At 46.8% G+C, this 121896-nt stretch overlaps 1 protein-coding gene and 1 pseudogene across 4 annotated transcripts; both read right to left on the reverse strand.

The window, feature by feature from the left end:
• Positions 1-20617: 20617 nt before the first annotated feature.
• On the reverse strand, positions 20618-121555 carry CNKSR3 (CNKSR family member 3). Of its 4 annotated transcripts, none has more exons than XM_062186955.1 (13): positions 121116-121555; positions 64018-64181; positions 56111-56313; positions 54905-54992; positions 49603-49644; positions 47000-47119; positions 45048-45107; positions 40627-40695; positions 39865-40011; positions 32225-32349; positions 29503-29711; positions 28941-29030; positions 20618-20842 (listed from the first exon to the last, which is right to left on the reverse strand). In XM_062186955.1, the coding sequence occupies exons 1-13, from the start codon at positions 121165-121167 to the stop codon at positions 20781-20783; spliced, it is 1431 nt and encodes a 476-aa protein (XP_062042939.1). In that variant the 5' UTR covers positions 121168-121555; the 3' UTR covers positions 20618-20780. The 4 variants fall into 4 exon arrangements, with proteins under 4 accessions (XP_062042939.1, XP_062042940.1, XP_062042938.1 ...); XM_062186956.1 differs by lacking the exon at positions 20618-20842 and adding an exon at positions 20877-20973; XM_062186954.1 differs by lacking the exon at positions 20618-20842 and adding an exon at positions 24725-25301.
• On the reverse strand, positions 25411-28934 carry LOC133756274 (large ribosomal subunit protein eL15-like; annotated as a pseudogene).
• Positions 121556-121896: the final 341 nt, after the last annotated feature.

Raw genomic sequence — 121896 nt, forward strand, 5'->3', positions numbered from 1 at the left:
GGAAATCAGGAAGAAGCACCTGGCTCTTGGTTTCAGATCGGCACGGCTCCAGCCATTGCAGCCATCTAGGGAGTGAACCAACACTCTCTCTCTCACTATCTGTAACTCTACCTCTCATATAAATAAATAAAATCTTATTTAAATTGCACAAGTGAGTTTCTGTGTGGGTACAAACTGATGAGATCTTTACTAATTATATACTGATATACTGAATCGATCTTCTGTATATAAAGATAATTGGAAATGAAAAAAAAAAAAAACCTGGTGTTAAATTGGAAATGGCATAGAAAATTAATTAATTTTTAAAAAACTATTAGGTAGGATCTCTGTCTTTAATGTGCTGTACACTGTTATTTAATGCTATAACTAGTACTCCAACAGTATTTTTTTTTCACTTTGTGTTGCTATATGGGGCAAACTGTTGAAATCGTTACCTAATATATACTAAACTGATCTTCTGTATATAAAGAGAATTGAAAATGAATCTTGATGTGAATGGAAGGGGAGAGGGAGCGGGAGATGGGAGGGTTGCAGGTGGGAGGGAAGTTATGGGAGGGGGGAAGCCATTGTAACCCATAAGCTGTACTTTGGAAATTTATATTCATTAAATAAAAGTTTAATAAATGAAAAAAAAAGGTAAAAAAAATAAAAAATAAAAAAATAAATTGCACAAGTGAGGATACGGTTTTCTTAAGAGCGAGAATATACATTCACATGTGAGGGTGGGCCACCCCACATAGAGCTATGCCTGTCACGAGTGGGCCAGAGGGTTGCCTATGAGGAGAGAGAGTAGGAGGAGGCCAGAGAAAGACCCATAAGCATGATCCAGAAGCCAAGAGCCAAAGAGGTGCCACTCCCATGTTATCAGTCTGTTTTGTGAGATTGGAGGTGGTGCCTTAATTGAATATACAAATGGGATGGAGTTTAGGGTTTAGTTTCTGGGGGTTTCATGGAGCATCCACATAGAACTTAACTTTCACGTGGTTATCATGGCGCCTCCTCCACCCTGACCCCAAACATGACACAGCTGCATCATGGGAGAGTGGGCAAACTGGATTGACAGGTAAGGGGTGGAATTAGGATGCAATGCTACAGAGAAAATTAAGAAAAAAATTCCTTCAGCTTTATGTACTCCCACCTAACTCTCTCCCTAGTTCCCCATATAAGTTACCTGACATTCCATCTTGGAGAAGTTGAGATTGTTTTCAAAACTCTTTAGGAATGTGTGCTCTGACCCATCAGCAATTTCTATCATGAGTGAGCATGTGGTGAGTGATAGTACAAAGCCTTGGTGGCATGAAGACCGACCTAAGCATTTCTCAGTTGGATATAAATTGCTTGGTGTTTCACTCTTCGAGAGTTAACTCCAAGGGCAGGTATTTGGCCTGGTGGTTTAGCCACAGGTCAGGACATTCAGCTCCTGATTCCAGCTTCCTGCTAATTCAGACCTTAAAAGGCAGCAGATGTTGGCTCAAGAATGTGGATATCTGCCGCCCATGTGGGAGAATTGGACTGAGTTCCCGGTTCCTGACTTGGGTCTGGACAAAGTGCTTGGGTTACTGCCACCAGCATGGGAGACCTACATGGAGTTCCAGGTTCCTGGCCACAGCCTAGCCATTGTGGCTATTTTGGGGCGTGAATCAGCAGATGGAAGATCTCTCTTTCAAATAAAATAAATTTAAAAAATAATAATTTATAGTTACCTAGATCTACCTTCTAAGCCCTGGTTACTAGCAAAGCAGACTATAGGGATTTAGCAAACATCTTTCCCTATCCCATTTCTTATCCCTTCATTTATTTACTCATGACTTGCTCTATCTCATGTACTGTTTACACATCAGTCCCCAAAGTCAGTCTTTTTGAATCACATTTTTTTATACTGTTACAAATTATTTGCTTAAAGATTTTTTAAAGATTTATGCATTTGTTTGAAAGGCAGAGTTACAGGTTGGCGGGAGAGAGATGCAGGGAAGAAGAGAGACTCTTCCCATCTTCCATCAACTAGTTCACTCCCAAAATGGCCGCAATGCCCAGGGCTGGGGCAGGCCAAAGCTAGGAGCATGGAATTCCATCTGGGTCTCCCACGTGTGTGGCAGGGGCCCAAGCACTTGGGCCATCTTCCACTGCTTTCCCAAGGCATAAACAGGGAGTTGGGTGGGAAATGGTGCAACCAGGACTCCAACTGGTGCTCATGTGGGAGCTTAACCCTTTTCACCACAATGCTGGCCCCTTGAATCACTTCCTACATCTGAGTAAGAACCGTGCAATGAAAGAATACTGTATTATCTGAGTTTGTGCCCCATCTCAGCTCCTGTTCTGGTAATTCTTAATAGCTACTTCTGATTCCTAGTTAATAATCATCACTTGATAATTAATTATGTTTGCCAAATAATGAATTCCCTAAACGTCAACTGTTTGAAAAGGCAATACATATTTCTTTTTGTCACCCAGTGTCTTGCCCAAAACTTGGAGGCTGGTTCAATTGAACAACCAAGCATATATATAAGGTTACTGTCAGAATGTCAACTGGGGCTGCACACATGTTGCTGAGCAGAGGATCCACTTCCAGGCTGGCTCACCCCGTGGCTGACAAGTCAGTGCTGAGTGCAACAGGAAAGCTCAGCCCCTCCGCACCTGGCCCTTTCCATATTCTTTGCAGCTTGGCAGGTGCCTTCCCCCAGGGAGAGGGAACTAATAGAGAGCAAGGTGAACACCTCAGCATATTTCTGAGTGAAAGTCAAACACTGGCTCCCCCCACAATGTCCATATTGGTGTTAAAGGTCCTGTCCAGTTAGTGTGCGCGGAACCTACAGGAAGGAAGAGGCCCCAGGTGATGGGGATTCTTGGGTCTTCCTGAAAACTGACAAGACACCTGCCAAGTGTTTTACACCTGGATGGGTTTAAAGCCAAATATCCCCACACACCTGAGGTTCGATCCCTCATAAATGACTTCAATTCACTGGTAAAACTTTACATTACCTATGCAGAAAAAGACAGCCTTCACAATCCTGCAAGAAATATCATAACTTTGAGGGCTTATGGTCTTACATCTTTTTTGAGATTCCAGACGTGAAATTACATTTTGTGACCCAAGAGTGAGGAGTAAAAATGAGTCCATGGAAGACTTTGTACTCAAAGATGCCTAAGTAGTTATCTTGAAAAGCCTTTGGTTTAGTTATTTTTCACAGAATAATTAGCTCCATTCAAGGAAACATTTTCTTGACCTTCTACTTCTGACAGTAGCTGTCATCATAGAATAATGCTAGGTTATGCTTTGTTTTACTTTGCTTTGTTTTTCTCTGTGGAATGCCTGCAATGATAGCACCCACAGAATTTCTGGAATTTCCTTAAGATCTCCTAAGAAGGTAGAAGTTTAATTATAAGACAATGTTAGCCTTGTCACTGCTAGGTTAGCAAATGAAAAACCTGGCAAGGTTCAACAAAGCAGTGTTTTGAAATATTTAAATAAACTTTGTTTTGTTGCCAAACCCCTGAAGAACCAGTGGATTTTTCACAAGGTGGAAACATCAGTATCACCAAGTATATTTTCTAAGCCCTGTCTTCCTCATGAATAATCATATTCAAGAGAAATTTATGAACGAGTCTACCACCATTTTTCAAGGTTTCTAGATGTTAAGAAGGCAAAGTTGCTGCCCCCAGGGGAGCAAGGAGAGCTCTGTTCAGTGTGGAGAACATGTCGGACCCAGAAGTGGCTGTTACACATCGGTTGCCTCCTTAGGAACTTGTCATCAACTGTAAAATCCATTGACCCGAAGAACAAACCAGGAGGCTTCTTCCCTATCCTTCCCCCTAACTGCACGCCCTGCCCCAGCCCCAATATTCCTGGAAACAGCACTCCTGGCTCCAGGAATCTTTCTCACTCCTTAACTCACCTATTCAGGGCCCCATTGTGTCTAAATTTCCCCAAAGTCCAATCGACATGAATGGTGAGCATGACTCCCAGGTATAGACCCTTCATCCTGCTGTTGTCCCAGTTTTACGCCACAGGAGCAACATGAAGCAGACCTCAATCCCTGGTGGTTCACAGAGATGGAGTGTGTCAAGCCTTGTGCCACAGGAACTGTCCAGTGACAGGAGAGCAACCACTTCCCTGGGGAAAAAGAGAGCAGAAGAAGCAGTAGTTTGTTAAATGGGCTCTTCTGCATCTACCCTAGGACCTTCTTCCTCTCCTGAGGAAAACATAATCCTACTCCCTCAAGGTAAAGACTCACTCAACCATGTTTTTCCTAATTAGATGCATCAGTTCTCCTCCTCCTCTGATAGATCCCTCAAATCAGTCAAAATTCTTTGAAAGAAACAAGACACAATGCAAAAGCAGTTAGGTTTATGAACTAGGGCATTTAGTGTATTCCTTCTCAGAAGAAATGTCACAATGTCCTTAAAGACATCTTTGTACACTAGGGGTGGACAATCCTAACATCCTTGTGAAAGCGATTGGATGACATAAAGGCAAAGATTCCCAGGGAAATGATGAGCATTTCACCTCCTTTGTCACCGGCCCTATCATGGAGCACTAATATCCCCTGCTGTCATTCCTAGGATTAAAATAACAACAGGCTTCCCCAGAAGTCGGAAGGCAAGTCCTGTCTATGCAGCACTTCCCCCTTTGAAATGGAGTCAAGTTATGAAAATAACATCGTAAAGCAAAGAGAAAAAAGCCTACAAGTAATCACAGAAATCACCCAAGTATGGAGGGGAAGGTACTTCATTCCAGTGGAAAAGGAATAGAGGGCCCGGGGTTGTGGTGTAGCAGGTGAAGCCACTGCCTGTGGTGCCAGCATCCCATATGGGCACCAGTTCATTATGTCCCAGCTGCTCCACTTCTGATCCAGCTCCCTGTTAACGGCTTGGGGAAAGCAATGTAGGATGGCCCAAGTACCTGGGCTCCTGCCACCCACATGAGAGACCTGGAAGAGCTCCTTGCCTTGGCCTGGCTCATCCCTGGCTGTGCAGCCATCTGGGGAGTGAAACAGCAAATGGAAGATTCTCTCACTGTCTCTCTCCCTCTCTTTAACTCTTCAAATAAATAAATATTTTTTAAAAAATAGGAATAGCTGAAGCCTGCATGTGCTGGGTGCTTTCTGCTGGTTCCTCCATGCCCACTCTTCACTCCTCTCTACCTCAGCTTTAGACCATGGGTTCTGAACCTACGTGGACCACAGTAGGGATGTCTTGCCCTTGTCTTCTCACTGGGCCCTGCTAGTGGAGAGTACTGACAGGAGGAGTCGAAGGTCGGAAGAGGGCTGCCTTCCTCCCTGTATCTTTGCACTGGGACTGATGCTTCTCTATGAGAGATCATGGCTCTCAGAGGAGGGCCCCTCTCCTCTTCCACTACTGCATGCTCCCTGGGTTGCAGGGACCTCTTTCTCCCCAATCCCCTCAGCCCTTCTTGCTGGTGCTGGGATGCCACACCATCCCTTGTAGAATCCTCAGTTTGCCTACTTTTGAAATAACCCATTCATAAGACACATTGGTGAAACCCACTTGGCAGGGGCCATAACCAGGGCTGCACAGGAATGATTGTTTTAGCTTTTACATCAATGCATTCAGCATGTCACTCAGAAAAAAATTTTATTCTCTGCTCATTTCTACTCAACCACCTTCTCACAGTGCTCCTCTTGTCTTCATGCCTTACTCTTCATGACTTCTTGCTGCTCCCTTTGCCTTGCAACCTCTCCACTCTTCCTCCCTAGAGGTCTCTTCAACTCGAGGCACCTAAATTACCCCCCAACAAGCCATTAGGTGCCTTCTGCAGGCTAAGATCACCAGTTCCTTCTAGCTGTTTCTTTACATACTGGTCATTTGACTCCCCAAAGACATGGTGGACTAAACATACCCACACTCTCTATTACAGCCAGCTACTGGATGGCACTTGTCCAGGGATTTCTGTTTGGACCTACTTCCAGCAGGTTCTCTGTATAGCCCTCTCTTTGGATCTAGACCTGTGGGGCAAGTTTTCTTCTTCCTCCCAAGACTCTCTTCCCACTAGTAATCTTGTCGAATCACCCTGGCACTGGGGACTCCTTGCAAATCCTTGCCTTTAGAGTCCTAGTTTAGGGCTTTTTCAGGAAGCCCAGCTTCAGGTCCTAGCCTTCCAATCATGGCAAACCATAAGGTGACCTAAGGAGGGTGTTCACAGCCCAGGGAATCAAGGGAAGGGGTGGAGGGGCAGATAAGACCATCTGCTCCTGTTCTCTGACCTCTCCCTGCTGTGTGCTCCAGGATATCATGCTCTCAAAGCCAGGAACTTGAGGGATACCTCTAGCAGGGAGAGGCAAAAACTTAGGGATGCCTTTATTTCTTGTTCTCTTGTTCCAGTTGCATAATAAGCCATCTTCAGCATGCACCCCTTTAGAGTGTATAACCAGGCACTGGGATCCCTTTGACCCTCAAACCTTGAAAAAAAATTACCTGTTTTTTTTCTACACCACAGCATGGCAAAGATACAAGTTGGAGGTTGAAGAGACTTGGCCCCCAAAGGGAAGTATTAACCATAATACCATCTTCCAACTAGACTTCTTTTGTCACAAGGCAGGAAAATGGTCTGAAATCCCTTATATGCAGGATTTCTTTGCCCTATCAGATAAGCCAGATCTTTGTCAACTCTTTCCCCTCAAGATTCCAACTGCCTACTGCCCTGCATCCACTACAGAGCACAGTCTACACCAATCTCTCCACCTAATGTTGCTGTTCCTTCATTTGCCACCCTCTACCCACCCAATCTGGGACTAACCGGCAGCAAGTGGAACCCCAGAATGCTGACTTCTATTTTACCCTTCCAGGAAATTCCAGGAAGGCTCATTGGACCCACACATGTCAAAGTCCCCTTTGATCTGCAGGAGACTTAGACAGATAAAGGGGACTTGGGGAGATTTTCAGGTGGCTCTGATAAGTACATAGAGATTTTCCAGAGTTTAATTCAAGTCTATGATCTCTCCTGGAAAGATGTAATATCACTCCTTAACCAGACTCTAAAAGAGATGAAGAAACAGGCAGCTCTCCAAGCTGCAGAAACTTTTGGGGGTGAATTTTGTATGGATTTTAAATCCTTGACTGATCAGGGAGGAGAAGGGCCAATCTATCACATAGGAAGGCAGGCTGTTCCTCAAGAGAAGCTCACCCTAAATGAAAATCAGATGATTCTACAGATGACTGGAAGTTAAAGCTTCTCATTTCCTGTGTCTTGATCATGCTCTTGAAATACTATGAGTTATCAATGATAGACCAGGGCCCTGAGGAGAATCCCTCAGCCTTCTCAGAGAGACTGAGAGAGGATTCAGTCAAATATACCTCTCTATCTCCCAGTCAGTAAAAGAACAGGCATCCTAAGTATCCTAATATTCCGTCAGCCGCAGATATGAGAAGAAAGCTTAAAAACAGACTTAATGCTATAACTAGTACTCCAACAGTATTTTTTTTTCACTTTGTGTTGCTATATGGGGGCAAACTGTTGAAATCGTTACCTAATATATACTAAACTGATCTTTTGTATATAAAGAGAATTGAAAATGAATCATGATGTGATTGGAAGGGGAGAGGGAGCGGGAAAGGGGAGGGTTGTGGGTGGGAGGGAAGTTTTGGGAGGGGGAAGCCATTGTAACCCATAAGCTGTACTTTGGAAATTTATATTCATTAAATAAAAGTTTAATTAAAAAAAAACAGACTTAAAAACAGGACCTGAAATACATTAGAAAATTTCCTGGGGTTAGCACTGTGGCATAGTAGGCTAAGCCTCCACCTGCAGCACCAGCATCCCTTATGGGCACCAGTTTGTGCCCCAGCTGCTCCTCTTCTAATCCAGCTCTCTACTATGGCCTGGGAAAGCAGTGGAGGATGGCCCAAGTCCTTGGGTCCCTGCACCCATGTGGGAGACCCAGAGGAAGCTCCTGGCTCCTGGCTTTAGATCAGTCCAGCTCCAGCTGTTGCAGTCATTTGGGGAGGAACCAGCAGATAGACCACTTTTCTGTCTGTCTCTCCCTCTCTCTGTCTGTAACTTCATCTCTCAAATAAATAAATAACATCTTTAACAAAAAAGAAGAAGAAAGAAAATCTCCTGAAGGTCCTCATTCTGCTCTTCTACAGTGAGGACCAGGAGGAAACCCAAAACCAAGAAAGAAGGACTAAGAAAAAGGTCACAGCTCTAGTAGCAGCCTATGGCCACATTGACCTAAAGTCCCAGGGGTCTCCAAAGTGCTATGGCAGTGGTCAGATGGGACACTTCAATATCCCTGTTGCCAAAAAAACAAAACACAGCCCTGTCCTATTTGCAGTGGGGAATCATTGGAAAGCTGGCTGCCTCCGGAGGCTAAGGCCTCTGGGGTCAGGCTCCTACTCCCAGATGACGCAACATGACTGAAGAGTGCCAGGTGGCACATCTCCTACAGCCTCCTACTGCCCAGGCCATCAGCCCTAGGTGCTCCTGTCAAAGGGAAAAACTTGGATTTTCTCCTGGACACTGGAGCTGCCTTTTCTGTCCACTCAAATCCAGGCCATACCTTTCCCCTTAGAATGACTAGGAGAGGCATCTCTGGAAAGCCTTTTGTTAGATTCCATCCAATCCCTAAGTGGCAGCTGTGGTAACTTGTTTTTTCCTATAGCCACCTTTCCACTTCCTAAAACCCAAAACAGCTTAGAGGCTTCCTTGGTGTTACAGAAGTCTGTTGGCTCATCAGTACTGGCCCACCTCTCACTGGCAGATGGACCTCAGGAGAAATCACAAAACATCTTTAAGCTACCGTGAATTGGAGCCATGCAGGATTGCCAGTTTATTAATGAAGTGTGACTTGTGTTGAACAAGACAAGCTGGGCCAAGCATTTGAAGACGCTTTTGAGGTACTCAGGTAACATTCACCTGGAGATTGCCAGTACTCCCCAGATTACAAAAATTACCTGGCTTTCATCAATCATTGTCCTGTGTCAGAGGAAACTCCGACTGCTACGAAATGGTGCCTACAGAGGAATCTGTTCATAGATGGAGAAGCATAAAATACAGTGTTTCAGACCTCTATCTTGAAGGGAATGTCCACCAATCTCTGCAGAATACAACTGAAAACCAATTGGTGCAAACTACTGTTTTTCCCACAAAAAGGAGGAAAATGTTTTATTTATTTGAAAGAGTTAGAGAGAGGGAAGGATGGAGAGAGACCTTCCATCAACTGGTTCACTCTCCAGATGGCCACAATGGCCAGGGCAGGGCCAAGTTGAAGCCAGGATCCAGGAGCTTCATTCAAGTCTGTCATGTGAGTGGCGGGGACCCAAGTACCTGGGCCATCTGCTGCTCCTTTTCCCAGGTCAAAAGTGGGCAGCTTGTTTGGAAGTGGAGCAGCTGGGACTCAAACCAGTGCCCATGTGAGATGTTGGCATGGCGTGTGGAAGCTTTGTTCGCTACCCCACAATGCCAGCCCCAATGTCTGAGTCTTTGCAATGATGTTCCATGTGGTGGAGCTTTGCCTTTAGGGACCATCATCCAACATCTTCTATTTTGAGATCTTAGCCTTCCATATAGAAGAGGGATACATTTGAAAGATAATAAAATGACAAAATATTTTTGGCATCTATTCTTGGGGAAAAAATGATACTTCAAAAACTTTCAGAAAGAATGGAATTAAAATATGAGTTTATTTTGGTGCAAAATTGTTTGAGATCCCTGCATAGTTTTTTCATAACATACACTTGCTATGAGCTTTTTACAGAGTCCTTGTAGTACAGCCATACATTGGAATATATATAATGATTGAAAGGTATGAAGGCATTCCTCATGTGTTGATATAGGCAGAATTCTAAAGCATATTTTTTAATCCCTTAAAGAAAGACTTATTTATTTATTTACTTATTTAAAAGGTGGAGAGGCCGGCACTGTGGCTCAATAGGCTAATCCTCTGCCTGCGGCGCCGGCACACCAGGTTCTATCTCGGTCAGGGTGCCGGATTCTGTCCCGGTTGCTCCTCTTCCAATCCAGCTCTCTGCTGTGGCCCGGGAGTCCTTGGGCCCTGCACCCGCATGGGAGACCAGGAGAAGCACCTGGCTCCTGCCATCGGATCAGCGTGGTGTGCCAGCCACAGCACATTGGCCGCAGTGGCCATTGGAGGGTGAACCAATGGAAAAGGAAGACCTTTCTCTCTCTCTCTCTCTCACTGTCCACTCTGCCTGTCAAAAAAAGGAAAAAAAGAAAAAAGGTGGAGAAATATATCTTCTATCAGCTGGTTCACTCCCCAGATGTTTGCAAGGGCCAGAATCAGGCAAGCCTGAAGCCAGGAACCAGGGTCTCTGACGTGTGTGGAAGGAACTCAATTACTTGGGTCATCACCTCCTGCCTCCCAGGCACATTAGCAAGAGTTGGTTGGAAGTGGATTCAGCTGGCACTCCAATATGGGATACAGGTCAATGTCTACTCATTGGTCATTTTAAATTCTAAAATTCAAAAACAACAGGTTCAGGGCTGGCACTGTGGCTCAGTGAGTTAAAGCTCTGGCCTGCAGTGCTGGCATCCCATATGGATGCCAGTTCAAGTCCCGGCTGCTCCACTTCTGATCCAGCTCCCTGCTGACATACCTGGAAAAGCAGTGAAGGATGGCCCAGGCCCTTGGGCCTCTGCACCCATATGGGAGACCTAGAAGAAGCTCCTGGCTCTTGGCTTCAGATCGGCTCAGCTCTGGCCATTGCAGCAGTTTGGGAAGGTGAACCAGTGGATGGAAGACCTCTCTCTCTCTCTCTCTCTCTCTCTCTCTCTGCCTCTCTGTAACTCTGCCTTTCAAGTAAATAAAATCTTTTTTTAAAAAATCTCACTGAATTTTTAAACTTCAAACAGTTGACAAATATATAAAGAATAAATAATATATAAAAAATAAGTAATCATTGTCATCAGTTTGGTATTTATTCTATCTATGGCTTATCTCTGTAATGGTCTATAATTTATTTAAGATATGTTATTCACTGAAAAGTGTTAAAGAGTATAATCCCATTTGTAGTTTTAAAAAATTAAGCATTTGTATATGCAAAAAATCAGAACACTTTTTAGAAATTTAAAAAAAGAAGTCCGTTGGCTCTGGATTCTTGGGTATGTGGAAATAGCCTGTCCTCTGTACCAACTGAGGCAAGACACCCGGACAGCAGAGACCCTTATTTAGAGCGACTAAAGTTCCCAAACTCCTCTTTAGAAAAGTAAGAGATTTTTCTTATACACATTCTCCCCCGCTCCCTCAGCCATTTATCCCTCATCCCCATCAATGAGCTGCAGTCATTCTGGGAAAAGCTCTCCTCTTTGGGGTGCTACTTCTTTTTATCTAATTTTTCACCTGCTTTTTTTTTTTTTTTTTTTTTTTGACAGGCAGAGTTAGAGAGAGAGAGAGAAAGAGAGAGAGAGAGAAAGGTCTTCCTTTTTCCATTGGTTCACCTGCTCTCTTTACTAATGATATGGTGCCATGGCTAGACTTCACCCAGCCTCATCTCTAATCACCCCTAGATAGCTCTTACACTCTTACACTGGTTATCAGTGCTGGTCCCCTCCGCCTTGGGAGCTCTCACCTGGAGGTCTATCATCTCTCAGATGAGAGTCTTGGGACAAACTTTTCCAAGTGTTGGGTTTGATGGGTTTGATCTCCTCAAATAACAACTTCCTCACAAGATTAAAAAAAAAAAAACTACTTTAAAGTAACTATGGGTTAAAATGCTATAAAAGATTTTTTTCCCTTAAATCAGAGGTGTCAGAGGACTGTTTCAGGATATGAATTAAAGGAATCAGCAGGTAGAAAAAAGTTGTGGGGAAAGCAATGGGTATGAAAGTGTATTCTTGATGAGAAAGGTTAAGAAAGATAAATTGAGAGGAAAAGTATGTTGTGGAAGGTTCATAGAAGGTAAATGCTGTGGGAGGAATGGAGAAAGTTGTAAAGAAAGCAATAAACATGATAATGTGTTCTTGATGGGGTAGGTTAAGAAAGAAAATTCATGAAATAAGGAGAAAAGTGTGTTATGGAAGATTGGAGAAGTTAAATTAGGACAAAGTTGTGGAGAAAGCTATAATCATAAAAATGCACTCTTAAAGAAAGATGAAAATGAGAGGGAAAGTATTTTGTTGAGTTTTTTTTTTTTTAAAGATTTTATTCACTTGTTTGAGAAGTTCAGTTACAGACGAGAGGGAGAGACAGAGGGAAAGGACTTCCATCTGCTTGTTCACTCCCCAAACGGCAGCAACGGCAGGAAATGAGCAGATCCAAAGCCAGGAGCCAGCAGCTTCTTCCGGGTCTCCTATGTGGGTGCAGGAGACCAAGCACTTGCACCATCTTCTACTGCTTTCCCAGGCCATTAGCTGGATCAAAAGAGGAGCAGCCAGGACATGAACCAGCACCCTTTTGGGATGCCGGCACTCCAAGCAGAGACTTAGCCTACTACACCACAGTGCTGGCCCCTGTTATCGAGGTTTTGTGAAAGTTAATGCTGTGGGAGATGAGAATGGATGAGAGTAGAGGAAATTATTTTAAAGTTAGTTCCTATACCTAAGAAGGTCAGGAAACAGGATTTCCTGATTCTCTATGATGTATTTAACTGTCCTATGTATTGTTTTCTGGAGTCAATGGAACATAATTCCAGAGAGGATCCATTCCTCATAGTTTTGTACTTATCTTTACAGATGCACCTGGCTAAAGAATAAGAAAAGGGGGAGCAATCAAGTTATAAGTGTCACTTCACCCTGATCCATGGAAGAATAGTTCCTTCTATCAAGGGCTCTTAGATAGACCCCTCTGATGGGTCTCTGCCAACCCAACTCACTGGCCCTTGTCAGCATGCGGCACCTATAGTGGCTATCACCTGTGTTCCCTCATGGTAGTTAGAGTTACCTCTTCAGAGGGTGGATTAATAGAGACAGGATACAGCTAAGATGTAACCCTAGGCTGGTAGTCAGGGACACAAAGGACCCCAGAGACTCAAGCCTGATGGGCAGAGGGATACATCTGGAACAAAATGTCCCCACTATTCAAAAGCAAGATAGAGAAACTGAAAACAAAACAGGATGTGGTTACAGCTGAGCCTGTCCAGCTCCAGACACTGACTCCCCAGCAATGAGAATGTCACTAGTGACTAAAAGATGTGTTTGCAAGACCTTGTGCAAACTTCCTCATAGGCCAAAGAATATAAACCCCTAGACAACTTCCCTAAAAGCATTCCTGCTCAGGGACCCCTCGCACTGTGGGAACTTTTCTTTGTTTCAGTAAGCTTTCTCTACTCAACTTCTTTGTCCATGCTCCTCCTCATTATGCATGGTCCTGGGACATGAACTGAACCAGCCAGAACTAGTGACTCTGCATCAGGAGGACCCTGGAGGCTTAGTCCCTCGCCTCTACTTCCATCTTATCAACCATTCTTCACATCTTCCCAAAGAAGTCTCCTGAACAGGATGCAATTTCTTAGTCAACTTCTTTGTCTCTACATGGCTCATTTTGAAGTGGTCGGGCTGTGAATCATGGCATCAATTAGTTTGCTAAGATGACCACAGTAAACAACAGAGGTTTATTGTCTCATAGTTCTAAAAGCTGGAAGTTTAAGATATAGGTGTTGGCAGGGTTCGCTTCTTCAGAGGCCTCTCTCCTTAGTGTCAATGGTCATTTTCTCTGTCTTCACAGTCTTTCCTCTGTGTGAACAAATTTCTTCTCAAAGATCACTAGTCATATTGAACTAATTATCTCTAAAAACCCAATTTCTAAGCACACATTCTGAGGTCCTAGGGTTAGAATCTCAACATAAAAATTTTGAGTACAAGATATTGCACCTGTGGTCGGCGCCATGGCTTAACAGGCTAATCCTCCGCCTTACGGTGCCGGCACACCGGGTTCTAGTCCTGGTTGGGGCGCCGGATTCTATCCTGGTTGCCCCTCTTCCAGGCCAGCTCTCTGCTGTGGCCCGGGAAGGCAGTGGAGGATGGCCCAAGTGCTTGGGCCCTGCACCTGCATGGGAGACCAGGAGAAGCACCTGGCTCCTGGCTTCGGATGAGCACGATGTGCTAGCCGCAGTGGCCATTGGAGGGTGAACCAACGGCAAAGGAAGACCTTTCTCTCTGTCTCTCTCTCTCTCACTATCCACTCTGCCTGTCCAAAAAAAAAAAAAAAAAAGATATTGCACCTGTAACATTTCATACTGCTTCTTATATTTTGCCTCACTTCTCTTCTTCTCTAACTTGCCCTGGATTTGTACCTTCCAGATAAAGCATCAGTTGTTTTATCCTTGACACTAGTTCTGTTTTCAGAGATTTGAGCTAATACAACCATTTTTTATCCTTGGTACTAGTTCTGTTTTTAGAGATTTGAGCTAATACAACTGCTTACTACACATCTACAGTTTCTTTCCATTCTCATTCCCTTGCTCCCTCAACTGCAAATAACCAACATTTTAAACTTGGCCTTTCACTCGCATATTAGGTCTAACTCATATATTTTTCAGTTTCACTTGTTTCTTGAATGTTTCAAGAGTGTAAAACTATATGCCACCTTTTAACACATTTTCTTCTCAACATCATGTTAAAATTCATCTCTTTGATGTGAACAGCTGTAATTCATTAACTTTCACTTGCTGCAGAATATTTTCTTGTAAGAATTTATCATGATGTAAACCTTTTCTTGCTGGCACGGTTGTGTTGTGCAAACAAAGGCAAATGGCCAAGAGAACACATAACAGGGCCCCTGGGGGTTATTTTCTGGGGACACTCTTAGAGAAGGAGGCAGTAGGAGTGCAGCCCCTTTGTGGTCAACTTCATGTGTGGCACTAGGAGAAGTCTAACAGCCCAGCCTCAGAATCTGGGGACAGAGGGAGGCATAAACCTTGTTGGGATTCTAGCTGTATGATTATGGAAGCCCCAGCCGCTCCCTTCCTTCCCTTTATATGAAAGACATTGAGACAGAGACAGAGACAGGGAGGAGAGAGAGAGAGAGAGAGAGAGAGAGAGAGAGAGAGAGAGAGAGAGAGAAACCCCCCATCCAATGGTTCATTCCCCAAATGCCTGCAACAGCTGGGGCTGGGCCAGGAAGAAATCAGAATTCAGTAACTGAATCCAGGTCTTCCACATTGGTGGTAGGGACCCAAGTACTTAAGCCAATACCATTGCCTCCCAGTGGTGTACATTACATACATTAGAAAGAAGCTGGAATCAGGAGCTGTGTCAGGACTTGAAGCCAGGGGGCTCTGATATGAGATGCAGGCATCCCAATGTGTCCTAAGCACTATACCCAAAACCCACCCCAAGAGTAGTTTTCTTATCTGCATGCATCAAGTATTTTTCCATCACCAAGAATAGAACAAATCCCATTTCCCACATGAGATTAGTCTACATTTTCAGTTAATTCTACAAGAGTGCTTTCAATTATATACCCTGAAGTATTAACCATGGAAAAACAACCAGAACCCCAGTAATAGCCATCATCATTATCTGCTGTTTGCAAAGGAATCTATTTAGTCATCCAAGCTCTTCCTCTTGGTTTTTTTCCCCCTTGTTGAACAACATCACAGTGGAATGCCTCTTGCTATTGTCATCTTTTTGGTGTGCCATCTATTGGAGCGTAGAGTGCATGGGAACACAAGTTCTGCTTTCTTCTTTGCATCAACAAAGCACAAAGCACAATACCAAAGACTCAGATGAGCCCAATGTAGCAATGAATAAAGGACAATATTTTTAAACTGAACTTCCACATCTCAGACAAGCTCAGCAGCATAGCTTGTCTCCAAACCAGCAGCAACCGTATCCTCTGCGGCTCTATCACACATGCCCCTGGGATGAAGTTTCTTAGAATCAATTCACTTTAATCAGCAGCCTTAGCATGTGCACCCTTGGTTTTCTCAGATCCAAACTGCTCTCCTTCAACCTTATGTCATACAACTGGAATTGTCCCCATTTTACATAAATTTCTTGGCACATTTATGAGACCTGCCACCAGTAATTTTTCTATACTAATTTGAAACTGACTTATGAGACTTAAATGAGTTCTTTATAGACTTCTGAAGGTGCTTACAGCGCTTGAAAGTTTCTGTAACCAAAGTAGATGTTTTTGATGGCCAAGTTTTTTCAGTCATTACTTTCTACCATCTTATTACTTCAGTAATATTTGTTGTGCCTACTGTGTGAGATATATAAACCTGGCCCAGAAAGTTTCAAAATAGGGGCCAGTGCTGTGGCACATCAGGTTAAGCCACCATCTGCAGTACTGGCATCTCATGAGGGCACCAGTTCAAATCCCATCTGCTCTACTCCAGATCTAGCTCCCTGCTAATGCATCTGGGAAGGCAGCTGAGGAGGCCCCAATGCTTGGGACCCTGCACCCACGTGGGAGACCCAGATAAGGCTCCTGGCTTTGGTCTGGCCCAGCTCTGGCAGTTACAGTCATTTGGGGAGCGAACCAGTGGATAGAAGATCTCTCTCTCTCTCTCTCCTTCTAATTCTGACTTTCAAACAAATAAGTCTTTTTAAAATCGTTTCAAAATATAAGCTGGAGAACCACACTTCTAACAATATGAGTCAACACTGTAGATAAACAAAAGATCAATTAATCCCACCCACAATAGGGTTAAGGAGAGCCTTGTGGGGATGACTTTAGGACTCACTTTGATCACTGGACCCAGAGGATGTGTCCATCATCAGCATTTAAGAATCTAGCACTCTGTGATAAGTCGGAGGTTTAAGGAAACGCATCAACTACAATTCACTAGTTGCTAGTTAAAACACGCCAAATTGTATACTCTGGCATTTGTATGTCACATTGTCTGAATAGTATAATCCAATTAAAATCACGGGCCAGTCTCTAAGAATGACTTCAGTGGTACTCCTTCATTAAGGAGAAATCTGAAAAGGGCAGTAGCACTTCCAAGGAAGACACAGTATTGTAAACAAGGTTGTTTTAAATTTTCTCCCATTTATTTATCAAAGCATGGGGGGGGGCATCCAATGAATGACCTTTCAGCTTCAGCTTCAGCAAAAGCAACACAGTCTATTGGTTCTATATTTTGGTAAATATTCCTTTTCATAATTGGAATTTTCAAAATAGGCACTATTCTACATTATTTTTAAGATTTATTTATTTATTTGAAATATACAGTGAGAGAAAGTTAGAGAAAAGGGGGAGGGCTTCCATCGCTGGTTCATTCCCCAAATGGCTGCAATGTCCATGGCTGGCCCAGCTAGAAGCCAGGATCCAGGAATCTTATCTGGGTCTCCCACATGAGAGGCAGGAGCCCAAGCACTGGGAACATTCTCCACTGCTTTCCTAGGCACTTTAGCAGAGAGCAAGATTGGAATTCGAACCAACACAAACTGGTGTCCATATGGGTAGCCGGCATTGCAGGCAGAAACTTATCCTGCTATACCATTTCACCAGCCCCCATTATTCCTCTTTAAAAACCGTAGCAAATAGGCCGGCACCGCAGCTCACTAGGCTAATCCTCTGCCTTGCGGCACTGGCACACCGGGTTCTAGTCCCAGTCGGGGCCCCGATCCTGTCCCGGTTGCCCCTCTTCCAGGCCAGCTCTCTGCTATGGCCCGGGAGTGCAGTGGAGGATGGCCCAAGTGCTTGGGCCCTGCACCCCATGGGAGACCAGGAGAAGCACCTGGCTCCTGCCATCGGATCAGTGCGGTGCGCCAGCCGCAGCGCACCTACCACGGCGGCCATTGGAGGGTGAACCAATGGCAAAAGGAAAACCTTTCTCTCTGTCTCTCACTGTCCACTCTGTCAAAAAAAAAAAAAAAAAAAAAAAAAACAACGTAGGAAATATAGAAATGATTTTTTTGGGGGGGAGGTTCCACCTCAAGATGAGGATAGGAAACAAATGTCGCTCAGCCAACCAGAAGATGGGGCTGTGCCGATTTCCTGGGTTTCCACATAGCATCTTATTGAAGGAAGTTTTAGGGGATTAGAGAAGACATGATGATGATAAATCAAGCATCCAAGTACCTTCAATCATAGGCAGATTTTTGTCATTTCTTAAGTTCCAACTCAGCCAAATATTTGAGTAACTGAGATTTGTACCAGTAAAAAGTACATTTCCAGGTCAGACTCCAAAGAAGCCTTCTGGGAGAGTGACAGTGGGATCATTTTGTTGGATACATAAGACAAAAGAATGCGAAAATCCCTGTTGACCACTCTGATGCTTTTTGCCTTCGAGGTAAGGATGGAGTAAACCCTATTAGCACTGTCAAGAGTCGACATCACTGAGGACTGTGTGCTGGACTATCTGGAGGGTGAGTCTCACCAACATTCTCATAAAATCACGGTAAGCCTAGGAAGTTGATCCTATTATTACCCCTTTCCACAGACAGCTGAGGAGCAGAGATAGAGACCTTGTTTTGCATCACAGAGCTTCCACGTGGCAAAGTGGGAGAGCTGGGTTAGCTGACTGAAAGCCGAGCTCCAAACTGCTTCTGTCAGCTTGATGCCAATTTCCACAAGTCAAAGATTCCTAAATTCGAACTAATTCCCCAAATCTCTCCTCTCCTTTCTTGGACACTAAGTAGGTGACAGAGAATGTAGATCCAAGTAAGAAAACAGAAACTGACAATAGACTAAAAGCACAATTTCTCACTTAAGAGACAAATGTTACCTCATTAAGCTTCATTTTTAAAGCTCTCTCATGATTAAGATAATCATTTAAACAAAATTAAGACAAAATGGTGAAGGAGCATGTTCATGCCTCCTACAATAAATTATAAATCCTTTCCACGGTCTAGTCAGTGGAAGAGCATTTTCTCTCCTTTTCAGCATTTTTCTCCTGATATTCTCCCTCCATTTAATCATCCCTTCCCAAGCATTTGGATGTTTATAATGCCCCAAGCAAGGGAAGAAAAAATGATGAGAATATCGCTACCCTTGCCTGCAAGAAGTCTTTATGCCTTCTTCCTTTTTATATAACTGAGGCTTATTTCTTAAATTTCTCTTACAACTTCTGTCACAACTTTCCAGAGAAACATGAAGCTTGGTGAAGGGGACTGCTGTGTGGCAAGCCAGCTCCCAGTGTGACCTCCCCGGCCAGGCTGCTGACTTTTCCTCAGAGCAGTTACACAACGATCACCAACACACAGAAGAGAAGGTAGAGTTGGGACCCTCTTCACGGTGGCCCTGCAGGTTCTAATCCTGAACCTGGGTACCTTGGCAGCATGTGATGAGCCTAAGCAGCATTGCCAGAGAATGTCAGAGGGCTTGCAGCAATGATCAGGATACAACTGGAGTCCTGACTTAACAACTGACCCTATGCACTTTCTACATACAGGGAGCAGATTACATGTTCCAAGACCCTGAGCTGAGGTACGCTATTTTGTGAGTTACAGACAAAAATCCTTCCTCTCTTCTCATCAAACCAGGTCACAGGTCATCATTTCAGAAGGACTTCTGTGGTAGGAAATTCTCTTCTATACACACACACAAGGTTTGGGATAGACCCTTTCTAAAACTAGAGAAAAACGCAGTCCCATAGAAAATCTGAATGGGATATAATCCCTTTTCCCCTTCACTTTGTTAAACCTAAGTTTAGGGTCCCTTTTGTCAAATCAGCACACTTCTGCAATCATTGTGGCACAAAATAAATAGAACCCTTAAAAAGAAACAGCAACTGAGCAATTTCCAAATAATTATGTTGTAAATTATACAGTGAGAAAATCCTCTTTTCTTAATTCCATAAGCTATAAAATACCTGTTTTTCAAGTTTCTTTAGGTATTCTCCAACATGCACTAAGGTCACATTAGCTTGCCATATCAAACAAGGCTTTCAAACCTTTTTTCTGATAGGTAGAGTTATAGACAGTGAGAGAGACAGAGAGAAAGGTCCTCCCTCCGTTGGTTCACCCCCCAAATGGCCGCTACAGCCGGCGTGCTGCGCCAATCCGAGGCCAGGAGCCAGGTGCTTTCTTCCTGTCTCCCATGCAGGTGCAGGGCCCAAGCTCTTGGGCCATCCTCCACTGCCCTCCTGGGCCACAGCAGAGAGCTGGACTGGAAGAGGAGCAACCGGGACTAGAACCCCGTGCCCATATGGGATGCCGGCGCCACAGGCAGATTTAATCAAGTGAGCCACGGCGCCAGCGCCGGCCCCGGCTTTCAAACTATTTTAAGAAACACTGGCAAAGTCAGCTTTTCTGGACTCTACATACCAATTTCTCAGATTTTTAAATCCTCATCTCCCAGCGGTTCATATGAAAGCACAAAATTCGAGAGAGCTATATACTTAGTTTTCCTGTAATTCATACATTGAAGGCCAAATTCCCAGCGAGATGGTGTTAGGAAGCAGGAACTCTGGGAGCTAATTAAGTCATGTGGGTGGAGTCCTCTTGCTGGGAGGAGTCTGACTTTCTCTCCCAGCCATGTGAGAACAAATCTGCAACAAAGTCTGCACACCTGCTTGAGAGTCCTCACCAGGAACTGAACAGCCACTACCTCAGCCCTGGACTTCCCAGCTTCTAGAACTGTGAGAATTAAATCTGAAGCCACCCAGTCAAAGGTATTTTATTATAGCAGCCCAAGCTGAACACAGAGTACCTCCAAAAATGAATAAAAGCAACCAATAATGGCCAAGCCACAGAATGATCACACCGAAAGTAGTTCAATTCCTTTTTTATTAAAGAATTTGTGTATTTTAAAAAGATTCATGAATGTCTGAAAGGCAGAGCAACAGAAGAGAAGGAGAGGGAGAGTGTGTGAGATCTTCCATGCGCTGGTTCACTGCCAAGGTGCACACATCAGCCAGGGATGGCCAGGCAGAAGTCAGAAGCCAAGAACTCCATTCAGGTCTCCCTTAGGATGTCAGGAACTCAAGACGCGGACCATCCTCCATTGCCTCCCAGGCATTTTAGCAGGAAGCTGGACTGGAAGTGGAGGCAAGACTCAATTCCATGCACCCCACGGGATGCAGGTATCCCGAGCAGCAGCTTAACCCACTGCACCACGACGCCAGCTCTGCTTTAATCCCTCTGAAGACATTCACCTTCCACAGATTCTGCAAAGAGGAAGCCTGCAGTAGTCTCACCCCAAAGGAAATGATACAGTGATTTTATTAACAAGAATGGGAGCAAAATGTGAAGTACTGGTCTCTACCAACTATTCACATGCACAATAGGTGAAAATACCCAACTCAGGTCTACATCCCCATCCCTTTGTGCCCACTCTGGCAAATATATATATATATATATATGTATATATATATATATATATATATTAAAATGTGAAATAGAGATATACTTTCTCTATGGGGGATGAAAAACATCATGTAAATACCTCTGGGTTATCTGAAGGCCAGCAAACTGTAACAGGAAAACTTTAGGTCTTGGGGCCAGAGGTGCAGCAAGTTCTGGGGCTTAAGGGGAGCTATGGTTCGAACCTGATTTGGCTCCCAAGGTCAGGCAAATATTTAAACACCAATGTCATCAGTACTAGGAGGTGGAACCTTAACCCAATTATGGTGATTAGGAAGTGAGCTAAGTAGGTCATTAGTTGCAGGTAGGCCCTTTGGAAGGTCACTCTCACAAGAGCATTGGCTATGAAAGCCAGAGTCAGGCAGGGCTGTTCCCTCTGCTTCCTGGCTCACCATACTTGTTCCTCCACACACTGCCCCTCCGTTGCAGCCTGCTGCCATCATCGATGCCAAACCAACATGGCCACCCAATCAGGAACTGTGAACCTTCAAAACTGTACGCTAAATAACCTTTTTCTCTTTATAAAGTTAGTCTCCTCAGATATTCAGTATAACTGACTAACATGGGAGAGAACCAAAAACAGATTCTAAAACGCTGGGCTTGGCGAGGAAAGGACTGAGGAGTAAGAACTAGAGGGAGAAAATGGACAAATTGGACCTCCCAGAAGCAGCTGGGGAAATGGGAGAGCATGTGAGGTGCCAGTTATGGGTGATCCCCTCTTGCATTTAACCAGTGGGAGCATGGGTGCCACACCAGCCCTCCAGGTCAGACCCTCACATACAGAACTGGCTGCCAACCGCACCACCAAAGATTCCTGTATAAGGAAGCCAGTATAAAATTACCTGAGTCTGTAATCTCATTCTACATATAAACACAGAAATTTCTGCTTGGTTGCAATATGCTTTGGATTTTCAGGGATGCAAATGGAATAATCCATCAATCGAGTGAAGCCTGAACAGCGGTGACTAGGAGCAAGGACAGCAGAAGTCGGCTGCCTCGATTCTCATCCAGTTCTGCCATTAGTAGCTGCGGGCCTGTGCATAGCTCCGTCGCTTGTAAAATGGGAATGACGGCGGCACCCACCTCTTAAAGGTGGTAGGTGGGTAATGAGAACAATGCCAGGCACTTGGTAAGCCATTAAAGATGTTTTGTGAATACCTTTATCAAGAAGCGGCCACATTTTAGAAAGCTATATTATTAACATCACTCCCATTCCTGGTATTGAATTGTCAATGTGGTGAGCCTGTACTGATTTGCATCTATAGCTACCACACATGCACATACACACACACATATGTAGGAATACACATACATACACATATGCACAGAGTATGCGCCTTGCTTCATCATGCAACATCATCACTCTAGAGCGCTTACATATGAAGACAATGATTCCATTGCAAGATATTCGTATTTGTTTATGTTCCAGTTAGGACACTATATTGATCTGTATGGTTAGAGACTGGTTATATCCCTTGGCCATTTCAGTTCAGAATAGCAAAGGAGATGCTTTTATGTGTGAAGGTAAGCTTCACACACACAGGATTTTCACTGGAGGATTACAAAGTGAAGCTATAAAATATGTATTACAGAAGAGATGGGGGCTGAGTTGTGCCTGGCACGGTTGAAGGACACAGCTCTAAAGCACCCTATCAGGAAGTGTCCCCCTGTATCTTCGTGTGTTAACACAGGCCCATCATGAAACCCGGTGCACCATCAGGGCAAGCAGTTTCCATCCTTTGCTAAGAAAATCCATATTAAGCTACTGATAGATTTCAACAGAATTTTACACTTTTTTTAGCAGCAGTATATTTTTTAAACACAATTCAGGAGAAAACATTAAATAAAAATACAAACAAAAACAAAATTGCAGGGCGCAAAAAGAATGGGACCCCAGAACCTTCTCTGGTCCATCTGAGGGCTTCAGGGGAATGGAGTCTGAGAAGCACCAATCTGGTACAGTAGCTGAAGTTGGGCACTGCTTCTAGCTGTTAAGACGGAGTCCTGAAAATTCATTTTGATGATGGTCAATCAATTCACAAGTGGCATTTGCTCTACAGAAAGTGGGTCACCCTGCCAGTCAAGACCTCTAAAGCTTTGAACTCAATAAGCAGTGGGATTACAGGTACTAGGAACCCTCCCCTAAGTTCAGACAGAGACAAAATGTGCTGCCACTCCATGGTGGGCACAAAGCCAGCTCAAACCGTCAAGTGGTAAGGGCTGGCTCTCCTCATCTCCCTGCTCATTCCCAGCCCAGGGCCCTGTGACTAGACACTCTGCCCTCATGTCCTGTGGTCGGCCCCCAATGAATCCCACACTCCAAGTCTCTTCTATCCCTGTCTAACACCCAAGGATCCTGCCTGCAATGCCCACATTTCCACTGCAGTTCCTTTGGAGGCTGATGGCCAAGCAGCCAGGCTGTATTCAACCACATTGCCTCGAGTGACTGCTAGCCGCTTAAGCCCCAACAGAGGCATTGAAGAGCAGGAGGTTTTCCAGTGCTGGTGAATTTCTCATGGGTTGAATTTCAGGCAGTTCAGCAAAGGGAGGGACTGGGGGCTAGCCTACCAGATTAGCCTGGGAACATTCCTCGGAAAATTCACCAAATGTGATTTTACTCTTTACACACTTTCTGAAGCTCCTCGATTTCTAATCCGTAAAATCCTAAAATGCTTGTGAGGGTTTATTCTTTTTTTAACAACCATGTCCATGCTGGCAACAGCCATGGTGGTTACCTATAAGTCTGACAACACCTTGAACACTCATTCTTATTAGCTTCATATATGACACAAAACAACACTTCAATTACATGTGACTAGAGTAAGAAAAATATACAACTGTATTTAAAACACTTAAATTAACAAGATAGTACTTTTCCATTCTAACAAAATATCATACATTCAGTTTAAACAAGAGTTAATATCCAGACACACTTTTTCAAAATACCTGATGCTAGTTGAAAATTAGTGACCATGAGGTTTTCCAAGATATTTCTAGTAAGAAAAATGTGCACAATTTTGGAGAACTGCAAAGGTTCTTTTCTGGAAGATGGACACTGAAAAGGTCAAAATGCAAACTGATGTATCTCTCATAAAACTAAATCTCGATGCTTTGCTTTTCTGAATGATACTTTGGCAGTCAGCAAGTCTGATAGCTTCTTTTCCCTTAGAGAGGACAATATATAACAACACAAAGGACCACACACTTCTTTGTGTATGGTCACAAAACGTGCATCCATGTATATCAAAATGTATCCATGTGTTTCTGCATTAATTGACCTACACAGAGACTGAATTCCTCCAGTATAACCAAACTACACGTATACCTCAGCTCTGAAAGTATCAGTCGTTTGACACCTGTTATGTAGTCAAAGCTGCTACACTTACAGATATGGAATACAGCTTCAAAAATCAAACAAAAATGTTTCCTCCACTGGCTCTTTCAGGTAAAGAAGTTGGACCACAAACCAACACATCTGTGTGACAGACAACTGTCCCCAATCTCAATACCCATACACCCCTTAAAAAAAAAAAAAAAAAAAAAAAAAAAAAAAAAAAAAAAAACAAGGAATGAGGCCCCTAGTTTCACACTGGCCATCACAATTCTGGCCAAGATGCCCGCATTTATGGAGTGTCTCCATGTTCCGACTCCAGGGAAGCAAAAAAAACCACCACAAAACAGAAAAAAGCAGACCCTACCCACCCACATCCCTCCTTCTGCCTCCACAAGCCAGCACTTTAAAGATCCTCTGGATTCGTTGCCATCCAATGACTTCGAAATTCTGAGACGGGCAGTCTCCAACTTTCAAACAGAAAGAAAGAAAGGAATCGCGTGAGGTCAGGATGTAATACTGTGGCTGAAATCCGCAGGGCCCAAGCAAAGAAGGCACTTGTAGCGGGAGACAGGTAGGCGTGCGAAGTGCTCTCAGTGTGTCAACAGTTTCAGGCGCGTGAGCCAGCTGCCCAGCACGGACCGCTCCGTGGAGGACTTGGCTGCCGAGCTGCCGGATTTCTTTTTGGTCCCCTCCTCCTGGAATGGGATGGTGGCGCTGCTGTGGAGATCCGAGTTGATGTAGCACCTGCTCCCGCGGATGTAGTCTGCACCCCGCACCAGATGCCGCTCCGTGGCGGGCCTGGAGAAGCGGTAGGAGGGAGAGGCGCTTTCTTCAATGATGGGAGGAATCCGCTCGTTACTGAAATACCGGCAAAGAGCTTCTTCCCCTGTTTTCAGACAGAGCCCACAGTGCATTAACATAACAACCCAGGGCACCTGTGCCAACTAGTGCAGCCACCACACCCTGCTCTCTCCCTGGATGGGCTTCCATGCAACCAGGCCCACTTCATGGGGGTTCAGAAAGCCGAAATGGAAGAAACCCTCTGTGCCTACAGGCTGCTGTAGCAGGTGAGAGGTGACCCAGGGCCAGGAGGAACCAGAGAGCCCACGCTTCTCTGCCAGTGTGCCAATCTTCATAATTGCACTTGAAATTGAGAACAAAGACAGAAAGGGGCACAATTCTGTCACTTGTCTCCTGCTATCCTGATGCCTGCATGGTGTCTTTCCTGGGACATCCCTAAGGAACATTTAGGAAGGAGAAGGGGGTGCCCCTGCTTGTTAGCCTGAAGGAAGAACAGGCACTATTCACCTGCATTGGAAGGGGACTGAAGATTTTAATGCCTGCAATGCTTGGAAGCTTTCCTGACCAAGAAGAACGAACCTGTCCTAAATGCCAAATGGCCCCCCGGATGGAGTAGGGAGAGGCATTTAAGAAACTGAGTAGAAATTTGACCCAACAGGCCAGTCCACTGCAGTGGCTTTCAATGTGGTAAGCCTGGGCTTCAGCAGAAGTCAGCTTGTGAAGAGCCCTGGCAGCTCTGCCAAGAGTTGGATCACTGGAAATGGACCTGCCCTGGAGTCGAAGGATGCCCAGGTCAGAGCCACAGATCTTATTGGCTCTAAGCTGAAAAGCCCTTCACTCAGCCCAACTTCCAAAGTGACCACTGCAGCTGAGGGTATGGTCAAGTAGGGTCAGCAACATTGCAGGCAGAACTGTAAATTTCTTGTTAGAAACACTCAGCGTTCTTCAGAAGTTACACATCTGAAAATCTGCAGAGATCTGTGTACAAGGATGCTTACTGACAGGTCAATCACCAGGGAAAAACCAGAAGCGACCTAAACTGCCAGCAGCAGACTGAATAAACAGGTGGCAGAGCCGTAAGAGGCAATGCTAACACGGTTATTTAAAAATGGCATTTTCTAGATAATTCTCACTCTACAGGGTCTCGGTGGATATCAGTTTCTTGCATCTTATACACTTTTGTCTTAAGTGTATGATATGAAAATACAGGAACAGCTACAGCATTCACAGTGATTACTTTCTAGATGTTCTTCAGTGTACTTGTTCTGCTTTTGTAATCAATATCACTTCTTTAGAAAGTGCCCACTGTCAAAACGCCTCCTATTGTATGAGTCTATGAATATTTATATGAAATATCCAAATCAGGCACAGCCTAGGCACAAAACGGAGGAGGGACTGTTGGGAGCTGAGGGAGAGCGAAACTGAGAGTGACTGCTGAAAGGTATGGGATTTCTTTTGGGGTGATGCAGTGTCCTGGAGTCAGAGAGAAGTAACTGATGCACAATGCTGTGAATACACTAAAAACCACTGAATTGTATTCTTTAAAGGGTGAAGTTTATGCTGGATGAGTTACATCCCAGTAAGGCTGTGATTTTTTTAAGGTGGTCATTTATATATAATGCCTTTTATGCTAAAATAATCACACAAGAAAAATGTGGGAGAAGGAAGGAGAACAAATATTCTTCAATTTCCCCATTTCATATTCTCTAATCCCCATCTCCATGTCTCAATATATAAAGAAATAAAAGGCTAAATCCAGGCTCCTAAGAATGGCAATGAAGATGTGAGCATTCCTGATTCTAAACGAAGGACAGTCCTGCCACCTGCTGACTGCTCCACAGAGCTTCACGTTACATAAGAGTATCTTGAACTATGGGCTGGCATCTCTTCTTGTCCCTTTGTCACGTTAGCAGAATCCAAATGATGCAGGTCCCCAGGTGACAAACATTACCGAGTCCCTAGTAGATATTAGGGACCGAACACGTTGGAAAGTGAGGCCTCCAGAACAGTGTTCTTTCTTTCCTTCTACTGCCTGAAGCCTACTGTAGTTTAATTCCTCCCCTACGCTGTTCCAACACTGCAAGAGAAATGTTATGATGCTCTGCCAACACTGATAATCAAATAGAATCGGGCAAAAATGTATTATGCTTACACACTTCCCTTAAGACCAATGTAATAACCTGGAACTTTGATTACAGGGCAAATTAAACCCAAATTTCTTTTCAAATAGTCATAATTTTCTAACACAAGAAGGACTGGGAAGGAAAAAAAATCCATGCTTGTTCATCAGAAATCAAAACAGACTCCAGTAATAATCATTATAAAATTTAAGATGAGATTGGTTCATAAAGAATTTATTGCTACTTGTTTAAAAAGTAGACCAGGGGCCAGCACTGTGGTATAGTGGGCTGAACCTCTACCTTCTGCCTTTGCGGCACCAGCATCCCATATGGTCACCTGTTCAAGTCCCAGCTGCTCCACCTCCAATCCAGCTCTCTGCTATGGCCTGGGAAAGCAGTAGAAGATGACCAAGTGCTTGAGCCACTGTACCTGCATGGGTGACCCAGAAGAAGCTCCTGGATCCTGGCTTCAGATCAGCCCAGTTCTGGCTGTTGCAGCCATTTGGGGAGTGGACCAGCAGACGGAAAACCTTTCTCTCTGTCTCCCCCTCTCTCTTTGTCTGTAACTCTACCTCTCAAATAAATAAATAAAATCTTAAATGTAGACCATTAATGGCTATGGCCTTCTTTGTCTGACGGTCCTGATCAGGTATGAATTTACAACTGCTTGTATTAGCAGTCTTACCAGTGCACCTGAATGGCACTGCGCCCTCTCCAGGCCGCACAACAAGGACCACCAGCATTGTGGCAGAACCTGCTGCCCTTCCCAAGGCCACGGTTCTAGCAGCCTGCAGATGTCAGCCATGCATCTCCCTGTGCTTGTGGACTGATGTGGGGATCCACTGGCTGTCAGGATTTCTTCTGACAGCTTTTTGGAACAGATCCATGAGGATAGCCTCCTAGAATCTTCCCCGACCCAGTAAGAATTCAGGACTCTGAGAGTCCCACAGCCGTGCCCCACTCATGCTTCAGCAACAGACTGCTGGCTTTGTACACACTTTGGCAGTTAACCTAAGGCAGGGTCAGGCCTGCCTTAGGTGACACCCTCAGGAACTGGAAGCTTGCGGCCATCGGGCACACACGAATCCTACATAAGACAGAACCTTGCTTGACCCTGCATCACAGTCCACGTGCCTTGTCTGGCTGGGTGGGGTGGGTCGCCCTGTGGAGTGTAGAGAGCTGGCGGTACTGTCTGCAGAGGACCTCAAGAGAAAGCGTTATGACAACTGACCACTTCCTTCTCCATAGCTCCTGGATGTATCTGTGTGCACCCATCCTGTCTCACCTACAACCTTTCTAAAGCACACAGTGCTCACAGAGATGTATCGTCACCAAGTAGGATTATGCTTGATGCAATTCTTTGATTCGAGAAATAAGCAGGATCTTAGAGAGTGTCAGCAGTCTTGACTTCATAGATGAGAAAACGGGACTCCGAAAGGCTAAGCACCTTCTCCAGTTATCGTAACACATTTACAAATGGAATTGACATGAGGCCTGGGTCTTTGATGAAACATACCTTTCCTCCCGTGACCTCGAGGTCTGGCAAAAGGGTCCACGATCCCCATCCAGTTCCCATCTGCAGGCATGGACAAGGGCCGGGGCTTGCCTTGGAGGGATGAGAAGGGAATGACATCACTGACTAGTCTGGGGACTTTAAGATTCCTCTCCTTAACCTTAGACCCCACAATGTCACACCCACTAAAGCAGAAGCAACTTTAAAACAAGCAAAGTATTTTAAAACACCGTATTTCCACGGCAAGCAGTGAAGACAGAGGCATGGTAAACTCGGATCTGTGAGTCTACAGAGAAGAGCAACTCCAGAGTTAAGGCCCTGCAAGTTAAAACCATGCAATGATCTCACACAGCTGGACTTGGATGCCAGGCAGAGTAATGACTCACCAGGCATTGCTTCAGAGAGAAGCATAAAGGTCTCATGCTTAGAATTTCATTGAGGTTTATGTTTTCCTCGGATTACCCTTAAAGTCTGCCAAATTCATCCAACAACTCCAAATAAGGAAGGGGGTGGGGAAGAGAAGCAAAAGCAAACAGCGGAACAAAACAAGCTCTTGGAAACTAACCATAAGATGGTGTTTTCTCTCTCATTTTTGTGGGCAGGAGATTGGTTTCCACAGAATACCCAGGCAACTGATCAGAGTCTGCAATGGTAAATCTTCGTCTTCGGCTCTCTTGGTCCAAGACGGAATTTGGGGACTCTGAACCCTTGGGAGCAGGCAACGGCTGTTTACACTTACTGAATCCTCCGAAAACAAAGTTCCCGCTCTCCTCCCTGGAAGATAACGCACAATCGTTACGTTGCCGCCTCCAACATGCGCAGAAAAACTGAGCTCCTTTGCCACTGGGGGGAAATGCAATCCTAGTTGCTCCTCAAATACATAGAGATCCTTATGTTAAACAAGAGCAAATATGATGATCCTATTAAATGAGGGTAATGCAGTGTTTTTCCACTTATGTCTACATCTAGCTGGTCCAAATACACCTTTGAAAAGCTCCAGTTTTCCTCTGTTTCTGCCCTGTAGCTGAATCTCCTATTTTCTACAGGACCCATGAGTTAAGGTATGAGCTACAAGCCATTTTTCACATGCCAAGAAGTGTCTTTGCCAAAACCCAGCAAAGGAGACTCTTGGTCTGTAGATTTGAGAATCATATCAAAAAGTAAAAAAGGACCTTTATAGTAACCGATGAAGCGTGACTTTTTCTGAACTAAGTATTTTTTTCTGAACTAACCCACCAAAGCAGGATCACCAATTCCATCCTAACATCATCTAAATGTCGATTTACAATAAAATTTCAATTTAGGTCCACATGACTAGCTGGTTAAGTGTTTTGCATTCAGTAAATTCTATTGGGCAACCAGTACCACAACTACCACACACACATAACCAGCTGAGTCCTAAAGCAATATCATGATCAACCTTACCAGAGTATGGTGTTCCCATGGGAGCCTGCTGCCCAGGTACCCCTCCTGCCCAAGGATCTATCTCCCTCTACACCCATGAACCAACACACAACTCCCCCATTCACAAAGCTATTACTTTCCTGTAATCTATTTGCATTTTTTATTCCCCACAAAATGGTCTTCCTCAGTGGCATCTGTGTGTGTGTACGTTCACATGTGTCTCTCCCCCAAGTACATGCAAGCCCCAGTTTCAATTCTCCCTCACCATGGACAAACCCCTTTCTTGCCACTACTTCTGTGACCCGTCACAGAGGACCAGCCAAGGAGGGAATCTCTGATATTTCTGATAAAACAGGCCCCACGTTGGTAGTCAGCGAACCTTGCTCTCTGTGTGCAAACTCAACAGTGACCTGTAGCTTTAGATCCCTTAGGACCCAGTGGCCACATGACTGTGGTCTGTAAGAACAGGGAAGAGGCCTGCCCACCACCCAGAAAGCCCCTGATCACTGGAGGTAAATTCTCCACGTGCTATAATTCGTCCTGGGTAAACCAAGACTCAAGGAAGGGGGAAACAATGCCAAATCTTCTCGACACAGCAAAGAAACACAACCGAAGCAAAGAGCTCAAACAAAAATGAAGGAAAAACTCCAGTATAAAGTAGCACCTCACTGTCACAAATTCAGCCCGAACCTCGTCTTATGAAATATTACAGCTTAATGATGTGTTTTGCAATTTATTCTTGAAGAACTGAATGAGACCCCGGCAGTTCTCTGGAGGCCAGAGCTGCATCTGTTTTGTGTCAGGTACTAAAGCAGGCTCTGTTCTCAGTTAACACAGGCTGCAGACAGGAGCCCCCTTCTCCAGTCCTAGCAGCGTCAGTAAACAGAGAAGTTGCTCTCCACACGCCAGGAGCACATGTAAATCCACACACTCCATCCAGGAGGACCACCTGCACTACACCACGTAACATTTAAGACAGCCGTGAGAAAGCAACTGTGCACATACTTTATTTGCATGTGTGGGGTATTTATTCAGAGGGAGGCCATTTGTTTTGGGTCCCTTGTCACAATGACCCTGTGTGCAGTAAACAGAAGAAAACAACTATGTTTATGAATTCAGAGCAATTGGAGCTGTGGTGTATCATCATAGGCCTCCACCTATGATGCTAGTATCCCATATGGGCACTGGTTTGAGTCCCAGCTGCTCCACTTCTTATCAAGCTCCCTGCTAATGTGCCTGGGAAAGCAGCAGAAGATGGCCCATGTGCTTGGGCCTCTGCACCCACTTGGGAGACCCAGAAGAAGCTCCGGGCTCCTGGCATTTAGGCCATCTGAGGAGTGAACCAGTGGATGGAGGATCTCTTTCCCTCTCTATAACTCTGCCTTTCAAATAAACAATAAATAAACCTTAAAAAAAAAAGCAAAGAATTTATAGTACACACACACACACACACATACAGGAAAAGTCCACACCTACACTCACGTGCTTTTTTCTAAGTTCTATGAAGAACCCATCTCTCAGCACCATCAAGCTGTAACTTTACTGTCATACACGCACAGGATGGATTTATGATGGCGTTAACGAAACCTCAGCTACAGTGACTCCCAAACAACCCCTTCTAAGGTCCCAGGAGAAGGGTGTAACTGTTCACAAGGGAGCTATCCTCGTATTTTTCCCCGAAGGGGCCCCTCCCCACCAAACAGCGCCCCAAGGCCGTGACACCCAGATCCACCCCTGCACTCGCCGCGCTAAGACGGATCGGACTTTCTCCCACCCGTTTCTGCTGCCACGCGTCCTCTCTGAAGATCCAGGGTCTGCGCCCCACTTCGCTGGCAGCTGCGCAAACAGGAGGCACGCACACCCCGCGGGCGCAGGCGACGTACCGGGGCGAGTAGGGGACGGCCGGCGGCGGGGGGATGTACAGGTCCAGGATGGCGGGCTTCTCCTTGGTCAGCGAGGTGTCCATCGTGCCCTCAGGGGACTGGGTTGTCGTGGGCGGAGGCGAGGTCTGAAACAGGCACCAGGCCCAAAAGAGGAGAGGTCACCTCGGAGGCCCTGGCACACCTGTGCCTTCCCCAGAACCACCACCAGCCATGCGCAGAGCGGGGCTGGGCCATGCCAGTGCTTCTTGGACCGGCAGCATTCGGCCGCCTCCCTCCTGGGAGACGCTCAGCGCCTACTGGGGGCTTTGAAAGACAGGGCGGTGCAAAGCCAAGGCTCCAGAGCCAGGCGTCTGGGTTCTTATGATTCCAGCTCTGAGCAAAGCATTGAAATATCCAGGCCTCAGTTTCTTCCTCTTTGAAAGAGTGGTACTGACAATGCCTCCCACAGAGTCTCAGTGAGGACTAACTCAGTGCATGAAAATGACTGGCAACACCACTGCGCTCTAGGAACAGGCTTGGAACTCCCACGGGCTGCTATGATCCTGGCTGCACCTCCTATAATCTCTGTGGCACGGCACAAACCACTCAGCTTCTTAGTGTCGCATCCGTGAAATGGGAAGAAGTGGTCAGGAGGGCAGAACCTACACAGGGGAGCACTGAGAATTCAGTGCGGAAACACGTGCAAAGCACTTAGGACCTTGTTTGTCACAAAGTGTGAACGGACTTCAGAAAGTTCATAGAAACGCATATTATGAAAAAACTATGCACAAACCTCAAAGAGTGTTTTTGCACCAAAATAAATTTACCTTTTAATTTCATTTTTCATCAACTTTGTGAAGTCCCTTCATATGCAACTTGTACTATTTTAGTTTTATATATATATACATATATATACATATACTCACACAATTACAAAAATTCAAAATCCACATTGCTTAATTTAATTATATTGTTGGTTTCAAAATACCTATGCTTTACAATCTTCCATGAGATGTTCAGTTTATCCCTTCTACAGTCTAGAAACAATGATGAACTTTTTCTAGCTGGTAAAGGAAAAGTAGGGAATCTTAAGGTCAAGGCATGGGAACACATGGTTAAGGCCAGTGAGAAGTGCTTTGGTCCTGGGTGGGCACAAATTTTCCACCTTTAAACTGTCCTAGGGCTGGTTGTGACTGAAGACTGTCCCAGAACAAGAAAGGCTGTGAACTGGACTCCAAGGATTGGAAGGACTGAGAGCCAGCGTGCAGGCAGCTACAAGTGGCCACAGGTGACGCATGGAGGGACAACTTATTTTCAGGAGAGGCACCTAGGTCTTGGCACTTGTCTTTATCATAGCATAATCTCCATATCCTGGTGCTCAGTCACTACCCCATGATCTGTCAGTGTCCCTCAATACGTAATTGACAAGCACCTGAATGTCGATCTTTATCATGTCTGAAAACACAAGGCCAGGACCCAGACTCTCAGAAGCAAAAGTAAATTAGAGGGCTGGCGCTGTGGCGTAGCAGGTAAAGCCACCACCTGCAGTGCCAGCATCCCATATGGGCGCCGGTTTGAGACCCGGCTACTCCACTTCTGATCCAGCTCTCTGCGATGGCCTAGGAAAGTAGCAGAAGATGGCCCAAGTCCTTGGGCCCCTGAAACCACATGGGAAGACCAGGAGGAAGCTCCTGGTTCCTGGCTTCAGATGGGTGCAGCTCCAGCCTTTGCAGGCAATTGGGGAGTGAACCAACAGATGGAAGACCTCTCTCTCTCTCTCTCTCTCTCTCTCTCTCTCTCTGTCTCTCCCTCTCTCTGTGTGTAACTCTGACTCAAATAAATCTTAAAAAAAAAAAAAAAAAAGTAAATTAGAGCAGGTGCACAGGACAGCTACTCCCAGACAACTCCAATGTTGATGGCTATGTTATCAGGAGCCCTCATTTATCCTGACTAAACATAATGAATAGCAGCATTCTGGTGAAGGTACAACACTAATGATGTTGAAAAGACTGAAAGCAAAGCACAAAGAAATGCCAAGGGTTGGGGGCTGAACAAGTCTACAGAGCTTTGTCTACCATGGTAGAATCTTCTGAAAATGCCTGGACACATTGCAAGAACACCCGGAGCCTCTGTGTCACGATGGCGGTCTATCTCCCTGAGTCAAAAGCAAAACCAGGTGTCTACATCTCTCCGGTCACCTGCTTGCCAAACTGCAGTCACTAGAACTTGGCAGGCGAACCCAGAGAAAATCAAAGAGTGTTCCTTCTAGAATGAGTCTCCAGAAGTCAGGGGGCTAACTAGCCTGTACTTAAAAATAAGTTTCAGGCTGGCGTTGTGGCATAGTGGGTAAAGTTACTGCCTGCAGTGCCGGCATCCCATATGGGCACCGGTTCTAGTCCTGGCTCCTCCACTTCTGATCCAGCTCTCTGCTATGGCCTAGGAAAGCAGTAGAGGATGGCCCAAGTCCTTGGGCCCCTGCACCCACATGGGAGACCCAAAAGAAGCTAATTGTTCCTGGATTCAGATTGGCACAACTCCGGCCATTGTGGCCAACTGGGGAGTGAACCAGCAGATGGAAGATCGATCTCTCTCTTTCTCTCTCTGCCTCTCCCTCTCTCTGCCTCTCCTCTCTATCTGTGTAACTCTGACTTCCAAATAAATAAATAAATACTTCTAAATGTTTCATTTACGTTCTGAACATATCTACATGGATTCTGCTTTATTACGTGAAATGCTGTTAGGCTCACCCACTTGCCATCCCTGCCTTCCCAATGGCTTTCCCAACTTTCCAACTCCTGTCACCACCCAGGGTTCCAGGCACACTGACACCTGTTTCTCCTTCACCTTGCTGATCTTCCTCACCTCTGACCTAAGGCCTTCTCTAAGAGTTGACTAACAAATAGGAGAATGGGGCATAGGAAGATTAAACACCTTGACTGAAAAGTGAGAGCTGAGATTTGAACTCCAGGTGTTGAGTCCCGGGCCAGCCTCATCACCGCATGCTGTGCCGCCCTGGGCCTCCTTTCATGTGGAATCAGCCCTGTCACCAGCCTTGCTCAGAACCACGCCACTCCACCTCCAGGCTTACACAACAGCCTCCCTCCCAACTGTGGTTTCTTAGGTTTAGAGTTTGCATGGGCTCAACTCTATCACCTCAAAATCCACCTGTTCCGCACCTTAACCCTCGGACCTCAGACTATGACTGTATTTAGGCAGGCTCTGTAAAGGGGTGGTTAAATTACAGCATGGTAGCCAGGCTGGGTTCTCATCCGTATGACAGGTGTCCTTATAAGAAGAGATCAGGACACAGACACACAGACAGAAGTCTGCAGACAAACAGGAAGAAGATGGCCATCAGCACGCTAAGGAGGAAGGCCTAAGGAGAAACCAGCACTGTTGACACCTTGATTCATAACACTCAATCCATAGGACTTTATTATGGTAGCCCTGGATAGCATCATAAAAACATCTTTCAGCCTGTCCCCTGTGGGATGAAGTAGCCTAGAACTCCATCTGCCATGGAACCATCCGCACCAACCAGTCCAACTTTACCTCCCATCCTCAGCTCCAGGGACTCCAAGCTGCTCATTCTTTGTAGAAGGGTCTGTAGAGCCCATCCAGAGTGCCAGGACCACCCCCAGCTGCCCCTACTCTGAAGAGAAGCCCTCAGCTGACAAAGCTGTCTCCCGGGGCAGGAGCACCAGAGCCTGTAGCTGTGTGGTTACACCAGGATCCTTCGTCCTGGCTAACAGGCCAAGGCTAGACTCGGAGTGAGCTGGCCTTCTCGCTGCCTCCCCTCCTTCATTCTGCTTTCCTCTCTCCCTTACAAGTTTTCCTGAAGCACACAGCCTCTGAAATTGCCTACACAAGAATCTGCATCTCAAACTCTGCCTCTAGGAGACCTTACCTAAGACTCTCCCGTCGCTGATGGCAGTGAATCCACGTGGTGTGCGTGAGCACCTCCCCCTAAAGATGCACAACCAACAGCCCAAGCAAATGCCACCTCATTGGGAAGAGAGCCTTCACCTTAAACACCCAAGCCCACCTCTCCTTCAGAACCCAACACTGACCCACCATGCACTGGGTATGTATCCCAGAGAAATGAAATCAGTACATCAGGGACTGGAGTTGTGGCACAGAGGTTAAGCCGCCACCTCCAATGCCAGCATCTCATTGAATCCCAGTTGCTGCACTTCCAAACCAGTTCCCTGCTAATGTGCCTGGGAAAGCAGCGAATGCTGGTCCAAGTACTCAACCCTTGTCATCCATGTAGAGGACCTGTTTGGAGTTCCAGGCTCCTGGCTATGGCCTAGCCCAGCCTTAGCCACTGCAGACATTTTGGGAGTGAAACAGCAGTTAGAAGATCTCTTTCTCTCCCTCTCTATTTGTAACTCTGCATTCAAATAAATATATCTTCTTTAAAAAATAGCATGTCAAAGAGATACCTGCACTCCCATAATCCTTGCAGCACTATTCACAACAGCCTAAATAAAGACTCAACTGAAGTGCTCATCAGTGACTGAATTTAGAAATGTATTATGGGGCCGGCGCCGCAGCTCACTTGGCTAATCCTCCGCCTGCGGCACCGGCACCCCGGGTTCTAGTCCTGGTTGGGGCGCCAGATTCTGTTCCAGTTGCCCCTCTTCCAGTCCAGCTCTCTGCTGTGGCCATGGAGGGCAGTGGAGGATGGCCCAAGTGCTTGGGCCCTGCACCCGCATGGGAGACCAGGAGGAAGAGCCTGGCTCCTGGCTTTGGATGGGCGCAGCGTGCTGGCCCTAGTGGCCATTTGGTGGGTGAACCAACAGAAAAGGAAGACCTTCCTCTCTCTCTCTCTCTCTCTCTCTCTCTCTCACTGTCTAACTCTGCCTGTCAAAAAAAAAAAAAAAAAAGCGCCGGCGCCATGGCTCACTAGGCTAATCCTCCGCCTTGCGGCGCCGGCACACCGGGTTCTAGTCCCGGTTGGGGCACCGATCCTGTCCCGGTTGCCCCTCTTCCAGGCCAGCTCTCTGCTGTGGCCAGGGAGTGCAGTGGAGGATGGCCCAAGTGCTTGGGCCCTGCACCCCATGGGAGACCAGGAGAAGCACCTGGCTCCTGCCATCGGATCAGCGCGGTGTGCGGGCCGCAGCGCGCCTACCGCGGCGGCCATTGGAGGGTGAACCAACGGCAAAAAGAAGACCTTTCTCTCTGTCTCTCTCTCGCTGTCCACTCTGCCTGTCAAAAATAAAAAAATTTTAAAAAAAATGGAAAGAAATGTAATATGGAGCACTATTCAGCCTTAGGAAAGAAGGGAATCCTGTCATTTGCTACAACATGGATAAAACTGGAGGACATTATGTTAAGTGAAGTAAGCCAGGCACAGAAAGACAATACTGTGTGATTTCACTTAAATGTAGAAGCTAAAAAAGTTGACTTCACAGAAGTAGAATAGGGGGCAGGCGCTGTGGTGTAGCAGGTAAAGCCGCCGCCTGCAGTGCCGGCATCCTATATGGGCACCAGTTCGAGTCCTGGCTGTTCCACTTCCAATCTAGCTCTCTGCTATGGCCTAGGAAAGCAGTAGAAGATGGCCCAAGTCCTTGGGCCTCTGCACCTGTGTGGGAAGACCTGGAGGAAGCTCCTGGCTCCTGGCTTCAGATTGGCACAGCTCTGGCCACTGCAGCCAATTGGTGAGTGAATCAGCGGATGGAAGACCCCTCCCCACTCTCTCTCATTCTCTCTGTGTAACTCTTAAACTCTTTAAAATAAATAAATAAATCTTTTTTTTTTTATTTGACAGGTAGAATTATAGACATAGAGAGAGAGACAGTAAGAAAAGTCTTCCTTCCATTGGTTCACTCCTCAAATGGCCACTATGGCCAGTCCTGTGCCAATCCGAAGCCAGGAGCCAGGTACCTCTTCCTGGTCTCCCATGCGGGTGTAGGGGCCCAAGCACTTGCGCCATCCTCCACTGCCCTCCATGGCCACAGCAGAGAGCTGGACTGGAAGAGGAGCAACCAGGACTAGAACCGGTGCCCATATGGGATGCAGGCAGAGCATCAACCAAGTGAGCCACAGCGCCAGCCCAAATAAATGAATCTTTAAAAAAAAATAAGTAGAATAGAATAGTGGTTGCCATGGGCAGGAGAGATGTTGGTCAAGGGATATAAAATATCTATCAGACAGGAAGACAGAGACTTGAATATCGCTAAAACAGCAGAATTTAATTGTTTTCACCATAAATAATAAACATGTGAGATGATGCATATGTTAATAGGCTTTATTTAGATATTGCAGAATGTATGTGTATTTGAAAATATTCTATTCTATACCATATATATATAATTTGTACTTAATGTTTTTTAAAAAACCAAAAACTATGCTGTTATTGTTGAAAACTGATTTTTGTTCTACCTCGTACTTCATGTTAATTATTTTTAACCCCCTCATCTCCCTCAAACTACACCAATAGACGTATTTCCAGGGTCTGCATCCTGAGCATCAAAGTTGTGACTCCACACTATACTGTTCCCCCATGTGGAGATGGATAATAAAATCACAGGCAGTTACAAGTACACTGTAGTCTCCATCTCATTAAAGGGCATTAAAATGCCATTCCTTTGACTCTTGATCTAGAAAATAAACTCTAAGGACCAATGGCATAAAAAAGTGGTGGTCAGTGAGCAAGGTCCCCCCGAGTGTGGGCAACCAGGAGCATGTTGTTTGAAGAGAACTCACACAGCAGCAATCACTCAATGTCAGCTCGTCTTGCACCATCAAGATTGGCACTTCTAACTAATGCCTAAACCATGTGTGACACCATTCTCCACGGGACGGAGTGCTCCCTCACACCCAGCCTGCCTTGGTAACACGCTGCTAAGGACTCCACTCCATGGTCTCTCTGAGATCAGTGAGCAGTGCACACACAGTTACATGAAGACATGTTTGAGAGGAGAGAAGAGAAGGATAGACATTAACTTTTCTTCAGTGCCACGGTGATAATGCTATGGCCTGAACGCTGGTCCTGAATTCACACAGATATTTAAACCTCAGAAGTCAGTGGAACTTAGGAGGGGAGACTTATTCCAGTTACAGCACTGGGAAGCTGGCTCAGCGGGAGGTCCTGAGCTCACTGGGGATACGCCCTGGGGAGGGGGTTCCTGGAAAGAATTGGGCCAAGGCACCTCACTGTCTACTGGCTCCCATGTCATCCATCTGCCTGCACCCCACCACTGCCACCCTCACCAGAGGCCAAAGCAGTGGCCTCAAAACCATGGGCTGAATAAATAAACTCTTTCTCTTTATGAAGTTAACTTTCTCAGGGATTTCATGGTAGCAACAACCAGCTGACTGACACACCTGGAAACATCTGTACCGCACAGCCAATATGGCAACACTGGCCAGATGTGAATATTCAGACCAGGAAGGTGGCTGGTGAGACTGGAGAACTTCTAAATCCATTTACTTAAACGGTCGTACATGGCTAGAAGCTACCACACTGTTACTATAGATCTACAATTTATAGTCTCATAACATAAGAAAACTAAAGCATCAACTCTTTTAGGACGATAGGATCATCGTACACCAATCCTGAAACCCATCACCTGCAACTTTCCATCGTGACAAGCCCAACCAGAGATGCTGGTCGCTGCTGAAGCGAGACAAAGGCCCACAGGGACCAGCGGTACCTGCACGAGAGGCGGCTTCCACCGCAGGTTCTTCAGGGGAGCCGGCGTGAAGTTGAAAGAACCGGAGGGCCGCTTCTTAAGCAGTAACACGACTCCAGTGGGATTCTCCCTCAGCTTCCTGACCAGGTTTTTCAGTTGCCAACCCACCTTCAAAGCAAGCAAATGAGGAAGGAAGACTAGCTCATGAAGACTGAAAATATCAAACCTACAAGTTTCTCTCAAGGACATCGCAATTAGTAAAGAGCGAGATACAAATACGCAGATGCAAACATGTTCCTCTTAGCACTACTTACTCTAGTGGCAAAATTGGATATGAATTTCAAATTAAAAAAGAAACAATATGGCTTTAGATTTCATTGAAAGTTGTAAAGGAGAAACTTAAGTCTCAATACACATAGGCGGGTGTTTGGCAGAGTAATGATTAAAATCGCCACTTGAGATGCCAGCATCCTGCATCGGACTGCCTGGTTTGTATCCCAGCTCCTCTGCTTCCAACTCAGTTTTCTGTTAATGTGCAACCCAGGATGCACAGATGACAGCTCAGGTACTTGGGTCCCTGGAACCTACGTGGGGGACTCAGACTGAGATCCAGGCTCCTGGCTTCAGCTTGGTCCAGCCCTGGCTAACACAGGCACTTGGGGAGTGAACACACAGATGAAAGGTCTTACTGTGTATCTTTCTTCCTATTCCTCTGCGTTTCAAAAAAAAAAAAAAATGAAATCCAATACACAGACACTTAGGTAATGAATAAACTCAACTCACCACGGTTTGTCGATTAACTTGAATGACTTCGTCACCAGCATGAATCTTCTGAGACCTGTCTGCAGGAGACTATGGAAACAAAGAAACCGTCTTAATTTCCTACACCTGCTATTGCTTCTTTCACTCTTCTGTAGGCAACTAGCAACAGAAATAAAGTCTTCTCTGTAAAAATAAAACGATGCATTTTGGTCCCCTGGGACTACACAGTCTATGGATCCTGACATATAGATGCTGTTATCTATCTTATTAGTTTCTGTTATAATCCCCAATCTGTCAGAGAGAATAGTCAGCTTCATCGAACCCGTCAAGGAGAGTCTGGACATACTACCTAAATGGTTAGCTGATAAAAGCCACCGGTTCATTTCAAAAGAACCTTACACATATTTCTATCAAAATTAACCTTGTAAAGGCTGACCAAGAATTGAACATATAAATATCATCTTTGTAACTGTGTTATTCCATTTCCTTATTAAACTAAATCTCAGTATCACCCAACCTTGTTTCACATATGATCACAATGCTATTAAAATAAAGTACTAGCAATAGAAATTTTACATCTTTGAAGAATTTTTTCATCACTCAAAATGAAGGATCTTTCAGTATCAAAACAAAGTCCAGACTTTATTCCCCCCTACAAATAATACCTTGCTAATAACAAAAACATAACAAAAATAATAACAAAAGCATAAATGGATATCATCTATTTGTCAAATATTTTGTCCATAGTTTTCCTGTTAATATAAGCAACTCAGAATTCCCTATGCTTAATAGATCTCATATTGGCTTGGGCGTTTGGCCTAGCAGTTAAGATGCCCATTCAGACACAAGCATCGGCATCAACCCAAGGGCAGAGAACCTGGGTTCAGCACTCACTGTTTCTCCTGACTCCAGCTCTCTGCTAACGCAGACTGGGAGGCCCCAGTGATGGCTCAAGCAGCTAGTTTTCTGCCACTCATGTGGAAATCCTAGATTGAATTCCAGCTCCAAGTTATGACCCCAGCCAGGGGCTTTTATAGGCATTTGGGGAGTGAAACAGGATATGCACCCACGCACTTGCTGTGTGTGTTTGTGTGTGTGTCTCGTATATTAATGAATTAAAAAATCTTTGTTTAAATATCTCATATGACCAAGAAAAGAAGATAGGATAAACGTTTTATTTCAAATTCTAACCAAATATTACCTAGGCCAGAGTATTTAATTTTGTAACTTACGTAATTGGTTGAATTTTCAAATAATTTACCACTGCACTTTAAGAAACTGCACCTTTGAACATGGGCAGGAGGGGTAACACTTAAGACACGCTTGCTGACTTTTCTCACTCCATTGTTGTAACAGGCTCAACAAGGAACTGGGCAGCAGCTCTAAGCTGTTAGGAACAGGCTTTGTATGTAAGACACGGGTGACTGTGAGGGTTATTTTTAAGATCATTTCACCTGCTGCCACAACTGGCATGCCTCACCCGAGACACCAGCAAGGTGAGCACCACAGGGAGATGCTCCCTCCTGACTCTTTCTCAAGCCACTGTAAAAAAGAGAGCACGTTTACTGATGCTCCTTTCTGTCCCTGTATATTGGATGCTTAACTCATAGTCAGAGACCTACTGGGCTAAGTATGGCCTATCAATAAAGTCTGGTCGATCTTCCCCAGCAAAGGATTCATCTCGGGTACGCTTCACTTTGTAAGCGATGGCCCAGAGGCTTGGAAGTTCCTCTTTATAGAGTTGCAGTCCTAATAAATAAGCATCCATGTCCTGAATTGATTTCCCTTCCCAAGGATCCTGATGCAGTGACTTCTCAAATGTCCTACCCAGTGACTAAGAGTTGTGCCTGGCAGAACCCTGGTAAAAAGAGAGCTTGATACCAAAATTCTCCATCGGGCAGTAGCTCTTGCCTAGCTTCATCCTGAGTTGGGCTACTGAAAAAATGGTGCTTGTCTGGTTTGCCGCAGAAGGGTGATGACCTGGAGAATAATGTGCTCATTCTTCAGAGGCTAATCTAATGCCCACCTCATCTTTGGGGTGGAGGATACAAGTACCAAGGGGCCTGTGTCAAGCCTCCTGTCCAGATCAAGGAAATCAGATAGGGAATCAGCAGACACAGATAGCATGACCTGGGAATGAGCCTGACCTCTCAGGTGCAATCAAAAAAATGGGCTGGAGGCCTGAGAATGCCCTCCTGCCATTCTGACTCCAAGACACAGGAATATGGAGACAATTCACTTGGGAATGCAGTAGGCAGCTTCCACCCACCCATTCCCACTCACCATCCTTAGGTTTCCATGAGACCATTCTGACTTTGAAGTCATAGCCTCTTTAAGTGACAGCCGGAAAGCTGACCGGGAGCTGACAACTTCTCCTCCCATTCAAGGATAAAATGTCCAACATGAAGTGTAAAACATCGAGATCAGCCTCTCGGGAAGTGGGCTCTACCTACTTCCCAGTCTCGACTACAAGGCGCCCAGGTCCCACACATGGCAGGTACTCAACAAATGTCAGGTAATGACTGAAGCAATGAGTGACATTCTACACTAGATTTTCAGATGGAATAGGACACGTTTTCTTTTTTTATCTTTAGAATATTTCTTTAAATTTTATTTGTTTATTTAAGAGTAGAGAGACAGAATAGGCAGACAGACAGAGTTCCCGTCTGATGGTTTACTTCCAAAAGTGCCCAGGGGCCCCTCGTTGGGACAAGGCCAAAACTGGGAGCACTCTGGCCAGATCTCCCGTGTCAGGGGCAGGAACACAATTATGTGAGCCACCATCTGCTGCCTCCCAGGCTCTGTCTGTATGAGCAAGAAGCTACAGTGAAGATCTAGAACCAGGCATCCAACCTAGGGACTCCCATGTGAGACGCAGGCGTCTCAACATCTTCTCCTCTACGTTGAAGAGTTACCCTTTCAAATCCATCTTTAACAAACGGTAACCACCTCTCTTTTGTATCTTCCATACAGTGCTCTGTGGGTGCATGAGGATAGATTATATCCAAGCAAGCCCTGACTGTCACCCAATGTCATGATTCTAGCAGGAATCGGAAGAGTTACAGAGGATGTATCATTAATGACATCTGACATTCCATTTGATTCATAGTACATTTGTTTAGTCTCTCATTTCAACGCTTTAAAAATGGAAATGACATCCACCATCCTTCCGAACCCATCCAACTCCAGAACAACATACTGACTGGTGGTATGAGAGCATGTTTTTGCCATGGTTGAGCAGGATCTTACCAGGTCTCCGACAAGGACCAATGGTAAATCATACAATGCATCACGTAGCTTTTCTTCCTTTAGCCCCATCCCCAACATCAAAGCACCACTTCCTGTGCTGTTGCTACTGGCCACCAGGTGACACAATATAAAAATTCCTAGTTATTCTCACTGTAGCTCACCAGGGCATGCTTAGACACTGCCATCTTCTACTCATTCATCTGCCAGAACCATACAATTGATTTATAATTCACTGACTGCCTTAAGCAATGTCATTTTCTTACTGCAGAAACTGTGCTTATCACACTCATCAAAGTCCATGCCATTTTCTTTTATCCGAGCAGCTCAAGTTCAAATTTAGACAAGTGTTCCCAACAAACAAATTAGAAAAGTAGCTACCCAAATATCCCTGCTTATCCCTAGCTGACTCTGAGTTGATTAAATAATAGATTAATTAATACACAGGCACAGAGAAACCGTTCAAATTCTTGTAGCTTCATATCAATGTCATTGAAACGTAGGCTACAAGAAGAAAGCATTCAACCAGCTCTACTTTTTAACAAATTTAACAAATTTGTCTAGCTTAATTTTTATAAAAATGTTTGAGGGGCAAAAGAACAACACTGCCTGTAGCAGAATTCCCAGAAGGAAGTAAGCAGTACATAAAAGTCTCACACAATAGAAACAGAGCTGTTTTTCTATTCAAAGGATTGGGAGGGAGGAGGGAACAAAATTTTAAATCATGCCAAATATCATGAAATACAACTCTCTAAAAAGAATCTGTCATCCAAAAATCCTAAAATAGTTGCTTTGGAGACACATAAAAATCCCATTAAACAAGCCAAAAAAATTACATTTTACACATATGGACACCAATCCCAGTTCTTTGTAAGAGTGAATCTAACAACAAAGAGATCTTGGTTTTTCTATTTATTTATGTCTTAACCCTTCTAGGGTCAAAAGGAATAGTTAACTCTATGGTGGGAGGTAAAAGTAGGCAAAATGTGTGAACAATAAAGAGTAAGAAAGAACAATTTAAATAGTAAACTGACAATAGCTGGTAACAAGCAGTACTTTATCAACAGAAGTAAACAAAACAGGCCCCAGTGCTCTGAGTGCAGGTAACAAAACAGTATGCACACACTGAAATGAAAACGCACAGCAATTCTGTTCACACATGTAACAGCTTTTACATTTAACAGACATACACTTACATTTTCTGTGGTTCCAGTAATCACATGCAGCCCATCATAGGTCGACTTTATGTACATGCCCTAGAGTGAGTGAGTCACAAATATATTAAGTCATTTCAGCTGTCACTGGGACTTGAACTGTAAAACATTACGGTCCCTGCAAATCAACACTCACCAAGAGGCTCCTGAGACACTGTGAAACAAGATCCAAAGGGCAGTGAAGAACTAAACAAACTGAAATACTAGTGAATGGATCCCACAGGAGATCTCTTTGATATTCTAATTTGTGTACCAGGCGTGTAGAATTTTGCACAGTTCTGGGGATGAGGGAGTTTTCTCAAACCTGCTACATGAGTGAAGCACTTCAGACAAAGGCCGCTCTTTCCTGATCATCTCTTTGTCCAGGGATATAATATGTTCAGTTAAATTTAGTATTCATAGCAACTGTAGGATGATTTATTCAAGACATCAATAAGCCAGACCAGGATGCACCAACCCAGATTGTTACATGACTTCACCTAAGGAGCTGATGACTAACAGACACCCATCCATTTAAGGGAAGCAGAGAGGTGAACAGGCTCCCTCCCAGCAGGCCCGGTGGGCAAGCTCAGAGGAGAACGCTGTCTTGTTGAGGAAGTATCTCTGCAGGGAGACAGATCATATACAAAAATCTGTGTGTTAAACTGTTCTAAAAGGCAGAGTGCGACCTAACAGAGCAGAGAGCAGGTGCTCATGCTGTTATGTAGTTATTAATGAGGAGCCTCCTCAGGAATCATTTTGACCCTGAACTTGGCCAGACTCAGCCACCTACACCACTCCATACTGACCATCTCAACTACTAAGGCCCCCAAGGTTCTCCACAGCCCCCCAGGGCCTGTGACTTCCATTCACTGAGTCTATCAGCTTCTCCAGTACACAGGGCCCTCCCCTCCCAGGGCACTGCTGTCTAACTCTACCATCTGAAATAGCAACTCCATTGCTGCCCACTCAGAGCCTACAGCTGCTCCCACACTGGACTACAGACTCCAGGAAGTCCTCTCCGTTTAAACTGTTACAACCTATCATTTACTTTGGAGGCAAGCAGTATCAGTAGGCATATTTCTACTCACTAAGAATGAAGGTTTGTGGACATTCAGTTGATTTTTGTTTGCCCATCTAAGAGCAGAGGCTGCCTTAATCCTCCCCACAGCTACCCACACACTAGACCCCTGTCCTCCTCCCTCCTTCTCTTCTCTCATCCCTCCCCCACCCACCAATAACAGCAACAGCAGCTCCAGCCACCAATCAATGCCCACATCTGGTGAGCTCCACATGGGGCACTGGGCATCCACCATGCAAATGAATACTTCCCACAGCCATAGCAGGAAACAGACTCAAAGCCCCTGGGCTCATCAATAGGCCTCACAGCTTCTTCACGCAAATTTTAGTCAATTAACGGTATAAGGATGTGTGCTGGGAACTGGGAGGTCCCCCTATATGTAGTCTCTGGGTCTGTTATTATAAATATACATGATTTATAAAACACTTTCCAAATTTAAAGAAGTTCTCACACACATCCTTAACACTTAACAACTTTGGGAGTAGATGTGAACCCTGATTTCATCTGCTTTGTGTAAATGTTCTTTCTTTCCTTGCATCACTAAGTCTTAAATAAAGCTGTTAAATCAATGCCTTTGGAATATAAGTACAATGTATTTATTTTTATACTTTGAATATAAAAAAATATATACCAACAGAGTTCAAGGTAGCAAATTCTTAAGTACATAACAGAAGGCAGTTTACCTTTAATTCTACCTTTCCAGAATCACAGTGAAAGTAAGAAGGAATTCTTTAAAAACTTTAGTAAATGACAGCGTGTGGTGTTTGAAAATAAAACCCATAAGCTATACTTTGGAAATTTATATTCATTAAATAAAAGTTTAATAAAAAAAAAAAAAGAAAGAAAATAAAATGAGCATCATTGGAATTCTTACCAGGCCTTCCCCAGGCTTAATGTTTGGTAAGTGAACTTCCTCCAGGCACGCACACTGGCTCATAACAGGATCCCTCGTGGAGCGGATTGTTTTGTCACAGATGCCGTTTAAAACCTTGACCTAGAATTGGACAGGCAAATAGGGAGGGAAGTTCAATCATTAACAGGTTTTACCTCAAGCTGATTGTTAAAGAAATGCCCTTCACCTGTCAGCTTTTGCTCCGGTTGGCAATCATTCTGATAATTCTGCTCAATGAACGCATGGCATCTGGACTGGCGTTTGCAGTCGTGGGAATGCGCCACTATTCCAGCTTTGTTTAAAAAGTGCAGCTTTAACGTTAACTCCTCAGTGACCATGGAAGGGAACAGGCTGGAAAGAAATCCCCTTTCCCCCATTAGGGAGACGTATCCACTGCCAGCCCCTGGTGTGGCTTTTTGGGGAGCGCACATGTTGTCAACACCAAATATCAACAAGATAAAAAAAAATCTTTTTGGCCTAAATCAGTTTTTTTTTTTAATAGATTTTGCTTTCTAGAGCAGTTTTTAGGTTTAAAGAAAAAAAGGAGCAAAAAGTTCATTGAATAGCCATTTCCAGGCCCTAGAATTAACATCTTGCATTGGCATTTGTTACAACAGATGAGCCAACACTGAGAATTACTATTAACTGAAGTCTACAATTTAAGCTTCACCCTTTGTGGTGGACACCACAGGTTTTGCCATATGGCCAATGTCAGGCATCCATCATTACAGTGTCATACAGAATAGTTTCACTGCCCTGCACTTGACCTCATTATCATCTCCCCTACCCCACCATGAACCCTCAGCAGCCACTGATATTTTCAGTCTGCATGGTTTAGTTTTTTCCACAACGTCAAACACTTGGAATGATACAGCATATCACCTTTCCAGTTTGGATTAAGTTTTTTCCACACTTTTTCACAACTTGATAACTCATTTATCTGTACTGCAGAATAATAATCTATTCTATGAATGTGATAACTTATTTATCTGTATTGCTACTCTATTCTATGAACATACCAGTTTGTTTATCCATTCACCTATCCAGAGACAATTGGTTGCTTCCAATTTGGGGCAATTATAAACAAAGTCGCTATAAAATTCTATGCAGATTTGTGTGAACATAATTTTTCAGCTCTTTTGGGTAAATGCCTCATAGTGCAACTATTGGGTGGAATAGTAACAATGCATTTAGTTTTGTAAGGACCTGCCAAAGTGTCCTGGAAGCTGCAAGCACTATCTCGCATTCCCTCTAGGGAGATATAAAAGTCCCCTTTGCTCCATGCCTCTGGCGGCACTTCATGCTACCAGTATTCTGGATTCCAGCCACTCTAGTAAGTGATATCTCCTTTGTTTTCTTTCGCAACTCCCTAATTACAAATGCGGTTGAACATCTTTTCATATGCTTATTTGGCATTTGTATACCTTCTTCGGTGTAGGGCAGTTCAGATCTTTTGTTCACATTTAATTGGGTTGTTTGCTTTCTTACTACTGAGTTTTTAGAGTTCTTGGTGTATTTTGGATACAAAGCCTTCATCTCAGATGTGCTTTGAAAATATTTTCTCCAACTCTGCGGCTGGCTTATCTTTTCATTCTCTTGACAGTGCATTTCACAGAGCAGAGGTTTTAATTTTAATGAAGCTACATTATCAGTTTTTCCATCATGGATCATGCTTTGGGTGTGCTATCTAAACACTCATCACCAAACCCAAAGGCACCTGGATTCTTTTCCCATGTTATCTCCCATGAGCTTGAGAGTTTTGCATTGTACATTTAGGTTTATGACTGTCCTGGTGATGACTCACCTTCTCCAACTGACAGGGCAAAAACTCTAAGGAGACAACATGAGGAGCCCAAAGTGGTCTCCATACCGAAGTCACAGGGGTTGCTATGTGCAGCATTTCCCAAGTCAGGTGCATCTAACCTTTCAATAAACAACCAAAGGAATCAGGAAATTCCAAAGAACGCTTTTTCTTTCCAAGGGGGAGAATCTTAGAAGTGACACTTTCTACACTCCTCAAATTTGTTTAGCCTTCCTATTTATGGAAAATATATTTATAGCAGTTTCATTGCTAAATTCCTCAACATTAGGAGGAGGAAGGCCTTATCAAAAGAGCACAGACTGGCTTGTGTCAAAAGCAGGAAGTGATGATGAATAGCAGCAAACTGCCCTTTCAACAGTCATGGGACATCCCCCTCCATCTAATGGCTTTTGCCAAGATTTTTTTTTTTTTTTTTAGCCAGTTGGGCAGAACATGAAATGTGCACATCAATTGTATCCAAATTTTATCTGGCTGGGCAGCAACTAATGTATAAGGATACACTGACTAAATGTTCAGAAGGAAAAAAAAAGCAAAACAGAGACCCCAATATAGCAAATTTAAGCAAAGGAATTCTCACATTGGCTGATCTTATTAAATAACTCTTCCAATTCTCCTTCTCCCTGAATTAAAAAGACCAAGATCCCAAAAGCCAGTATTTCAAGGTCTATCCTGAAGGAATCAGTCTGCATTTACTTCAATTAATGTGGTTCTCATTACCTTCCAAAAAAGGGATTTTATAGTAACTTCTAGAACAAATCCTTACCACAGTTAAAACTTTGTCCTCCATTTCAGCTACAAGGCAATCCTAAAGAAGGGGAAGAAGAAAAAGACAACTAAGTAGAAAAGTTAAAAAAAAAAAAAAAAAAAAGAAAGAAAGCCGTTTGGCTTGTCTTCTGGGTATCTCCTGGAGCCCACAAGGCCTCTGACTCCCACCCCTTCCACCCCCAGTTCCTCAGCCTGGGCAGCAGAGAGAGGATGGGTTGACATTTACCTTGTCCTAAGGCCCTGCTCCCCACTGACCCAAGAAGCTTATCATCCAAGGAATCCATTTAACCAATTATTTAATTTGAAAGCCTGTAAAGTTCAAGCATTGAAGTCCACCCACTATCCACAAGGTCCAGAGATCAGTAAATCAGAAGGCCAAATCCAAGAAACCTGACAATGGCTCCCAATGTGACCCTAGGCTCAGCCAGCAGTGAGCCAACCAGCAATGAGCTAGCTCTGGGCCTGCCCATGAGAATAGCTTTCAAATAAGGGCCTGAGTAAACGCAGCCACAAAGTTTATTTTAAGCACCACTGAGATTAAATCAGATATTTTAGTCCTTGATGATGAAAAAAGCTTAACAAAACATTCATTAACACACTGCCAAAAAGTGGTCTTGAGGTATGCTATTGATGACATTAAAAAAAAAACTGGAATGCAAAGCATTATTTACTCAGCTTAAGAACAAAAGACTTGGAACACTGTACGAACAGGGTTAGCTGATTACAGGACTCACCATTGTCCCATGGAAAAGCCACTACCGTGAAACGTTCACAGTTAACCTAGAACTGTCTACAGCAGAGGACTCCTGCTTACACAGCAGGGTACATGCTGAAGAAAAGTGAGAGGGACTGGATTCTTTGCTGTTTACCCAGCACTGTTCAGTGTATTCCCTAACTGGGACGACCTTAAAGAAAACACTCATTACTTTATGCACGTGGAAAACATTCATCAACTCAGTTGGAAGTGCCAGGCAAAGATGTTCTTTTAAACCAAACCATCCCTTTACAATTCTCATTGGCACAGGCATGGCTGCTAATTTCTACCATATGTGATTTAATAATCACACTTTGTCTTCTTTAAAATATTTTTATTTTCTCTACTGGATTAGAATGTGGGAAACAATAATTGTTACTCTACTGTCCCCAAAAAAATACTGACTCACAGGAAAGGAACAGCACAGGAGGAAAACACTTAAAAAGAAATTCAGAAATGTATTAGAGCTGTGCTTTTCTGTCTTCATCTCGTGCATGAAACTTAACTACCAACTACCATATGGCTCCTCCCTTATTAGTACTGTCCAGTAGTACCAAACAGAGAATTTAGAAAAACAGATTGATGTAGCCTTGTGCTAGAAACATAAGTGATGATTTTTGCCTGTGATCTCTCATCACAAATCTCAGAATGATCTCAGTGCTGTCTTCCTGAGGTCACCGTCACCCGGAGACAGAGGCACCTCAGTGCACCAGGGCCCAAGAGAGAGCCAAGTTCAAGGTGTGGCCGCACGGTTCCCTAGAAAACAGGTTTCCTGCCTTGTGACTGAGCTCTCCTGCCTCCCACGCTATTCAAGTCCAAGTGCCTATGTGAAAAGGCCCGTGTCTTACCTTCCCCACCACAGTGAGCGTGGGGAAAGTTCCCACACCCATTCCCACTCAGAGGAAGCAGCTGCGGGCGTGACTCCACATTGTTTGGCACAAACGGAAAAAGAGGTACTGGGCCCATGTGACCCCTGGTGCGTCAGACAGGGAGGCTGCTCTTCGTTGGTCCTCGGTCACCTGGACCAGCAGGAACAGCCCAGCCGAACTGGCGGACGCCCAGCCTGGGACGTCAACGCCGGCTGCATCTCCTGCTCCCTCTTCTCACTGCACAGCCTGGGAAACGCGGTGAGCGCCTCCGTAGGACGGGACGGTCACCAAGCCTGTCTTCGATAGCTCACTCCCATGACACACGCCAAGCACGCAGTCACACCTGAGACACAGTCCACACTCAGGAACAGTCTTTTCTGCTTCCATGAGCATCGCTCCACTCGGTCGTCTGGGGCTCACACATGGCTCATTCCCCTATTTCTTCCCAGGTTGCAACTCGGTGCCTGCCACTGCCACTTCCTTACGGCTAATTCGGTTTCCTCGTCACCACAACAGGAAAACAGATTGGAAATACACTTCGCGATCCCTTCCTACCTTGATTTCCTTAATCTGAAATTAAAGTCCAAGCCAGGCAGGAGGGGCCGGCGCCGTGGCTCACTTGGTTGATCCTCCGCCTGCGGCGCTGGCATCCCATATGGGCACCGGGTTCTAGCCCCGGCTGCTCCTCTTCCAGTCCAGCTCTCTGCTGTGGCCCAGGAAGGCAGTGGAGGATGGCCCAGGTGACTGAGCGCCTGCACCCGAGTGGGAGACCAGGAGGAAGCACCTGGCTCCTGGCTTCGGATAGGCACAATGCCGGCCGTAGCAGCCATTAGGGGGATGAACCAATGGAAGGAAGACCTTTCTCTCTGTCTCTACCTCTCACTGTCTAATTCTACCTGTCAAATAACTTAAAAAAAAAAAAAAAGCCAGGCAGGAGAATCAATTGCTGTACTTGGAATGCAGCTCTTGCATTCTTAAAAGTATGCAGACTCCAAGTGTGTGTGCTGGGGGGTGGTGAAGTGGTGACAGTTCTCCTTCTGATTTATAAATTACAGTTGAAAGGAGGGATGCAGAGAATTTGGCAAGAAAGGAGGAAATGTGGCAATAAGTAGGAGAGACAGGAGAAAAGGAAATGAGCAAATCCTTCCTTCACAGACAGCGACACAAAGAATGAAGGCTCAGAGAACACGTCCTTCCACACTGGGCAGAAAAAGATGGCTTTTACTCCTTCAGCTCCCCAGGTAAAAGGAATAAATGAAAAAAAAAAAAAAAAAAAAGGAATAAATGAATAGAAGAGAGTCCTCTTCCCCCAAACACAACAGATCTTCCCAAGAGGCAGGAAGCCAGCATGAAGAGGCCTGGCACCCTGAACCCCACGTTCACCCGCCTGACATCTCCGACAGGTGCCTCCGTGTGTGCTCCCGTGCACAAACACTGGGATGAAGCACCGTGTTTTCCCATCGCCACAGAAAACAACTGCTCACCAACATCTAAACACCTTTCTTGGCCTTAGTCCAGGAAATGACATCCCCATGTACATTCACATCTTGTCAACTTTAATCCTTAAAACCATTAACTTTGGGGCCAGCATTGTGGTTCACTGCTATTGCTAAGCTGTTGCTGCAACACTCCCATCCCTTATGAGCTCTGGTTCAAGGCTGGGTTACTGCACTTCCAACCCAGCTCCCTGCTAATGCACCTGGGAAGGCAGTGCATGATGGCCCAACTTCTTGAGTCCCTGACATTATCGTAGGAGACCCAGATGGAGGTCAAGACGCCTGGATCAGCCCTAGCTGTTGTAGCCATTTGGGGATTAAACCAGCAGACTGAAGATTATCTATCTATCAATCTATCTATTTCTCTCTCTGCCTTTAAATAAAGCTTTTTAAAAAATCATTAACTTTAAAATAAAAAATAAAAAACACCAGAAAGTAAGAGCAACATATTTGTTTAATTCCTGTCCTCAATCTATCAACTTTGGTTCCAAAAAACTGGTACAAAGCAAGATTTTTATATTTTCTACTAGAGTCTACTCTTTTAATACATTTTATCTTACTTCCCATCCAAGCACAAATCAGGCCCAACTCTGCTTAACTTCAGAGCAATCTTTTGAAGCAGGAATTATGCCATTGCCTGTGGTAACTGCATCCCATATGGGCACCGGCCTGAATCCTAATTGCTCTATTTCTAATCCAGCTCCCTGCCAATGTGCCTGGGAAAGCAGTGGAAGATGGCCCAAATACTTAGGTCCCTACCACCACGTGGGAGACTCAGATGCAGTTCAGCTCGGCCTAGCCCCAGAGAGTAAACCAGCAGGTGAAGATCTTTCTCTCCCTTACTCTCTGTATCTCTATCTTTCAAATAAATAAATCTTAAAAAAAAAAAAAAAAAAAAACTCTCCTATTTGCTACTTACAATGTTTAACTCACACATTCATTACAAGTAATCTTGGTTAGAAATTAAAATACGGCCGGCGCCGCGGCTCACTAGGCTAATCCTCCGCCTTGCGGCGCCAGCACACCGGGTTCTAGTCCCGGTCGGGGCACCGATCCTGTCCCGGTTGCCCCTCTTCCAGGCCAGCTCTCTGCTGTGGCCAGGGAGTGCAGTGGAGGATGGCCCAAGTCCTTGGGCCCTGCACCCCATGAGAGACCAGGAGAAGCACCTGGCTCCTGCCATCGGATCAGCGCGGTGCGCCGGTCGCAGCATGCCAGCCACGGCGGCCATTGGAGGGTGAACCAACGGCAAAGGAAGACCTTTCTGTCTGTCTGTCTCTCACTGTCCACTCTGCCTGTCAAAAATAAAAAAATAAATAAATAAATAAATAAATAAATTACAATAGGACATTATGGAAAGAAGAAAGCAGGGAAGATAACAAATATCCATGGCAGGTTTTAGGGCAGTGCCTCCTACCACAAATGCCAGGCCTCCTCTACAGAATGACATACCACAATGGGTATCAAGCTCTTTTTGTCAATGTTACCTTACACATCACTAAAAGGAGCCAAAACACTGGGCGACTGTAGTTGCTATGAGCACCTTCCTAAGGTCATGACCTTGAACATACATGCACTTTAAGTTCAATGGCCACAGGATCTGGCTCTCAAACATTGGCGCTGCACCTGCAAGCCCAACTGCACACTCCACAGTCCAGAGACAAACAGTAAGCACAGAGCTTTTCACAACTGCCTCTCTGTTACTATATGGTCAGGATGGAGGGAAAGACGTTCTGTATTTTTGGTCAAATCAGCAGTGGAAACAAACATGGAATCACTGAATCTTAGACCCAAGTGAGGTACCAAAAAAAAAAAAAAAAAAATGGTAGCAGATACAGGAAAGTACCCAAAAAAAAAGTAGATTACTCTAGAATTTCTATTTTATTTTTTATTTATTTTTTTTTTTTTTGTGCTCAAACATTCTAGAGGAAGTGTAAGACCAGTAGCTCAAGTATTTTAAAACAAAAGGTAGCAACCTTTGGTTCAAAGGTCACAGGTCATTTTTCACAGAATTCAGCTCTGTAAGACATCTCATTTAAAGCCTTTTACTTCTCCCCATGTCTGATGGACACAAAAAAAGACTGGGGATGGGCAATGGCGCATGATACCTGCATGGAAACCCTTTGAAGAAGACACAGGAAACAGGAAGAAAAAAAGGCAGAACGCCGTAACGGTGGCACTGACCTTCTGGACTGTGGTGGTCAGGTCCAGGCAAAGCTGGATGATCTTGTTCTTCGTGACTGAGAAATCAGTGATGCCTGTAAACGGAGCCCTAAAAAGGAATAAAAATTCTCTTTACACAAAACCAGGGTGGCACAAATCTCCCAGAATCCTCTTCTGTGGTTGACAAGCACAGCTACACAGACTACAGGAACTTTAATAGAAACAGAAAAATGTTCCACAGAAGATGGCCCCTGCACCATGGGAGACCCGGAAGAAGCTCCTGGCTCCTAGCTTTGAATTGGCTCAGCTTTGACCATTGTGGCCATTTGGGGAGTGAACCAGCAATGGAAGACCTCTCTCTCTGTATCTACCTCTCTCTGTAATTCTGTCTTTCAAATACATAAAACAAATCTTTTTAAAAAGAAAAAGTGCTCCATAAAAAAATCAAAACAGGAGCCACAGCAGGGGAAATATAATGAACAAGAGTGCATTCTGGGGGCCGGCGCTGTGGCATGGTGGGTAAAGCCAACGCCTGCAGTGCTGGCATCCCATATGGGTGCCGGTTCAAGTCCCAGCTGCTGCACTTCTGATTCAGCTCTCTGCTATGGCCTGGGAAAGCAGTAGAAGATGGCCCTTGCACCTATGTAGGAGACCCAGAAGAAGCTCCTGGCTCCTGGCTTCAGATCGGTGCAGCTCTGGCTGTTGTAGCCATATGTGGAGTGAACCAGCAGATGGAAGACCTCTCTCTCTCTCTCAAAATAGTTAAAGACAGGATTTTTAATGTACTTACCAAGAAACAATAAAAGTTTAAGGTGATGGACAGACTAGTGTCAGAGCTGATTATTATCCAGTATGTACAGAAATCATTACTTTGAACCTCATACACATGCATAAATATTATGTGTCAATCAAAAAATAAAATATAAGCTTGGAGTATTAACACTGCATCAGAAGCCTCCATGCCAACCAAATAATCATTCATATTTAATCTCAGCAAAACACAACCTTGAGCAGAGCTCCACTCTTGAAGCTGAGGATAATTTGTTTCTGCTACCAACCTTTGAAGCCACTTCCTAAGGAATTCTAAAATCTACCATGGACTCCAGGTAGGTTCCAGTGCAAAGACCATGACAGGGACAATGACTGGCTTTCCTAAGAAAAGAGCAGGCTTCCCTGCATCTCAGTGCCTCCTGCTGCAGGACAGGAAGAGGTGCACCTGCCACTCACCGGTCCAGCCAAGCCAGCAGGGCCTTCGCAGCCCCAATGAGCTCCACCACCGAGGTCAGGAACTCGTTGGGGGGCTTGTGGGATGTGTTCCCATCATACACGGAGCTTTTCCGCCGGCTACTTATGTAGTTCTGTAAGTTGTGGCACGACGCTCGCAGTTTCAAAACCAGGTTCTTCATATTATCAGTTTCAAGGCCATAATTCTGCGGAAAATAGAAGAGGGAAAATTAAGAATAATCAACAATGGCCAAAGCCACAGTAATGCAAAATCCCACTGAGTAACATAAATGACTCCTTCAACTTGTGCAAAACCTGGTGGATGCACGTACCCTAGCCCACCTCTGCCACCGCCCTCTCCCTCCTCGCTCAGGGCTCCTGCCAAGGGCTCTGTTCCTGCTGCGGCCTCTTCCTGATATACCCTCCCCCCAGATCCCAGCAAGGACGGCTCATTCTCATCACTCGGGTCCTGGCCTGATGCCGCCTTCAAAGACTGCTTATATCTGGACGGGGGGTTCTCGACCACAGCCCTACTGACACAGCAGGATGACTCTTTATTCTGAGGTGGGATTCCTGTAGGATGTGAGAGCACCCCTGGCCTCTTGGCTGTCAGTGGCTCCCTCTCCCCATTTGTGACGACCAAAAATGTCTCCCACCATTGCCACAGGTCCCTGGGGACAGAACTGCACTCTCAAGGCAGCACAGCACAGCACTCACTGCTGCCCCCGTGTGGATCCCCATGTTTATTGCTGCCTTCCTCCTGGACAGGCCAAGTCTGTGGAACAAGGCTCTGCTCCATTTGTAGCACAACAGGCAAATGTGAACGTCACTGCGTGATCGGCTTCCATCGGTGAGACAAACAAGAAACAGCAGTCCTGACGTAACGCAGCTCACCAGCAATGCAATTTCCCTCTCTTGAACTTCTAGCCTGTGTGCTGTCGGGATGACTTTCAACTTACTTGGATGCTTCACGGGAACGGAGGTCATGCGACAGCAGTGCCCTGGGCTCCCTTTCAGATGAACACCCAACCCCGGAGTAGGTGTTGTGGGATGCCCACAGTCCGTATCAAAGTGCCCGGGATGAGTCCCGCCTCCACTTCCCATCCACCTTCCTGCTAACGCGCACAGCAGACAATAGCTCAAGTACTTGGGTTCCTGCCACCCACTTGGGAAAACCGAATGGAGTTCCTGACTCCTGGCTTTGGCCTAGCCTAGCCCTAGCTTTTGCAGGTATCTGGGGAATGCACTAACAGATGGAAAAAAATCTGTCTCTCCCTCTCTCTTTGTCACTGTGCCCTGTAAATACATACTTATACACATAAATACCCAACCCCAGCAAATGACACTTGGATCTGAGATGACTTTGGAGGTGAGGTATGGATGTTTATATTCAATTGTACACATCCTAAGTTGATGTTTTATCATTTTAACAAAAAATAAAGCTACTTCTAGGGGTATATTATACTGTTTCAATGGCATCCAAAAGGAAGAACCTGGTACCATTCAAAAACTGGGACTACAGTGACTAAGACTATTGGATACTTACTCTATGCCAGGAAATGAGCTAAATATTTGACATGTATTATCTCAGGCCATCCTTTAAGGATGGAAAGGCTAGTATCTCCCTTTTACAGATGAAGAAACTGAGGCACAGAAACAGTGAATAAATTCTCAAAAGTTGCACAGCTAAGCAATGGTAGGGCTGGGACTTCAATCAAGGCACTTCTCACCAAGAGCTCAAGCTTCTGCTCCAGACGCTGTATACCCGCCTCAAACAGACCGTGCCCAGGAAAAGGTTATATGTTAAGACAGAAAACAGAGAGGCCAGTGCTGAGCCACAACAGGTTAAGCTGCTGTCTGCAGTGCCAGCATCCCATGCCGGCACCAGTTTGAGTCCTGGCTGCTCTACTTCCAATCCAGCTCCCTGCTAATGCACCTGGGAAAGCAGCAGAGAGTGGTCCAAGTCTTTGGGCCCCTGCAACCATGTGGGAGACCTAGAAGAGGCTCCTGGCTCCTCTCTCCTGGCTTTGGCCTGGCTTAGCCACAGCCATTGCAGTCATTTGGTAAATGAACCAGCAGATGGACGATCTCTCTCTCTCTCTCTCCCCACCCCCCCTACACACACACACACACACACTGAATGGACATCAGACAAGAACAAACAAAACCAGCCAGGGATCCTTGATCTAGCACAGATGGACAAGTTGCTTAATCTCCCCCAAACCCTATCCTGACCCATTCCATTCCCTCTGAAGAGTTAGCTCCTTTCAGTTGGCTTCAGCCATCTTGGCATTCTGCACCAGAGAGGGACAAGCCATGCTTCAGAGTCCAAACACCTCAAGCATAAATATACCTGCAGGTTTAGGAGAACATCTTTTTGAAAAATGAACAACAGTAAATCAATAACAATGAAAGGCTTTGACTTTAATGAAAACCATCCTAAGTTTAAATAGACTTTACTTGAAGTTTATATTTATGCTGCTTCCTAATAAAATAAAAATAATTTAAGAAAATTTAGATAGGAATTTAGATAGGGAGGCCAGCATTTCAGCACAGTTAGCTAAGGTGTCCCATATCATAGCACAGGTTCAGGCCTTGGCTGCTCTGGTTCAGATCCAGCTCCGAGCTAATGTGCCTGGGAAGGCACTGTAAGATGACCCAAGTGCTTTGGGCCTCTATCACTCATATGGGAGATGTAGGTAGGCTCCAGGCTCCTGGTTTAGGCCTAGACCAACCCTGGCTATTGCAACCATTTGGAGAGTGAACCAGCAGACAGAAGATCTAACTCTTTCTTTCTCTCTCTGTCTCTAATATTCTTTCAAAAAATAAATAAATCAACTTTTAAAAAAGAAAACGTAGACAGACATTTTCATAGGAGTTAAATACAAATTAACTTTAAAAAACTATAAATTGAATGATATAAGGCCGGTGCCACAGCTCACTAGGCTAATCCTCCGCCTGCGGCACCGGCACCCCGGGTTCTAGTCCCGGTTGGGGCGCCGGATTCTGTCCCGGTTGCTCCTCTTCCAGTCCAGCTCTCTGCTGTGGCCCGGGAGGGCAGTGGAGGATGGCCCAAGTACTTGGGCCCTGCACCCACGTGGGAGACCAGGAGTAAGCACCTGGCTCCTGGCTTCGGATCGGCGCAGCGCGCTGGCCGTAGCATCCATTTGGGGGGTGAACCAATGGAAAAAGGAAGACCTTTCTCTCTGTCTCTCTCTCTCACTGTCCACTCTGCCTGTCAAAAAAAAAAAAAAAAAAAAAAGAAAGATACGCGTGCTCTCTATTAATAATCATGCTCTAAGCTTTACTATATCCATTATTTTGGTTTCTTGTTGTTTTCTGCAGACTAAAATATGACACTGTCTTCCAATAGCAAAGGCAGAAGTAAAAAGATGAGTTGTCATCATGTCTTTTTCAATTCAAAGAATCAAAGACTCACAACAGAGGAGAAAGAGGCCACATGACACAGCTTGTTCTGGAGGACTTGTGGCTGTGATTAAAGGGAAATGTTCCTTCACTCAATTACTCAGCCTGCCAACGTCTATCAAGAGCCTTTCACGAAAAGCAGAAAAGGCATTCGATAGCCCGTGTCACCATAAACGACTCGGGACCTTTTATGACACACACATCGACTTCTCGAGCTCAAAGAGCATTATGTGCGTTCTACTGCTGTGCGACACTTTAAATCTCAATCTTCCAGAAACCCGGCACTCTGACAATGACAACAAAGGGGCAGGCTGGTTTCTTATAACTGGTTCTCTTCGTTGTCCACTCGATCAGCTCTGGCTCTTTCTCACTTTCCCAAAAATATGATGGAACTGGAAAGAGAGAGTTGGCTAAAAGAGAATACAATTTTTAAGAAAAAGAAGGAAGGGAAGTGCCTTCCCCTTCGATCTCATCCCTCAGCAAGGAGAAAACAAGAAACCAATTATATCAGCTCAAAAGAAGCACAAGTGTGGAAATACAATCAGGAAAGAATTATCGACGTAAGTGTCCCACAGCGAAACATGGAAAACAAATAATTTCTCAGACGAGACCTGACAACTTTCACCCGTCTTTCCCCTAAATCTTGTCTCCTTCAGGAAGTGCTGTAAATCAGATTTCAAGAAGACACTGGCCACCCGACCAATGAAGCAATCCTCCGCTCCCCAGGGCTCCCACTTCACCAGGAGCTGGCCATCAGAGACAGTTTCACGGCTCCTTAGAGAAATCCCAGGAGAGCCGGGAGGGAAGGAAAGAGGCCAGACTGGTACTCTTCGGGGGTGTAACTATCGCACACAACGTAGCTACTGGGCAAGCCTTCCACCACTTCTCTACTTCTTCATTCCTGCCAGCTCTGTCTGTGATCTTCTCTGCAATTAACGGTCAGAAACACAAAATCAAAACCATCCTACTGACTCGGCTTAATTAAAAGACAAGTAACGATAATACTTCAGAGTTTTCCTACAGGCATTTACTAAGCTACTAAACACAATCAACTTAAGTATAAATTGCTAGTGAAAATCCTTCTGCCTACATGATTTCTGCTCATTAAAAAAAAAATAACTTTTTAAAAATGACTTGCCTTAGATAAAAGATGAACAGTGTATCATCTCGGGTATACCAGCATTCATAAGCATTTGAGACAGGTGGATTTGTTGCAGGTTTTTATATATTATATATATATAATATTAGGTAACATCCCTTCACACATATACTCAGCCCAATTCTGTTCACTTCTCAGCCTGCTTCAACCATAAAAACACAGCTGTCGCTGCCTCGGTCTTTGGGAACCCAGGGCCTCACTGATTTGGCAAAGAACACAGATTTTTGCTCTCAGCACACCCTCTCAGCCAGTGCTGGCCAACAGAGCCTTCTGCACTGACGAAAATGGTTTTTGTCTGCGCTGTCCAATATGGTAGCCACTAGCCCCGTGTAGCTACCAAGCACTTGGAATGTCACCAGTACAACCAAAGAACTGAAGTTTAGCTCATTTTCGTTTATAGTCAGGGGCTAATATTTATTGTACCGGAAAGAGCAGCTCTAGAGAACAGCACAGTTACCCTCTGCCCCAGACAAGGGGGGAGGGGGAGGCACCGCTGCCTGTCACTTTGGGATTATTTTAGGTCCGTTCTATCTGCCCTTCTCGCTGCTCTGAAACTTTCCAGTGGCTTTGGTTTTTCCTCCTTCCTTCCTTCCTTCTAGCTCTGTTCATTTCCTGTCTATCCCTAAATCAACATCCATTAAACTAAGTTTACATAAAAACCTCTTATATGACACCAAGGCCAGCTGCAATTACACATTAACTGCCCAGGAGATGAACCGTTCAAAGCAAAAAGTTCCCAACAGTTTATATATCCGCAAGTCCTTGCCAGAGGTGAATTAAACAGATGCTATGGTTAGCACATGCATTACAATAAGGATATTTTTAAAAGGAGATTCTATCAAGACTAAGATACTCTAGTAAACCTCTACTAAACCTTTTCCCCAGCCCAGACTGGGGACACTTGTTTGCAAACCCTCTGGGCCCCTCCTGCCCCGTGAAGTCAGGGGCACTCCAGGGCACTGAGCTAATCCAGGATGAGTCCGAGGTCAAAGCGTGGTCTTCAGAGGAGAGTGGAAGGGGACTGTGGAAGATAAAACCCAGCCCTGGGCTCTGGCACCTGCCCAGCTTCACTTTCGCCTAACATTCTAAGGACTAGGAAGAGGAACAAGGAGAAGAGAAAGCCCCAAGGCAGCCACTCTGTTCATACTCCCACACGGTGACCAGAATGTGCCTCCCCACATACCGTGGACTGTCCTCCAAGTCACTGCAAAGTGAAAGAAACAATGAAGGTCTGCAGAACGTTTCACAGGGGGGAAGAAACCAGAAAGCCGTGAACCCATAAAAGTAAACTCAAACATGTTTGCCCGAAAAACAGACACTTTTAATAATACACTGGATGCCTAGACATTATCCAGCAATGCAAAGCACTGACGCGTTAGTGCCCAGCCACACTGAGGTGAGCGTTGCTGAACAGACTACTTCCCCAGAGGTCACACCAGGAACAGCACGCGTGAGCCAGGATCAGAATGCAACATCCCTGCCTCCCAGGCTAGTGTTCAGACCACTTGGCCACAGCGTCTCCCTTGTGGCAGCTCATTTATCAGCCACAAATAATTTCCCTATTACTTTCCTAAACAAGAGTGGCGCATCTCAGCGCAGAACACAAGGCTCTGTCCATTTTAAGAAGAAGAACACGCACAGTGCAGCGAGTGTTATATAATCAACGGAACGCAGCCCAGCCATGGCAACCTAATGGGGAGCGCATTCTTTCCCACCACTCTCAGTGATGTAATTGTATAGACCCCTGGCTCGGGTTCATAGCATTACTAACCCAGCTTGAATGCCGCTGACTTTGTCCAAACCCTGACGCTTAAGGGAACTGCATGGTAACAGGACACCATGACAGGCTTCTTAAATCCCACCCACGAGGAGCTGGTGCTGTGGCACAGTGGGTAAAGCTGCCGCCTGCAGTGCTGGCATCCCATACGGGCACCAGTTCGAGACCCAGCTGCTTCATTTCTGATCCAGCTCTTTGCCATGGCCTGGGAAAGCAGTGGAAGATGGCCCAAGTGCTTGGGTTCCTGCCCCCATGTAGGAGACCCAGAAGAAGTTCCTAGCTCCTGGCTTAGGATCAGCACAGCTTCAGCCGTTGCAGCCATCTGGGGAGTGAACCAGCAGATGGAAGACCTCTCTCTCTCTCTGCATCTGAAACTCTGCTTTTCAAATAAAAAAATAAAAATCTTAAAAAATAAAATCCCACCCATGCCAAGCAGCTGGTAAGTAAAATGCTCTTACAGGTGCTTTTAGCCCACACCTAAGGAGCTACGTAGGCAGCCAGGCTGTTATGCAAGTAGCAGGTCCTGGGAAGGTTTTACTCACTCACGTTACAGCCAGAGCTCAGCCATCTGTAAAGTGTAATGAAATTCACATTTTTGCCCATGTAGCTGCCATTTCATAGGGTGATTATTTCAAGCTCAGACATTAGGTATTTAAACAAATATCTACCAAATTTAAAGTGCTTTTTATAGTAACAAAAACAGACATGCACATCAGAACCCATTTCTTGTTTCAATTAAAAGATGATGTTCTCATTCTGCACCATCTCCATTTTCTATTCTTTATGAAACATAAGAAAATAAAAGTAATACAGACCCATTCTGTAAAGCAAAACAGGAAACATTCAGGCTGTGGAGAACTACATGGTCTCCACTAAAACTACTCAACTCCTGTCACTGTGGCTCAAAAGCAGCCACAGATGATATGTGAATGAATGGGCAATGACTATATTCTGATAAAACTTTATTTTCAAAAATAGTGAGCCAGATAACTCATAGGCCACAGCCTGTCAACCATGAATCCAGAAAGTGATTTATTTTCTTCAATGCTCACATCATCTTCAACTTATGCTTCACTTCAATGGATTATTAAAAAATGGATGAAGCCGAAGTTGTGGCATTGGGGGTTAAGCCATGGTCTGCAACGCCAGTGTCCCACAGGGGCACAGGGTGGAGTCCTGGCTGTTCCACTTCTGATCCAGCTGCCTGCTCATGTGCCTGGGAGAGCAGCAGAAGACGGCCCAAATGCTTGGGCTCTGTCACTCACAAGGGAGACCCGAATGGAGTTCCAGACTCCTGACCTCCTCCTGGCCCAGCCCTTGCCACTGAAGCCATTTGGGGAATGAACCAGTGGATGGAAAATTGATCTCTCTCCTCCTCTCTCCATCTCCGTCTCTCTCCCACTCTCCCTCTCATTCTTACTCTCTCTTTTCAAATAAATAAACCTCTTTAAAACAATGATGATGCAATGCATCACAAACCATGAAGATTTTGCAGACCAAGGTTCTAAATACATCACCCCAGTACAGGTGACGTTTTCTTGAACTGACCAGTGCACAGAGAAGGTCCACAGCCTCCAGCACCAGCTCCTGGTGTCCGATGCGCGTGACCCCCAGCTCTTCAAGGTCCTGGTGGGAAATCCGCAGCAGCTGCTCCCCATCGATCTTCTCCCGCTCAAACTTGTGGACGTACGGCTGCAGGCAGTCATCCAACCCTACCAGGAAAACAGAGAGGCCATGACTGTCACCTTGGACTCTAACCAGAAAGCTGGCACGGGAACGGCAATCTCAGCTATCACTAACCGTGCTGTCACTACTTCATTGTCTACAGAACGTCTATTCCACCTGATAGGTGACATCTTCTTATCTAACAGGTTTTACATGAGCAGCACAAAATTCTCAAAGGGATCCGGCACAGAATTATCCGAGTTACTTTCCCATGCCCTGTAAACTAAGGGGACAGACACTTAACCCCCAATGGCAGGAAGTGCTAGGTATCTGTACCAGACGTATGTTATGTGTGTGCTAAGCAACCCTTCCTGTGGGATACCATCCCTCTCCCATTGGTGGAATCCTGGCAGGCCTGCCAACCAGGGCACTTGGCCACAGTGGCTGCTATGTGGTCAGGCCATCCACAGTACCCCATACGCCAGCCAGTTGTGGGTCAGGGATGGCCACACCACTCAAGCTGCACCAAAGTCGCCCTTCATATTTGATGCCTGGACACAAGAAGGCAAAAGCTCTTCCTGTCCATGTGGGAGTCACAGGATACAACAATGCTGGCAGTCAATTTTCAGAGAATAGATCCCAGAGAGAGCGAGAGAGAGCGAGAGCGTGAGAGAGAGACAGAATGTCCCAATAGTATCCCATATGCCCCAGGATCTAATCCTGCTTAAAGACACTACTAGCCCTCAAAATTTTCACTTAAGTTGAAATAAATTTCCTTTTTAGCTTAAACTTGTGGGTGTTGAGTTTCAGTTCCTTGCAACTAAAACACTTCTGACAGATACAGCACTGAAAAGGGAAGGTAACAGCACCAATAGTGGTGACATTAAATGGGTCTACTTATGGGAGTTTGTCCGGTCAAGTGCTACTGCCAACAGTGTTGTGTTCCAGTGCTCTTATATAAGGGCTACAATGGGTAAGCCAACTAGAACTTGGGAATCTATTTCTGCACACAGAATTCTCTGGTCAACTTTTTAAAATGATTTTACTGAATAAAATTTTACTTTGAATCAATTAATCCCTTCAAGTCATATGATAAACTTAAATATTTTAAGGATGGATTTGTATATATATATCATTCCAATGCAAAGGATGGGCACTTAATTTAACTAGAACAAAATGTGTGGAAGGCAGGCTGCTGTCTCTCACTCCCCCATGTGCATGCGCACATACACACACACAAACACACAAATGCACAGGTAGACACATGTATGTATTTCACTTAATGTGGTGTTTAACTTATGTGGGTATCTCCCTGGGCTAGAAACAGTAGACACAAGGCCCAACCCTGACTTCTGCAATACTAAAGTCTGTGGATCTTAAAGTCTGACGGGTGAAGTCCACTTACATCTCTGTCTCACAAACTTTCACTATTTGCCCTGATAAGACAGAGGAAGAAGACCAAGTTTCTGATAACAGTTTGAGGCTACCAAATACAGGAAGTAAGAGGAAATTTCTTTTAGGGTGACCATCTGGGAACAACGCGTGCTCCTTAAGTAACATCTGTCCAACCGGGGTCTCCAGCTCAGAGCATACGAGGCTGGACACAGACACTTAACTCAGTGCACTCCGATGGTCTCCAGCCACAAGCCGGGCTGGCGGGGAGGGCCAAGCCAATCAGCAGGGGCTGAGACCCAGGCCCCGCCTGGGCTGCAGAGACGGCTGTCCACAGAGGCTCAGTATCCATCTGCTGCAGGCAGCAGTGACAGGGACCACACTGGACAACAGCATCCTTCCTATCCATCCCTGGTAAACAGGTGAAGAAATGGGGGCTTGTGGAGGACTCAGAACCTGGCCACGGCCCCACAGCTGCTAAGAAGCCAACAGAAGGAGTATTATAGTCATTTTCTTCTGCTGGATATGGACCCAAAAGAAAAGAAAAAAAAAAAAAAAAACCAGCTCAAATTCAAACCAAGGTCTTTTGGACATAAGCCTAGCTCCTCTGTACCCGACCTGGCAAACACAGGACTGCCACAAGGAATCATAAAAATTCTCTCAATGCATCTAAGTCAGCGGCAAGGTCTAATTACAAAACAGTAGTAAAGTAGAATCACTGAATCTTGAGTTACTTAAAAAGTATTTCGGATCTGCATCCAAAATTGGGGACGTTCGGCCAAAAAAGTCAATGACTGTGAATTTTACTTCCAGTCAGTTAGTCAGCTCCAACTCAGACCACAACCAGACCCTGCACTCTCCTTTCTTGTAGGATTTTGTCTTCCCTAGCCCACTTTTCACCATTTCAAAGAATTTCTGATATAAACTGTCATGAAACTTTCAAACAACTCCTGTCAGACATTTAAACTCTTAGAGCTGAACTGCATCCTCCCAAAAGTCATAGGTCAAATTCCTAATCCCCAGTACTTCAGAATAAAGAGGTAATCGAATTAAAGTCGCACTATTAGGTTGCACTCAATCCCCATGAACGATGTCCTTATAAGAACAGAAGATGAAGACCCAAATACCCGCGGCCGGAAGGCCCCATGAAAACACAGAAAAAGATGGGCATGTGCAAGCCCAGGGCAGAGGACAGGGAAGACACTGACCCTGCTGGCACTAGGATCACAGCATTCCTGCCTCCAGACCTGTGAGAAAACAAGAGTCTGCTGTCTGTGCTTGTAGCTTACGGCAGCCACTACAGCAACCAATGCAAGTCCAGTACCATTTTTGTTAATCTATCAAAGTGTAGCGAACTTTTTCTTAAACACAATAAATAAGGCCAGTGACCAGTGGAACTGAACTGATGATTACCGTGCCAAGCAGGCTCCCTGCTCAACCACAAGCATAAAACTAAAACCCATATTCATTTTCAGGTGTGGAATATATCAGTCCATCAAAATTAGAGAATCAAGTACAGGGGCCGGTGTTGTGGTACAAGGGTTAACCTGCAGCCTAGGATGCTGGCATTCCATACAGAGGCTGGTTGGTGTCCTGGCTGCTCCACTTCCAATCCAGCTCCCTGCTAACGTGCCTGAGAAAGCAACAGAGGATGGCCCAAGTGTTCACGATCCTGTACCCACATGAGAGACCCAGGTGGAGATCCTGGCTCTTGCCCCAGCCCTGGCCATTGCAGCCATTAGGGGAGTGAACCAATGGATAGAAGATCTCTCTCTCTCTCTCTCTGTCTCCACCATGTATAATAGTTGTTCATTAAACTTCATCCTGGAATAATAAGGAAGCCACAATTTTTCCGTTTTTAAAAAATTTATTTTCATTTTATTTGAAACGCAGACAGAGAGTGTGTTTCCATCTGCTAGCTCTCTGCCTAAATGCCTGCAATGGCTAGGGCTGGGTCAGGCCACACCCAGGAGCCCAGAACTCAGTCTGGGTCTTTCATGTGAGTGGCAGGGCCCTAAGTGCTCGGACCATCATTCGCTGCCACCCAGGTGCACAACAGCAAAAAGCTGAATCAGAAGTGGAGGAGCTGGGACTAGAACCAGGCACCCTGATGTGGGACACAGGCTTCCAAGCTGCGGCTCAATTCAGAATGCCCACCCGCTCCCCAAGATTTCTCTTTCAGTTAACTGGAAAATCGGCTGAAGAAATGAAATTTCAGAAACAACGTCAGAGAATTAAAACAATGGCTGAGGCACAGCAAAGAAGGTTAGATGGGAAATAAGGTGATGGCTATAGATAGAGCACAGGGTGCAAATGAGACTGAAAACTAAACACAGGACATGAAGAAACAGACCAGAGTCTCCTGGAGGATTCTCAGGGACTGTCAGTAAGGTCAGCTCAAGAAATCCAAAGGTCCCCAAGACGTAAGAGATTACCAAGTAGAGACACCACGCTGCTGCTACCCAGAGAGCAGCACAGTCCATGGTGGCTCCAGGCCTCTGCCCTGCAGGCGCACGTACATGCACTACTCTAGGCTTTAAATAGCACTGCCCGGGAGTTTTATCATCCCAATACATTATGATCTATTGTGCAGTTACACTATTGTTTAGGAGACAATTAAACATTTATAAACGGCTAAATTAAACTATTACACACTCCCACGAAGCAGGGCGACAGCCTCCATTCCAGCTACACTGATCAGAAGTTTTAGATCTGCAGTGCTTCAGCTGCTCATATTTACTTGTCAAATGCACCTATTCGCCAGTTTGTTGCTTCAAGGAATTTACAGACATCTAAAGAAAATTAAACACATTCCGTTTACACAAATTAAATGAAACACATAATTAAATGTGACAGAAAACAGAATGGGAGCCACATTGGAGAGGGAACCCAGACTTCCCCAATCCTTTCTAAATCTGGCTATAAATAACCCTATACTTTTCAAAAAAAAAAAAAATCCCAAATACAAGAGGGACAAAGCCAGTCTCTCAGCCCGGGTGCAGAACTCGACAACGCGGTGGGTAAGAGCCTGAGTTCCAACCCTCGTCCTCTTCTTACCGGCCTGGGGCGAGTTCCTCATCTGCCTCCTCTGTGAAGTGGGAACACTAACACTCCCCACTGCGTAGGACTGTCATGAGAATTCGATATTAGTATCTACAAAGCATTCAGCACACTATGAAGAACACAGTAAAAATCCTATAAATTTTGTTAAAGAAAAAAAAAAAAAAAAGGTGATTTCCTCAAGTCCTCAATTTTCCCAGCGCTCAGAATAAAAGTTGTTAGAGGAGCAGAGTTAACTGGAAATACAACACAACCTTAGCCTCTATTGTCACCTTCCCTAGGGAGTGTCTCCAAATTTGGGAACCTATAATAATCATTGGTTTCACCTAAAAATAGTTTGTGGTTAACATCAGAATAGAAGCACCACACAAGTAGAAAATTCGCTTTGTTCAAGGCACATTCCACCGGCAGACAGAGCATCACTGATGCCCTGTAAGTCTTTGTGAAATAAACAAATGAGTGCACAAAGACCAGAAACTTCACATAAACATTAGGGCCACATGGATGCACAAATCACTTGCTTTTATTTTCTCAAGCAAGTAAGTAACTAAAGAAAGATACAGAAATCCTTGATTGTGCTACCAGCCACAGATAGTTGCTGCAGGTTTCAATGTTCCCAAATTAAAAGAGGTTATTTCCACATAACAGGAAGAGTCATAAACAAAAACCCAAACCTCTCAGGCTGGGTCTTTGAAAAGATCCTAGCCTTGTACTGCGAATTCGCTTTCAGGAATTCATCTCCCCCAAAACCTGGAAAGAATCACGTACATGAAGAGGAAGAAGTTCGAGTAAATGCTTCAGTGAGAAGAAAAACCTAGCGCTGTTCTCTCCTGCTTTTCTGTAACAAACTAAAATCACTAACTAGGCCCCAGAAAATAAATCACCCATCTGACTTGGGACAGGCCACACACATCACCCTGTTTGAGCCATGCTGTCAGCCTGCCAGCCTCAAGTCAGCAACATCCGGATGGCACAAATACACCATGCTTCTTACCCCATTTCTTTTTTTAAAAAAAGGTTATTTATTTATTTGAAAGGCAGAGTTACAGAGAGCAGAGGGAGAGGGAGAGAGAAAGTGAGAGAGAGAGGCAGAGAGAGGTCTTCCATCCACTGGTTCACTCCCCAATTGGCCACAACGGCCAGAGCTGTGCCAATCCAAAGCCAGGAGCCAGGAACTTCCTCCAGGTCTTACACATTTCATACTGAGTATCTGGACTATGAAAGCATGTTTGTTTTAATGTGACAGATAACACAGTATGTACTAGGATATGTCACAGAAATTAAAATCAAAAGATACGTTTACTTGGGCAGGAAAAAGTTTTGAGATCCATGCATAGCTTTTTCATGTGTACTGTCCGTTAACTTTTTAAAGACCCAGTGCATTTATCATGCACAGCATATTTTGTGGAATGGTTGACTCTGCATAATTAACACTTGCATAGTTATCATTCTTGTTACCAGAGCAAATAACATCCTCTCTCCGCATTTTTCAAGAATACAAATTGTCCTTAACTACAGTTGTCTTGCTGTACAGTACAGCTCTTCAATTATGCCTCTGATCTAACTGTATTTATGTAGCCTTTGAACAACCTGTCCCACTACCTTCCCCTCTTCAGCCTCTAGTAACCACTGTTCTCAGAAATCAGTTTAGCTAAGGCTCCTGGATGCGCATCTCACCCCAGATTTTCAAGGGTCCCAAGTGACAGATGATGCAAAGGATTTGCTCCAACAGGGTTGAGTAGATTGTGTGCTAGGGGAATTGTCACAAACTCACACAATTCAATTTCACCCCCACAAAATTTATGCAGCAATCCCACACACAGGCACCACCGAGCACTGCACACCTTGGTAGAGACGAAGGGCTTACATGCAGATCCGATCTGGTGATTTGAACCAGAAGAGAGGAAGAAGCCTGGGCAGTTGCCTTAGCCCTCATGACAATGCCCTCGGAATTCCCAACAGGTGTCTAAACCTTACACAGTAACGGCCTGCCTTCAGAGTCTACAGACGTCCCCACGTGCTGACATCCTGGTCCGGGTGGGCATTTCACTTGGCACTGAAGTCTCCACTTGGGAAGCCCACGTCTCATTTCAGAGTGCTTGGGTTTGAGCGCCCACTCAGCTTCCTGCTAATGTATACCCTGGGAGGCAGCGGATGATGGCTCAAGCCCCTGGACCCTGCCCTCATTGTGTGAGACCCGGATTGAGCTCCAGGCTCCCAGCTTTGGCATGTCCCAACCCTGGATGTTGTGGGCATTGGGGAGTGAACACCCAGACAGATCTCTTTCTGTCTCCCCCCACCCCACCCCTGGTCTGACTTCCAAATAATGTGAAAATAAAACTAAAATAAAGGCCTGATGAATTCTCTTTGCCTGGTTAGGCCACCCACTGACTGACCTCTCCCAATGAATAAAAACTCCCAGTAGCTTGTCCAGGAAAGGAGATGGGAGAGGGTCCCTCTGAGACAGAAGGGCATCCACCCTTATAACACAAGGTCCCACAGAGACTCTCGCAACACAAACGACATGGTGAGGAAAATACAAGCACAAGCTATCAAAAATGGTAGAACCGGTACTTCTGATCAGTGATGCCAGATCTACCAAGAACTGCTCCAAACGTTGTCACATCCTCCAGATGCAAATCTGGACTCTTCCTCTTAATCTGCAAGCCGGACTCCTTCCTCTTCTCCTGATCATAGCCAGTGCCTCCTGAGTTTACAGAGTTGCCCAAGCCACACACCTGAGGGGTCCTCTCCTCCTCCACGTTCTTCATCCCCAAGGACTGGTCTTCAACTTCTGTCAGCTGTACCCACAGTACCCCTACTCCACATCCCCTCCCTCCCACCTGCAGCGCCGGGTACTGCCCCAGCATCTAGAAGCTGCCTGCCACACTCCGTCCCTTCTTCCTCCTCACTCACCCTCTTTAACTCCATATGAAGAAACCCATCCCATCCTTGCAGTTCCAAGTCCATTAGCTCAGCGTGATCCTCTATGCCCCAAGGTCTTGTCCTCCTCTGAACTTCCCCACTAACTTCCCACTAACACTCACCCTGCTGGTGAGGATGAAGAAAATGCTTGATTCGCTGATTCTCTCCCAAAGTAGCAAAGGTGTCACTCACAGTCTGGCAAACACAGTTCCCAGACCAAACTCAGCCCTGCTACCTGTCTCTGTAAGGACAACTGCATTGCCATAGGTGTTCCCTCTGCACAGCTGTGACGTCTGGCTGCTTGTACTACAATGGCCTGGTTGAGTAGCTGTCATGGAGACTAGGCCCATCAATTCTAAAATATGAGGAGTCTTCCAAGGCCATGAGAATGGATATTGCAAAAAAAACTACACATGGATTTCAAAAAATTTTTTACACCAAAATGAACTTATCTTTTAATTCTATTTTCCCACAAACTTTTTTAAGTCCCACGGCATTTACTCTCTGGCCTCTTTTTTTTTTTTTTTAAGATATATTTATCTATTCAAAAGTCAGAGTTACACAGAGAGAGAAGGAGAGGCAGAGAGAGAGGTCTTCCATCTGCTGGTTCACTCCCCAATTGGCCGCAACGGCTGGAGCTGTGCCAATCCGAAGCCAGGAGTCAGGAGCTTCTTCTAGGTATCCCATGTGGGTGCAGGGGCCCAATGATTTGGACCATCCTCCACTGCTTTCCCAGACCACAACAGAGAGCTGAAACAGAAGCGGAGCAGCGGGGACTCAAACTTGCGCCCACATGGGATGCCGGCACTGCAGGCAGCAGTTTTACCCACTATGCCACAGCATCAGCCGCTCTCTGGCCTCATTGAAAAGGTCTACAGGAGTCCTGGTGTAATCAATGGCCATGATGATTAATCCTGCAACCTTTGAAACAGACAAGATCAGGGGCCAGTGTTGTGGCATAGCAGGTAAAGCCACTGTCTGAAGCGTCCACATCCCATACAGGTGCCAGTTTGAGTCCCAGCCATTCCACCTCCTATCCAGCTCCCTGCTAATATGCCTGGGAAAGCAGGGGAAGATGGCCAAAGTCCTTGGACCCCTGCACCCACGTGGGAGAAGCTCCTGGCTCCCAGCCTTGGTCTGGCCCAGCTCTGGCCATTGTATTGTGGTCATTTGGGGAATGAATTAGCAGGTGAAAGATATCTCTCTCTCTCTCTCTTTCTCTCTCTCTCTCTTTGTAACTCTGCTTTTCAAATAAATAAGATAAATCTTAAAAAAAAAAAAAATAGCTCTCTCTATGGTCAGGGAATGCAGTGGAGGATGGCCCAAGTGTTTGGGCCCTGCACCCGCGTGGGAAACCAGGAGAAGCACCTGGCTCCTGGCTTCGGATCAGCATGGTGCGCCGGCCGCAGCGGCCATTGGAGGGTGAACCAATGGCAAAAAGGAAGACCTTTCTCTCTGTCTCTCTCTCACTATCCACTCTGCCTGTCAAAAAAAAAAAAAAAAAAAAAAAGATGGGACCAGTCTAGGCCGGAATTCAATGACCCTGATGCTTTTTTTTTCTCTTTTTTTTTTGAACAAACACTTAACTTAATTGCACTGAGTTTAAAGGCAGAGAAGACTTTACTTTCTCCTCCCGCAATAAAAGACCTGAATGTTTGGGGAGATCCCATAGCATTTTACTCACTCTAGTATTTCTTTTGATCAGTTTTGGGGACTATAATTTACATACAATAAGATCTGCCTCTTCTCAGTGAGCTGTGATGGTCATGTAAGCACACCAACATCATGATGTAACAATGCTGTCACCACCAAAATGCTCCCTGGTGCCTCTGTGCTGTCTGGTCCTTCCCCACAGCCCTGACCCCAGGAGCCACCACTCTGCTTTCCAGAAATAAACCAGACCTCTCACCCTGGCTGTTCTCCACGGACCACCTGGGGACAGGCCAAGCCCCCTGGTCATAGATCTCGGGCTCTGGGTTTGGATAAACGAGGCTTCCACTAGAGCCCACACTCACCCCTGCTCATTGCAGCCAATTTGATCACTCAACCTCCCAGTCTTCTGATTAAATTTAATGTAAAGAAGGGGTGCCACAACCACACATAATGTCTGAAAACTACATCAGAAATCTGCTTGGGTTTCATTGGGCCTAAAAACCTATCCTTCCACATTAGCCTGAGCTTTATAGCTATCTTTACTTACAAGAGCAGAACATGAAAAACGAAATAAACTGCCAAGAAATGTAAATTCCAAATGTCCTCAGAGATAAAAATAGCCAGCAGAAATGAGTTTGGTCTTGAGAAAAACCATGTGAGAATTGTCTGTCTATGTCAGGTTTTGCACCTTGATTGAATCTGTGAGCACAGGAAACCCATTGCTGGAGCTGTTGCTGCCTTCCAATCAGAGACTGCATGAAATCCAAACCCATAACAAAGATGACACCAACAAGAATCCAGAGAAGGAGTCCCTGCCACTATGTGGGAGAACCAGATGAAGTTCCTGGCCCCTGGCTTCAGCCTGGCCATCTAGGGAAGACCTCTACCTCCCTCCTTCTCTCTCTCTCTCTCTGTCACTCTGCCTTTCTATTAAATAAAAATAAATATTTCAAAAAGTAATAAAAAGAACCCAGGGAAGCCCAACCAGAGCCAATCAAGCTCCTGCATTTGAGAAGCAGCGACTGGCTTTGCAAAGGAGGACATACCACTGGCATTTTTTAAGGTGCCAGGATGAAAGAATAAGAATGCTGAAGACAAAACAAAGGTCTAGGTTCCTAACGATATGGGGAAAGCTGGTCTACACATCACTCAAGAGCTACCAAATATGTAGTAATAAATCCACAGCGTAAATTTCTTACAAGAAGCAACTAGGGAGTAGGACATTCGAAAAAGCCTGCATGTTGCTGGTGCAAACTCGACTTTCATGCTAGCAACCAATGTCCCCTAAGGCTTAGATCCCTCTGAAGACTTCAGAGGATGTAACCAAGAAACAACCACCCTCAGGTTCTCCGCGTGAGGAGGAGATTATTAAACAACCCTTGGAACTAGCAAACAGATCCATGCCTGGATAATTGAAGGAAGTAAAAATAGAAGGAATACCTAAGCTCAGGGATTCAAGTTATGCAGAAAACAAGAATGAGATGGATTGCTCTCGTCTGAGGCTTTGGAACTGGGAAGAAATGTGCCCCAGCTGAAAATGTCAATCAAGAAACTGACTGCACGATGCAGGCCTCCCAGGCCCATCAGCCCCCAGCCCCCAGCCCCTACAGAGTGCAAAGCATTGGAAGTCACAGCAGAAGGTACCCATCCTGCACTCCCAGAATGCACAGCTAGGCCTGGTACCCTCGGGAAAGTGCCCAGCACAGGGGCAGGGTAGAGGACAGATGTCAGTACCATCTGAAGCCGCTGGTGGGCAGGGATTTATGGCTGATCTGAATTACTCAAAATGACTGATGCACAAATCATAATAAACAAAAGAGTCAGAGGTCAAAAGAGAGGATTAAAGTTAGAAACAGGGGCTGGCACAGACTAAGCTGCCGCCTGCAATGCCAGCATTCCATTCCAGGGCACCGGTTTGAATCCTGGCTGCTCTGCTTCCAATCCAGCTCCTTGCCAATGCGCTGGAAAGCCCCAGAAAATAACCCAAGTGGGAGACACACTGATGGAGCTCCAGGCTCCTGGCTTCGACCTGGAGCAGCTCTGCTGCAGCCATTTGGAACATGAACCAGTGAATGCAAGATCGCTCAATCAATATCTCTCTCTCTCTCTCTCTCTTTCTCTCTCTCTCTCTCCCTCCCCTCTCTCCCTTTCAAATAAGTAAATAAATCTTTAAATTAAAAAAAATTCGGAATATAAAAGCAGCCCTCGATGCTCAGCACCCTTCTCCCTTGTCCCTGCCACCCCGGCGAATGTATGATGAACTTGAAAGATAATACCTACGGCAGGGAAGAAGTATAACATGGACTTACATACAAGTCCTAAAGTGTGCATGTGTGTAGTGTGCATGTGCATATGCACATATACGTAGATCTCGTGGTAGATGTCTCTAAAAGGGCAAAGAGAGATTCCAAAAACAAAAAGAGGATTGTGGAGGGGAACAAAAAGCACACCACAAGACTGTGGAGAAAGCAAGCAGCACTCTCCAAGGCTATGTGGTGGGAAACTCAGCAACCAACCACTGGACCTGATTGTGCAATCTTTGGACCAACGGGGGCAAGGGGAAAGGAGCAACATGCGAAACAACAGAAGAATGTACTTTTCCCCAATAAGGTGTACTTTTTCCCCCTGTAGCACAGCTTATTTTGCCAAAACTATAAATTAGATTTGACCTAAAAAAAATGAATGTTGGCTACAACCATTGTCACTGGCATGCATGCTCTGAATCAAGGGAAGAATTAGCAAGTTTCCTGCATACACAGCAAGTTCAAGTTTATAGCATTAGGCAGAATCAACTCAGGGCATGGTGCAGGCATTGGCCACAGCGGTAAGCCCAGAACCTGGCTCCAGCTTCAACTGCCGCTTAGATGTCAATACTGCCTGGCGGAAAGTTCTACCAAGTGAAGTGGAATACACATCAATTACTTGCACTCCACCTGAGCTGTCGGGATTTCCATGGAAAAACCACCGTTGGATAGCCTTCTACCACCACAGCCACCATCACTTCAAAGTGCACAGTTCAAGCAGCCAGGCTGCATATTAAACTAACCCCTGGCATTTGCAGGGAGCAGCCATGTTACAGAGCACCTGCACACACAGTGAGCCACTGATCCTTGCGCTGACCCAGGGAGGATGCTGCCCAGTTATTAGCATCTCCAGTTTACTGCTGAGGAAATCGAGATCCGGGGAGTTAACAGTAGAAAGGCAAAGCTCAAGACAGAAGCAAGACCCCAACTGGACACCCAGATCCTTGCAGGACCTGCAAGAGTCAATGAAGAAGTGAGTGAAGAGAAGAAAGGACTCAGCGGCGTGCATTCATTTATAGCCCAGCCAACACCGAATACTCACCAGGATGGGTTGTGCCGAGCACTGCAGAAATGGTATACAAGATGTAACTGCTGTTCAAGGGTTGTGAACAAAGCAAGAAAGCAGCTATTAAACCCATTTTATTGCCACAAGAGGCAGCATGACCTCTGGAGCCACAGTGCCTGGATTCAGCTCTACCACCTTCTTTGCGGTGTGACCGTGTATAATCACTTAACCTCTCTGTGCCTTATGTTTCTCTTATACAAAATGGGAGAGGATAAGAATATCTACCTCATGAGGTTAGCTGGACAATTAAACGTGTTAACATTTGCCAACGAGTTAATATTGTTGATTATTTGAAAATCTGAGGGAGACGGAGCTAGGCAGAAAGAAATACAGATACAGAGAGAAAGATCTTCCACCTGCTGGTTCACTCTCCAAATGCCCTCAATAGTCAGGGCTGGGCCAGGCCAGCCAGAAACCTGGAACTCCATCAGGCTGCCCACATGAGTGGCAGGGGCCCAGGTACTTGAGTCATGACTTCCAGGTGCATTAGCAGGAAGCTGGATTAGAAGTGGAGGCAGGACTCTATCCTAGGCACTCCAATATGGGATGTGGACATCTCCAGTGGCAGCTTAACCCACTGAGCCATAACTCCAGCCCCAGTGAGTTAACATTCTTAAAGCATTTACAAATATTGCCCAGTATTTAGCAAGTGCTACGTGTTTGTGAAAATATAAAGCTTTAAAAGAGGTTTAAACAGGACACAAGGAGCTTTTAAGCAACTGGCCTAAAGTCACTCAACCAATGAGAGGCAGAGTCAGGACTGCAGAGGGAGAACCAGAAGCCTGTGTGGGCTGGGGAGATTTGCAGGTTGGATGGCAAGAATGGGGCAGCACGCACAGCTGATGGTGCCTTGCAGGTAATGAAGTAGCAAGAGACAGAGGCAGAGGAGGGGGTGCTCTGATGCAAGGGGGATGGAGAAGGCTGGCACAGCTGCCAGACTGGGACAGCTGCCTGGGACAATGGAGCAGGTTCGTCAGGCAGCATCAAAGCCCTTCTCAATATTTTCAATACCAGTTTTATTGGGACATACTGCATACATCATACAAGTCAGCTATTTGAAGTACATAATTCAGTAGATACAGTATATGAGACTTGAGCTGCCATAACCACAATCAATTTTAGAGCACCTTAACATCCCCCCCCCCACCAAATAAAACCAAATGCCCACGAGCAGTCCCCCTTTCCTCACCCACCCCTTCATCCCTGGGCAACCACTCGTCTACTTTCCATGTCTACAGGCTGACCTGGGTAATCCACATAACAGATCTTGCACATTTCTCATCAATGGAATCACACAATACTTCCATGCGGTTTTTTGTGAATGGCTTCTTTCTCTCACAGGGTAGGGTTCTCAAAGCCTAAGTAACACACAGCTGGAAGGTCATCCCCTTGGCCCACGTCCTGCTGGCTTCCCACTGCCCTTGGGAGAAAATCCACAGCCAGCAAAGCCCAGGGGGATCTGTCTGGCTGCTGCCTGCCTCTCCCACCTCGTCACCCCCAAGCACTGTGCTGGACACTGGCCAAGCACAAGGAACTCCTCTCTCCCTAGAGGTCTTTCCCCATAAGGGTCCTCTCCTCCTACTCAGCTCACTCTCAACAGTCCCAGAGAGGCCACATCTGATTGCAGTACAGGGAGGAGCCTAACAAGACCCCCTGCTCACTGAGTATCTTGCTGCCTTCATGGGACTTAGAATTTGACAGTGTTCACTTGTTTACTACCCTGCACTCATATCTAAGACACAGGGGCCAGGATTTCTATGCCTGCATCTCTCACCATGAGACTTGGGCATGATCCCTGGTACAACAATGGTACTTAACTATGGTGGACTAAAAGAGAAACACAGAAGGAAGAGTGTGGAAGAGGTGAAGGCCACAGTTTTATTGTTGTTTGCTTTTCACAGAGTCATCTACTTATTTTAAAGGTTGGGCAGCAGAGAGAGACAGAGAGAAACAGAGATCTTCCATCTACTGGTTCACTCCCCAAATGGCTGCAACAGACAGCTCTGGGCCAGGCTGAAGACAGGGACCAGAAACTCCATCTGGGTCTCCCACATGGGTGGCAGGGGCCTCACTACTAGAGCCATCATCCGCTGCCTTCCCAGGCACAATAGCAAGCTGGATCGGAAGCAGAGCAGCTGCGACTCAAACTGGCACTCCCATATGCAACAGCTTAGTCCACTGCTGCACAATGCCAGTGCCAGTTTTTCAGGTTTGGTTTGGTTTTGATTTTTCTTTATATCTTTCACAAGCAGAGAGACACAGAGCATGCATGTGCACTCCCATCTACTGGTTCACACCCCAAATGCCAGCCAAAGCCAGGGGGCTCCAGCCAGGAGTCAGGAATTCAATGCAAATCTCCCATGTGGGGTAGCAGGAAGCCATGGACCTGAGCCACCACCTCCTCCACTTCCTGGGCTCTGCAGCAGGAAGCTGGAATCGGGAACTGAGCTAGCAATCAAACCCAGGAGCTCCAATAGGGCACATGGGCATCTTAACAGTGCTAAGCTCCTGCCTGATACCTCAGCTTTGAGAGGTCTAAATGGATGAAGTTGAATGCCTGCCCCCAAGCTGTGAGCATTCTACGTGAACCTGTCCAGCTCCCTCCTGGCACCTTTCTCAGATTCACTCAAGGACAAAGTCCCAACCTGGCAGTGCACAGCAGCGGAAGACTCTGGGATCCTCAGCACAAAACTCCCACAGCTTTGCCACAATTGTATCCTGCTGGGATCAGCACCAGTTACACAGCGACCCAACTGAAGCCTTCTCCTTGTCTCCTGAAAACCCAGTTTTTACTACACTCTGCGGGCCCACGGGACTCTCACCTTACATAGCCACCTTTGAAGAGACCCACCTTGTGGCTCTAACTCTGACCTGCTGAGTGATCTGGCACTGAGTGCCTGGCCTAGGCACCAACGTGTAAAACACAGGAGCTGGGTGACCATGCCACATCCTCCCAAGCCCTGCACTTGCACGATTCTAAACCTGTTCGGGGAACACTCTCTTCTTCCCATCTGTGAATGCATAAGGTACCACCTTCTTCCCAAACCCCTGTGAAGAGAAAGGTCATGTCCTCTACTGTCAAAGCCAGCTCCCATCAATAGAGCAAGCAATTGGCACTAGTTGTATACAGTTAACTGACATGTGAGAAAGCCACACTTTTCAGGTGATACACTGAAAATACACTCGGTACAACCATACACGCCCAGAAGGAGAGCAAGACTGTAAAGGAATTGTTGGACTTCTTCATTTTCTATCATACTTAATAAGCCACAGTTGTGTGCACAGCGTGAGCAATTACAGAACACTGGCTCAGCTGGGACAGTCAGGACACCGGGCAGCCAGTCTCCCTGTGACAGCCCCTCACTGTGGCAACAGGGACAGCAAGGCCCCCTGCTGTCACAGGTGTGTGAAGAAGGCTGAAAGCCAGAGGGAGCCACAGGCCTAGGCTTCAGCACCCTCAGGAGAGTTATGTCACAGTGTGGGAGGGGCATGAACACAGGAGCGTCCATCGTGAGAGCTGCAAAATGATGAGAAGGGAAAGGCAAATGAAAACACAAGGAGGTTTCGCCTCCCTCCACGTAGGATGGCTATTATCCAAAAATCAAAAAACAAATGCTGGCAAGGCAGTGGAGAAAAAGATACCCTGATACACGGCTTGTAAGAATGCAAACTGGTGCAACCACTGTGGAAAACAGAGTGAGATGCCTCAGAAAACTAAAAATAGATCTATCATATGACCCACTTATCCCATTATGAATAGATCTAAAGCTATATGAAAGAGCACCTGCAAACCATGTTTATAGACACTCAATTCACAACAGCAATGATATGGAATCAATCTAGATTTCCACCAACTGATGACGGGATAAAGAAAATGTAAACATATACAATGGAATTATTACTCAGCTATAAAAGAGAAGGAAACCCTGACATCTACAACATAATGGATGAAACTGGACATTATTATGCTATGTGAAATAAGCCAGACCCAGAAAGACAAATATATTTTCTTTTATCTGTGAGTTAATATATAGAGTTTAAGAATTGTGTAGCTGTCATATCCTTTGATATTTAGTTACAAATCTTGCTTTACTCAACACCATGTACATGACAATATACTCTTCTTTCCCCACATTAAAAAAAAATCTGCAAAATAAATGGCTTAAATTAAATTCTAAAGTCTTTAATGTAAAATAAGATTGGATTGGTATCTCTTACCAAATACTACAATTAAAAGGAACTCAAGTTACAAGTGAACACATAAAATTCCACATATAATAACAGCAAACAGTTCAGCATCAATGTCTACATGGCAGGTGCTTTTCCAAGCATACACACACACACACACACACACGCTCCTTCCCTCTCTCTCCTTTGGAGGCGAAGAGCTGAGGGTCCCAGAGGGGAGGTGAGATGCCCCCTGGCCACATGGAGCCAGGGCTCACCCCAGGGGCTGGGCGCCCTCCCTGAAGATGCCTCCCCTCCAGTCCCCAACGGGGAACAATCGTGGCCATCCTGTGGCTGAAGTAAGGAGAGTGCAGTTCTACAGGACAGGAAACCACACAGGTCATCTGAAAGCAGCTTAGTTGGCCATCTGTGACCACCACTGGAAATCTTCCTGGCCACGCCAAGACAAATGGCTCTGCCCCGAGATGGGTCAGATGAGAAAATACTTCCGGGCAACGATGCCCGCCAAACCAGTCTGTGACCAGCTGGGGATGTCGTTTTTAACAGCATTCCACAGTACCGGTGGGGTGTGTTCCCTCTATCCTTTCCAGGAAATCCGGGTAGAATTATTGTCTGGCTGTCTCCCTCTTGTATGTGGCTCTAGAGACTGGCCCTTCAGGTCGGAGATGACCTGTGTAGATTTGCAAACTCTACACCCGCAATTCCCAAACTCATGGTTCAGAACTCTAATCTACAAAAAGGCAAGTCGCACCTTTCTGGGACCAAATAAAAATAAGTATGCTGAGTTGTGCACTTGGACTTTAAGTGTGCCATTTGTTCCCATGAAAAGACAAAAGTAGAAACAGAGACAATACTAAGGAAAAGGAGAAAACGACAAGTAGCCAGCACGGCAGGTCAGCATCCACCTGCTTATTGGAGATATCTCCAGGGCTGCAGAAACAAAACACCTGTCTGTGGAGGCTCTACGTGGAGCAGAGCCCAGGTCACCCAGCTCATGCACTGACCTGCCTCTCCCCACACAAATAAAACAAAGGAAGCACCTGCCCTACAGGCACACACACAGGGTGCAATGATGCTGGCGGAAAGCTGGCGACTCTGTAAAACCTGGGGGTCCCCTGGATCCGGGCTGGAATCCAGGCTGGATTCTCAGGGAATCAACAGAGCAGCCCCTGAAGGAACAGCTAGGGGGCGAGGAGCAGGGAGGAAGAAGGAGCGAAGAAAGACACAGGCAGTTCTGCTCCTCCACTTGCACTTTTTTTTTTAACAAAAAGAAGAAAATATGGGAGCAGAGCTCTGTGGAAAGAGGTGAGCACAGGGAACAAAAGGACAGGAATGCAGGAGGCAGCCAAGAGGGAGGCCAGAAAGGGAAGGCAGATTAGATGGCTACTCTGTTTCCAGGAGGAGCTCCAAGCAGCCTTGACAGCCATGGGGGGGGGGGGGGGGGGTCCTCAAGGGAAGCACCGGCCCTGAAACCCTCACCAGGAACGTCCCAGCCAACCTCCTCATTCACCCCAAGCTCACAGACATCGCGGACGTCACCTGCCTGCTTCTCTAGTGTTGGAAACGGGGCACCACCCACAAAACCGCCTCCACTCGGGGGTCCTGACACCCTGACGTTTGCCCAGAGAGCTGACTCCGCAGAGCCACCTAAGATCCACTGACTGGCCACAGGGAGGCATCAGCCACGTGCCGCTATGGAACACAGGGGCCTCGGTCATCAGCTGGCCCTGAAGAGCAGCAACATCTGCAGATGCCATCATCCCCTTTCGGCCATCACAGCCATTGTTCGGCCACCCAAGAAAAAGCCATAGGTCACATACTGGAGAAGTAACCCCCACTTATGAGCTTGCATAGGGCATATGCCTTGGTAGGCAAGGCCCTAAAAGGATAATCGTCTACTGAAAAAGAAGTATCTGATTTGAAATTCATTTTAAGATATATTTATAACTTACTGAAATAACTATGTAAGTACTACAGACTTGTACCATATCATACATAGATACATACATAACCATATATTATATAGACACAGAGGCATACCCTAACCATTCAGTCTGAAACAGGTCATCCTTGTATCACAGTCCCTTCTATCCTACTGGCCTTTTAAATTTTCCTTCCAAAGTCGTCACTGTGAAATTACAGATTAAGTTAATGGCTTCCTGTCTGTCCTCTGTAAAGCCACACGGTCAGACCCCCAGTGTTGGGGTCATCTGCCTTCTGATTTAGACCCTCAGGTTCCCAGAACAGACTCGCTCAGAGGAGGCGCTCAGAAGGTAACCACTGAAGGAATGAAAGATGAGTGGACCACGCCACCAAAAAACAGAAGGGCATGACACAAAAATAAGACAGAGTGGACACACAAGGGGTCTTCAAAAGGTCGCTGGAAAATATATATTATGAAAATATTATCCATGGATTTCAAAATGTTTGTAACAAAATTACCTTTTAATTTGATTTTCCTACAAGTTTTTTAAGTACCTTCACAGAATCAGACACCCAGGCTAAGAACCAGCTCGACGCCTCAGTCTCCCACGCGTCCAGGGACAGTTACTCTCCAGAATCCAGTTCCTCAGCTTTAAACTAGGATAACCTGAAGTGATGTGCTTACGAGTTCTCAGTAAATTATTAAAAATCACTCTACTGTTGAGAGGTCGAGTTACAGAGAGTACAGAGAGAGAGAGAGAGGTCTTCCATTCTCTGGTTCACTCCCCATATGGCCCCAACGGCTGAAGCCGGGCTGATCTGATGCCAGGAGCTTCCTCCTGGTCTCTCAGGTGGGTGCAGGGGCCCAAGTGCTTGGGCCATCCTCTACTGCTTTCCCAGGACATTGCAGAGAGCTGGATTGGAAGAGGGGCAGCCCAGACAGGAACCAGCACCATAAGGGATGCCAGCACTGCAGGCGGAGGCTTAGCCTACTAAGACACAGCCTTGGCCCCCTGCATCAGGGTTCCAGAGGGACAGCTCTCTGGTCAGCTGTCCTATTTTCCAACCCATTGACTGAGAGGGGTCCCTTCTTCTTATTAACAAACTCTGTTCAGCAAATCCCCAATAAGTCTGTCCATACTCTAGCTGCAAGCACCTGGCTTTTCAAGTTTCAGCAGAAACAACTTTCAGAGTAAATACGCGTAATATAAATTAAAACAAAGAGCACCTGCCCTGGGCAGGCAAGCCCAGACAATGCTGTCCACAAGGCAGCGAAGTCCCTGGATGGGCTTCACCGACAGAACTGGCCCTGAGTGTCATAAAAACACCGTGTGCTGTGCTCAACTCAGCCTCCCTTACCCAGACCGACACAAGCATTATTTACACACAAGTGAGATAAAAACAGCCAGCGACAGCAGATCTGAGCACCTCCAGATCTTAGGACTAATTATCATCTGTCATCATCGAAGCTGCATAAAATGCTAAATAGCATATTACATTAAAAGAAAAGGAGTGCCTATGAAATTAGAAGGCATTCCATTCCCTGTGTTACCCAGGCACTCCTACTCACCCTCAGGTCTCAGCTCCGTCATCCTGTCCACTGGACAGGTCCCCTACACTGAGTCCCCTGACCAGGCACCTCAGGGCTCCCTTGCCTTCCCTTCACAGTTGCTCTGTGACTGAATATGTGCATAGCTGGGTCTGCCTCTCCAATTCGACAAAGCTCCATGGAAACAGAACCAGATGGCTCTGTTCGCCATCGTTTGCCCAACAGCTAGGAGAGGTCCAGGGAGGGACAGAGCAGGTACTCAAGATTTATCTGCTGAATGAATGAGTTCAAAAGATGTCAAAATTTTCGCTAGACTTGGCTAAGACTTGGCTAGTGTTATGGTTTGAATATACATTTTCCCTTCTGAAACGCACATGAAAATTTGACTACCAGTGTGGCAATATTGGGAGGTGGGACCTTTAAGAAGCAATTATGAAATGAAGACAGATGAATGCAGTTCTCATGGGTCTGGATCAGTTACTACAAAGCCAGGGTGCTCCGTGTCTTTTCTCTTTCCACACATGCCCACTTGCCCTTGGCTTTTCACCATATTATGTTGCAGCTCAGGGCTCTTGACAACCACCTTGGCCTTCCAGGCTCCAGCCTCCAGAACCATGACCCAAACAGATTGCTTTCTTCATAAATTACCCAGTGTCAGGTATTCTGTTACAGCAACTGAAAACGAACTATGACAGTCTCTATAAGGCTTAGCCATTCCTAGAACCACCACGAAATACACATTGAAAACAGCAAAAGGGCTCCGTGAAGGGCTCCACCACTTCCTGTATGTTCCTGCTCATGGGCTACACCCAGTGCATTTCATACAGGAGCCTCCCTTGCCTCTGCTAGAACTTCCAAACAACCGAGTCAGGCCCTTGAGTCTCCCAATGAGGTCCTTCAGAGGGTCTGCCACTCAAGAGGTAGAGAGGCAGGTGTTAGAGGAAGGAAAAAGGCAAGAAAACTAAAACATCCCTGGTGCTTACCACGGTACACATATTCATTACTGAATCCACAAAGGACCCTTTATTATCACCATGACACAACTGAGACTTACAAAATTTAGTAACTTGTCAAAGTAGTGCAGCTAATCAATGATCCAACAGGAACAAGTTTCTAATTCTTTATGTGCAAAGGAATTAGACAAGTGTCAGAGAGCATAAACAAGTTGCAAGTGGCCTTAAAGAACGGAGAAAAGTTAAATACCAAGTCACAGAGGGCAACATCATGAAAGCACTTAGCAAAGCAAACATTTACTGATCATTGTCCCTGTGCTAGGAAAGGACCAGACCATTTGACTCATACCATTTCATTTATTCTTTACAAATGCTGTGAGGGAGGCACTACTATTATCACCAAGTTATACGGTAAAACTGCGGCTTAAGAGAGGAGACCTGGGCAAGGAAACTGATGGCAGTGTCTGAAATCTGCACCAGAAGTGAATGGCTCTCGTGCAGAGAGTGTACCCCTTCCCCCACCTCCCGCCATGATGCTCCAGAGAACAGCACGAGCAAGGGGACAACAAAGTCATGCTGTGCGTGCATTCAGTGGTGCCTACTTTATGTCAGGAAGACACACAGTGTAATGAGTAGAGGTAACACAGACTCCACTCTCTAGAAGCTTATGTGCACAGACAGAAGGCAGGGAAGTCTGAGCAGGTCTTAGGAGTATGGGGACTGGGACCAGGTGTCTAGGCAACTTCTGTCACTCACTTAAGTTCCCTGTGCCTCAGTTTCCTGCTCTCCAGAGTGGCGCTGATGGCCCTACCTACCTTCCAGGACTGTCACAAAGCTAATGGGCTAATAAAAATTCCTTAAGACATACCTGTTACACAAAAGGCACAAATAAATAGTAGCTATAATTAATCTCGGAACTAATGAAATGGAAAGACGTGATGAAAGCAAAGAACCAGGGAGGGAGAGAGTTCATGGCCATCTGAAGAGGACAGCAGGTGGAGGGGGCCGGCCACAGGAGAGATGTGCTCAGAAACACGACTGAGCAACCCACTGAGCACGTGAAGGGACATGAGCCCAGCACAGACATGGACTGCGGCCTCCCGAGAGGAGGAAATGATCGGACTGGATGACGGACTAGAAAACGGCCCACGGAGCAGAAATTAACCAAAGACGATGCAAGGGTTTGGACCCGTTTCAAAAATCTACGCCCGACAGAAACATGGCAACGTGAAGGAGAGAGAAGCAGAGGAAAAGGATGAGGTAGTGCATTTTATCCTGCACCTGCTGAGGGGACAATGGCTTCTAACGAGTCAGAGAAGCAGGCTGAGCCCAGCGGGCTCAGGAGGCTGCAGACTAAGGCCCAAGGAAAGGCTGGCCCGAGGGAGTGACCACTGACAGGGCAGACTGTATGGCAACTGCCTTCCCACTGGAAGGCTCAGAGACGCCAGAACACATACACACTCTCCTGAGCACACAGCACATCCGGGAAGCGACACATGCCTGGCCCTCTTCCACCGCCCCTTCCTGGGCAGCCCTCTTACCTTGTCTAACTCAGCAAGTGCACTCCCAGGTACGACTCAGCAACCTTCCTCCCCCATCCATGAGTTCCAAGCCCCCTCCCCAAGGGGAAGTGGGCACCTCCCCTCTGACTCCCATAACCTGCCCACTGGGCGTGCACAGACAGCTTTCACTCGGGCATGGCGATGGGCCACTACATGCCACCCTACTACTGACTGACAGGGCTGTTGGGGTACCTCCCTTGGGGCCTGTTCCTCCTCACAGCTTCACCAAAGTCACCTTGGCAGCCGCACCCTCAATCGCAGGCCAACCTTCTAACAGAGGCAGCCTCTTGTGCAGACAAGGGGATCCGGGGGCTGGGCCACTTCACTGCGCTCTGACAAATTCCAAGTACTGTAGCTCTCTCCTCTCCTGCTTCCTCTTCCAGACCACAACTGAAATTTCTAGAATGAAGTCTTTTCCTTGTATTGCTTGCAGTTCCTTACGCATAGATGACCAACAAATGATCACTGTTGTCAAAATGATGAAAGAAAATTTTAGTCCAGTAACACCTCCAGCAACCTCCTGATACCTTGAACCAACAGGTAAGCCAAGAGGCCTCCAGGCAAGCAGTAATCGAGGGCTTGGACATTTGGTTTTTGTTTTCTTTTAATAGATTTATTTATCTGTTTGAAAGGAGAGTTATAGAGGGAGGGGGAGAGACAGAGAGATCTTCCATCCACTGGCTCACTCCCCAAATGGCCACAATAGCCAGAGCTGGGCAAGGCTGAAGGCAGGGGCCGGGAGCTTCCTCAGGTCTCCCATATGGGTGCAGGGGCCCTAGCACTTGGACCATCTTTCACTGCTTTCCCGGGCATGGTAGCAGGGAGCTGGATCAGAAATGGAGCAGCTAGGACTCAAACCGGTGCCCACATGGGATGCTGGCATTGCAGGTGGAGGCTTAACCTGCTATGCCACAATGCCGGCCCCTGGACACTTGTCTTTTACCTCTGCAAACCCAGCAGCACTGCCAGTAAAAGCAATGATACTATAATTTGTTTCCAGACGTGGATGGTTCAATGTCAGAGAGACTTGAAGAATATAAAATAATGAGTCCTCCTTTGAGGACGTATGACAAAACCTATGCAATAAAGTACTTCCAGGTGACTCAATACAAGGACTTTATTGGGGAAAACAAAGATTTACTTACTTATTTGAAAAACAGAGTTAGAGAGAGAGAGAGAGAGAGAGAGAGAGAGAGAGAGAGAGAGGTTATCTTCTACTCAGTGGCTCACTTCCCAAATGGCTTCAATGGCCAGGGCTGGGCCAGGTGGAAGCCAGGAACTTCTCTGGGTCTCCCACATGGGTGGCAGAGGACCAAGGACTTGGACTATCTTCTACTGCTTTCCCAGGCACATTAGCAGGGAGCTGGATCAAAAGTAGAGCAGCTAGGATGCAAATCGGCACCCACATCACAGCTTAACCAGCTATCCAAAATGCCAGCCCCAACACAAGGACTTCTGATTCAGACCCTCATCCAAACCTACTTCTCATTTTAGAAAGCTAATAAGTCATTTGGTTTCCCAGCCTTCAAGAGAGACATACTGTTTATGCTTAAGAGAGAATCAGATGGGTGCACCGCTAGGAGTTATCAGCCACCTAAAAATCAAGAAGAGTACCAGTAGGCATGGCTTTCGGAGGTCACTCAGCAAAACTGTCACAAGAGGATCACCAGGCCCTAAGGTTATGGTCAACACACTCTCCAATCCTTGTGAATCACTCCTTCTTTCTTAAAAGAATAAAGAAATTAACTCGTGTAGAAGGCACTCTGTGAGCACAAGAAAACTTGTTTCTGGAAGTTTCCAACCAAAATCTGAGGGGAAAATTTTTTTAAAAATAGGTCTCAAAGTGATAAGGCTCACTTATCACAAACCCATTTCTATGGAACATGAGCAGCTCATTGCTTCCTCAAGCCAGTAAACAGGATGACACCTCACACCGCTCCTCCCAGGAGAACTGCGGACTGCTCACTTTCTTATCGTTCTCAACTTTGCAAACAACCCAAATGCAGGACACATGCGGCTAGGAAGTCAGCTGCCTTCAGACCAATTTCAGAGCCGCATAAAATCTACTTTTACGTAAAGAACACACTTTAAAAGAAGCCAATGAGTTTCAAAGAAAGACAATTCAGCGAACTATCAAAAATAATTATAATGGGGCCAGCACTGTGGCACAGTGGGTTAACACCCTGGCCTGAAGTGCCAGCATCCCATATGGGCACCTGTTCGAGACACAGCTACTCCACTTCCGATCCAGCTCTCTGCTATGGCCTGGCAAAGCAGTGGAGGATGGCCCAAGTCCCTGGACCCCTGCACCCACTTGGGAGACCCAGAAGAAGCTCCTGGTTTCGTATTGGCACAGCTCCAGCCATGTGGCCACCTGGGGAGTGAACCAGCGGATGGAAGACCTCTCTCTCTCTCTCTCTGCCTCTCCTCTCTCTGTGTAACCCTGACTTTCACATAAATAAATAAATCTTAAAAAAAAAAAAAAAAAAACAGCCACCCAGAAGCTGGCACCATGCCCATGCCCCTGAGCTCCCACAACTGTGAGCTCAATAACCTCTTTTCTTTATAAAGTTATTCAGCCTTGGGTATCTCATTTCAGTAACAACAAAAACTGACTCTCACACCACTGAGCACACAGAACCTCACAGGCTGGCCCTAGGCCTCCTGGCCAAGCTGTCTCCTGCATCCTGCACACCAGCCGCCCTCAGTCAGGATCCTTCTCCCGACACACCTTGCACCCCACACATTCACTCTCTGCAGGCCTGTGCCTGGGATGCTGCCTACACTCCCACCTGACCTGGCAAACGGTTTCTTCTCCATGATCAGGCCCTCTCCAGGCACCCACCACACCCCAGCTCTATCCCCGACAAAGCCCCTCACTTCTCCCTTCTGCCAAACCTGGCCCAGGCACTGCTTCTGCCTGTGTCTGACACCCTAGCAAGCAGAATGACTTCTGGGCTAGAGCTGTGGCACTCTTCACACACCCACCACACCTGGTCCTTCCAGACAGCTGCACCTGCAGAGACTCCATGAACAAACAAACGAAATGCACATCCTCTTGTTTTTAAACAACGCTATCTTTGGAAAGAGCTACCCGGGCACAAAGCACAAATCCATGAATGCCCTTCTATGTAAAACCACCTTTGTGAAAAAAATCACTCTCGTTTTTTTCCTGAAAGCTACCCGTTATAAAAATCCTGTCGGGTTCTTCCCCCTATAAACTGATCTTGACACCTCGCCATGTATCACAGCCCGTGCAGCAGCTATAACTCTGCAGTTGGAAAAACATGACGCTGGGAGGGAAGAAACTCTATCTGCCAAGGCGCTGCAAGTCTTGCTAAAGATAGAACGGGAATGTGGTGCTGGACACCCGCGAGCCACTGGCACTTGACTGCCTGAAAGCACACTCACGAACCGCATTTCCTGAGCCCGACCTGCTTTCGTAGGAGGGCGTGTTCTTGAAAAGGGGGTGGAGAAATGCTCTTCTTTCAGCTTCTCTTTGTAGCTACACTCTGGGTCTTGAACAACTTGGCCTTCACCATCCCCATGCTCCTGACACTAAGCAGAAGGTCAGTTGGAAGGGGAAAAAAAAAAAAGGCAGCAGCAGCCAGGACCCAAGACACGAAGCTCCCAAGAAAGGAGACAGATGTAGAGCAAGGCTCCTCCATCATGATTTCTGTCTCCACTTGGTTTCCGACATTGGGCAAACGAGAGCTGCTCAAGTGCGAGTCTCCCATTTCCGGGGAGGACTGCAGGATGTGGAGTCAGGTTCTCACTGCAGAAACGTGACCCCGGCCGCCAGCTGTCCCCCTCAAGCCTCAAGGTTGGCTCCAGGCAGGAAGGCCTCCTTAAAAATAACAAAGAAAGGGAGCTCAGCATCCGAACTCCAACACAAAACAGAGTGGGGGAAGACAGTCCCCATATTTCACAGAAACACACACCTTACTGCGACAGCGGGGGTCACGAGAGCAGCCCAGGGCTGGGGACCGTTACCACACACGTGGAGCCCCTGCCAAAACCAAGGGCATGACTGTGCCACCCAGAACCCAACCATCATGTCCCGATGGGGAAGTGCGTGTGGTCATGTATTTCAAATTTGCTTTTTCCAAACTAACGTGCCTTTTACATGGAATTTTAACTTTTTTTATTCGAGAGGATGCACCTGGAAGAGACTTTAAAATCTGAAACTTTGTGCCAAAGTAATCTGAGTGTTTACACTTGTAATTTACTGTGACGGCATCCCGCTGGTTCCCCCAGCCCAGACCCCTCTCACCACAGTTCAGACTCATTCTGTTCTGCACAGATTCTAGGTTCACCGTGCTGCAGCTGCCGCGGTGGGGGAGACACCGAAGCCAATAAATCACAGACCAGCTGCAAGTCCTGATGGGTAATGGGGGGCGGGAAGGAGCAAATGTTCTCTCTGTCAGCAACGAAAGTCATCCATGGGGAGCAGGGCTGCGAACCAGGCACCAGTCGGCTGCTGCTCAGCTCGGGCCATCTTATTTGATGACAAAGGAGTAAAAGAACAATGTAAAAATAACAAGTACCATAATGTGAGCTGGGCACCCACTCTAGCTGACTCATTAACACAACAACCACCAGATGCGTTATTATCCCCATTTTGCAGAAACGTTAACAAGGTCAGAAGGGCTGAACGTTCAAGGTCAAGGTGGTGCTAACCGTCTGTGCTGGTTTTCTGCTCTGCCCCCGGGCAGGTTCTGTCTTCCCGCAGGGAGTGTGAAGTCCCCCGGGGAAGCACAGCTGCCCAGTGCGGCAGATCTGTGGCAGGGTCTGTGAGCAGAGGAGATCCTGGGAAACAAAACCGTCTCCCTGGCTCCTCCATGCAGTCAGTGTGGTCAGTGCTCGATAACGCAGAGAGAGTTTAAGTCTAACACCTGAAGAACCCATACTAACCGCAGCGTGAGCACGTACCCCGTCGCCACCACTGAACTGCAGACAGCCCAAGGTGCACCATGTTCTCAACGTTCTTGTATCCCACAAACCCCGATCCCTCTGACAGCCAAGCAAACAGAGCAGTGAATGCCCGGAAAGGTGTGACAGTCCCACATCTTGCAGCACCCACAGGCCCCTTGTAATGTGTATTTGATGGAAGTAGTTCTAATAAAATATCTACATCACTGTCACAAAATCCAGCTGTCCTTAAAAATTTCCTTTTAAGGTAGCAACTGGTGACGGGAACCTAACAGACTAGACACCTGGGAGAGCAGAGATGAGGAAGAAGGCACACAGGAGGCATCTCATCACCCTCTCACACTCGACAACTACATGCATGTCTGTGTCTGGTTATTTTTAAAGGAGACCTGACAACATGGATCTGGTCACCTTCAGAACAAAGAAGAAAAAGGGCGACAGCAGGTGGCTGGCAAACTGTCAAGCCAAGAAGGCATCTCCCCATTGCATGAACAACATGGATTGGGGTCAGAGTGACAGCATGCCGATGGCAACTGTCACTCCCGGGACAGTTGCTGCTGCACTTCCGGGAGTAGCCAAAAAGTGCCACCTCCAGTTCAGGGAGGAAGAGGGTGGGGGGTGGGCAGGCTCAAATGTCCAATAAGATTTTAGCGATTTATCATCCAGTGCTTCCCACGATGTCACCGGCTCATGAAGGCATCTCCCTTCTCAGTCCTGGGTCCCCACTCCTCACACCAAACTTCAAAGAAGTTACTTCACCCTTTGGATCAAAAAATGGACCAACTGCTCATAAACAGGCCTTAAATTGCGAACCAACGTTTGAACAAAGAGTCTTCCCTTGTCTTGTCAGACATCTGTAGGACTGTGTATCTGCCCATCTCTCACTTTAATATGATCCTGGCATAAAAAATAGATTCGGTGTTTGAAGCAGAAGTGGTGCCACAGTAATAAACTCTCAGTCAGAAGGTCTGTGTTCCCTTGTCAGAATGACCCCAGCAAGATATTCTGCCAGGTGCCAGCCCACCTGCCATGAATCTCCCACACCTGCAGCAACAGCCCCTGGCTGGGCCATGACAGCCTCCTGCACCTACGAGGAGCCCGGATTTCCACACAACCACTCCTAAATACCAATGGAGTTAATTCTGCTTGATTGTGGAGAAATTACTTCTAAAAAGGATAAGGTTTAGCTACATATGGTGATGTAGAGAGATCTTTAAGACAGTATGAAAAGTAAGAAGAAACTATGGATCAGATTCAATGATTGAGAGTCCATTTCTGTAAGCAGGAAATAACATGTGGTGGAATGTATAAAGGTATATGCATACAGTGTCTAGGAGGAATTCTAGAAGGCACCCAGCTCTGGAGAAGGAGCAGGTGTGGGGAGGGGAAGAGCCTGTCTTCTCCAGACTATCTGGAATTAGGCTGGTGTAAGATTTTTACAGAAAGCATTTCTGTATTACTTCACAAAAATAAAATCTGCAGGCAGCAGGAAGCCAAGGGGGAGGGGTAGCATACGAGAACAAGCCACACCGCACGGCCCCCAAATGCTGAGCCAGAAAGGATTTTCCATGACTACTCCTGGGCTTGCCACGCGCTCCGTGAGGCTGCATCTCGGCCCGCCACGTTAGCAGCAGCTGTTTCCGATCGCGCATTATCTGCTTCCTCCAAGGCCACGGCAACTGAAAGGCGGCCCGTCGGGTTCCAGAAGCTGAGCATGCAAAGCGGCACCCACACCTTCACCCCAAAGGATCTTACACAGGACAGGAAGCTCCAGACAGAGGCCTCCGCCTTCGCATCGCTGCGTCGGAAGCAAAGCACATTCCTGAGCCTTCCTCCCGGATCAGAGCCAAGCCACCCAGCCTCCAGGCACCTGACAGTGCACACCAGCCGGGACCTCTGTCCAGCCACCCTGGCCACCATGCTCAAATACAGCCACCCCCCTTCAGCCCAGAGGAAACCAGGGGCAGCACGAGGGACGTTCCACATTGCCTTTCCATCCTGCAGCAGGATGGAGGCGACAAAGGACAGGAGCGTGACCTGCCAGCTTCCTCCACCGGCCTTCCTGCCACAGCCCACCCTGCACCGCCAGCACCCTGACTTCTCACTTCCACGGGGTCCCCACTATCTTCAGCTACAAGGCCCCCATCCCAACCCCTCACCTGGCTGGCCAACTCTTCCTCCTCCTTTAAAAACATCCTCCTGTGTCCTAAACACGTACACACACTTCATTCTGTGCCCATCTGACAGCTCCTAACCCACCACTAAAACACAAGACCACGCTGTGTAATGACTCACGGTGGCGTTGCTCTCCCCTGTGGGCCCAAGGCTAAGCGGCAGTGGGTCCCCGAGCCCATCCAAGCACAGCGCAGGTGCTTACTGATAGACAACGGGAAAGGCTCTAGGGATGAGACCCACAAAGCTGTAAGTTTTATGGGATTTTGGGGGAGCAGGACCACCTAGAAGAAGCCTAGGGAAATAACACCATCAGAAGCATTCTGTGCTGGAAGTCTGCAGGAGTCAGTTCTAATCTCGGCTTTGTCACCACATCCCGGCCACGTGAACTCTCTAGGGCACAGTGCTTTTAACTACAAAGCGCAACAATTTTTATTCACCCAAAAGAACATGTACTTGGATGGGATCATCTGAGGTCATCATCAACCCTCAAAATTATAGTCAGTGATGGGAAAAAAAGATGGAAATCACAGAGCTGGAACCACAGCCCCAGGACAAACACCCTCTCTTATTATATTCCCAGAAGTCAAGCAGTGCCCCAGTTTCCCTCACCCACGATCGTCTGCAGGCCCAGAACCCTGACTGACCAGTGTCCAGCACTGTTTCACGCTGATACTGCGTCACCGTGTGGTCCTCCTTGTCTTCCTCCCCCTCCCCCAAATAAAGTGGATAAAGATTGGGAAACGAAAGCCAATTCCTACCATTTTCATCAAGGCAAGTTCCCTCTGCAGATGTGGCCAGCACAGGAGTGCTCACAGCCAACCCCAGGTCTGTCAGCTGTAACCAGACAGGACATCGGCCAGGCCGGGCTGGGGGCTGCTCCTGGCCGGCCAGGCCTGTGGAGATGAGGGCTTCAGTCCACTTCCCCACCCCTGCTCTCTCAGACAGCAAGAGAGACAATTCCACTAAAGGCAGGACTACCAGTTAGCTTGGATTGTAACTCTGTGATTTTTTTGTGAAATTTTTCAACTTGTACTTGGTATTTTTAAAAAATATTTGAGGAGTCAGCATTGTGGCATAGTAGGCTAAGCCTCCACCTGCCAGTTTCCCATATGGGTGCCGGTTTGAGACCTGGCTGCTCCACTTCCGATCCAGCTCTCTGCTATGGCCTGGGAAAGCAGTAGAGGATGGCCCAAGTCCTTGTGCCCCTGCACCCACATAGGAAACCCGGAAGAAGTTCCTGGCTCCTGGCTTCGGATCGGCCCAGCTCCAGCCATTGCAGCCATCTGGGGAGTGAACCAGCAGATGGAAAACCTCTCTCTCTCCCTCTCTCTACTACGCTGTAACTCTGCCTTTCAAATAAATAAATAAATTTTTAAAAAAAGAAATACTTTTTATTTTATTTGTGAGGTAATGTTACAGACAGAGAGAGGAAGAGAGAGAGAGAGCGCTCCCATCCGTTGGTTCACTCCCCAAATGATCACAACAGCCAGGAGCCAGGAGTTTCTTCCAGGTCTCCCATATGGGTGCAGGGGCCCAAGCACTTGGGCCATCTTCGACTGCTTTCCCAGGCCATAGCAGAGAGCTGGTTCAGAAGTGGAGCAGCTGGGACTGGAACCGGTGCCCATAAGGAATGCAGGTGCCACAGGCAGAGGCTTAGCCTACTATGCCACAATACTGGCCACTGGCCCCACAAATACTCTTTTAAAAGTACTACTCAACGTGCGCTAAAAGTACTACTCAACGTGCGCTAAAAGTACTACTCAACGCGCACACACACACACACACAGCTACATTTAAGTTAGCAACTGAGGTAGAAGAAACTATGTGCCAGTTTCTTCAGCTCATGCAGACTCTCGGGTTTTAAGAGAACTTTTCTACATTCATCAGTGCAGAAGTCCTGCTCCAGAAGCAGGCGCACACTAAGATACAAAATGTCTACTTCCTCTATAGACAGGCAACAATTCAGCTCCTAAGCTTCTTAACACCCCACGCCTCCCAAAACAAACAGCGTCACTCATCCTAAGCCACTAAGATCACACTTGACGGAACAGCCTGTTTCAATCACTCTGGGTTCACCTGTCAAACTGCCTCTTGCGCACCTGTGGGAATTACTCTTTCTTAAAACCCTTTGTAAACTCAAAGTCCTTCGAGAAGTCTTTAACTGTCTGTGATCTGGGAACTGGGGAAGCCACTCCGGTGCCTAAAGAACACGGGTCACCCCCACTATGACAACTCTCCCCGCAGTGCTGGCAGGAACAGATCTGGGGCAATAACTTTGTGGCTCCCAAGAAGACACTGGGCTGGTTTTCTTAAATGGGCTTGGCGAGACGGAGTGCCTTCCATGTGCAGCTGTTCTGCCAGGCTGATGACTCAATGCTGTACACACTACACCGTGGACACACCTATATATGACCGTCACACCCACCAGTTACCAAATGCTACAGCAAAGCAGGAAAGGGAGTAAGTCGTGGGCACGGCAAGTATGATCAAATGTGAAACATGGCCTTAAAGGGCCTGCCTTTGTGGTGGTCTTCCCTCTGTCACTTTATGACTATGCTATACACATCACTGTTGTCAGGTGCACTAGGGTAATAGAATAACCAAATGTAAGACATTGAATAAATCATTTACCATGACAGGAGATATCACTGGTTTCTCTTTTTTTTTTTTTTAAGATTTATTCATTTATTTGAAGGCAGAGTTATAGAGAGGCAGAGAGAGAGAGAGAGAGCGCGCGAGAGAGAGAGGTCTGCCATCCGCTAGTTCGCTCCCCAGGTGGCCGCCAACAGGCGATGCTAGGCCCATCCAAAGCCAGGAACCTGGAGCTTCTTCTGGGTCTCCCACGTGGGTGCAGGGGCCCAAGCACTTGGACCACCTTCTACTGCTTTCCCAGGCCATAGCAGAGAGCTTGATTGGAAGTGGAGCAGCCAGGAATTGAACCAGCATCCATATGGGATGCCGGCACTGAAGAAGGCAGCTTTACCTACTACACCACAGCACCAGCCCCTGGCTTCTCTTTTCAACAGCATTTTCCACCAACACACTCCACAAAGGACATGAGTTCCAATTTTCCCTTTATCATTCCTCTCACTGATGTGGAATTTACTATTTGTAACAGGGAGGGAGTATCCCTGTTTAAGCTGAAGTTGAGACTATCCGGCTAGAGGTGTGAATTTTGTTTTCCAGGATACACCTGTAGTCTAGGCAACAAAAATAGCACCGAGCATTTTATTAAGCGCTGACAATATGGCAGATACTGTGATAAACGCTTCACCTGCATTATCTCATCTAACCTTCAGCATACACCCTGGAAGTTTAATAATACAGATAAGGCAGCGACTAAGCCATGAATATGACTTGCCAACATCACACTGATAAGAGGCAGCACAGGAAACAAAGTGGAGCAGGTGCTCCTCGGCCCTGGCGCACTCTCTCCACCCCCATGCACCATGTAATACTACAGCAACCACAAAATGTATGAAAATGAGGAATGGCCCACACTCACACACACACAGCAGAGAAAATGAGACTTTAAATTTAAAAAAAAAAATGCATTTTCTTTCCACGCAAAACCCTTAAGACAGTTATTCTTCTCCCGCAGGCAACTCACCTACAGGCAGGTACTGCTTTCCACCTGTGCCTCAAACAGATTCCAGGGAAGGCCGCGACTTTTAAAGGCTGGTCCTCACGGCTGGTCCTAACTTCACTGAAGAGACTCCTGGGTTTCACCTTCCTTTCAAGTGTTTATCAAAGGCCTTGATTGCCAGGCCACAGCTATCATCCATGACAGTCTCAAGAACAGATACTAATACTACCACTTCGTTTTGTGATGCAAATCACTGTAGAAAAGAAAAAGAGGGGCTGGTGTTGTGACACTGCAGGTTAAGCTACTGCCCATGATGGCGTACGATCCCAGAGGAGCGGCAGTTTGAGTCCCAGTTGCTCCACTTGTGATCCAGCTCCCTGCTAGTGCACCTGGGAAAGCAGCAGAGGTGCTTGGGCCCCTGCCACCCACGTGGAGTTCCAGGCTCCTGACTTAGTCCTGGCCCAGCTCCGGCTCCTGTGGCCATTTGGGGAGTGAACCAGCAGGTGGAAGATATTTCTCTCTCTCTCTCTCTCTCTCTCTCTCTCTCTGCCTTTCAAATACATAAATAAATCTTGAAAACAAAGACAAAAGAAAGCTAACTACATGGGGAAAAAAACTCATGCACCTGTATTCCTTACATCTCACTGCAATAGTGTGGCACTTCCACTGTAATTTGAGTCTGTAAAGAGCAAATAAAACCAACAGGATTGGGCCGGCACCATGGCTCACTAGGCTAATCCTCCGCCTTGCGGTGCCGGCACACCAGGTTCTAGTCCCGGTTGGGGCACTGGATTCTATCCCGGTTGCCCCTCTTCCAGGCCAGCTCTCTGCTGTGGCCGGGGAGGGCAGTGGAGGATGGCCCAAGTGCTTGGGCCCTGCACCCACATGGGAGACCAGGAGAAGCACCTGGCTCCTGGCTTCGGATCAGCGAGATGCGCCAGCCGCAGCGGCCACTGGGGGGTGAACCAACGGCAAAAAGGAAGACCTTTCTCTCTGTCTCTCTCTCTCTCTCACTATCCACTCTGCCTGTCCAAAAAAAAAAAAAAAACAGGATTGATACTGTTCAACCTGCTTTTATAAGGAAAATAAGATCATCTTACTTTTTATAACATTATAGTTATAGGAGTACAGTTACCACCAAGGATGATAATTGCCTACCTAAACCCACAAAATCGTTCTGAGATATTTTACTGATAATTAAGTCATTAGAAAACATTGATTCTGCCTCATCTATCACTTTCAGGAAATCTACCACAATTGCATTTAATAAGGCAGATTATTCTTAAATTTCTCCCTCAATTCCCAAGGTTGCTTATAGGCACTTACACTTTTTATTCCTTTGTTATTAGTTTCCTAGAAAATCTTTATTTCCTTGATTCATGAAGCCTTGATCCTAGAATATGGAATTTCTACACTAGGGCTGGAATATCACACCTGGTCTCATTGTTAAACTTCATTTTAAAACTGAGAGTATGAAAAAGGTATCAATATGCAGGCTTCCTTAATAAAATATTTTTGCAGTATCCATTCTAGGGATTTTATTTTTAAAATAGATGAGAAGGGGCTGGCGCCACAGCTCACTAGGCTAATCCTCCGCCTGTGGCGCCGCCACACCGGGTTCTAGTCCCAGTCAGGGTACCAGATTCTGTCCCGGTTGCCCCTCTTCCAGGCCAGCTCTCTGCTGTGGCCAGGGAGTGCAGTGGAGGATGGCCCAGGTCCTTGGGTCCTGCACCTGCATAGGAGACCAGGAAAAGCACCTGGCTCCTGGCTTCTGATCAGCGCAGTGCGCCAGCCGCAGTGCACCAGCCTCAGTGCACCGGCCGTAGCAGCCATTTGGGGGTGAACCAATGGAAGGAAGACCTCTCTCTCTCTCTCTCTCACTGTCTAACTCTGCCTGTCAAAAATAAATAAATAAATAGATGAGAAAGAAGAAACAAAAACACCTTCAGGAAGTGAAAACAAAAAGGTACAAAACTTCAATTGCTGAAATATACAAGTAAGGTTGTTAAATTAGAAGTTAAAGTAACAGCTACCCATGGTCTACAAGGGACCACATATTTAAAAATCATGGGGTGAGGGAATAGAGGCAGAAACCTGGGGGCTGGTTTCTTTCAGTGCTTGCTCTTAAAAACTAAAAATTCACCTTGTTAAGCTATTTTAAAACCGCAGTCCACTGAATTACAACCCTGGACTGTTGACAATGGAAGCCTTCCCAGCATTGAGTATACATGCCTTACCCTGGGAAAGAGGCGACAGTGTCAACCCCCAGAGCAATCTGGAAGAAGGGAAGCAAGAGGGCAGGCAGCCACGCCGTTCAGAGGTGGCGCCCTGCGGTTTGGTCTTCTCCTCCTGCCACTAGCAAGCTCATGTTTTAAGTATAACCGATGCATTCTAACAGAGGTCAGGAACTCAGAAATGGATGCCCGCGTGGCGGCTCCGGGAGCTGGTAGAGCAAGTGCACGATTCCTGTGAGCCTGGATCCAAAAACGTCCACATGATGTGCATGCAAAGCCGGCACATGGGTGGGGGGAGATGAAGACTCCCTCCAATGTGCACCAAGTGGGAGGAGGAGGGAGGGCACGCTGGGAAGGCTCGGAGAGCAGTGCTTATCTCCAGGTCCAGTGCCCTTTGGGTTGGGGGGCCCTCCTAACCCTCAGGTAGTCTGATCACGCTGGGGAATAAAGGCTAGCAAACCTATGCTCTGGTTGACCCCACAGAGCCAGGTCTCTGAACAAAGACTGTATTACATACGGAGCTGGAATCCATTATTAATCATTAATCAGCAGCGGGCAGCAGATCCCAGGTGATAACCCACAAAACGCCCACGGCCAGCCGTCCAACCTCTGAGACACACCCCTCAAAACCCCCTGAGCCTGGGCCCCTCGGCTTCCCCAGCCCCCTCCACTCCTCACCGGCCTCCCTTTCCTCCTCCAACCCTTGTCAACTCCACCTCCTGTCTCCGCTCAGCTCAAGTCAATGTTTTAACGGATCTTTATAACAAAGACTTTCTATGTCTCCTTACACTCCGTTTTACATTTCACAGATCAAAGGAAATAAATATCCACTGAGCCAAGTTCCTTTGTCCCAGAGCCTTTGAGAGATACTTCCCTGGGACTCAGGGGCACCCCTCAAACGAGGTGAGCAGGCCACTCTGGGTCTGAAACCCAGTTACTGCCAAGCTCATACAAAAGAGCCAGTGGGGCCAGCATTGTGGAGGAGTGGGTAAAGCTGCAGTCTGCAGCGCCGGCATCTCATATGGGCGCAGGTTCGAGACCCAGCTGCTCCTCTTTCGATCCAGCTCCCTGGGAAAGCAGCAGAAGATGGCCCATGGGTGCTTGGGCCCCTGCACTCAGGTAGGACACCAGGATGAAGCTACTGGCTCCTAGCTCCTGGCTTCAGTCCGCCCCAGCCCTGGCCATTACAGCCATTTGAGGAATTAACCAGTGGATGGAGGATCTCTCTCTTATCTCTCCTTCTCCCTCCTCCCCTCTCCCTCTCCGCAACTCTACCTTTCAAATAAATGAAAATAAGCCAAAAAAAAAAAAAGGGTGGCACTGTGGCATAGCAGGTAAAGCTGACGCCTGCAGTGCCAGCATCCCATATGGACGCCAGTTCAAGTCCTGGCTGCTCCACTTCCAATGCAGCCCTCTGCTATGGCCTAGGATAGCAGTAGAAGATGGCCCAAGACCACGTGGGAGACCCGGAAGAAGCTCCTGGCTCCGGATCCGGACAGCTCAGGCAGTTGCAGCCATCTGGGGAGTGAACCAGTAGATGGAAGACTCTCTCTCTCTCCTCGCCTCTGCTTCTTTATAACTCTGCCTTTCAAATAACTAATCTTAAAAAAAAAAAAAAAAAAAAGTAACTAAGGAAACAGGGCCCTGTGTTGTTCATTGTACTTAGAAAAGAACATTATAAATGACAGATGCTCAAAAAATATTTGATAGGGTATACTTAAAACTGATTGGTCTATCTAAGTTGTGTTAATTTTCCTGCTAACAAATGGCTTCTACCCTCGGGCTATAACAGACATTACCAATGTAACAGTATAATTTCATGGCATTCTGAGTGTTTACTAAAAGATATTAAGCTAAATCACTAGCCACAAGGAATTCTTCCAAGGTTTTGGATCCGTCCACTACGCATCTTTTCCCCTAACCAGGTAAGCTGTAGAATAATGCAGAACTTGGGTAAATAGTTATTTACTCTCATTTCCAAATTTATTTCCAAAACATTGAACAAATGGAGAGATATCATTTCTGCTGAACAAGGCTTGTCTGGAGAAGCTACCAATACACGGCCATTCACTAATGAATGGCTTCGTTAGCATCAGGATACAGGATTGCACAATCTTAGTGTTCTGTTACCAAGCTCCCATTTAACTGCCTACCAGACAGTTAGCTATTCCAAAAGTTGGTTACAGATTTTAAAAGAATTAAAATAAAAGGCATGCAGAGCTTAAGTCATCCTGAGAACACAACAGAGCTGTGTCTGGTGGGGCAGTGTCCTCAACTTCTCTTCTCCCATTTGTCCTTGAACTGACTCTAATCTCACCCTTGCCCCACCAGCCCAGCAGAACTACCTGGAGTTCCCCAGGGCTAACACACTGGTCAGGTCCTGGTCCTCCTTCACTGACCCCAGCGCTACCCGCCCCAGCGGCTCACTCCCGCCTCCTCCCTCACAAGGCTCCAGGACCCCATGCGCTCTGAGCTTTCCTCCCCCCAGGGGCAGTGACTGCACAGCAATCTTGGATGGCTGCTCACCTCCCTGACTCCTCTGAAGGAAGTCTGCAACGCCCCCAATCTCTTCTACTGTCTCCCTACACTCACTCATTTGGTTGACATCATCCAGTCACAAAGATTTAATGCCAACAATTCCCCAAAGGCCACCAAACCTCCTCTCTAGTATCAACCTTCCTGGTTAACCCGTGAGCTTATATTCAAGGACCTGCTGCATCTGGTGGGTAACAGGCATTGCAAATCAAAGAGCTGGATGCTTTTAGCACATTCGTCTACCTCTCAGGAAATGGCAACTCTACCCTCCCAATTCATCAGTCCAAAGACTTTATCCTCCCACACCACACCTCATCCCTCAGAAAATCCTACTGGACTTTCAGAGCAGGTAGAACACAAGCCCCTCTCGCCGTGGCCACAGCTACCACCTGGCCCGAGCATCACCTTTCCTGTGACCACTGCCATGACTTCTGGACTCATTCCATCCTTGTACAGCTGCCATTATAACCCTCAAATGTAAATCTGATATCCGTTTTTGGTTCAAAACCTCCAAAAGGCTCTGCATAACACTGACTTAAAGCCACAGAACCTATCACTATCTCTAAGGCTCTTCAATCTCAGTTCCCTCACTCCCAGCCCTCTCGGCCTCCTTGCTCCTTCAACATGTGAGGCACCACCTGCCTCAGCGCCTCTGCACTTGCTATTCCCATTGCCATTGCTCACGGAAATTGTTCCCAGGTCACCTCGGTGAAAACCACATCCCTGCATCCTGCCCACATACGCTGCTGTCCTTCCCCTTAGCATGCATCACGCTACGTGTAATGACTCGCAATGACGGTCTGGCAACCCCCACTAAAGGATCAGCTCTGGAAGACAGGAACCACGGCTTATTTGATTCACTGAGGCAACCTCAGCTCTCCAAACTGCACGGGCACACAGTAGGCACTCAGTAATTTGTTGAATGAGCATACAGTAAACAGCAACCATTATGAGAGCCGGTGGGAGTGCCAGTTAAGAGGGGACTCTAGTGAGCAGGAAATGCATGAAGAGAATGAGTTACCCATGGGGCTGGTGCTGTAGCATAGCACGTAAAGCTGCCACTTGCAGTGCCCACATCCCATAGGGCGCTGGTTCAAATCCTGGCTACTCCACTTCCTATCCAGCTCTCTGCTGTGGCCTGGGAAAGCAGAAGAAGATGGCCCAAGTCTTTGGGCCCCTGCACCTGTGTGGGAGACCTAGAAGAAGCTCCTGGCTCCTGATCGGGACAGCTGTTGTGGCCAATTGGGAGAATGAACCAGCAGATAGAAGATATTCTCTCTTTCTTTCTCCCTCCCCCCCACCATGTGTAACTCTTTCAAACAAATAAATACATCTTTAAAGGAGAGAGAATGCGCCGCCCAGCTCCTGATGTGTCCCTGGGACCCAGCATATAAGCAGACGCTTCATTCCCAGAGCCAGAATTCATGTGACAAGTGGCATCTTGTCAGGATACCAGGTAAACAGGGTTGGTTTTAATTTAAACATCTGAGATGAGAGATCAGCAAATTTTAGAAATGTTAACCAGGTAGAGCACTGGGAAAGATGTTACAGGAAAAGCAATAAATCATTTTCCAGCCGGTCCTACTAATAAGCAGAGGAGCTGAGAGAAATCTCGGAAGCCACATCTGCTGCGCCAATGATGAATAAGAAAATGGGCCACGGGACGCCTACTGGAAGACCTCCCGCCCCTGCCCGGAGCACCAAGCCCCGAGCAGTGCTCCACGCCCTTGGTTCTCGCCAGGCCGGTCCTGTGTTCACTCGCTGACTTGGCAACCTCGAGCAGACACTCCACTCAGGGAACTGGCTCACCCACCCACACAGCAACCACAGCCAACCGTGTTAGCCAGGAGTGCCAAGCGCACCCAGCGTGGGCAAGGTCTCAGGGATGGCTCCGGGAGGCGTTCTGCACTCATCAGCACTGCTTTTGTCTCTGCACTGACAGACGCTAATCCTCCGTATTGTATGTTAGAGCCGACGATTTCAGATGCACTATACAGAAAAAATTGGGTGTCACCTTTGTGCAAATTACATCATTTCACACTCAAGGCTGAAGACCTGGATTTCAACTAACACTAGCTATTTTAACACATTTCCTGTGCCAAGTCACACAATATTTTCACTTCATTAAAACATGAGACAATCAGAGCGCTGCAGTCATCGAGGCCACTGTGTTTTCTCAAGTGTTTGAATCCCACAGGATGATGGGAGCATGAGGGATAAGCAGTCTACAAACTACAACCACTTCTGAGATTGGTGCTCACACTTTAAAAAAAAAAAGATTTATTTGGGGAGCAGGGGGAGATCTTCCATTTGCTGGTTCACTCCCCACATGGTTGCAACAAGCAGGGCTGGGCCAGGACGAAGCCAGGAGCCTGGAACTCCATCCAGGCCTCCCACATGGGTGGCAGGGACCCAAGTACTTGACCATCTTCTGCTTTCAAAAGTGCATGAGAAGGGAGGTGGCCTAGAAGCAGGGCACCCAGGACATGAACCAGTGCCCATATGGGAGGCTGACATCGCAGATGGTGCCTTAACCCGCTGCGCCACATCGCCCACCCCTGGGCTCAGTCTTAAACATAAACTGCAGCTCCCTATCCAAAGGCAACCCATTTGAAAAGGTACGAGCACCCCAAGCCGCTGAGACACAATATCTCGGCCACCCCCACATTCAGACCCTGCCCAGGGCCTACAGGGTGCTCTCTGCTTCTCTTCGCGTTGCTTGTCTCAGCTATTCTCTCAGCCTCACATAGCACCTCTACGGCATCCTTGGCAAGAACAGCAAGCAAACTTCCTACAGGTGAGCAGGCCACGCCCACCACTTCACCCACCCCCGGGCAGCTGGTGAACAAGTGGCCCTCAAGGCCCCACGAACACCACGTTACCAGAATCTCCAGAAGGCAGGGCCAGGAACCCTTTGGCCCTGACCAGACACTGTTAAGTCCCACTAAAATCTGAGCTCTACTTGCATTCAAGCAACGCGGCCAGACACATCTGGCTACGATGGCTCAGTACGAACGAAGCCGACCCAGACAAAACCAAAAAAAGCAGTTCAAGATGGGCCAGCTGTTTTGAAGGTGACAGCCAGCACTTGGCGGTCACAATCCTGGAGAGGACACCAGGAAAGACAGGCCAACATTCTCTCCCACAATTCCCTTCAAGGCTTTTCTGATTCCATAGCAGCCTGGAAGAGAGGCCCCGCAGAAAGTAGCCAGGGCTCTGGGACAAGGCCGTACCTACTTGATGGCCTGAACGTGGACAAAAAAGAGAATAAAAGCCACCTGTCATTCTACCATCTGCAGCATTTTGATGGACTTCTTTCCAGTCCTGTTTTTAAATACACAGCCAAGGCACCCCAGAACTTTTGCCTATGAGAGCTAGAACCTGAAAATATTAAGTGACTGAGGCTAACGCTGTGGCATAGTAGGTTAAGCCTCTGCCTGAAGTACCGGCACCCCATATGGGCGCCTGTTCAAGTCCCAGCTGCTCCGCTTCTGATCCAGCTCCCTGCCTAATGCACCTGGGAAAGCAGTGGAGGATGGATCAAGACTTGGGCCCCAGCACCCATGTGGGAGACCCAGAGGAAGCTCCTGGCTCCTTGGCCTCGGATGGGCCTGACTCCAGCTGTCGTGGCCATTTGGGGAGTGAACCAGCAGATGGAGGATCTCTCTTTCTCTATCTCCCTCCTCTCTATGTATCTCTGCCTTTCAAATAAATTAATAAATCTTCAAAAAAATTAACTGACTATCCATAGGCTACATAAGCCCTAACTAAATACCTTTTGCCACTTACAATAGCCACTTGGATACTAAAAAGAGAAAAGAAACAGTCTCTGGAATTTTTTATTGAAGGGTAAAACCAGGTTACTCTGAAGCAGATCAATGCAAAACATTCTGTGAAGCATGTCAGTGACTTTCCCTTGCTCTCCAAACTTCTTACCAGCCAGCCTCTCACTGGTCTCTGCTGAAGAGCAGACAGGAGGAAGTCAGGCTCTGGACTCAAATGCCTCTTGATCCAAACCTCACTAACTAATTCTAAAACCTCAGATATGCCAGGTGCTCAATCATGTGGAGATGACCAAAGGGCTGGCACCAAGTGAGTGTCGTCAGGACTCAGTGAGATCATTCATAAAAAGCTTAGCAAGGGCCAGACACAAATCACAACAAAACACACTGGATGTGAGCACAAACGTCACGCTGCACCCCAGGATATGTACTATTGTCCATCAAAAAGAATTTTAATGCTTTTAAAAATAAACAAATTTATTTAATTTTAAAAACAGAGGGGCAGGCATTTGGCCTAGTAGTTAAGATGCTACTTGGGATAACCACGTCCCAAATGGGAGTACTTGGATTCAAGTCCTGGCTCTGTCCAATTCCAGCTTCCTGCTGATGGGCACCCTGAGAGACAGCAGGTGATGGTTCAAGGAGCTGGGCTCCTGCCAACCACACAGGAGACCCAGACTGGATTCCCGGCTCCTAGCTTCAGCCTGGCCTAATTCTGCTGCTGTTAAGATTTGAGGAGTGAACCAGCAGATGGAAGATCTCTTTCTGTCTGCTCTCATTCGCTCTCTGTCTCTCTCTCTCTCTCTCTCTCTCTCTCTCTCTCTCCTGTCTCTCTCACTACCTTTTGAACACATAATTTTCTATAATTGAAAAAGCAAAATAGAAAGATCTCAATGCCAGCTGCTCACTGGAGCCCCCTACTGAGCTGTGAGGCTCTCGGGGGCAGGACTCATTTCCATGGAGCTCACCTTCCTGGCCCTGGCATGAAGCAGGGTAAATCAGCAAAGAAAAAAGCATCCACATACATTTTTTATTTTATGCTTTTAAGAAGGAATCCATGGTTGAAATAAAAACCTGATGAATGTTTAACAATATGAAGAATAAATATGCAGGTGTAGGTGTACATGCTTATGTGGGTACACACATGTGCGCACACACACAGTGACAAAGCAAACTGAAAAGTTAAAGCATCACATAGTTTTTGTTGAAGAGGTTTGTAAACTGTATTCTGAGATAATGCCCCAGTTTAAATACTGAAGCTAGTGTTTTTCTTGTTTGTCTTGTTTTGTTTCCCTATTTAGAGAACTGTAAAGAAAGAAAAGGACTTGAGTCAACTCACAATTTACTAATTCAAACCGGAGCCCACAAGCCAGCAGAGAAACTTGGAACACACACCCATTTTAAGATGCACATGAAGTTTTTCTGGACAAACAGAAACAGCCCCTGTCTGGGCCAACACCACACAACCAATGCTATGTAGATGAAGTCCATCAAGAGAAGCCAAGGGGCTGGCATTGTGGTACAGCAGGCTGAGCCACCACCTGCCATGCCAGCATCCCACAGAGGCATCAGTTCAAGTCCTGGCTGCTCCACTTCCGATTCAGCTCCCTGCTAACATACCTGGGAAGGCAGCAGAACATGGCCCAAGTGCCTGGGTCCCTGTCACCCGTGGGAGACCTGGATGGAGCTCCTGGTCCTGGCTTCAGCCAAGCCCAGACCTGGCCCTTGCAGCCATTTGGGAAATGAATCCGCAGATGGAAGATCTCTGTCTCTCTCTCCCTCCTCCATCCCTCCCCCCTCCCTCTCTCTTTGTAACTTTGCCTTTCAGATAAATAAATACATCTTTATCCAAAGGGGGGAGGAGAGAAGCCAAGGGGCAAGCACTGCCCCCAGTGGGTTAAGCTGCCACCTGGAACCCCCACATCATATATCAAATTCCAGCTCCAATCATGACTACTCTGCTTCCAGTCCAGCTTCTCGCTAGTACAGCCTGGGAGGCAACAAGTGATGACTCAAGTACCTGGGTCTCCGCCACCCAGATGGGGTACCAGGTTCCCGGGTTCTGCCTGGCCCAGTCCCAGCTGTAGCAGACATCTGGGGAGTGAACCAGCAGAGGGACGATCGCTCTCTCTGCATGTCTCTCTCTGACTCTCAATTATTTGAAAATAAATAAATATATTTTAAAAAGACAGAAAGTAGATTCCTGTTTTCACACTGCACTGTAACTACCCACTGGTCTGTGGGACCTCCAAACATGAGAATTTCTGGCTTAACTAAATACAATTGTGTGTTGCAATTTTAGAAATAATGGAATTAGGTAAACAGCAAGTGAAATTACAGGCTACAAAAGACCCACTAAATAGATGGCAAATTACTATAAAGCCAATTTTATCCACAAAGGTGCATTTTGTAATGGGACAATTAATACCTGACAATGGCTGTCCACAGAGGAAATTAAAAACTGGTTCACAGATATATCATTTCCTCCAAGCCTAAAAGAACTATAGAGCGCCTAAACACTGGGAAAACGTCACACAGAAACCCAGAATTCCATAAAAATCCAAATATCTGGAAATTTTCAGTCCATAGTCTGCAGAAACAAATAATACACGTGTCTCTGGGTTCGCCACAATCTCTACCACTCTGTATTGTCTCACACACACCCTCACACTTCAATTCCTGACACAGTGTGCCTGGCATTTCTAGGTCTCTGAGTTTGCAGCTCCTGATGCAAGTCTCAGTACCTCTCCTGGTCTTCGGCGTTGACTTCTGTAGGTGATTATGGCTTTTGCCACTGTAGGGCTCTCAAGCTTTATAGACACTTAATTCACTGTCCATGTAGTGAGGCAAATGAGCATCCTCCCACCAAAGTGTAACCTATTTCCCACTTAGTTCCTGCCCCATACTTTTCTGCACCTTCAAGCTTTGTTCAAAGCTAAAACCTCAGGGAAAAGAACCATCCACTCTCTTCTCACACTGGAGTCGGACGAGGGTGTCAGATTCTGCTCCTCTATTGGAGCAGAGCCTGGAAATGCCACACAAAACCCAAACAGGCCCCTGAGACCTCATGAAACAGTCCCCTGCTCCTGTGTTCCCGAGGGCTGAGGGCTGAGCGCTCACAAGCAACACAACAAAAGGATGCCCTGGGTAGGACCGAGCCCCTGGCTGGGAGCCCATGGGAACACCAGTCTTAACTCTTCCCTGCCCACCCTGGGGAAAGAGCATTCACAAACTCAGGTGCACCAGCTCGTCCACTGAACACATCACACCTGTCCCCACTGGAAGAGTTCTCCTTCCTAATCAATCATCACGTATCAGCTAAACACCACCTGTCAGCAGGAGTCATGGGGCAGTCTGACTTGGATCATTCACTCCCATAAGCTCCACACCACTGGCCAGAACCACACAGCGCCCTGGATCCCACTTCCAGAGTTTCTGATGTTGCAGGTCTAGGTTGAGGCTGAAGAACATTCCCAGGGGATGTTGAGGCTGAAAAACTGGGTTCAAGAACAGGGGTGACAAGATGTTGGGAGCCACCTATTTGTTGCAGAGAAAGGATCTCCTGAAAAAACTCAGTTGGAAACCTTCAGGGGTCAGAAACAAGAATCAATCATCAGGTGATGATGAAGCTTCTCTATTCCAGATAATCTCCACTGCAATCCAAACAAGAACTTCTCTACCTCCAAGCATGATCTCTCTTTCCAGCTCACTTTTATACAAAATCCTTCCACTAGACCTCAGGGTGTTTATAATCTAACCATTTTTATACCATGGGTCTCTCTCAGTGTCTTACTAGCAAGGAGTATTTATGTTTTCTTACATACTTATTATTAGCAATTTTAAGACTTAGACAGAGTTATTTGCATAAAAGCAACTCAGTCGTGCCATCTGTTCATGATTAGTTTAAGACGCTGTCGGAATCCATGCTAAGATGGTGCTGACAACTTTAACAGGTGTTACTCCAAGTCAGGTCCACCCTCCATACTAAGCTACTTTTCATCTCTTTCCGAAGTATATCCAGCTAGCGCCTGACTTGAAGAATCAAGTAGACTGTAATGCTAGCAGAAAATTACTCCGAAAGCAGGCAAGATTGTGCAGCGGACACATATTTGACTCAAGCTGGAAACACCAAACACACGCACATTCACCCCCAAGGCCAACGCACGGAACTTCCCTCTCTGCAGGTCTCTGAAAATAGGAAATAGAACGCTTCCTTCCCCTACGAGGTTTTCCTCAGGAGAGCGTGATTCAGAGGGTCATAAGCACAGCCTTTTCTGACAGATAACACGTAGGGGTTTCCTCCAATGGGGCTGACACATGCACTCCTTAAAAGCAGCCCTGGAGCTGGGTGTGGGTGGTGCGATAAAGCTTCCAGGTTATCCCAGTTTAAGGCCACCCACCCCCCACTTCCTCTCCACTAGCCCTTCCCTTACTGCGAAGGGATGCATTCAGTGTTTAAGAATGCATCCAATGTTGGAAACTTTCCCAAAATGCTATCTGTTCAACCAACAGGATGGTGGCTAAAGCAAAAATGAAAACAGTGTGTCAGCAGAGCAGAATATTTTAAACTGGATCCACCAGTTCCTTTACTCAAATACCATAGGAATTTCCCATAACAAGCCCTCTCATTTTTATAATTTACTGACCTGCAACCTGAGGAACGGCTTTGCTCCCACAAACACAACTGCCTTTGCCTGTGTGATCCCAGGTTAAAAATATCAATTAGACATCTGATGTTAAAGCAAACAAACCAGGCTAAGTCCACTTTCACAAAACCCCTATTCAGGGATGAATAAGCAGCTTCAGAAACTGGAGCTCCAGCAAAATGTGCCAGAAAAGAACAATGATGCGGACCAAGTGGTGAACACACAGAGACAGAGTGAGCTCTCCATTCTAAACACACGGCAAGAGAGAGACCAGGACTGGCCTAGCCCTGAGAGCAGCGAGAAACAAATACACACTCCAATTCCAAACACGGTTGTTGCATGTTTTGTTTTGTTTTGAGAAGCAGAGACTCACACATAGAAAAACCGGATGAGATATGCCTCCCATCTGCTGGTTCACTCCCTAAACGCCCATGTGGCTGCTACTGTCTATGCCAGTACTGAAGGCAGAAGCTAGGACCTCAATCCAGGTTTCCCACGAGAACTCAATTTCTCGAGCCATCACCTCTGCCTCCCAGGGTCTGCGTTTATCAGGAAGCTGGGGTCAGAAGCCACAGCGGCAAATCAAACCCAGCTACTCCGATGTGGGACACAGGCATCCTAACAGTGGCTTAGCTGCGAGGCCAAACACCCAGCACAAATATAATCATTTTACTGCTGGGGATTTGAAGCCATCAGTGAACAAATGGTACCTAGAACTTTGCTTCATAAAGGCTAGAATGACCAACACCTTAGTCCAAGATACCGTCATCTCCTAAATACAGCAGGGCCTTCCTGCCTGACTCCCTGAGGTCACTTCTGTCCCATGAAGCCACAGATCAGATCATTTCACCCCCGTGCTGTTCATTGGAATTAGAAAAACTGCCAACACACAGCCATGACTTAGAAGACCTTACACAATCTGTCTCTCTCACCTCCTCTCCACCCACCAACCTCCCTCTTCCCAACTCCACCACACTTCCCTTCCTCAAACACTCCGAGCTCATTCGCAGCTCAGGGTCTCTGCACCGGCTGTTCCCTCTGCCACAGTGCTCTTCCCTATAGCTCCCCAGAGGTGGATTCCTCCCTGCCTCTCCTGCCTAAATGTCACTCCCTCAGTCTGGCTGCCCTGATGCCTGGACCCAGTCGCTCTCCTTCTCAGCTCGGCTTGTCTTCCTTACCCGTATCAGTAGCAGATATTTCCCCAACCATCTGTTTGTTGTTGTAATTTGTGACCCCCCAATATCAGCCACGCTAAAGCAGGGCTCAGCTGGACCCCTGCACCTGGAACAGTGCCTAGCTCTTAGCAGGTCCTCAGGCCTGACAGTGGATCTCTGTAGCCAAGGGCTCTGCCTCTGTAGACTCCACCAACAGCAGCTGGAAAATACTGTTAACTGCATCTTTACTGAACGTGCACAGAGCTTTGTGTCACTACCCCTTAAATGTAACAATCACACCGTATTTTACACTGTGGTAGATATTATGGGCACCTAGACATAATTTAAAGTATGCAGGGGGATATGCACAGATCATGTGCAAATACTACACCGTGTTACGCAAGTACCTTGAACACCAAATACTACACCATGTTATGCAAGCAACTTAAGCACCCACAGATTTTGATATCCATGGGGATCCTGGAACCAACACCTTGCAAATAATCAAATAATAAGGGACAACTGCATTTGCTGATTGAATGAAATTCTTTTTGACTACAGGGTGGAATCTGTCATCAGGGCGAGTGTTCCTATGGTCCTTTCCAAAAGAGCTACTGCTAAGCCTTTCCATGACACCATCTTCCTCCTAGACTTGAAAGCTCTCAGAAGTCAAGAGTGGTCAGTGTTGTGGCCCAGGGGTTTGGGCCACAGCCTATGACACCAGCATCCCATATGGGTGCCAGTTTGTGTCCTGACTGCTCCACTTTCAATCCAGCTCCCTGCTAATGTGCCTGGGAAAGAAGCAGAAGATGACCCAAGTATTTGTGACCCTGCCACCCACATGGGAGACTCAGACGGAATTCCATGCTCATGGCTCCAGCCTGGCCCAGATCTGGCTACTGAGGCCATTTGGGGAGTGCAACAGTAGATGGAAGATCTTTTTTTCTTAACCTCAATATCAGTCTCTGTCTCTCTCTCTCTCTCTCTCACTCTGCCTTTCAAATAAATAAATCTTTTAAAAAAGAAAAGGGGCCGGCACTGTGGCACAGTAGGTAAAGCTGCCACCTGCAGTGCTGGCATCCCATATGGATACTGGTCCAAGTCCTGGCTGTTCCACTTCCGCTCCTGCTCTCTGCTATGGCCTGGGAAAGCGATAGATGGTCCCAGTCCTTGGGCCACTACACCCACATGGGAGCCCCAGAAGAAGCTCCTTGCTCCTGGCTTCAGATCTGCCCAGCTCCAGCCATTGCAGCCATTTGGGGAATGAACCAAATGGTTCACTCTCTGCCTCTGTCTCTCTGTAATTCTGCCTTTCAAATAAACAAATAAATATTTAAAAATAAATAAAATTTAAAAATAAACAGTGAGGGGAAAGCATCGAAGGAAAAAAATGAGAAAAAAAAATGGCGTTGATTTAACTTATCTCCTACTCCTACACACAAACAAAAAAGAGGGGGGAACTGCCATAAATTATTAGCAATCACGTGAAAGACGTTTACTGTCAACCACAACAGTGTTAAATATTTAAATAAAAAGCAGCTATTATGCCACCAGATCACCCAAAGTCATTATGAATTAATCATTAATATGTGAACACACTTCTATGTCACATATTAGGCAAAGTGCTTTCCACATAATACCTCTTATTTATTTTACTGTTATTATTATTTATTTGAGAAAGCGAGAAGGAGAGCTCCCATTAACTGGTTTGCTCCCTAAATGCTCGCCACAGCCACGGCTGGCATAGGACTGGAGCCAGGAGCCAGGAACACAATCCAGATCTCTCAAGGTGGGGCAGAGACCAATCACTGGAGCCATCACCAGGGCCTGGGTTGGCAGCAAGCTGCATTCAGGAGTAGGAAGGGGAACAAAGCCAGGCACTGGATGGGGGATGCCGGCATCGTAACCACTACGCTAAATGCCCACTCCTCTACTCCTTCAGCTCTAACTGAAACCCTGCGAGCTGGTTATGATCAGTTCCATTCTATGGAATAGAAACTGTACAGGTGGGTTGGAGAAGTTTGAAGCTTCTTACCCAAGCTTTCAAATCAGCCAGAGCCATACACAGGATCCAAATCTAGTTCTGTTTCATACCAAAGCCTGTGCATCACTCGCCATAGCTGCCCGACCTTCTCTCAACAATGCAGTTAAAATGAAAAAGCTGTGAAGAATCAAAGGCATGGAGGAGGAAATGGGGCCATAAAACTGAGTTGTCCAAGAAAGTGTGTGTGTGTGTGTGTGTGTAAGCCTACCAAACTGAGATGTTAACTGTCACACAGACAAGCAATCTGCAACATGAAAGTCAACATAAAAAAACAAAAATTAGATTAAGCAATCCAAAAATGCAAAGACTCGTTCCATTGCAGAGCCACATTCTGAAGCAATACAACACAAGCAACAAACTCTAAGAAAATAAATAACTGGCAGCAAAGTATCCCAACTGCTAGAAGGTCAAGGTCAAACTATCCAGGCCCTTGCATTACCTCAAGCACTGAAAAAGAAATGTGTCCCAGGACTATGAATCCTAAAGAGATGACCAGAAAAGCAAAAGTTCCTGGAATCTGCCCCTCCCCACATCGGCTGATGAGACAGGAAAGACAAGGCACCATGTTGGTTACAGGCTAGAAGTCTGCTCCCAGCTGCTCACCTGTGGGCCTCAACTTCCCAGAGCCTCATTCTGCTCATCTACAGTGGACTCAGGCCTTCAGGGGGACACCTTGAGGCTTGGAAGAGTCAAGTGAGAACACGGCAGAGTTCATGTAAATAAAACTTGTCTTCCTCCCTTAAAGCCTAGGTAACAACTCAGGCAGGGACAAAACTCCAAGCAGAGCAAGAAAGGGACACCAGGCAAGGACATGACACACGACAGGCTGAGGATGGCCACGGGCGGGGTATGGGGAGACACAGGCCTGGAGACAAACAGAGGGCCCTCACAGTTCTGTGCAATCAGGTGGACCCAGAAAGGAAGGGTGGTCCAGGAGGCCCAGGCAGGAAGAGCTCGCCTCCCAGTCTCCATGGCTACAGGACTGAGACACACCGGCCTCAACAATGCACACACTTCCAGATTTTGAGAACAGCCCTAGTTACTCATCTCTGAAATGACATTCAGGGTCACTTCCTACTAACAACAGAAGCTTCCTCCAAAGTTCACAGGACAGTATGACCAGCCAAAACCATCTCGTCCTCCCCAAATCCAGCGGAGGATCCTGAGAACAAGCTTCAGCCAATGGTGACCACTGACCACGCCTCAACTCCCTCTTTACTACGTGTCTGAAAGAATAAAGCTTTAAAATAGATGTGCATATGTGTATATGTGCATGTGTGTGTGTGTGTGTGTGCAGGTTGTTATGAGAACCCTCCAAGTCCCCAGAAATGGGTAACAAAACTCAGGGGAAATGTGTCCTTTCATTTGCAAAGAATTGCCTGATGCTGTTGCTAGGCAGGTGCTGATAAACACAGCACACACCCTAAAACTGTTTCTTTGTTTTAATCAGTGGCCAAGCCACGCATCCTCAAATTAAGTATCATCACTGCAAACCTTAAAACAGACTGAACCCATGTCCTATCAGATGTCCCAGCACTACAGTAGCAGGACCTAGCAGCAAAGTTTGGAAACCTGTTCATAGCTCTGTGCTACAACGGTGCTGCTGGCACTGTAATGAATGCGCAAATCGCCAGGGGATCTTGCTAAACATGCAGATTCTGACTTAGCAGCCCTGAGTTTCTATAGCCCAAGCCCCAGGTTGATGCATGAAGCAGGGGCCAGACAAGAGTCAGCAATGGACAGCGAGAGCCATCCCAGTGCCGAGCTCACTGGACGTCCAGTTCCTACCAAAGAGAAGTTGAAGAAATGTAGTTTGAATTAATTTCCCAAAGGAGGCTCATGATATTAGCAAGAGGTATTTCTCACTCAACCAATCCAGGACATTCCCAATCAGCTCCAAGTTCTGCCACGGATACTGACTGGCTGGCAAATGGCAGAGAAACCTCTGTGGCACTGACAGGCGCCCCTGGATGGTCCGAAACCACCTGCTGGCAGAGCTGATGCTCAGAGGAAGAGTCTGTGTCCCGGAGCTACAGGATGAGAAAAAGGAGGAAGCAGTAAAAACAAGGAGTAGTCATTTATGGAGACCTTGCACACGAACACACAGAGGCGGAACCCTCCACTCCTGAGCCCACGCTCCCAACCACCGAGCTCCCCGTCTGGATAAAGCATAGCAAAGAGGCATGCTGTGGTCAGCCTGCAGCACCCCAGTGCTGGGAGCAAATCCTCCCTCTCTGCCTCTGTGGGCTCCTCACGACCCACTTGCCTCGCTGGGTTTTCAGAGGACGAAATGAAGAAATCCAAACAAAGCACTTAGGACAGCACCTGCTACAAAATCAGTACTTCTCTATTCTTAGGATTAAGGAAACTTCAAGTTACAGGAGAGAGAAGAGAACCAGGGAGAGAGTGAGATGAGAAGAGTTTTTGGAGCTACAGCCAACCTGTGCACTTGCAGCTAAGAGAAAAGGATCTCCCTTTTCCAGTGACCCTGGAAGCTAACAGAAAACATACAACCCAAGCCCCGATCAGGACTACAAAGAGAACCAACCTCCAAACTGGCAAAGGCAGGAAGAAGGTGTGACAGCAGAAGGTCACACATGATAACTGGCCTACAACTTACCAGATCTCTATAGAGACCAAATAATGAGGTAGGTCAAGACCGCCGACCTGCCACATACTAGCAGACATTACAGGGGTGCAGCAGTGCCCACGGACAGTTAACAGAGGACGGACAAATGCCCCGATTCCCAGAGGCTTGGACTCTGAACAAAATCAGCCCCCTTTACTCTCAGTTGGTGATGAGAAATGTAACCTCTGCTAGCAACACCCGAAGCTGGCGAGGGGGACTTGTGTTCCGGGACCAAAGTCGGGGTGTATGGATGTGCTCACTCAACAACCCACTGGAACTGCCCGTTCCAGGCCAAGTGTAAAACAGGGCTGCCGGGACAAGCCAGGCCCCCTCCCTCCTCCCTGAAGACACTCTCCAGGGGTCTGAAAGCAGAAATGTAGCTCAAGGTAGCCACATTTCACAACAAAACTTCTAATACGTAAACCTAGCATAGAGACAAAGATTTCATGTAAGTTAAGGTTATGGCCCAGGAAATCTTAGTAAAAAGGCTACACCATTTCTACAACCCAGCTGAGCCATGGGCACCATGTACGCGGCAAACTGGAACAGCGGCCCGTGTTCTAAGAATTGACTGTGACATTGGTACATGTCAGTTCCTGTGTGGCTGCCACTTCTAGCCATCTACAAATACCCATTCTCCCCTTCCTCCTTACTGATCAAAACTCAATGTTTTTCAAGGACACAAGGTACCCAACTTTAAAAAAAAAAAAAACTATAGTGACCAGCCTCCCTTGCAGCATGAACTGGCCAACTGACACTTCCGGCTTCTGAGTTGTAACCCAGGTCACTGGATGGAGGTTCTCAGAAAACTCTCTAAAAGAGAAGACACAGGGTCCGTGCTGTGGCACAGCAGGTTAAGCCTCCACCTACAGTGCCGGCATCCCATATGGGCACCAGTTCAAGTCCTGGATGCTCCACTTCCAATACTGCTCCCTGCTAATGGCCCGAGAAAGCAGTGGAAGATGGACCAAGTATTTGGGTCTCTGTACCCAAGTAGGAGATCCAGAAGAAGTTCCTGGCTCCTGGCTTTGGCCTGTCCCAGCCCCAGGGCTGTTGGGGCCATCTGGGGAGTGAACCAGCAGATGGAGGATTCTCTCTCGCGCTCTCTCTCTCTCCCCTTCTCTCTCTGTTATCTCTGCCTTTCAAATAAATAAATAAATCTTTAGAAAAAGAAAAGACACAGCTGCCACCTCTTCCACAGGTTTCCTCTCTTCTACTGCTGCTACATGCTGCAAGGGAGGCTGGTCACTATAGTTTTTTTTTTAAAGTTGGGTACCTTTCTTACTCCAGGTTCTTCTGCCCTGCCTGGTACAGAAACACCCAGTGGGCACCCTGCCTGGAAGCATCACCTTTAAAAACAAATGGTGCATGCTGGGAACAGCTGAGCAGGATGGGAAGCCTGGGCCCTGACTGCACCAAGGCTTCCCTCACAGCCCTGCACCCAGGCTTCTTCCTAAGAGAAAATGCAAACTCCCATTTGGTTAATCCACAGACCCTGGGGAATGCAGCTGACCCTACATGTTGTCAAAGAACTTCTGTTTTGCAAAAGCCTTTACTGAGTTATTTGACTGGCAAGGTGCCATGAACTATGAACTAATTGGATCACACAGAGCTTCTGAGGCACACAGAACAGGTAGACGAAGGCACACGTGTTCTGGATGAGTCTCCTCGGCTAACATCTGATCTTAGGAACCTGCATCATGGGAATCATCAAGATGTAGTTCTGAACATGGTGCAGATTTCTGAGTGTGGTCAAGGTGTAGCCTTGAGAAGAACCGGCTATGCAGAAGTGCAGAAAATCTAAACACCTGGAGTCAAACTCTGCTCTGACCCCTCCCTCTGGCTGACTCAGTTCCCTCTGCAGCCAAAGAGAAACAGCAGATCCTACCGCAAAGGATGGCTGTGCAGATAAATGAATTGATCTTTGTGTGATGCTTAGGGCTAAGCCTGCACATTGCTAATGCTTACTGAGGATCTGCTAGTGTTATGGTAAAATTGGAGCAGTATAACCAAAGCCAAATAATACAGACACATGAATTTGTTTATTCTTTCCTGAGGTATGAATCCTGCTGCACTGCCACGGCTGCAAGCTGTTAATGATGGCCAGGTTTAGAGAGCTGTCAATCAAGAGCCTTCCACACTGCTCAAAATCACTATACCGCTATCCGCGCAACACCCAGACTAGGAAAGTCTTCATGAAGAGCTGCTTATCAGTGGGATGTATTTATAAAATGGGGTTGGGTAGAGAGATTAGCAAAGACAGCTAAAAATAGTCCTATAAGCAAACAAGTTTGCATAAGTCAGTACTTTTTATTCAAAAGTTCCTATCTGCATGGGCTCTGTCACCCGATTTCAGAGAATGTGGCCTCTTGTCATCCATGAGGTAGCCGTACACTTGCTCCTTTTAGATTCTGACACAGAAAGCATCCAAGCCTTTCTGGCAGGCTGTACCCAAGGGTCCCAGAGGGCACTCGCATTTTGTATGAAGCTGCGGAGCACTAGCCACAGGGATGTAACCCAAGAAGCATCAAAGGTACTGAACCACCAGGAGCTGCTCTTTGAGGTCAGCTAAAAACATCTCCCAGATGAAAGCGACCTCAGCTAAGTCACAAAGTCAAGGCAGGTGGACACCAAAAACACATTTTAATCAGCTCTCCCTTTCAAATGCTAAGCAAACATAACACGATGTGAATTTATACCTCTCCTCTCTCAATCCCAAAGGGGATGGGGAAAAAAAAAGACAAATTTAGAGAGTGTGAAGATCTCACTTCATAATCTTCCCGAGTGTCCAATACCAGTTTTCTGGTTGTACATGATCAAATAAGGCTGGCAGAGACACAGGAGAACCAGGGCATGAGCTGTAAACTTTCTTTACTCCGGAGCAGTACTATTCAACAGTCTACGCCTCAAATGTGAGCGTGTGTCCCCCCAAATTCACTAGCAGCCACGCTCGAGAAGCTAAGAATACACAAGCAAAGTCAGATTTAGTAATCCATTGAATTCAACCCAATATATCCGGAATACTATCATTTTAACAAGTGACAAATACAAAAATTATTAATGAGATTTTACATTCTTCTTTCACATCAACTCTTCAAATGTATTTTCTACTTACAGCCCATGGTTAACTCTGGTCAGCTACATGTATAGAGCCCCACAGCCACCTGTGGCAACTGGCCTCTGTATGTGGCAGAACAGCTCAAGATGGCAACCTTTGCCAAAGCTGTCAGTTTCCCAAGTCGGTGCTGCGATGGACACACAGGTGAAACAGATGGCGTCCATCTGGACAAGCAGCGAGGGCTGGAATCTGGCAGTTTCCTGAAAGAGGACTCGCTCTCATTTTAAACTACAGTGTGGGCATGTCTAGCTTTTAAGTTAAGGTTTGCTGCCAAGCACCGGCAATGCCATCGGCTCTTTTCACCCAACCAAACCTAGTCACCCCTGTCCCAGAGGACCCCTCTTCTTGATCTGTCTGCGTCCAGGGAATTGTGTCCACTTCACAAACCCCTTCTCGCGAAGCAGCAGGGAATGGTCAAACATGCGCACTGCCACGCCCCGCAGCCCAGTGGTTTACGTGAAAGTAGCAGGCATGAGAAATGAGGTGTGGAGATGATCCGTTTCCCTCGTGCTGCGGCCATGGGTGAGACAGGTGGAGATGACCTGATCTTACCAGCTTTACCTACCTCACGGGCCTACCGAGGTGCCCAAGCGCAACAACACAGAGCTCCTGGCACACTGTGAAGCGCTACACAATTCTAGTTATTATTATTGGGAAAGGACACCACTCCTCACCTGAAAGAGCAGATAGAAGGGGGGAAAAATAGTAACTTGAAGCCGAGAGGCGCCCAGGGGACTGGGGCACCCGTGAAAATGCGCCGGCGGCCCTTGGTGTACTTTGTTCTCCAAGGGGATGGAGCAGGCTTCAGTGCCTCCCCCCGGAGCGCAGGGCGCACCGAGCAGAGCAGCGGCCGCGCCTGGGGTTCGCCCATCACCACCCACCCTCAGCCTCTCCCCGTCCCAAATACTCAAGACAATGGCTCACAACACTGAGCTTTCTCCGTCCCAGTGCCCAAATGTGGCCTCAAAAGGCGGCGCCGCCGGGCGTGCTGGAGCCTTCCCCGAGCAAAAGCCACTGACTCCCGGGGAGTCTGGCGGTGCACTTCTCGCCCGCGCAAGTGCCACAGGGCTGGCGCCCGGGCTGCGCTGCGCCTTCTCCAACAAAAACAGACGGGCCCGGCTGGCCGCCGCGTCTCCCCCGTACCTGTCCAACCGCCCCGTCGCGCCGGCGGGCTGCTCCGGGCAGGCGGCGTTTACGAGGGCCAGCGGGAGTCGCCCACACAAAGGCGCCTTGTGCCACTTCGATGGGGACGTGCAGCCAGGTCCCGGGGCACCCACCGCACCCGGGCGGAGCAGGGGAGGGCGCCCCCCGGCCCGAGCCCCGAGCGTGACATCCCCAGTCCTCACCCTGCACGGAAAGGCCAGCCCCGCCCCTGCTTAACGATGGGGCTCCCCTCGGCTCGCCTCGCAACCTGCACCCCCAAAAGGATCCGTCAGCCTGGACAAGGCGCAGAGACAGCGGAGCGCAGGCCACTTGGCAGAAGTTTGCATTGTCACCGCGCTGCGCTCGCCGCGCACCCTCCTGCCCAGGTCCCCGGCGCCCCCTCTTGGGGGCTCCCCGAGGCCCGCTCACCTCTGGTCCAGTCCACCACTTGTTTGGGGCTCCACTTGGTCACGGGTTCCATGGTGGCCGGCCTCGCTCCCGCTGGAGAGTCCGCGGTAAAGTGCTGCCGCCTGCGCCCCGCGGCCGGTGCCCTGCGCGCCGCAGCGCCCGGTCAAGCCTGCATGGCCGCGCTCAGCGGGTCATCCCGCGCGGCTCTGCCCGGGGAGCTCGGCCCTCTCGCCGGCGCACGGGACAGCTGTGCGCCCCTCCTCCAGCTGCCACCGTGCAGCTGCGGCTCCTGCTCCTCCTCCTCCTTCCCCGGCCGCCGCCGGGATCCGGGGCACAGCTGCGGCTCCTGGGCGACGGCAGCTGCGGGCACGAGCGGCTAAGACCCCAGAGTCCCGGCCTCGCCGCGGGCCTCTCCTGGAAGGGACCACGTCCGGAGCTCCGTTCCGCGCTCCAGCGGGCGGCGAGCTCTGCCGGATCGCCCTCCGCGTGCGCCGGCGTGCGAGCCTTCCCGCCCGCCGGGCCCACCCCCGGCACCGCCCTCCGGGCCGCCCTGGCGGGGAGGAGCGCAGGGGAGCGCGCTCGGGTTACAAAGTTTCGGCGCAGGTCGTGGCTCACCGGATAAAAGGCGGGGCGGGGCCGCGGGCCCCGGGGAGCCCGTGGGAGGGGAGGAGTCCGGTTACTTCCCCTCGCAGAGCCAGTCCCGCGCGCTCCCGGCGGGGCGGGCTGGGGAGGGGGCGTGCGTCCCGCTGAGCCGCGAGGGCCTGGGTCCCGCTGGCGGCGCGGCTCGGGTGAGCCACCCTAC

This window comes from Lepus europaeus, chromosome 3, assembly GCF_033115175.1.
Source record: "Lepus europaeus isolate LE1 chromosome 3, mLepTim1.pri, whole genome shotgun sequence".
Classification (NCBI taxonomy): Eukaryota; Metazoa; Chordata; class Mammalia; order Lagomorpha; family Leporidae; genus Lepus; species Lepus europaeus.

What these genes read in the sequence shown, in the direction of transcription:
- CNKSR3 (XM_062186953.1), bottom strand. Translation starts at nt 121,167, where the DNA reads ATGGAACCCGTGACCAAGTGGAGCCCCAAACAAGTGGTGGACTGGACC. An exon ending in AGGACAAAGTTTTAACTGTG is followed by an intron (nt 47,120 to 49,602) that starts GTAAGGATTTGT and finishes GTCCAATTCTAG; the next exon opens with GTCAAGGTTTTAAACGGCAT. An exon ending in GCCGTCCCCTACTCGCCCCG is followed by an intron (nt 29,712 to 32,224) that starts GTACGTCGCCTG and finishes GTTATCTTCCAG; the next exon opens with GGAGGAGAGCGGGAACTTTG.